This window comes from Erithacus rubecula (assembly GCF_903797595.1).
Source record: "Erithacus rubecula genome assembly, chromosome: 4".
Classification (NCBI taxonomy): Eukaryota; Metazoa; Chordata; class Aves; order Passeriformes; family Muscicapidae; genus Erithacus; species Erithacus rubecula.
Window position 1 is genome coordinate 17,224,638 of NC_136686.1, and position 141,099 is coordinate 17,365,736.

General features: G+C 40.8%; 6 protein-coding genes, 1 long non-coding RNA gene and 2 pseudogenes across 17 annotated transcripts in view; 3 read left to right on the top strand and 6 right to left on the bottom strand.

The window, feature by feature from the left end:
• The first annotated feature begins 9,514 nt into the window (after window positions 1-9,514).
• On the top strand, window positions 9,515-19,454 carry HSP90B1 (heat shock protein 90 beta family member 1). Its single transcript, XM_079303216.1, has 18 exons — window positions 9,515-9,673; window positions 10,118-10,217; window positions 10,808-10,949; window positions 11,040-11,156; window positions 11,529-11,860; window positions 12,807-12,918; window positions 13,604-13,720; window positions 14,312-14,428; window positions 15,143-15,280; window positions 15,369-15,446; window positions 15,529-15,594; window positions 15,845-16,114; window positions 16,326-16,571; window positions 16,859-16,995; window positions 17,388-17,466; window positions 17,563-17,718; window positions 18,251-18,349; window positions 19,191-19,454. The coding sequence occupies exons 1-18, from the start codon at window positions 9,625-9,627 to the stop codon at window positions 19,218-19,220; spliced, it is 2,385 nt and encodes a 794-aa protein (XP_079159342.1). The 5' UTR covers window positions 9,515-9,624; the 3' UTR covers window positions 19,221-19,454.
• A 3,213-nt stretch (window positions 19,455-22,667) lies between these two features.
• On the bottom strand, window positions 22,668-24,592 carry UQCC6 (ubiquinol-cytochrome c reductase complex assembly factor 6). 2 transcript variants are annotated; one of them, XR_013773930.1, is made up of 2 exons: window positions 24,461-24,592; window positions 22,668-22,853 (listed from the first exon to the last, which is right to left on the bottom strand). XR_013773930.1 is itself a non-coding variant. In XM_079303223.1 (2 exons), exons 1-2 carry the CDS (start codon window positions 24,547-24,549, stop codon window positions 22,758-22,760), a joined length of 204 nt encoding a protein of 67 aa, XP_079159349.1. In that variant the 5' UTR covers window positions 24,550-24,562; the 3' UTR covers window positions 22,668-22,757. The 2 variants fall into 2 exon arrangements, 1 of the variants encoding a protein (XP_079159349.1); XM_079303223.1 differs by having other exon boundaries at window positions 24,442-24,562.
• On the top strand, window positions 24,545-34,594 carry TDG (thymine DNA glycosylase). 3 transcript variants are annotated; one of them, XM_079303221.1, is made up of 10 exons: window positions 24,545-24,910; window positions 27,459-27,607; window positions 28,413-28,642; window positions 29,134-29,203; window positions 29,776-29,911; window positions 29,991-30,073; window positions 30,160-30,254; window positions 31,752-31,923; window positions 32,217-32,345; window positions 32,459-34,594. In XM_079303221.1, the coding sequence occupies exons 1-10, from the start codon at window positions 24,888-24,890 to the stop codon at window positions 32,596-32,598; spliced, it is 1,227 nt and encodes a 408-aa protein (XP_079159347.1). In that variant the 5' UTR covers window positions 24,545-24,887; the 3' UTR covers window positions 32,599-34,594. The 3 variants fall into 3 exon arrangements, with proteins under 3 accessions (XP_079159347.1, XP_079159346.1, XP_079159345.1); XM_079303220.1 differs by having other exon boundaries at window positions 24,615-24,686; XM_079303219.1 differs by having other exon boundaries at window positions 24,836-24,910; window positions 32,462-34,594.
• Window positions 34,482-49,780, bottom strand: GLT8D2 (glycosyltransferase 8 domain containing 2). The gene is made up of 10 exons (XM_079303222.1): window positions 47,694-49,780; window positions 45,817-45,871; window positions 44,303-44,398; window positions 42,948-43,116; window positions 40,781-40,898; window positions 39,390-39,474; window positions 37,641-37,753; window positions 37,075-37,241; window positions 35,745-35,857; window positions 34,482-35,172 (listed from the first exon to the last, which is right to left on the bottom strand). Exons 2-10 carry the CDS (start codon window positions 45,833-45,835, stop codon window positions 35,000-35,002), a joined length of 1,053 nt encoding a protein of 350 aa, XP_079159348.1. The 5' UTR covers window positions 45,836-45,871; window positions 47,694-49,780; the 3' UTR covers window positions 34,482-34,999.
• Window positions 49,781-49,819: 39 nt separating this feature from the next.
• On the top strand, window positions 49,820-66,651 carry HCFC2 (host cell factor C2). 3 transcript variants are annotated; one of them, XR_013773929.1, is made up of 16 exons: window positions 49,836-50,054; window positions 51,814-51,962; window positions 52,359-52,519; window positions 53,551-53,759; window positions 54,246-54,330; window positions 55,364-55,467; window positions 56,017-56,205; window positions 57,315-57,500; window positions 57,921-58,024; window positions 58,999-59,155; window positions 60,127-60,327; window positions 61,521-61,591; window positions 62,769-62,906; window positions 64,167-64,348; window positions 64,803-65,088; window positions 66,024-66,613. XR_013773929.1 is itself a non-coding variant. In XM_079303217.1 (16 exons), exons 1-16 carry the CDS (start codon window positions 49,889-49,891, stop codon window positions 66,047-66,049), a joined length of 2,418 nt encoding a protein of 805 aa, XP_079159343.1. In that variant the 5' UTR covers window positions 49,838-49,888; the 3' UTR covers window positions 66,050-66,651. The 3 variants fall into 3 exon arrangements, 2 of the variants coding, with proteins under 2 accessions (XP_079159344.1, XP_079159343.1); XM_079303217.1 differs by having other exon boundaries at window positions 49,838-50,054; window positions 64,163-64,348; window positions 66,024-66,651; XM_079303218.1 differs by lacking the exon at window positions 66,024-66,613 and having other exon boundaries at window positions 49,820-50,054; window positions 64,163-64,348; window positions 64,803-65,227.
• A 3,265-nt stretch (window positions 66,652-69,916) lies between these two features.
• Window positions 69,917-72,377, bottom strand: LOC306801627. The gene is made up of 3 exons (XR_013774150.1): window positions 72,110-72,377; window positions 71,393-71,632; window positions 69,917-70,761 (listed from the first exon to the last, which is right to left on the bottom strand). It is a non-coding gene; the product is annotated as an uncharacterized lncRNA (long non-coding RNA).
• A 609-nt stretch (window positions 72,378-72,986) lies between these two features.
• On the bottom strand, window positions 72,987-113,478 carry LOC306800782 (annotated as a pseudogene). Its single transcript, XR_013777938.1, has 29 exons — window positions 113,369-113,478; window positions 112,728-112,842; window positions 112,303-112,476; window positions 112,109-112,215; window positions 111,297-111,387; window positions 110,173-110,348; window positions 109,896-109,989; window positions 108,201-108,367; window positions 103,991-104,084; window positions 101,951-102,117; window positions 101,653-101,746; window positions 100,974-101,203; window positions 95,165-95,312; window positions 89,458-89,999; window positions 89,003-89,221; window positions 87,963-88,171; window positions 86,271-86,304; window positions 85,979-86,117; window positions 85,350-85,558; window positions 82,486-82,669; window positions 81,966-82,111; window positions 79,848-80,773; window positions 78,211-78,362; window positions 77,083-77,258; window positions 76,792-76,885; window positions 75,731-75,805; window positions 74,519-74,653; window positions 73,495-73,608; window positions 72,987-73,085 (listed from the first exon to the last, which is right to left on the bottom strand). The product of XR_013777938.1 is annotated as an uncharacterized misc_RNA (transcript).
• On the bottom strand, window positions 91,537-95,088 carry LOC306801625 (annotated as a pseudogene). The gene is made up of 4 exons (XR_013777939.1): window positions 94,979-95,088; window positions 93,636-94,623; window positions 93,008-93,143; window positions 91,537-91,675 (listed from the first exon to the last, which is right to left on the bottom strand). The product of XR_013777939.1 is annotated as an uncharacterized misc_RNA (transcript).
• Window positions 113,479-127,399: 13,921 nt separating the features above from the next.
• The window catches only part of NFYB (nuclear transcription factor Y subunit beta), a 15,750-nt gene continuing 2,050 nt past the window's right edge, over window positions 127,400-141,099 (bottom strand). For 3 of the 4 annotated variants that reach the window (XM_079305225.1, XM_079305224.1, XM_079305226.1), the window contains exons 2-7: window positions 134,811-134,904; window positions 134,194-134,324; window positions 132,216-132,413; window positions 130,406-130,487; window positions 128,052-128,131; window positions 127,400-127,841 (exon numbers count right to left, since the gene is read on the bottom strand). In XM_079305225.1, the coding sequence (XP_079161351.1) occupies window positions 127,809-127,841; window positions 128,052-128,131; window positions 130,406-130,487; window positions 132,216-132,413; window positions 134,194-134,324; window positions 134,811-134,904 (618 nt within the window). In that variant the 3' untranslated portion in view covers window positions 127,400-127,808. Of the gene's footprint in view, window positions 127,842-128,051; window positions 128,132-130,405; window positions 130,488-132,215; window positions 132,414-134,193; window positions 134,325-134,810; window positions 134,905-135,281; window positions 135,930-141,099 lie in introns of those variants that run through there. The other variant, XM_079305227.1, reaches the window with a different exon arrangement.

The following is a 141,099-nucleotide window of genomic DNA, read 5'->3' on the forward strand; positions in this document are numbered from 1 at the left end:
ATGTGTTGTGAACACATCAAGCACCAAGCCAAAGAAATTTGGATATACCCTTGGCTTTGCCAAGGCAGTCCCAAAATGTAGGTACCACATTGATAAGAGACAGGACACAATTTCATCATGCCTTACACCAGAACAGAGGGGTTTCTATCCCCAGGTTCAGTATGTGTCCAACAATTCATCCCCAACATGACAGAAATGGAAAAAAAAAATTATGGAATTCAGCACTTACACCACGTCACAGCTTAAAGTTTCAAATCTACCAAAATCCATTATTTTCTTAATAATGACAGACAAATTTAGGTGACATGACCACATAATATGTCACTTATTACTCAATACCTTATATCCTTTTCTTGTGATGACTTGAAAACTCTGCCAGCTGTACTTGACCTACAAATAAAGAATTCATCTTGCTATGCAAAATATAGCTTCTATAGAAGCAAAAATGAGAATATCCTTCACCCAAAAAAATCTGAAGATAAAAAAAAGTAATTAAAAAATGTAAATATGGCAAGAAATTAATCACTAGAAAATTACTAAAAATTCATTTCATTACATTACATTGCACCATGGTTGCAACTAAGTTTAGCATAATTACACCATGTCTGGAGCCTGCAAAAATTTATGGATACACTTGACTTAGAAGTCTCCTTGAAGTTTTAGCTCCTTATTGCACAAAGTTATTCCCTGAGGTAAGTCTTCATAGGCACAAGCTCCAAGAACACAGGACTCACAAACTGTGTCTTGCCAGGGCACAATGCTAAAATAGTGATATGCAAGTTGTGAATGACATTCCAACAGAAAAGTCAGTAAAAGCATGACTCCTCCCCCATAACTTTGTCCATAATGTTACTAAGCAACACAAATTTGCAGGCATTTTACTGCTGCAATTACAGTGATCTCTTAGATAAAATTGGTACAGCTTCAGTCTGCAGCCTTGAGTAATTTTTGAACCCTGTAATTAGTTTTATCAGAAGAAAGGCTCAGATTATTTCATTTCACATAGAGTAAATAGACAGTTAATTTATAGTGGTTTCCATGTTCTCTATATTTTGATATAAAATTAAATGCATTTGCTTTTGTCCTCTATTTTTGATATTTGAAGCAGCAGATGCCCATCCCAGAAGTCTCAGTATCCTAAAGAACTGAGCACCATAGAGCCAATCAGCCTGTTTATTCTGGAAACTTTTAACTGAGAAGAATTGCACACAGAAGAAATATAACATTATAGCCATCCCACATGGCACTGTGCCACCTGGCAAGTTCATGGTGTCTATCTTGCATGAATTAAACACTATAAACATTTTTAATGGGCCTCTCAGGAAACACCATCACTCTTTAAATCAATGATAATTCACCCCACATAAAGAACATTACTTTCTAATCTACCCTTAGTTTCTAGAATATACATTCTAGAATATACAATTCAAGAAGTTCTTAAGGAAATCCATTTTTGGCAAATAAATGAGGGTATCTTCCTGTCTTCTCTACCTCAACCTTATAAAAATTGGAAAATAAAACTTCTCATGCACTTGAGGGTTCAGAAAAACCCAGTATCAACATGATAGCACAGAAGAGCACATTAAAATATGACACATCTCTCATTGCAGTGTTAACATACAGAGTTAAGTAGCTGTATTATCAAATAAGACTTCTCATGCACATCTGATAACAACAGAAGTTTTGCCTCTGTTTCCTTGGGGCTGAACCAAGAGTTAATTACTATAGGCAATGTTTCCAGAACTGTTAAATGCTAAGCAGTTCTCACTTTGTAACCACAATAATAAGGAATTGCTGAGTATAGACTGAGTTTGAAGTCTTGGTTAAGATTTGACTCTCATGTCCGATTGAGCACTTACATCTTTTAAAAATCTGGATACTTAGTGATAGATCTCCATTCAGATAATGGAGGTCTTTGAAATTCTATTTCACAGCTAAATCTATTAAAACCTAGTAACACATCATTCTTAAAATACAACTTACTCAGAAAATCTAAAACCATAGATGCATTTGTTCTTCAAAATCTACCACAAATCTTTAGAAAGACTTCATTAGTTTCCTAAGAGTGACATTTTCACCACACCATCCACTGCATTCTATTGCTTCTTTAAAAGAATGCACATTTAGCATAGCTATTAATAAAAACTCACAGCAAGAAGCATTTATTTCCTTAAAAGTGTCTAGGTCTTGTAGCTGGAGAACTTATGAATCACTTATTACAAAACTATTACAGCAGATTTCAGCCTGTCTCTTTTGCTTGTTTCTGTCCTTTGGGAGAATGCAGAAGATTCACTCCCCCTTCTTTCCCTGTAGATTTAATGAGCCAAGCATGACAGCATTTCATCTTACACAGCATCCTGTCAGATCCAAAGTCTATTTCCCTATTATAATTTTTTTTTTACAGTCTGCTTTTGCTACACAATCATTCCTATAGGCGTTTTTATAATCTGTTGGTTACAAACAGAATAAAAATATCAAAAAATCCTCAAAACTACTTCTTTATATTCAATCCTCCAAATTCATATTATAATTCAGAACATAGATGAGAAAACATCCAATACAAGAGGGTAGGAAGGCAGCTGTGGATTAGACACTTGCATACCAAGAGATAGAGTTAAATCAATCAACTCTTACAATGACTGAGAAATGCTAGGCTAAAAGCACATGGAGAAAAGTAGCTGGACAGGTATTCTAAATAGATATTGTCAGTCATCCCTTTTAAAGCTGCTCCATTTCACATGAAATAATTAAATCATTTGGTGCAAGAACAGAAAGGGTGGTCTAATGACACAGAGAAGACCAGAAGAGGAGTTTTGCAACTAGTGTACTCCAGAACCAGGAAACAAAGTCCAGTAGAGAAAAGTGACACACCGTAAAGAAAAAATAGTTTTGCCCTAATCAATAAATATTTAATTTATTTTCCAGTATATTATCCAGTACCTCACAAGGTGCTCATGCTATCTGGCACCTCTACAGTGATGAAAGGTCACCGGAGTTTCCTGAACTCACTCCATAGTACCAGTAAGAAGAGAGAGATTTCACACTTGTCTGCAAAGCTGGAACACCTCAGCCAAGGTATCTCACTAAACTTAAAAAAAAAGGAAATATTTCAGAACCAAAATCCCAGGCCCACAGAAAGGCTGGAACTACAACCTTTCTGCCCTAAAAAACCTTTGTAATCACTATCACCCACCCTCCCTCCTCTGAGGCTTCAGCTGCCAGTATTCAAGCCATGCTCTGATGTATCACAGCTGTGTAACCTGGAGCAGGGTCCTGTGAGAACACCTGTGAAAGGGCTTGTCAATGCTTCCACCCACCCACATCCCACCCTTTGGCTCCCCAGCTGCAGGTAAGCTCAGGATTGGGCCTTAGTTTGCTTCTATGCTGTGCTCCTGCCTAGGCACATCTGTACCTGGTCAATACGGACTAGTCTAGTAAGGAAAAAAAGTGGTGATATCCTTAAAATTCATTTCACAGTCCCAAAATAAGGTTTTACCTTCCTTTTAAGTAAATTTTGACATACAGTAAGCACTTGGATTTTTCATTGATATAAAAATGGATTTTACAAAATTAACTAGATTTTTTTTTTCCTAATCAACATTCTTTTAGCATTTATTTTCCAGGCACATTACATTTGACCTAGCATCTAAGAAACAAAACCCAGACATAAATAAAGTATACCTCCAGCTATTCACAAAGATCCTGGCACTCCTTTCTGTACAGTTAACAGGTCTAGAGTTCCCTAGCTACTGCAGTTTACTCATGATTTCTCTGAATGGAGGAATAAAGACTGTGTTTTCCTGACACCAATTAGTGCTGCTGAAAGGTTGTCTATTAACTTTCTCTAGTAGTACTGCAAGGAGCCTTTCTGGGACACAGGAAGAGAGAAATCATGACACATTTTCAAGAAGATGGCAATCTGTGTAACCACAAAAAAAAAACATGTACTCCCTAATACTAAGAGGAATATTTTAAACACATACATATATGCAAAGAATAGCTGAAATATTTGAGAAATGCCTCTTTCCGGTCATAATGTCTCTATAAGGGGATAAACATATAAAGGCAGTGCCAAAATGAGAATAGGACGGTGAAATACTTCCTAAAAGGAGGAGGAACAACAAATACAAAGCAGGGTTGGGCGCTGGAGCTGGGTAAGGACCTGGCAGGGCTGATCTCTCGACAGGCCACCAGGGCGAGCTCTCGCCCAGCAAATCCAGCCCCAGCCCTGCAGCTGCACCACCGCGCTGCTTCTGTCCTCCCGTGCTGTCAGGCAGGGGAGGACAAAAAAGAAAACACGCATTTTTTAAAGTTTAATGTCTCTCTTCGAAACCTTTCGTACCTTCGTGCCTCCGTTCTTGGGCAAAACGAGTGCCAGTGGGCAAAAATTGTATTAGCCACAGAAATATGTTGCTGCAGGTGCAGATTTTTACCGATACTGAAACTTACAGAGGTTTCAGTATTTGAAGACTGAAGGAGAATTTTATGCTGATCAAAACATAGTTGTTTTAGCTTTACAAAGATTTTTCTAGATACAAATCTTCACCTTAACTAATTGTGCTCTTAGTAGCAGGTTCCTTAAAATCCATTCTCTTCTGTGAATTCCTGTATTATAAAGATAAGGAGCATTAAACTTCAAGGAACACCTTGCAAATTTCAAAAATATTTTCTGAGGGGGACACGCCACAGATTGCAGACTTTTCAACACTGCCAGCTGAATGCAGTCGTCAGTCTCAGGAGAAATGGGATAAAGACAACCAAAAGCCAAATTATACCTGAAGAACAAACACTTTCCTCCAAACTTCAAACAACAGTATTTTAATCCGGCTTGTATGTAGTTACTGATAATATTTTCTGATATTTGGATAATCAGCTTGAAAAGCTAGCTACTGGCAGCAATTTTTTTTTGTTGTTTCATATTCACACTCAGTCCCAGATGTTGCAGAACATCTTATGTAAGTGGCTATGTCTTCAGTTTGTGCTGTACACACAGTATTTAGTCCCTGATGGAGACACTGCAGAGGGAGGGAATGTAAACTCTCAATGTATCATTTTAAAAGATACCACTGAAGTTTAAATCGTAGAGAATGCACATAAGTAGTTCTTCATATTTCCAAAGCATTATCATGTAGAAAGACAGGCTCTGGTGGTACAAACTTCAGACTGCATGCATTATTCTCACATCAAATCATTTACATGTCTCTTTCAAATACAGTATGGCTGCAAATGGCTAGCAAATGGTTAGCAGTGACACAAAATAAAGCATTTTAATTATTCATGACCAAAAATGTAACTTGCATTAGTTGCAGATTTCAATTTAACTGTGTACCAGGAGAGGTGGTATTCTGACACTGCAAACTCATTGTTTAGTTTTACGGCCTCCTTATGTTTGCAGTTATGTACAGTATCTTTGTCCTATGTAATTTACATCCCAGCTTCAGCTCACCACCACAGAAACCAGAATATCCCCTTCTCTTAAGCCACAAACTCCTGCTCTTTACCACGCTCTTGTCTGGTTCAGCCTGCACCTGATATAATATGCTGATTTAACTACCAAGTATTGTGCTGGGCTAGAGAGTTAAATCAGCTCAGGAAAGAGTCTGGCAAAGCCAAAGCAGGACAGTGAAAGGACGACTGGCTCGCTGTTACAGATGGAGCCCAGGAGGATTAGCTGGCTAATTTAGCTAGTTAAGTGCAATGCCCACAGTCAGGTCTTACAAACTCCTCTCAGTTTATCGGCACGGCTATTTCTGTCCCGGTGATGCTTCTTGCTAGCTCCAGCAGCGAGTTGGAATCACGTGGCCTGCTCCAGAGAGGTGACTTACACACGGACACAGGAGTGACCTGATAAAGCTGCATTCAGCAGACTGGAGAGGGGCTTGCTCTGCTCTTTGCATGGAGGGAGACACTGCCTGCATTCCATTTCTCTCATCACCACATGACCCTGAATTTTTACTTAACAGAAAAGCGCAGTGCTAAAACACACTATTTCAATCATTATGCACACAATTATCAAACCATATCTAATTGCTTTATAGACCTCTGTGATGCAGCTAAGTTGCTGAAGAACTACCACCACTTGACAGTTCCATCTTCCCTTTGGTATTAATTCCTGAAAGGTGATACTCAGACTTTTTTTGAATGGCAGCAATAGTCAGTGCAACCAAGAGCTTAAAAGCTCCCTTAAGTTTTTTAAGCAGAAATTAAGCTGAAATTTCTCTAATTTACAGCCTCCTTGTAAAAATAATAAATTTACTTTCTGAGAGCGTAAGTACTCAGTTGCCTCATTCTTGCCTATCAGTTTTGTCCTGGGTAATCCACATCGGTATTCATGAAAGCAAACAGTATAATCTACATCAAGCAATCAATGCTGGTAAACTCTTACAGTTCTTACCAGTCTAGCCTTTAAACTCAATAAACACAGATTTATCAGGTTGTGCCTTTCCTTCAAAAGCAACGCTCTGCACTGTAAAATCATAGGGGCAAAGTAACCAATAAAATTTGATTTCCACAAAACTTAATCTAAAATCTCTGTTGGCTTAGCACAGTCAACAACAGAATTGGTTTGCATTCTTACTATTCTAGTTACTAACATTCAAAATTATTGTCACAAAGCATTACATTTTCCTGCTGCTGGCAAAATGACTACTAAAACAGAAATGCCAGAAAAATCTTCTAATGCAAGAATTCTACAAGACAGAGATAAGTACTCTGTTTATCTCTGTGTCCTTCAAATGCCTATTCACAGTCATAAAGCAACATATTCCCATTCTTCTGGGAATCATAGAGGCACAATTAGGAAACCAAATCCTGAATTGCTTGTAGGTGAGTCTTAGAAACAGATAAACTTTCTGTGCTTAGACTCCTGAATAATGAAATTGTATTTTCAAATAGTAAGACTACTCTTCAGAAAAATAATTATTTGACTTCACGTAAGTCTGCACAAAAACCTGACAGATTTTTTTTTACTTATAACCCTGACACTGACCTTTCATATTTTTCACAGTCTTTCTCACATACATGTTGTAAGAGAAACCACCCTTTTTATTTCTTCTATAAATTGTTATCCATGAGGGACACCTATTAAAACTACAAATCATACAGAAATGCTTCATGAGTCTTTTAAAGAGGTTGCAGTTGAATTTTACCTTCTTGTGCTGGTATTAGCTGGAGTAGAGCTAATTTTCTTCACAGTGGCTTGCACAGGGCTGTGTTTTGAATTTGGGATGGAAACAGTGCTGGTAAGTCAGGGATGTTTGGGTTATTGCTGAGCAGTGCTTGCACAGAGTCAAGGCCATTTCTGTCCCCCACACACGCCACCATCAAGGAGATTGGAGGTACACAAGCAGCTGGGAGGGGACACAGCCAGGACAGCTGAGCCCAACTGACCCAAGGAACATTCCATGTTGATTCCATTCCCCTGAAGCATAGAGCTGGGGGAAAGAGGAAGAAGGGGAGGATGTTGGGAGTGATGGTGTTTGTCTTCCCAAATCACTGCTATCTGTGCTGGGCCCTGATGTCCCAGGGATAGCTGAACATCCACCTGCCCATGGGAAAGGGTAAATTAATTCCGTTTTGCTTTGCTTGCATGCACAGCTTTTGCTTACCTATTACACTGTCTTTATCTCAGCTAATGAGTTTTCCTACTTTTCCTCTTCTGATTCTCTCCCCCAGCCCAAGGGGAGGAGTGAGGAAGCAGCTGCACAGAGCTTTGTTGCCAGGTGGGGTTAAAAGCACAACATTTCATTTAGAAGAACCATTCTTTACTGCAATACAAAGGCTCTTTTCAGTTCCATAAACATGAATTATCAGGAGGACAGAAATGTACAACACTAAGTTTTTAAAGTTAAAAAAAAAATCTACCCGGGCCATTATGTAACTAAAGATGATGAACTTAGTTTTGCCAAGACTTTCAGCTACCGACAGACCAAGTTTGTGAAATTGTAAACATAGTGAGGGCTTTTCTTTTTTGCATTGAACATCACCGATCAATCTCTTTCAAATATATTCCTCTCCAAGTACAAAGTTCATTAAATCATTGCTTGCAGGTTTGGGTTTGCTTTGGTTTGTTTGTTTTTTTTTGTTTGGTGGGTTTGGTTTTTTTTCCCAGTCTAGTGTTAAACATGTAAGATGAAACAGGTGATAGACATATGAAAGCCTGGGCAGACTTTTCCAGGATGGTGAGTGAGGTTATAAGTTATTTCAAGCAGCTTACTGACATGGGCTGTTAACAGCGGTGCACTGCAGAAGTTGCACGGGCTGCATTTCACTCCCAGGCTGCAGCCCCTGCTAGTGACACTGGAAATGGGGGAAGGTCCCTTTCAAAGTGCCACAGATCGCAGCTGCCATCCCTCACACCCACCCTGCCCGGCAGAGTGGCACTGTGGCGGCAGGTCCCGTGTCCCGTGTCCCCTCACACCCACCCTGCCCGGCAGAGTGGCACTGTGGCGGCAGGTCCCGTGTCCCGTGTCCCCTCACACCCACCCTGCCCGGCAGAGTGGCACTGTGGCGGCAGGTCCCGTGTCCCCTCACACCTGAGGCAGCCGCTGGAGCCGCTACACCGCGGGGAAGGGAGGGTCGCGGGTGGATAAACCAGGGCCCCCAGGGCAGGCTAAGGAGCGCTAACGAGCTCCCGGGAGAATGGTCGCAGTGATGAGTGGTGGAAACCAGGAGAAGAGAGAGAGCTGCCAACCACACCGCTAGATTTTCTCTTCACCGGACCGAGAGTCCCCAGAGAGGCTCGCAGAAGGCAGCCGGTTTCTCTCATGGAGGTGTGAGGCACTAGGCGGGAAAAGAGGAGCGGAGAGCCAAGGCCCGGATCACAAGGACAACAGCGGGGCCGTGACGCCCCGAACACCTGCGGGGAGGCCCCAGTCATGGCAGGGGGCGCCACGGGCTACCGACAGCGCGAACTACAGTTCCCGGCATGCAACGCGGAAAAACGGGAAAGGCCCCCACTTGATGGGGAGGGGCAGCGGGACTGGCCAGCGCCGCCCTGCCCCTGCCGGCGGCTACGGCGGCTCAGGCCTGGCGCTGCTCCCGCCGCTCGGCTCAGCTGATTATGGCCCTAGTCATGACTTTTCGCTCCTCTCGGTACCCAAGGGCGCCGCCGCGACCGGAAGTGCCCGTTGCCATAGCGCCCCGTCTCCCCGATGAGCATCCCGCCTGCCCCCGGAAGCGGTCGAAGCCGGTGTTCCGTACGGAGATGGTCCCTGCCGCTCCCGCGGCCGCGCCCCACGTGGTCCCTCCGTTAAACACCGCGTATCATTCATTGCGGCGCCGCGCGGGGCCGCGCTGGCCACGCCCTCCCGCGCACGCCATTGGCCGAGCGCTGCTCCGCCCGCCAATCGGCGCCGGCCACGCTCCGACCGCAGGAAACCGCACATGGAAAGTCACGATTGGCGGCGACGGCTGCAGACCCCGCCTTCCCAGGCTCCCCATTGGCTCCGTGTTTGGCGTGGTGCGCACCTATTGGGCGGAGTGGCGCGGCCCCCCCCACCCGGGTATTGATAAGCCGGAGGGGGAGGGCCGCGGCCGCTCCAACGGGATCGGCGGCGGCGCGGGACGGGCTCGGGAGCGCGGGGCGGCGGCGCCGGGGGCTCTTCTCTTGTCACTGCGGCCGCCATGAAGTCCATCTGGGGGCTCGCTCTGGCCTGTGTGCTGCTCCTGGCCGGTAAGCGCCCGCGGTTTCTAGAAGGTTCTGGCGGAAGGGTGTCGGGGTCCCGGCCAGCAGGCCCCCCCCCCCCCCCGCCGTGTGCTGCGGTGAGGGGGACGGAGGCCGCCGAGGGGCGGTGGGGTCTCGGGCGGGAGCCTCGGTCTGCCCGCGGAGAGGGGGAGCGGTGCTCGGCCCTGTGCCCTGCCCGGGCCTGGCCCTCTCCGGGGCCGGGGCGGGGGGGAGGGGGCCCGCGGCTCATGCGCCGTCACGGGCGGGGGCGGAGGGGGGAGCGGGCCTCCCCTCGCCCATCTCCCGCGTCTTCGGTCGGGCTGAACTCCCCGGGGAGGGGGTAGGAGGGACTCGAGGGGCTGAGCTGAGCCTGGGGATGTGCAGAAAAGCGCAGAAGTTGGGCAGTGCGTAGGGTGGGGATCGGGCTCAGCGCTGTTTTCCTTGTTTTCCCAGTGTCGGTCAGAGCCGATGAGGTGGACGTAGATGGGACCGTGGAAGATGACTTGGGCAAAAGCAGAGAAGGGTCTCGAACGGATGATGAAGTTGTTCAGAGGTTGGTAGCAGGGGCGCCCTGGTTTTACAAGGATCAATTTTAGCACCAGTAATACCTCAGAAGTAAGGGGGGAACACACTAGTCAAAGGAGACATCTAGTCAGCTGGGGGAAACAAAACATTCCTGTAAAAGACTGTTTCCTTCTAAATAAAAACGAGCTTGAGAACTTGGATTTAGAGAAGTTCATCTTGATCTTATTAAATATCAATAACTGTTAATTTGGATCTACTTAGGCATATCATAAATGGTGTCAGTTTAGTTTAGTGCCTACAGATGAAATAGCTCTGTGCCATGAAATGCTTCACCTCCTGTGAGGTGCACCACATTCTGAGGATTGCAGTACCTTTAGGAATACCTGTATTATTCCCTGATTTTCTTATCAAAAAAGTCTTACCTGCAAGCATGAATTTTCAATCCAGTTTTTGGATTATAGTTATGTAGTTGAGGATGGTCACACTTGCACTTGACTCACTTGATCGTGTAATTTTGTGCTGCATGTGATTGTTATTGCTGCTGCTGTGTGATAAAATTAAATTAATCATGTTGTTTGTGGACAAGACTCCTTGATACGTTTTTCATTGTCCTAACAGAGAGGAAGAAGCTATCCAACTAGATGGCCTAAATGCATCCCAGATCAAAGAAATCAGAGAAAAATCTGAGAAGTTTGCATTTCAAGCAGAAGTGAACAGAATGATGAAGCTCATTATCAATTCTTTATATAAAAATAAAGAGGTTAGTGCCTTCATCTGCAGATTGTTAGAATTTTGGAAGGAGTGTGCCTGTCTCTCTCCTGCCATTTCTGACTGCTGGTTTCTATTTCAGATTTTCTTGCGAGAACTTATTTCAAATGCTTCAGATGCTTTAGATAAGATACGGTTGATATCATTAACTGATGAAAATGCTCTTGCTGGCAATGAGGAGCTTACGGTCAAAATCAAGGTAAGAAGGATTAGTACAAACTTCTATTTCAAAGAACTGGTGGAGGAATGTAAAAATACACTGCATCATTAAATTTCTATTTTTTGGCTTAATATTGATGCAAATACAAATTAGGATTACACGAGGACCCTTGCAATTAACTTTTTCCAAGACTAGTTCTCTTCTAATGGTAAAAATGTTTTTGGTATTATAAAGAGCAACTGAAATATTGGGCTACTTTGAAGGAAGGCCTTTCTCATTTCTGTAGTTATTGCAAATTCAGTTTGTTGTAGCCAGGCATGTTTGAATTTGAATAGCTGTTATATACCACTTTTCTTTGGCACATATTAAAACTCACTGTGAAGTCAAAATGCATTTTTGTCTTTTTTTCAGTGTGATAAAGAGAAGAACATGCTTCATGTTACAGACACGGGGATTGGCATGACAAAGGAGGAGTTAGTTAAAAACCTGGGTACCATTGCAAAGTCTGGTACAAGTGAATTCTTAAACAAGATGACTGAAATGCAGGATGATAGCCAGTCAACATCTGAGTTAATTGGACAGTTTGGTGTTGGCTTTTATTCTGCTTTCTTAGTAGCAGACAGAGTTATTGTCACATCAAAACACAACAATGATACTCAGCATATTTGGGAGTCAGATTCGAATGAATTCTCTGTGATTGATGACCCAAGAGGGAACACCTTAGGACGTGGCACAACCATAACGTAAGTATTTTCTTTGGTCTTAAAATAAACAAGGTTGTGTGGGTACACTTTGCTTGTTGGAATATGCAAATGACTTTAGCTTTGTGACTGATTTATTTCTTGTAATACAACTTTGCTCAGTTGAATAGAAATATTCAAAACACCTACTGCATCTGAAAAGAAATGAAGTAATTCACTTCATGCTTTGTTAGATGAGCCAGCAAAACCATGAATGTCTTGACAACTGTCAGCAAGTAATTTCAGACAGTTCAGCTGCCTTCAGGCTCATTCAGTCGCTCAACACAATTCTGGCCTGGCAAAACCTGTACAGAGGCTATAGAGCTTTATTTGGAAACTGGCTGCTGTTTATATATCAGTGTGGCTGGTCTGATGCAAATTTCAGATTAGAGGTAGTTTGCTAGTCCTGTTTTCATTGCTTTCATGAGCAGGTAAATTTATTTGGTTTAGGTTTAGAGGATGCCTTTCTGGAGAAGGCACTCAGTATAAAAAGGCTGATTGTGATGCTCTAGTTTGAAGTAAAGACCTGGAGGGTGCATCAAGATCCTGATAAGTATTCATATGATTTGATGTTTTCATTCAAATTTTTGAACATTGTGTTCTGCCTCAGCCAGTGCAAACAATTGCTAGTTGAGTAAGGATTGTATTTTTTTAAGTGATACTTGGAGATGATCTAATAAAAAGCTCACTTGAATAAATCTGAATTGTTATGGCTGCAGCAAAAATCACAGGTGTTATGAGTTGGGACCCACAAGGATCATCAACTCCAGCTCTGAAGTGAATATTCCTATATGAGGATCAACTCCCACTTATGGGCACCATGCTCTGGCTCAGTTGGTCAATCTCAGTGGCATAAGAAATGTATATTCTGCTATAAAACTGTCGAATACTTGTCCAGCATTTTGAAATGTTTGGGGTTTTTTTTGTTTTTTTTTTTTTTTTTCTTTAGCCTTGTCTTGAAGGAGGAAGCATCTGATTACCTTGAGCTGGACACTGTTAAAAATCTAGTGAAGAAATACTCCCAGTTCATAAACTTCCCCATATATGTGTGGAGCAGCAAGGTAAGTGTATTTCACTGAGCATTGTCCTGTATAAGCTTTGGTTATGACAGCTGTCTGGCCAGATCTTTCATGAAGGCTAAGGGCCTGCCATAGAGCTGCTTCTTGTCTAATCTATACAATTCTTCTGTTCCTGACTCTTTTGGCTGTTAGTCTTTTCTCAAAATGCCAGTCTGTTGCTAAAATCACTAATTTTAAAGTAACTTGGTATTTTTTTGTTTTGTTTTGTTTTGTTTTTTTTACTCAAACTTCACCAAGAGAAAAGCACTGCTAAAATTAATAATAGGGATCTTTCTTTCACTGGCATTGATAGATGGAAGCTCTGTTAAGCTCTCAAGTAGAGCCATGGCTAGATACCCTTCAGAAAAACAAACAACAGAGCAGTATCTTAGATTTTAGGCCTGTTGTGATGTTTTCTTGGTGTGGCACCAACTTAAAATCCACCAAGTCTCTGAGCATTATGTGCAAAGCATTGGAAGATTTGAGTGTGTTGATCTCCCAGTGTATCAAAGGAAAGTATGTATTAATGAAAAGCAACTGAAAAATACTATCTATAGACAAGTTTGCAAGAGACAAATAGCAGAAGTCAGGCTAGTGCTGTGAAAGATTAAGCTCTTTGAGAGAATACTAGAACATACCTGGTAGGAAGTAAAGGTGTTCAAATCCCCACCTTTGGTTGTCTCTTTAGACAGAGACTGTTGAAGAACCCATTGAAGAGGAGGAAGCAAAGGAGAAAGAAGAAGAAACAGATGATGAAGCAGCAGTTGAAGAAGAGGAGGAAGAAAAGAAACCAAAAACAAAGAAGGTAAGCTTTGTTAGCTTTGGGGTCCTGTAACTCATGTCAGATAGCCATTTTCCTAGGTAGTCCTGCAGAGGAGCATTTCAGTAGTGTGTGCTTTCAAGAAGCAAATCCTTTTAAAGTGAGATGGTATGGGAGAAGACTGTAAATGAAACAGACTAGATAGAAGTCAGACAGATGATTGGCAGTAGCCTTGTGAAGCAGTGGTCACAGCTAATTATAAGTACTTGCATGAACTGCTTGAAATGGTAGTGGAATTCTGTAATCTGACACTGTTGATGAGTTTAAGTTTAATATACTCTGCTGGGAAGATTTTTCTAGAGTGGCAATAGAACAGAAATACTGGTGCTTAGTGAATTTGTTAAATGTGCATGGAGCACACTACATTGTAGACTAAAGTTTTGTTCCCATGTGTTGCACTAATGTGTATACTTAAAATGAGAATGTCCAGGTCACTGTGTAATCTTGTAAATTAGAATGAACACATTGGGAATTTTTACATGCATCTTATGTTTTGACTTCACTGGAGTGCCTTTAATTGGCCTAACCTGAGGTTAAGAATGAGTCTCTATTACACTATTGTGTTTATTTACCTAGGTTGAAAAGACTGTCTGGGATTGGGAGCTGATGAATGACATAAAACCAATCTGGCAGAGACCATCCAAAGAAGTTGAGGAAGATGAATACAAAGCTTTTTACAAAACCTTTTCCAAGGTAAGCTCTGTGCCTCAAGATCATTCCAAATCAAGAGGTTTGCTATAGTATCTCTTGCTATGTAAATAAAACTTGAGTGCTTATAGGATGGGCTATTTATGAAGAATTAATTGCTGTCAATAGATGGAACTGCAGAGAGCCTGGAAGGCATAACATCTGTCTGAAATTAATCTTTTTTCCAGGAGAAGGTACTACCACCCAAGTGTTGATTAGTCTAGATATGGAAAGTACTATGTTGCAGCTTGTGTGGAACTTACTGATTCGTTTATATGTGGACAGGGAAATTTGTAATTAGTGTGAGGGTTGTGGTGTTTGTTGCAGCTGGTGGGGAAATAAAAAGGGAGACAAGAGTATCCTAGAAGTGTTGTCTTTGTATCGCTACAGTGTAATGTGTTACTCGGTAGTGTCTTCACTGTGGTGGGATGATACTATTTGTTGTTGTCCTGTTGGTAACTGTTCAGTAACTAGCTTGTTAAAATCCAGCAAAACTTGGGAGGTCTCCAAGGGAGGTTACTTAGGAAGGTTGGAATGCTATTTTATAGGAGTTACTAAGATCTTGTAACTTAAACTTTTGTCTCCATGATAGACTCTAGCAAAGCATGGCTAGGTGGTTTAGTTGTAATTGCACTTACTTGCAAACTCATGTTATTATTGGAAGTGTATTGACTCACTGGTGTTTTCTCCATGTCAGTTAAAAGCATTCTCTCTTCACAGGAGCATGATGACCCGATGGCATACATCCACTTCACTGCTGAAGGGGAAGTCACTTTCAAATCCATCTTGTTTGTTCCTAATTCTGCTCCACGTGGACTGTTTGATGAATATGGATCCAAGAAAAGTGATTTCATTAAGGTAAGACAGAAAAGTGTGTGGGTATGGTTTTGTGGAAAATTAAAAAAGCCCTAAAGTAACTTGGGTGCTCTCTGCTCTTGTTATTCAGCTGTACGTTCGAAGAGTGTTCATCACTGATGATTTCCATGACATGATGCCCAAGTATCTTAACTTTGTTAAGGGTGTTGTAAGTATTATAAATCTTGCATTTAATTTATTTTTAGTTCCAAATACTTCCAGATATGCTTAAAACTTTCTTTCTCAATTAGGTGGATTCTGATGATCTTCCGTTGAATGTATCCCGTGAAACACTTCAGCAGCATAAATTGTTAAAGGTAAGCTAATTGGTTTTAAATTCTTTCATTGTAAGCATGTGACAGCAGCAAGGTTTGAGACTTAATAGCTTGATGAATTTTGTTTCATGACTGAAATTAATGTAAAGCAAACTCAGTTATTGCTATTTCCAGATTACTTGTCTACTTCAGATCAGGGATACAAAGTGAAACTTGCTTTTTGAAGTGAGGTTGCATTGAGGGACTATTGCAAATACTTATTGTTGTAACTCATTATTGCTTCTTTTTTTAGGTGATCAGAAAGAAACTTGTGCGCAAAACTCTTGATATGATCAAGAAAATTGCAGAGGAAAAATACAATGACACATTTTGGAAAGAGTTTGGTACCAATGTGAAGCTTGGTGTTATTGAGGATCACTCCAATCGTACCCGACTCGCTAAACTTCTGCGCTTCCAGTCTTCTCATCATGAAAGTAACCTCACAAGCCTTGATCAGTATGTGGAAAGAATGAAAGAGAAGCAAGACAAAATCTATTTCATGGCTGGTGCCAGCAGAAAGGAGGTATGTAAGAGTGAAAGAGGAAAGAAGTACAGTGTATTACAGCTTGTTGCTTTAGTACCATAAAGGCCAAGAATTGTGCATTTACTGTAAATGTTTGTTACTATTGAAGTGCAGTTTTTCTGGTACCAATATTTGACAGATAGTTGTACAGGTTTTGGTAGCTGCTGATACCAGTGCAGTTAAACTGAGGTCTTAAATTCTTTCATCCTAGGCTGAGTCCTCTCCATTTGTTGAGCGTCTGCTGAAAAAGGGCTATGAAGTGATCTATCTGACTGAACCTGTAGATGAATACTGTATCCAGGCTTTGCCAGAGTTTGATGGCAAGAGGTTCCAGAATGTAGCAAAAGAAGGAGTTAAGTTTGAAGAAAGTGAAAAGTCTAAAGAGAGTCGGGAAGCCTTGGAAAAGGAATTTGAACCCCTCTTAAACTGGATGAAAGACAAAGCTCTCAAAGACAAGGTAAAATACAGTGTTATATGTAGTGATTATTTTTACTTGTCATACTTGATACAACATACCTTGCAGATTATTTGAGCACGGACTTGACAGTGGCTTCTCTGACTTTGTGGCTAAAACTTTATGGATAACATCTTCATTCAGGAAGATAATGAGTTAGAATGTCATCTTAGACATTTTCCAGAAATTCTTGAATCAGCATGGAAATGCAGAGTTATTTACTTTATTCACTGTATAAGCTATTAGCTCTGAACTATCATTAAGGTGTTTTTGGGGTTTTTTTCCTACAGATTGAAAAAGCTGTGCTATCTCAACGTTTAACCCAATCTCCATGTGCTCTTGTGGCTAGTCAGTATGGATGGTCTGGTAACATGGAAAGAATCATGAAGGCTCAAGCTTACCAGACTGGGAAGGATATATCCACAAAGTAAGCCTCCAATTCTGTAACAGCAGATATGAAATGCAGTTGATGGGGCCTCCCTTGCTTGGTGTGCCCAGAACAAGCTTCCACCCAGTTCAGATGATCCTGGGTGTTTTCAAGGTCATTTACAATTAAGTTAGTCTCCATTATAGTCTTGAATTGTTATTTTCATCCCAATATGTAAAACTGCCTGGTGAGCAAGACTTAGCAGTAGCATTTGGAATCTGCCATTTGTTGACAAGAGAAAATGAACTTAGTAACTTGAATGCATTTTAGTTGCACCAGTATTTAAGGGCGGGTTTACACTTATTACTGTGACTGTAACCAACGTATATAGAATATAAAGATATTATTGGGTCCTGTACTTTGAAACTTAGTACTGTAACTTCTCTTCTCAGTTACTATGCCAGCCAAAAGAAGACATTTGAAATTAACCCCAGGCATCCACTCATCAAGGACATGCTCAGGCGAGTCAAGGTAAATAAATGACAGTAGTGAAACATTGACAGACTTTGCTCCCTACAACCTGCTTTAACAGGTCTGTTTTGATTTTCTTGTCTCCTTCTTTGTTAGGAAAATGAAGATGACAAAACTGTTTCAGATCTTGCAGTGGTATTGTTTGAAACTGCAACTCTGAGATCAGGATATATGTTGCCAGACACTAAGGAATATGGAGACAGAATAGAAAGGATGCTTCGTTTGAGTTTAAACATTGACCTGGATGCAAAGGTTAGTTTGCCTTCCACTTGGGCTGATAATTGATTTACTACCATCTTAAAAAGTGCAGCTGCTTGATTCAATTGCATAAAATGGAATGTATCCAGCTTCCTGCACTGAAATGGGCCACCAAAAGTCCAGCCATGAACCTGTACTTAATACTCATGTTGTCCCTTCCTTGCTCTTTGTAGTTGCTTGAGTTTCTACTATTTTATTATGCTTTTCTAGTATGCTTATGTTCTTAATTAAGTGCTGGCTCTGCAGGAGTAAACTGGGCACACAGGCCTTTGGCCACTGTCTCTCAAATGGAGAAATTCCCAAGCGGATACAAGTAATACAGGTTCATAATGGTGTGCAAGAGCTTTTGCTGGCTGTTTTGCTGGAATAGATTAGTGCTAAAAAGATTTTACTTTTTCCTTCAGGTAGCTTGTGGCAAATGTTAGGAAATGATGGTGAATACTTCCATAGCCTGTATTTAGCTAGAACACAACTAGTTAAACTACCTAAGCAAGTAAAGCAAATTGTTTGTGACCTTTGTGTACAGGTGGATGAGGAACCTGAAGAGCCTGAAGATGCAGCTGAGGAGGCAGAGCAGGATGAAGATGAAGTGGATGCTGATGCTGAGGACAGTGAAACACAGAAGGTAGGGTCTCAAGTTTAGTACTTTCTTGCCAATATATATGTGCAGCTTTGTCTTTGGGTGCTACCTGGCAATGAAGTTGTTCATTTTGCCTTGCATGATAAGAGATTTTAGTGTCAGATGTTCCAGGATTTTCTTGGAGGGGAAAAAAAGTGCAGTACAAATTTATTATTAAACATTAATGTGAAAATATGATAGAGGTATGTTAAAAGCTGGAGCTAAATGAAGCTTCAGAGATTGTAACAGTGCCCTGTGGCAAGAAAATGGCAGCAGATCCTCTAGTGAAAATAATTACCCATGGTATTTCCACAGCTTGTGGGCAAAAACATGAACAAATCAGCAAGAGTGTAATTTTAAATGCTTACACTACAGGCTTGGAACACCACTCCAGACAATACCATTGCTTCTGAACAATTCACCTGTCACCTAAGTAAAGTCAGCCTTCACTTAGCTCATGTCTGCAGTTTTAATTATATCTTGATGGATATGATGAACTCTTCTAATATCGTAGCTTCTTGATAGTACTAACCTGTAAAGTTGCTGTGAGGTCCCAGCTGGGCCTCCTTTCTTGGGTTGCTTTTGGAAGAGACCTGAAAGATGATATCCTGTGACTAGTGCAAATATATAGCAGTGTAATTTCCAACTGTTAAATGTCAAATTAGGTAAGAATAAATTTGAGAATCAGTGTTTATTGTATTATATCTACTTAATGCCACTGTTAGGTTTGCACAGCAGTATAACCTGCAATGACAGTGATATAAATTCCTGTTGTTCCAGGATAGGTCTTTGTAACCTTTTTCCACTTGCAAAAAGTAATATTCTGATTCTCTTTTTGTCTTCACAGGAATCCACAGATGTGAAAGATGAACTGTAAACTGCACTCAACTACTGTCCTGTATTGGGGGGTTAAGAGGGAATGTGAATTAGATTGTTTTGTTTTTTTCCACTGTAAAATGTTGAGGGATGGTATGGGCTTTTAAGGGTAAAGGAGGTTTTTTTTTTTAAGTTCACTTTTCTAAAAACATTCCTCATGAATGTAAATTTGTATTATTTAACTGACTTGGTGTAAAATCTTGTCATGTACAAAATAAAATGTTCCCAAACACCACTAACTCTAAATGTATACATACCAAGCTCATCCTGTGGGCTGGCAGAAAGAAATGAAGGTATGGTCCTGGGTGTTCAGGTCCTGTGTGCAAACAAGCTGTTTCTTGGCAATCCTTGGACCTCTTGTGCTGGCACAGCCACATCTACTTGTGTAGCATCTGCCTATGGCTGGGATTTATGTTTACAAACCTGCTGTGCTGCTTAGCCAAATACACCTGAGAGCTGCACTGAACTTTCTAATTGAAATAAGCATTTGAGTTGGGTATCTCCTGCAAACCTGGGAAAGAGATGGAGTGTTTAAAAATGACATTGGAAGTGGAGCCCTGATGGCTTGTGCTGGAATCTGTGATGTGACTCCATAGAATAGGCAGCAGAAGCTTTACAGATGAGGAAGGAAAAAGCATTTCCTTTAAAACCTAAGTATGGGGACAACTCCCACCAGAACTGTCTTACTGCCTGTGAGCTGGTACCATCCTCTATGGCAGTTGGAAGCTCTGCCTTTGATTTGTGTACCTACAGCAGTTGTTTTCTACAGATTTTTTTAAAGATGGAAGTTCTTTTCACATTTTCTTTATGTGTTTCTTAATTTCTTCTCTTCTGGCAAAGCACTGTGGAAACTTAATGTGATTGTAGCTAAACCTGGTTGGTTGTAGACATATTGAACTTCCATTCATTGTTAGCTTTATGCAGTGATTGCATGAAGCACTACATTTTCTCACTAGTGCCTCTACTTTAAAACATCTTCATAGACTTAGTAGAAAGCATTTACAGTGATGGTTTGGGGGATTTTTTTTTTTTTTCCTGTGGAAGGAGGGCAAAGGAGTTGTGGTGCTTCTGCACAGCAATTCTTCTTAAGAACCAATCTTTTTTTTTGTTAACTGAACTGTAAAGTTAAAAGTTTCTGCAGTCTGAAGTAAAATAAGCTTTCTTATTAGGCTGGGGCACTAAACACTGACCTGAAGAACTCACTTTCCATTTAGTGGGTTTCTATATTGCCTGAAGTATGCCATGTATCAGTGTGGTTATTGTTAGGGTTTAGAGTTGGATTGAAGCTTGAGCTGTCAAGAAAAGGAAGCTTAGTTTGGGTGGGGGGGACACCCTGGTTTCTGCTCACTGCAGTGGTGTCCTAGAGAAGAGCCTTCTGTTACTGGCCCAGGCCGAGTGGTCTAGGGACAGTCTCAGCAGCCAGCACTTTAGAAGCAGCCTGTGGCAGTAAGTTACTAAACAGGGCAGGGGCACCTTCTCTTACTATAGCAGTGAAACTTTGTGCTCTGTAGCAATCAGCCTCCTAAAGTATCACTTATTTTCAGTGATACACTCACAAATGTATCCTTACTACCCACACTTCTCTATCTGACCTCTGAGTAGCAAAGGTTGCTCCCACCTCCTGTGTGATTGGAAAGGATTTTGCCTAACAAACAGAAGGGGACTAATGGCAGTGTAGGGTGGTCTTCTCCAGTATTCTTAATCTGTAAATTACTTGAAGATTTAAGTAAACTTTGTTCTGTTGTATAGCTGAAGTTCTCATTGCTTTGATTGGTTTGAGGGGGACAAAACTGATTTAATTTCAGAAATAATAAGAGCATACTTGACTTCTGCTTTGTGCTTCTTCACATACTTCAGCTGAGAGTATCATGTGCAACATAACTGGTCCAGCTGCTTTCCCTACACCCTGCAGTGACAAGTGTTTGCTATTAATAAGCACAAAATGTGCTTGTAAGTTTACCTCTTTATTTGTCAGCTCTGAAGCAAAATGATGTCAGTAGTGAAGTGTCTCCCAGTCAGCACTGCTTCTTTCAGTGCTGCAGTTATGCTGATTCTGGATCTGTCACCTCTGCTGTTAACACTTGGTGCATTGTCAATTTTGCTCTTCCTAGACAGGCACTAATGAGGACATTTCCCTCAGTACTAGAAAAGACTGAGCTCCCTGTTGCTCAGTTTTCAGTAGCAGCAGAATACACTTAGAAATACAAGCCTAATTAGTAGTAACTTCCCTCTGCAGCCTTTAGATCTGAAAAACCTTTAGAAAAATAGAGAGAAATGCATTTTTCATGTCAGAAATCAGCATAAGAGGTGATAATCCGACAAAGTGTTGGAAACTGTGCGAGGGTTGGTGAATGCTGGTTTATTAAAGGGGTCATCAAAAAACTGATGTTCCTGCCCCAGTTAGAAGAGAAACAAAAGACTGCTGAACTGTCCTATTTTCAATAAACTTTATCTTCTGTTAAAGTGGAATGTTGCCAATCTCAGCTTTGTTCAGGTGCAGTAGAGGAAAAACTCTTTTCACTAGAAGTGGATCCACTAAGATGTTTGCATTGATAGATTTTGTTTGGGTTTAACATCTGTGTTTTACCAGAGCCTCTCTCTCAATGCCTGCTGTCATTGATAAAGGTGCCTGAGAGAGGGGATGTGATCTGGTTACATAAAAAGTGCACATATGGGCAGGAGAGGAGCTCATCCCATCAACAGCTGTGAAACTTGGTGAGAGCACATTCACATGCATGAGAACTATAAACCTTTCTTCCCAGGGAAACCACTCCAGCTTAAGCAGGCATAAATAAAATAATAGCTTCATTGCCAGAACTGATACAACATTTCCAAGTACTTTGGTAGTAGGAATTTGGGAGCTTTTTGGTTACTAGGAAATGTGTTAGACTGTGTTTTTTGAGTTAAAATTAACAACTGAGGATGCAGCCTCTGCCTTGTTCTGGCATCCTTCCCAAGCTCTACATTGTACCATTCAAAACTGGGTTGTTGAGCCCCTTTGCAGGATGGTGACTCTGCCTGTTCCAAGTTCCTGGTGTGAGAGCATTGAGGTGATTCTATTTCCAGCCTGAAAGGTAAACCCACACTTATTATTTCAGAGTTTTGAATATTTACTGCCATCAAAAGCAGCCATAGACTGAAGATGCCCAAATGGAGCACAAACAAATCTGATTTCAGTGTAATCTGTATGTATTTGCCCCATTTTAACCAAGATGCCAAGCTGTAAGATTCCAGCCTTAGTGGACCAAAGCAGATCCTGTCAGTGATAAATCTGTGTCGTGGTTTGACATTTTAGTCTGAAGGAGACTTAAAATGCAATCCAGATTTAAGAATTCACAAGCATTTGGCACAAAATCGATGGGACTTTTACCAACAGCATTCACTGTATGTTTATTTTTAATGCTGCTTGCCATTCTGCTTAAAGAAAAGCAAAAACCCATTACAGGAGCATAGTATTTCACATATGTATTTCTGCAACTTAAACAGTTGGATAAATATTTTATCAGTTCTAGTTTTCACAATGAAAAATAAACTCTGGTCACTGTTGTGAAGTCTGAACTTCGCTTGATCTTTCTTTTAGACCCAACAGTTCTGTTCTCAGTTCTCCAGGCTTAGGAGGTATTTCAGGTACACTCTGTCAAAAACAGAGAAAGATGTCAGTGTTGTGACAGAGGAAAAACTCCCAACACAGTAAATGACTTCCTTCTGGAAGAGCATGACAGCTAAACTGTGATTTTACCCACTCTCTTTTCTGAGAAGAATATAATTCCTACATGCAAAACATCTTAAGAATTATTAGCTTTTTGTAATTGGACTTATTTTAAAGTAGCAAAATACAATTTGAAGGAAAAAAAACCAACAAAAAAATGAGATAAAAGGAAGAATGGACAGTTTGTTTTAAAGGGGCAAAGCTTGCCATTAAAGTGAGTTTGGTAGAGATATTCTAGCACAGTTGAAGTTTCCACACATACTCTTGGTGATAGAAGAAAATGTTTCACTGCTTCTACTGCCTTGATTCAGAAATTAAGCACAGAAAGTGGAGACAAAATTTTTAAAAGGTACCAGATAACATGACATTTCAAGAACTGCAGCTCCTGAAAATTCATGCTACTTAAGAGATATAGATCATCTGATCACTCTGAATAAATGTTTCTATTTGCCTGTAATGAAGGCTACAGTAGATACTACTAAAACACATAGATTCTAATGCATTTATCAATGGCTGAAGCCTCATTACCTAAATTTTGAGCTGACAGCTCAAGCACGGTAATTATTAAAACTTATTTCCCATTTGAAAGTAGTCCAGAGAATTAAAAAACCCAAGAAGTATACATGAGCAGGAGAGAGAAAGCTTCCAAGCCAGGCCTCCAAGAGGCTAAACCAAAGCATTATTATCCCTAGTGGATAGTCTCAATTAGAGTTTAATTCTGTGACTGTAATTTTGACAGCCTTGGTTCTTGTAACTTCTAATGTCAACTTTTGGTCACCTTCATTTCTGATACTGGAGGAAACAAACTCAATTTAAATCTAGACAGACCCTTCTCACCAGGTTTGCACACTCTTTTCAAAACCTAGCATCCCACAGCAGAGACCCCTTCTGGACACATGGTACTATGTCCAGAGTGGAGGCGACTCCCCAGAGAAGCCACAGAATCACAGAATTGTTAGAGCTGGAAGGGACCCCTGGAGATCATCCAGTCCAATCTCCTGCTAACAGGGTCACCTAGAGCAGATCACACAGGAATGCATCCAGGTGGGTTGGGAATGTGTCAAGAGAGGGAGATTCCCTCCCTGGGCAGCTTGTTCCAGTGCTCTGCTGCCCTCAATGGCAAGAAGTGCTTCTTCCCGTTGAGGTGAAACTTCTTGTGGTTTAGTTTATGGCCTTTGCTCCTCATCCTGTCGCTGGGCACCCCTGAAAAGAGTCTGGCACCATCCTCTGGGCACACACGTCTGAGGTATTTACAGGCATTAAGTCCCCTCTCAGTCATCTCTCCCGAGAGACGCTGCAGACTCTGCATCACCTTCGTGACCCTCCACTGGACCCACTCCAGTAGTTCCATGTCCTTCTGGTACTGAGGAGCCCAGAAGCGGCCTGGCCAAAGCCTCAGTAGAGGCTGATCTCTGTCCCCCGCCAGGCCAGAGACCTTTCGAGGCACCGCACCTGCTCTGACCCCCCATCCCGCACACACGCTACCAGCGACCGGGACCCTCCGAGCACTTACAAGGTCAGGCCTGTAGTACCTGTGCACGACCTCGGCCCCCGCGAACATGGCCAGCATGCTGGCCGCCAGCGCCCGCACGTACATGGGCCAGGGCACGCCGGCGGGCATGGCTGCGGGGCGGGCCCTGCGCACGGACCGCGCCGGACGTGCGTCATCCCCGCCGCCGCCGGGAGGGGGAAGGGAACGGGGAAGAGGGAAGAGAGTGCGGAGGCCCGCCCTCAGCGGGGAGCATCGCGGCAGCCGGGGTGAGTCGCGACACAGCGCCCGCGGCCCGGCCCGGCCCGGCCGCCCCCTCACGCCCCCTCACGCCCCCCGCCCGCGCGGCCGCGGCCCCGCCCTGCGCCCCCATTGGCCGGCGCGGTCACGTGAGCGGGGCGCCGGTGGGGGCGCGGGGGCGGCCGGCGGCGACAGCGGCAGCGGCAGCGGCGGCTCCGGCGGCCGAGGGCATGGAGGGCCCGGAGCTGGGCAGGTACCGGCACCGGCACCGGGGCGCCCGCGGCCGCGCTCGGGCCTCGCGGCGGGCATCGCCCGTCGTCCTTCTCCTCCTCCCGCGGCCGGCGGAGCCGGGGCCGGGCGGTGCGGTCGCCTCCCTCCCTTCCCCCGGGCACAAAGAGGGAGGGAAGCGCTCCCGGGGCTCTCCTGCGGCTCCCGGCCCGCGGCGGGGGCAGCGGGCGGCCCTGGGCAGCGCGGGGCGCGATCGTCTCTCTGTCCCGAGAGGGATTTCAAAACTACCTGATACCTGGTTTTGTTCCAGTGTACATGTCTTTTTCTTTACCTTTTTATTTTTTTTCTCTTTGTTTTTAGCATGAACGGAAGGGGGGCGTTGGGGGAGGAAAAAATCGTGTACCGAAGGGAGAGGAGAGGAATAAATCACTACCTACTCATGATACTGAATGTACTTATTTAAATGTTATATAATATATATACACCAAAAAAAAAAAAAAAAAAAAAAAATTCTGAGCCCACACAAAGAATCTGGCCTAAAATATATGGGAAACTTAGAGGTAGGGGTAAAACTTCACTCTTTAGCAAGTGGTTGGAGGACTTATTTGTGGTAAAGTGTAAATTTTTTCTCTGTTAAAAAGGAATTTTATTCCCTTTACTAGAAGGAGACTTTATATGCATGTAAAATAAGGTCTGTATTGCAAAAAGATATCTGGTCTTAGGTTAGATGCTTTCACATTTTTCTTAAGCTATTCTGGTCTGTGTGATTAAGCTTTTTTTACATTATGAACTGGATTCTGCATGTCTCAGTTTCTCATATGTTTCTCAATTAGTTTTGTTTGGTTCATTAACTGCACAAGTATTTTATATAAAATGCACCTCTTCCAATAGAGGGTTTAAGGTATTTCCTGTGCTTAGAAAATCTCCTATAGCTTTGTTAGGCAACTTCCCTGGGAATCTGACAGACCTATGTTCATAATTATTCTCCTTGTTTCAGGGTAGATATTTGGGTTAAAATTAGTGGCTTGATCACAAGACTGTGGGTTCTTCTTGCATAAAACTGATTTACAGTGGGTTTCTTAAAAACCCAGTGTGGAGTAGGGAATGTTCCCTTCTTTTAAGAAATCCAAAATCAGAATCATTTCGGTTGGATAAGACCTCTAAGATCATTGAATCCAGCAATTAACCCAGCTGCCAAGCCCACCACTAAAGGCTATCCATGAATTTACACATCTACAACATCTTCTAAATCTCTCTAGAGTGGTGACTCAAACAGTTCCCTGGGCAGCCTATTCCAATAGTTAACAACCCTTTCCATGAAGAAATTTGTCCTAATACCCAATTTAAACCTCCCTTGGCACAACATGAGGTCATTTCCCCTTGTCCTGTCACTTGTTGCTTGAGACCAACCCAGCTTCAACCTCTTTTCAGGTGATCATGGAGAGTGATAAGGTCACCCCTGAGCTTCCTTTTCTCTGGGGTAAACATCTCCAGCTCCCTCAGCTGCTCCAGACCTTTCCCCAGATCTGATCCCCTTCTCTGGACACGCTCCAATACCTTCCTGTAGTGAGAGGCCCAAAACTGAATGCAGCCCTCAAGATGTGGCCACAGCAGTGCCAAGTCCAGGGACACAATCCCTGCCCTGGTCCTGCTGGCCACACTATTGCTAATACAGGATGCCATTGGCTTTCTTGGACAAATATTTCTACATCTAAAAATTATTTGGTGTTTTTAATTATAGCTCTGAGATAATAAAATCATTTCCTGAAAATCTACTCCTCACCAAATCCTTTCTGTGTATTTGTAAGGCAGTAGAAGCTATGGACAAGAAGGCTGCGTAGGTAGAAGGGAGTGACAAAATAAAGCAGAAATGGGTGTGAGGGCTGCATATGACTAATAAATGTGTGGAGGGAGAGCGCTGACTATGGAAAAATGTCTTTATGCATAGGAGGAGAGTGGAAAGTGTGTGTGTGAACAATAAGATAGAATAATAGATTAAGTGCAATCCTTGTGTTGGGATCCACTGTGTGATAGCAGGACAACATCTGCCACACAATTTGTTAAAGCTGTTTAATAATCTGCATACTAACAAATGCTCTGTGTGTTCTTAATGCTTTATAGCCCTGGATGATTCATCCATTCTGTATCTTACCATATAAAAAAGATCTAAAATTTGAGAAACTTGTGGAAGTCCAGAGAGCTTTAGCTAACATGTGTTGTAAATTATTGGTCTGTTTAAGACGGTTTGCTGCAGTGTTTTTACAATTAAAAAAAAAAAAAAAAAAAAGGAGAGAGAGAAATCTCTACTCTTCCCTTACAAGTGCTAATTCCACATCATAGCAATCACAAGAGAACTGTGCTGTTAGTGTTGGGGTTAACTGATACCAGCTAAGCAGCCAGGCTGCTTTAGAGGTGTGGATAATTTAGTGCCTTGTTAACAGTCTTACCAGAGAATGTAAGTGCAGTACATCCAGCCTTGATAAAGTTTGATCTTACATCAAACTTTTCTGTTTGGTACATCAATAAGTTTCTAAATTGCTGATAAATTATTTGTCTCTTTCTCCCTCTCTAAGATACTACGCATATCTGCAGCAAGCTCAAGCGTTTTACTCCTTCCCCTTCCATCAGATGATGAGTGGAGTGCCCAACATGGAAATGATGACTGAGCAGCCGACTCTAGAGGGCATTCCAGAGCCAAACATTGCTCAGGAGCCTCCAAAAGGTAGCTTGACAGGGCTGTGCTAGTGAGCTGATGTGAGAGTGATTGATTGGGAAAATAGTATTGCTCTTAAACTGCTTCCTTGGACTTATTGATTTCCTTTTCTTGATGCTCACTGCAGAAGTATTGATTAATTGCATTCCTCAAGAATCGTGTTTTAACAGACAATTAGAAAGACAGGAGGTAAACTCACGTGAATGTATGCATGTTGTTCAGTCCCACACAATTATCTTGCTCCAAGAAAAGCAGATTTTTTTTTTCAGTAGGTAAATGCATTATTTTAGATGAAGTAATGGGTTTTAATATTGTGTTAGAGAAAGTTTTCTTTCCAATTCTGGCTTCAAAACACCTGGTTTTTAACTTTCTGCAAGAGAAGTACAGTATAATACTGTTTATTTTCAATATTTTTGTTTGAATGGTTCCTTAGTTTATTGTAGTAATCACAAATAGGGAATTGGTTACTAAAAATTGTTTAGTTTAGTGTGGCTTGTTTAAACAAATACAAATTGTTGGAAAGTGACACTGTTTTACACCTCAACATTATCAGTGAAGATAGAGAGAGAGAGAGAGAGAAAGCAGTCTCTGGGTGGTCATGTTGTCCTGGCCAGTGCCTGTGCTGCCTGAATGTCTAAACTTTTAAGAGCCAGAAGATGAGGAAGCTTCATGGGTGTTGTTTAAATTAATGAATTTTGGAGGTAAACTTACCTCTTTGATTTCTCTCTATATCCATACATTTAACTGAGTCCATTTCAATATCCATGCTGCAACACTGGAAATGTACAAAAATAATATTTGTTGTGTGTTTCAGAAGTTAAAAAAGGGGGAAGGAAAAGAAAAGCCAAAGCAACTGAGCCAAAGCAACCCAAAAAGCCTGCTGCTAAAAAAGAAAAACCAGCCAAGTCAAAAGGCAAACAAGAAAAGATCACAGATACTTTTAAAGTCAAAAGAAAAGTGGACCGTTTTAATGGTGTATCTGAAGCTGAACTTCTGACCAAGACTTTGCCTGATATTTTGACTTTTGATCTGGACATTGTGATAGTAAGTAACTCAGAGTTACAAGATTAGGTGGAAAAGTCTTGTATTTACTTGTTATGATTTACACTCTTTCTGCTTACTCATCTGTATTGCTTATATGGTAAGATCTTGCAAGATAAAGTACATAAACTGTTTCCTGTGTGTAGAGCTGCTTTGCATTTTCTGTTAAAGCCATAGTAACTTAGTCCTAATTTCTGAGAAATCTAAGGCTCACATTTAGTACTGATTCATGAGAACACACAACTCAGTGCTTTATTTCCTGGAAGCCCTTCACCCTCTGAGCTGCTCTTTTGACCTTGCACATCAAAACAAAGCACTGCTGCAAAATTGTAGTTTTTTTTTTTTTTTTAATAATGGTGGAAGGTACCATTAATAGGTTTTTGTTTATTAGCAGTAATCAGAGAGAATTGAATAAGCATCCTTATGGTAACTTGATTAAATTATTGACTAGCAAGCCATGTTGTGATTGTTAAAATGGACTTGTATCTTTGTAGATTGGCATAAACCCTGGCCTGATGGCAGCTTACAAAGGACATCATTACCCAGGACCTGGAAACCATTTTTGTATGTTTTGTTTTCCTTTCTTCTTTTAGCATTTCCAGAACTTTGTTAGAAACTGTGGCATTTTAATTAAACTGGTTTGTTTTTTGTTTTTCTCCTGGGTTTTGGTTTGTTGGGTTTTTTCTTTCTTCAGAGAGGGATTTTTATATGCTAAATAAGAGTTCAAGACAGCAGTTTCTGTCAGAGAGGCCCAGAGCCGGGAGAAGCAATGGCAAGATTGTTAAAGAAAGCTGACACATTGTATTTTGCCACATTCTTTCTCCCCAAATCTATATTGATCACTGCTTATGTGAATCACAAAATCTTAAGCTCTGTACTGAGCTTTTAGAGTAAAAGACTGTTTGCAGGATCATGATGAGGAATTCCTCCTTTTTGTCCTCCTGGAATAGGTAAAGTAATATTGGCTATTTTTAACCTTTCTGGATAGGGCAGTAGTGTTCCCTAATTAACTGATACTTTGTTAAAATAGATTCTTCCTGTAGCATTCTAGTACTCCAGTAGTCAGTGGAATTTTTTGGTTCTGTTTTCTTTTCCTTGGAAAAAGGCAAATGCATATCTGTCTTCCTACTTCTCAGGGAAGTGTCTGTTCATGTCTGGTCTAAGTAATGAACAGCTGAACCACATGGATGACCATACCTTACCACATAAATATGGAATTGGATTTACAAACATGGTTGAAAGGACAACACCTGGAAGCAAAGACCTCTCCAGGTAGGACAACAAAGGGAAATATCAGGCTTGTTAATGAATTAATAGTTGTGATTATAATTTTGAGTACTTTGTCTTTTAGCAAAGAGTTTCGGGAAGGAGGGCGAATTCTGATGCAGAAGCTACAAAAGTATAAACCTCGTATAGCAGCTTTTAATGGAAAATGTGAGAACTTTTACTTTTAAATGAATTTTTTTCTGTCAGTAGCTTTTTTTCTTTTTTTTTTCTCTTACCCTCTATTTTTATTTTAGGTATTTATGAAATTTTTAGTAAAGAAGTTTTTGGAATTAAAGTTAAGAACTTGGAATTTGGGCTGCAGCCACACAAAGTGCCAGATACAGAAACTGTAAGTATTGAGACAGAGAAGCAAAACTAGGGCACTCCATTTTGATTATTTAAAAACTAATGAAATCTCAGGCCTTGCACACGCTTAGGATAACACCAGTTTGACCCATGTACAAGGGATATGAAAGGTTTTTACTTAGATAAAGGGGAGTAGTGCAGTTTTTAAACAGGACTTTAACACAGCTTCTTCAGACTTGCAGACTTTATTTGAGAAATGGTATATTATGGTTAGTAGGCTGGTGCATTCTCTGAGGACTACCTAAAATAGAACACGTCTGCTGTTATGGTAATTTTTGTCTGATCCCCTGTGTCCAATTCCTGGGTATTTTTAATTTTGGATTTTGATGACCATTTGATGACCATTTGATGACCATGACCATTCAGTGCCACAGGAGGGGGGGAAAGAACAGGAAGTCCATCCTTGTGCCACTGCACGTGACCCTTCAGCACGGGATCTGAGCACGCCTTAGCACTTCTGTCAGACTGGGTCTCCTTAAGATCTGCAGTTTGAAGTTAAATTGGATGCTTAAGATAAAACAAGCAATTTGATGAGAAATATATTAGTCATAGACCTCCATTGCTGAAAAATATCTCAAGAGACTGCCTATGTATCATTAGCAATTGGTTTGTTTAATATGTTCTTATAAACAGGTTAAAGCAAAAGCAATTGCGCTGCTTGCCAAGGTAGCTCGTTCTAAAGCTTCATTACCTTGTCAGTTCAAAAGTTTGGATTGTTTTTCTATCCTCAATTACTGCTGCTGCAAGTTTCAGCTGCTTTTCTCTAAAGGTGGAAGTGTTGTCATTAGAGCCTGAAGAATCATTGGATAAAGTGCTTGCTTCTTAAGTAGCTCTTAAGGACTTCTGCAGTAGATGTATTTGTAAGAAAGATAAATAACCCCCTTTACTGGTATTTGTTCATAAAGACTGCATGGTAATATAAGTATTGGATACAGTTTGTTTTTCCTGAACTAACCTGGTATCTTTAGTTAGGGCTATTGGCAGAGATAGAAACAGTGAAGCTGGCTCCAGCCACACTAATGATTTCACAGCCTGGCATACTTCATGCAGATGCCAGAAACCCAGAAGCCAAGCTAATTAACCTGTGCTGCCTCCCTCACTGGTTTGGGCTCTTTGCATGCTGTCACGTACTCCTCTATGACCTGGCTCAGAGCTCTGCTTGTTCAGGGAGTTTTGGAGTGTGCTCTGCTCTCTTGTAGCACACATGGGTATTGCTTCTCCTGCAGCACATAAATAACTGGTGAAAATTGTGCTCACTTAGCAGCTGGTAATCAGCCCCTGTCTTCAGGGCAAGACAGATGGCTGGCCAAGAAAAATGAAAACTCATTTTAGCCCCTTCCACAACCACCTGTGGCATTAGTTGAAGTTTGTACAAACGGTTAAGACAGTGAGCTTCACTGTTAAGTTGTTCCAAATGCACTAAATATTAACTCATAGCTCGAGGATCAGTAATGCTGTTTTTCTTGCTCTTTGTCTCAAGCTCTGCTACGTTATGCCATCATCCAGTGCAAGATGTGCTCAGTTTCCTCGAGCCCAAGATAAAGTTCATTATTACATTAAGCTGAAAGACTTAAGGGATCAACTGAAAGGCATCGCACCCAACACGGACGTCCAGGAGGTGCAGTACACGTTTGACTTGCAACTTGCACAAGGTATTGTTGTTATTTTGTTAACACTTCATTAAAATGTAATGTAGTGTGCAGTACTAGCAGTTTCCCCAGCAGAAAGAAATAAATAATTTATTGGGAGGGGGAGAGAGATGATTCTCCAAACTGTGTGGTATAGAATTACAGATTCCATTCTCTTTAATACAGCCTTAATTATCTAAGGGGAGCAGGGATTATCTTGTAGAATTTGTGACCATTTTTCAAATGTTTTCTGATAAAAGCGCTCTTTGATAATTTTTATTCTAAATATTAATGCTTGAGGTGTTCTGTTTCTGCAGAGGATGCTAAAAAGATGGCTGTCAAAGAGGAAAAGTATGACCCAGGCTATGAAGCAGCATATGGAGGAGCTTACTGTGACCGTGCACCGTATGACACTGACCAGTGCAGCTTGTCTTCAAATGGAACTGGTAAGAGCTTGGGGCATTCAGTCTGCAGCCATTGCTGGGAACAAAGAGTCTGTAGTGTCAACTGCAAAAACAATTTTTGTTTGTTTTGTTTTTTGTGATTTTTGCTTGTTCAGCAGGAAGCAATCCACAGTACTGCGAGGGGTCGTCCTTCGGTGAAGTTCCTAATGGCCAGTGGATGACACAGTCCTTTGCAGACCAGATCCCAGAGTTCAGTGCTGGCATGACACGGGAGGAGGAGGGAAGCAGCGTGTAGGAGCTGTTCCTTCTCAACTATGCACACATGCTGCAGTTTTAATGCAGTCATCAAGATGGGTACCTCAGTTCTCCAACTGAAGCATCTGAATAGTATTTTACCTCCCCTAGTTATTTTATTATAGTCCAAAGTAAGTGTGTGGTAGGCTGAAATTGATGAACTAGATAATTTTAAGGAACTGTCCAAACTTTTTAAAAAAAGTTAGCCTTTTTTTGTATATGAGTTTTATATTTAATGTATACCATTTCTTGCAGTTTTTGACAAATTGCTTTCTCATTTGTGAAGATTTCTTTGGGGCGTTAATTTTATTCCATAAATGGTAACATGGTAGGAACAGCAGCAGTATACTTTTTACTGATGCCTCAATATTTGGGTATCTCATAAAACTTCTATATCCAGAGGGGAAAATGGAAAGTGTACCCTCCCCTTATGTGAAGCAGTGTTTTTAATCATACAGAGTTTAGGAAATTGTGCTTTTTAAGCCTTCCTTTTACTGATTTAAAAGGTATAGAAAGTTGTGTTCTGCAGCTGTGAGTGCTGTCTTCTGGATGGGACAAGAGAGCACTGTCTGTTCAGTGAGTGGACCATATTCAGGATGGAGTAAAGACATAAGCTCAAGTCACAAACTGGGGAGGAAAATTTATGTCACACAGGACAGGGGCTAAATTTTCTAACTGAGCTGTCTTAGGATAAGGTTTCCTTACCACTCCATCTCTTTCCCTCTTAAATTCCAATGTAAGGAACTGGAATTTATTTTAAAAAAATTAGAAACAAACAGCAGTGGTAGGTCTTGAATTCTGTGGCATTTAAACTCTACTATTTCCATGAATTTGCTGGAGATAACCCCTTTGAATATGACAGAATTGAAAGACCGTATTCTGCTTAAAAATCATGTACAGCTATGTTATTTATATCATGAACAATTAGCACAGGGTGAAATAGGTTTGCAGTTTTTAACATTAAGAACTCTTCAATCTGTAAGACCTTAGAGGGTGTTCCCTTTATTCTGCTTAAAAGTTAAAAACACTGAGTTGAATACAGGGACAGCTCTTCCATGAAGAAGCAGCTGTCTGTGAAAACTGTAACTCTCTTCTGAGGAACTTGCCTAAATGATACACATTTTTGGCCAATATTAGTGACTGAGAAAAAAATGAGATTCCATCCTGGTGCCTAACTCTCATCTTCTTTCCCTCTTTTATAATGTGAGGAAAAGATGAAGTAAAAGCAATAAGCTGATCAAAACACTGAAGTTTTGATGATCTTATGACAATTGGTGCTTCACATACTTGAAAACAGACACAAACAGTATCTCCACACTCCACGCTGGTCAGAAATTCCTGTACCAGTGTGATTTTTCCTCTCTTCACAGCTGGTGACAGTTGTCAATTGTGTGTAACTGGTTAGTGTAGGTTCTAATCCTGCTGTAACACCTCTTACACAGATCACACACTGTCACCCTGTTGTGAGGCAGGCATGATGTTTACAGTTTCTTCCCAAATTATGTGGCTTATTTCTGAGAATCTTAAGTGAGTGTGCATTATGATTCTGATTGTGTTTATTAGCTGCAGCATAAAGCTGTTCCACATATTGTCAGAAAGGTATAGGACTTGTCTTGTCTGTTTATTTAAAGTGTACTGTATCATGTATTGCTGTTTACATGGATGTTTTCCTGCAGGTGCTCAAAGTATCTTGCATCAGGGATTTGTTACAATTCAGTTTTATTTTCAACAAAATTAGAAGCATGAAATTAGCACTGCTGGGTATGTAGCAGAGTAGGATGTAACTCCTGAAAGGCTATCTTATTTGATTGGAAGGGAAAGGTCTCTTCCTTAATGGAATCACCCACTTGGGTATCTGGGTTGTACAATATCCATTCCACTAAATACTGCAATTCTGTGTCCTCCCTCAAAACTGGTGCTCTTTTTGTTACAGTGATACAGAAGTTCTTAATCTGTCTTAAATCTATTAATGTTTCACAATAAAATCAGGAATTGTACTGCAGTGTATTGGAATGTGCTTTTGCATCTTACTATGTGCACTACAGGATGTGTCATACACAGAAAGGCCATAAAACAGAGGCACCACACAACAGAACTCAGTAACATGGGAATCTTACTTAGAAAGACCTTAAATTAAAGCACACTGTCTAGTACTGAATTTCACCTCAGTGTTTAATGAAAATACTTCATTATTAAGTAAACTTGTTTCCTCACTTTACATGAAAGTCGGGATAATCTGAACTGTGTACTCAGTCTCTCTCCTGCCATGAGCACACAAAACTGATGGTCAGTTATTCATGTTTTTAACAGATATTTCATTTCTAAAATCCATTAATCAATTACATGTTGCATCTCAAACTATTAAATGCATCCCATACACTACATTTTGCAGTATTTCAGTATCAGCTATCAGGACGAGTTAATTTGAACTTCCCTGAAGGATCAGGAATAAACCAGTTTTCCCAGAGATCAGTGTGGACACTGGGGTAATCCCAAGGTTTGTATCTCCCATTCCAGTGAAGTAATTTAGCTTCTTGAAGAAATTGCTCTGAGTAACGGGCATCAGGACTCCAACCTGCATGGGTAGATTTATAAACAAAATTTAAAAAATGTAGGTTTTGATAATGGAAGACACTGCAGAGCGAGTTAAATTCAGGTGACTTTTTTTTTCAGAAGTGTGATCAGTATGCTTTCATGTTAATTTACATCTAGATGTATGATAGAGTAGCTTTTTTCAGTTTGATGCCTCTTACGTTGCATCAGCAAAAAATCTCAGCAAGCTTCCTCTCTCAAAGTTTCCTCTTTTAACACTTAACATCTAGGCATAGCTGGGATTAAAAACAAAGTAAAATCTATTCATTTTACCATAGCAGCTAAGCCATTACATTTTTCCTAGGAGAATGCACCATTCCCAGGTGAAAGGTAACTATATCCTCCAGAATGTTGACAACAAACACTGCCAGGCCTCCCCTTTTCTTCCACTGCACCTAGAAGAAGACTGATTTTTTTTCAGTCTCTCACTTACTCAGATATTTCATATATTCTTTCCATGCAAGTGGCACATGAGGTAAAGTCACATAGTCTTGCACTGGAATCTCACAAACTCACCTTAGTTCCAACTTGCAAACAGTAAGAAATTAAACTTACCAAGATGCCTTATGTGCCACATAGGATTAATAGAGGAGTATTTTCCATGAAATACAATCAGCATTGGAGAGGTTGCCACACCTCCCCCAAGAGTGCTGCTATAGAGGTTTTCCCTGCAAAAGGAAAAATAAAAGAATATGTTCAAAATCTCAACGAATTTTTAGTACAAAAGATAGATTAAAAATAAGTATCTGGCAAAATTAAAATAATTTTGAACAAATCAGTTTTCAGCATACTCCTTCCTTGAGCTGTTAATTTATTATACTTGCACTCCAATTCCCATGGAGTGAATTGTAGTTACCAAATAAAACGGGAGTCAGACTCAACATTAAATCAGTTTTTTCTACACACAGACTATAGTTCTCAAGACTGACAGTTACCTGTTGGAAAAAAAAAAAGCTGTTAACATAAAGCAATCAACCATTATTTAACCTGGCTTCTTAAGAAAATGTACATTTTCCCATGTTTTTAATCCCCCTTTCTCCCTCCCCTAGCTTTTAGATCCTTAAATTAACCTCCAGCTGGATTTTGTCAAAGCCTAGTTAGTATAAATTTGTATCTAAATAGTATCAGTTTCCTATTAATTTTGTGATAAATCCAGAGCTAGATCAAGCCTAACCATGGTAAGAGAAGTCATTGGGAGGTGGAAACTAACAAGTAATGGACACAGCACAATAAAACTGACATAGCACAAATTATTCAATCTTGCCAGTTTAAAATTAATCCTTTGCAGAGAAAGAAAATAAACACCAAGTTCTCAAATGCAGGTTAACAGGGAACTAATTTAAAAAATGGTGATTGTTTCACTGTGTAACAATTTATTTGTGGTCAGTAACAAAAAGATATCATGTAAAATTTCATCTACTAGAGAAAAAGAAGTGTTTTCTATTGGTATTTAAAAAAAAAAAAAAAATAAAGATGGTATCCAATTACAGCTTGGCTGATGCTACAATAGGAGAGTCCTCAGCAAAAAAGGAAATATTCCTCCTTCTTTAAGCCAGCCTTTGGAAGGGAAGATCACTCAGTGGCTTCATCCCAACCTAAGTTGGTCACCCAAAATGAGAACCATATGTTCTCAATGTCCCTCAGGATTAAGTGTGGTTTGTGATCGTACACAAGACTAAAATTCCAAGTGGCCATTTCCTGGTACAGAACTGGTCAGATTTAAACAGATGGAAATGAGTTACTTCACTTGACAAGATCTCAAAAGATGGACTGCTTGGGGTTAAAAAAACCAAAAAAACAAAAAACAAACCTGTAAGAGCTTTTAAACAGAAAGCTAAACTGTAAACCAATAATTAAAAGTAAACTGCTAGATTTCTACACATACTCTACATTTCTTTGCATCCACTTTTCCAACTGCTTTGTAATCCGCTGATGTTTCCATTCAGTCATGTTAGCAACAATTACTCCAGGATTAAAGGAGCAGGTGCTGGGGCTGATGCCAAGATCTCTAATGGCTTGCTTTCTGTAGTCCAGGAATCCCATGTATGTGTTCTAAGAAATAAAAAAAGTATATTAATCTCCTATGAATCTCTATAAAGATACATGTAAATGCACCTCACTCTCACTGAGGACTAAATATCTCTCCCAAGATGAGTTTCTAGATGGTGCTTACCTGTTGTGAATTCCATATGACAAGGCTGTAAGGCAGGATACTTCCAATGGAAATTTAATAAGGCTTTTCCCTTGCTATGTTTGTCTTTTGGTAGCCCACACTAAATAATGAAGCATCACAATTGTACCACTACAAAAAGTCCTTAATTACCAGTACAACTATTACAAAGCTATCTATACCTATATACATAAAACTTTAACTTTGGGGAAAAAACATAAAATCATCTTGCACTTCTGTGCAAATACATCCATTATTAGAATTCTAGAATGGCATCTTACCTGCATCCCTACACTTCTAACCATTTCATGGGTAGAAGGCAGATCACAATCATCTGAAAAAGCTGCTGCATGTCCAGGAGCTAACTTAGTATCGTAGAGTTCTTGGATGTCACCTGATTACAGAAAGGTCACAAGCATCAGACAACACCCACTGCACTGCTACAGAGCTGACAGGTCTCATATCTTACTTTAAAACACACAAGTTTTTAAGGATAGCCCCTATTGAATTTTGTATTATGGGACCATTTTCAAATTTGCACCTGGATGTCTAAGGTCTGTCTTTAGACATTATCATTGGTATTCAATTCATTCATGTTCTGGTTGTCCAAAATCAGCTACAGCAGAAGCCAATAGGACTGTTAATAAGGGTGGTTACAAACTTGTGCATTCCTAGAGCTTGTCTTTAGAGAGGGAGGGCACAGGCAATTTTTCTGAGCCTCTTCAAGTCCCACGAAAGTGCCAGTTCAATGTCTTGCATAGATGAGGTTTTGCCTGGTGTTATGGTGTGTATTTACCTCCTAGGAAGATACCTGGATTCCCAGCAATGGATGATTGAAATCTGCCTGTCACTTGACCATCCCTGCTGGCTTCATGATTCACTCAGCTCATTTTTGGTGGAGGGAAACATTGTAATGCCTCAGACCTCACTCATCACCTGACTGTCAGGTACCCAAGATGTGCCAGAATAGTTTCAGGGCAGGTAGGAAGCACAGCACTGCCAAGGAAATAGAGTGAGCCTGCATCCCAACCCTTTACAGTTTTACTTTTGCTTTCTTCTCTTTTGTTTTTGTAGTGCTGGTCTTCTGCCAGTTGAAACAGCTGAATCAGCTGCTTCTCCCTCTAAAGAGGCAAAACTATAAAAAGGTGCAGAAAAGTAATGGAGAATTATGCTTTTGTCATGTGTAAATTCACTGGTCTTAATGTTCTTGCAGCAAAGACTAATTTAGGCCAAAAAATTTATCGTAGTTATACTCAGTCCTTTCCAAAGGAAATTTTGCTTAGTCACCCATCAGGGTTAAAGCACAACACTCTGGTTGAAAAGTACTTTAAAATAACAAGAAAATGTAATAAAACAAATATGAAAACAACAGCTCTACAGAGAAAAAAAAAAAAAAAAACAACAGATGGGAAACAGAAAGAGAAATCTCAAAAGAAATTATTCTTTAAAAAATAATTGATCTTCAAAAGAGATTATTTTGATGATAAGAAAAAAAAGATTTTTTCAGGATTTGAATGTCTTCTAATTGCTTCCACTTTACTAGGAACTCTGAAATCTTTGTGATTCTCTGCAAATTGCTCTATATTCTGAGCTGAAGATGCTCAAAACCATACTTTGAGTGTTTGGAGCTTCCATCCTCTTATTTGAGTAAACTCCTCTTGCTCTCAAGAACAGCAGTTCTGGATAAGGAATTGGTGGCATTTATGAGAAGTTAAATACTAGCAGGAAATGCATGTCACACACTTAATAAATATTGCAGCATCTGAATGACATCTATGGTATCTTTCATCAATTGACCAGAATCAATTAAATTGAAACCCACATACAATTTTGATCAAAATTATTCAAAATATATGCAAGTAAATTCTTGCTCAAACTTTCATTTAAACAAACAGATTTTTTGCAGTTCCCCTAAACACTCCTAGCAGCTGCCTCAGTTTCTATTATATCTCATACTTCCAAGTGGTTGTAAAAGCTGCAATAACTTGATTTTAATTCTGTTAGAAACTGCTTTATATAGAAGAGCTTACCTTGAACAATGACATCATCATCCAAATATATTACTTTCTCATGTTTTTGGATAAGCAAAGGAAGATAAAATCGAACGAAGTTCAGCTAGTAAAGAAAAAGAAAAGACTAAATGGTAAATCTGTTTAATGCAATAATGTCAGGCCTCTGTCTCTATTAAGTCAGTTGGAATTTCTGTCTTTATTGACAACTAATCTGTGACCATTTGCCTCCTCCCCCACAACTTTACTACTATCTCAAAGCCAGTATTATTACTATTATTGCTATTATTATTTATCCACTATGGCCCTAACCATGCAGCCTAAAACTGTTGCTTCCTCACAGAACCCTTTAGACTAGAAGAGTCCTTTTGAGATCATCCTGTTCAACCCCCATCTGCAGTAGAGTCCACTCAAACAGGCTGACAGGGAACTTGCCCAGTTGGCTTCTGAATATGTCTGCAGAGGAGACAACAGACTCTCTGGGCAACCTGAGACTTTTAAACTCATGGTTTAAAAAGCCTTTTCTTTAGCCCAGAGGGAATTTCATGTTATTTGTGCCCATTGTCTCTTGTCCCTCTCCTCAAGTATTTATACACATTGATAAAATCCTCCCAAATCCTCTCCAGATTGAAACAGCCTCATCTCTTTCAGCCTCTTAATCATCTTTGCAGCTGATGTTGGACTTGCCCCAGTAAGTCCATATCTATCTTGTACTGGAGGGCTCAGAACTGGACATGGCACTTCAGATGCAGCCTCACCAGTGCAGAGCAGAGAAGAAGGAGCACGTTTCTGGACCTGCTGCCAATGCTCTTCCTAGTGCATTTTTATAGCATACATCACACCAAACACTACAAAATGAAATGGCATCATCAACCCACTCTAAAGAAATTATTTGACTGGTGGTACAGACGTGGGTTAACAACTTTTACAACAGCAATGAAGAACAGAGCACAGGGAAGGGAGACTGAGAATGTAAGAACAACTGTATGAATTCAGACCATTTTACTCAGCCTCTGCCTTCAGAGGGGTCCTAACCAGATGCTCAGTGAAAAATAAAAATAGATCAACCATCCAGAACAGTTGCTCCATGTATTCTCCTAGCTTTCAGCTATTTTGAGCTCAAGGGATTTTCTGATCTAGACCTAGATGTGATCTAAATATGAACTTAGATCCTAGCTAAACCCTTGCACATTTTTACATCCACAAGACCTTTCAGCAAGGAATTCTAGAGATGTAGTACTCATTGCATGAGAAGTGTGCAACATGTCTTGTTTATTCTGTCACTCTGACTAATTTCATCTCATGGTCATTGGCTTGTGCATTGGAAGAAATGAACAGATCTAGGACATTTAAAGCCCTTATTTAAGTATCAAAAACCTCAATAATTTGTTATGTGACATTCATTGACTCACAGGCTGCAGTAGCTCAGGACGTGATGCATCTTGTCTGATTTTTCCTTTTAGTACCATAGGATTGAATTCCACAACCTTAAATTTTATTTCTTTCAGTTTAGAATTTTCAATCCATTTTCTGTGATGGAAAGAAGTGATAAAAGAAATATCACGTGTGTGACAAGTACTTCTAGTAAGAAAATCACAGACACTTAGGAGAATAAAAGACTTTGAAAGCTCACTAGATCTATTCTATCTCAAGACAGAATCATTTATGTCTGCAGCTATTGCACTGTTCTTAAAATAAAATACAAAAAATCCCCCACAAAACCCCAACAAAACAAACACCCCACACCACTCCCAAAACTTCCATATGTAGCCCAAACGACTCATCTTTCACCATTACTTCCAATAAATTATATTCTTCTAAGTTTTCTTACTATAATTAAAGATGATTATTTCTTATCCTATCTGCAGTGCTTTTAAAGCTGAGGTTAGCTTTCACCCTTTCACAGCTCTATGTTCTTCCAGATGACTTCTACATCACCTCCTAATTATGTTTTCTTTAGACTATATTAATTTTCTTTTCATATTTTTGTCAGATTTCTTGTCACCACTGTTTATTTTCTCTCCTGACACAAATTGCAGGTACAAAGGCGACATAAGTGAAGTAGTCAAAGGTGAGAACTGCTAAGAAATGTTTTAGTTTGCATTCATAACTTGGTCCTCTTCAAGACAATGTTTGCAAATTTGAACACTGAAACATAATGAACTGAAACTTCATGCAATTACATTCATTGAAATATTAGGATATAACTTCCTTTCATGAAATGAAGAATTCTCATTTAATGGAAGGAAATTAAATGAGAAATCAAGGAATGAAGTGAAATGAAAAGAAGGGACATGAAACATGATTAAACGAAATGAAAAGAAAGAAAACTATGTAATGAGGTGAAACAAATGAAAGAGAATGGGATGAAATGAAGCTGATGCCTTAAGTTTTAACTTCCATATTTTCCTACTGCATTAGTATATAACTCCAAACTTGATATAAAGTATTAGCAAGTTCTCGTCACAGTTCAGTTAGACAAAACAATCCTTTTCCTGCCTGAGAACCAATGGCACTGCTGCATCTTCAGGCCCAAAAACTGTAAGCAACAGTGAATTGAGGAGAGCAGCCTGGGAGAATGAGACTCTCAACCTGGAGCTGTAATTGGACAATTAACCCCAATACGTAAATAGACCAAAATTTACAAAAGTGTGAAAACTTGTGACATGTTGTCACAGGCTACATCCATTTTGGGTGTAGCCACAGCTGGACTCTGGTAGTCCCCAAGGTGTAACTTTGAAGGCCTTTTTAATAAAAACCTATTTTATTCCTTTAACACTGTCTTGCTTCTGTTCTAGGTACCCTCTCAAGGCATCAAAGTGCATTAAAAAGAGATGAGTCTTCAAGAAATTATATTAATTGGAATCTTGAGATTTCCTTTCGTTTCACAAAAGGAAATACAATGAGAAATTAAGGACTAAAGCAAAAAGGACAGAATGGAAAGGAAAATACAATGCAGTGAAATTCAGAAAAAGAAAATTCTGAAATTAAGTGAAAACAGTTAAATTGAATTGAATGAAATTAAGTGCTGTGAAATGAACTGAAATTTAATGAGATGGATATTCATTGAAATGCTGAGATTTCATTTCCTGTCAAGAAATCAGGAATTCTTGTTTCATGAAAGGAAATCAGGGAATGAAGTGAAATGGAAAGAAAGAAAAGTCATCACAATACCTTTTGGGTCTCTTTTTCTAACTTTAATACCTTGTCTTGACTGAAATTAGCTTTAAGCAGCAAGTTTTTCTACTGTGAAGCTGAAGACCCAGCACCAGAGGAGGTAAGTGCAGTGGCACAAAGTGGGATGGTGACAAGTAGGCAGTGTACCCTCACCTTACTACAGACTATCTGCAGAAAGCTGAGAAGGACAGATATGGCATGGCCTGGCTATTTCACACACCTTTGCACTAGTCAGTGCCCTGTGGAGGACAAAGTGGTCCTTTTTCCATCTCGTACAGAATTCTGGGGGTTTCTACCGATACTGAAAAGTCCTCTGAAATCCAAAAGTGGTTATGCCTGTGCTAGGGGGAACAACAACATGGCTCTAACTACATCCCAAAACAAAGCAAGGCTGGTGTGTACCGAATATGTGGGAGAGTTGTCTTCAGCCCAACAATGTAGAACAAAACATTGGCCTCTGTGTTGCTGTAGATGCTGCTGATCGCTGCTACAGCTGCGCCCATCCTGCCTGCAGCAGCACAGATCACCACTGGGATTTCTTCTTCCATTTCCTCAGGGCTCTCCAAATCCACTACAAGAAACAAACCCATTTTACAGCAGATCTGGGTCAGGTCTGAGTAAGCACTACCATAAGCAGTGGAATCATTTTATCACCACTCCATTTTTCCTTATCACATCTACAGACATTCTCCCTCTGGCAGGGCACTTAGCTTGAGTTGCTGCTAATCCAGAACCATTTGCAGGTTGACTAGATTTTGGATGACTCCAAACAGAATAAATAAGAGAGCTCTTGGCATCTTCTACTAAGCAGGGGCACATTTCAGCTTGTCCATGTAGCTGCTTATTCATATGAAATCTAGGGAGGTTTGAATACTTTTGAGATTTCTACTTCTCAATTATATTTAGTACAAACTGAACAATAGGTTCCAAAATTATCCAAGGAAGGAGGTAAGTCAAAGAAACAGTGCAATTGCATGAGCTCCACTTCTTTGGCAAGCTGGCTTGAATGGAAGAGTACAAAATTTTGTACCATCAGGAAGTTGCTAATGATAAGGGAAAAAACCCAAACAGTACTGAATCAGGTCACATTGCTGTTAAAGATTTTTATCCCTGATTAGCAGTGATTAAACTCCAGAACTTATACAGATATATTTACATTGGTTAAAACATAACAATTACAGTATTAAGAATCTCAAAATAGATATACTGAAAAGAAACTATTTCTATCAAGATAGAGTTTGTTTACCTTGGGAATAGTGAGTGAGCTATTTTTTAATTATTTAATACTAGTCCAACCTTATTCACCCTAGAAGGTTTCTGTCACTATAAAAATTCCAGGTGAAACTTTTGCTGTAAATATGAAGATTTGATGCTCTATCTGAAATGAATAATCAGGCTAAGAACATTCCAAGCCAACCACCAAGGAGGCAGGTTGTGATCCAAGTTTATTACCACTTGACAACTCCAATCTGTTCTGCCCAAGTAAGGTTACACTCCAGCATCTATATACATCAGTGACACCTGGATAAAAACTTAATCAGAATTACAACTCTTAGTCATCACTATCAATCTCCTATAATTTTATTCAAGTAATTCAGAAGCAGAATGTTTTTCATCCCAGACTATATGCAGCAGTGTGTGAGTAGCTCATTACTGCAGGAAAAACAGGATTCAGTAAGGTAAAAAGTGCTGTTCAAGTTAAGACATGAGGAATATAAAACAGGAACATAAATGAAACTGAAGTGCAATTCACTCACCTGTTTCATTTCTTAATGCCAAGGGCACTTGGTGAACTTTGTTATACAGAATAGCACACACGGTTAAGACAAGAAGTAACAGTAAGATCTGGTTAACTGAAACAAGAGGGAGAATGTGTTAACAAGCAGTGTAACAGCTAATTCCCAAGTATCTGATTAAGAAAAAAAAAAAAAAAAGCAATCTGCAATCAGTACAGATGATAGAAAAATTTGATAACCTTTATCTGCTGTGTTTTTCTCATGTTATTTGAGCAAGATAAAAATTTTACATTAGAAACACAACAGTTACTCTCCCTTATTAAAGTAACTCCCAACTATCTGATTTTCATGGTTAATTTGCTCAGTAAATCATAAGACGCCCAATATATATATGGGTTCTCCATCCTAGAAAATTTAAATGTTTCTGAATTTTACCAAGACCTTGGAACATTTCTTTCCTGGCTAGTCTGTTGTCTGTTTACACTCAATTAATTAATTATTTTTATGTAGCCCTTCCATTCTGTCATTTTTCCCTGATAAAAATTCTGACACAGGAGAATTCTTTTATCTATTTCAATATTCAGATCCTGAAGGTGTATTTGAGCAAAACACTAAAAATCCTAGAACAAACCCACCATGCTAGTGAAACCAGAAATGTTTCAAAATATTTGAAAATACTTATTTCAACAGGGTAATTTAAAACAGTAAAATTAAAGCAAGGCAAAGACCTGACTGTAAATTCTGATTCATATTTCATAGAAGACTGTCTTGTACAAATTTAAGTCACTTAACACAAACCAAGCATGTGCAGGTGTTGGGACAGTTCACAAAGCAGAGAAGGGAAGGAACACTTTGCCTTCATCAACAGTTACTTTGATGTGGCTGTGCTTTGTTTCAGACGACTTTGTTACTTTTGCATCATCATAAAATATATTTAAGGTGTTTAAAAGAGCAGGAACTGAGTTTTGATCTAATTTAATCAAAATGGCCAACTGGCCACAACTGGGCATGAGGCTTGATTGAAACTGGTAAATCAAACCTGCACTAATTTAAACCAGCTGAGGAAAACACCCACTGACTTTGAGAAATTTTGGGCATGTAAGTAAAGACAAAAGTCCATTTTCAGTTACTGACCCTTACAGCTGATGAGAACCCCAAAATTCTTGGGGCCACACCTCAATATTGAGTATGAGCAGCATTAATGCACAGAGCTTTGTAAAATTCAGCTTCAGTGCTCTGGGCATAATACACAAGAAAAAAAGCAGCTACTTGCAGTATTGGTGGGAAATGTCACAATCTCCAGCCTCATGCAGTAAAGCATTGAGTAATTTGAAATTAATGTGAATTATGGTGGTACTTATCTGACACAGTTAACAGGAAAATACTTATTTGCAACTTAAACTTAAGCATAATTTAGTAATACTAGAACTATAAATTTGTATACAACTATGACAACAGTTGCATGAGAAATTGGATTTGACATTTCTGTCCTCTTTTAAAAAATACATCCTTCAAATGCTTTTAATCTCTCTTACTTTTCTTCAAAAGAGCCATGTGTCCTGTTGGATGAGAGCTGTGATCTGTGGGGAACTAAAATAAAAAAAGAAAAAAAACAATTAAAAGGGAAAAAAAAAAAAAAAAAAGAGAGAGAGAGAAATATCATTAATGCCAAAAGTGAATTCTAGTTAGTTATATAAAGGTCTAAGTTTTGGATTGTCACATTTTACTGTTGAACTGGTAAAAGTAAAACTGCAATTAATGTCTGTAAATACCTTTCCGTTTTTGAACAAATAGCTAGTAATATGGATTATAAATATTTTTATTAATAATTTAAGCAACTAATAGGATGTGAAAAACATTTTAATAAATCCCATCTGATCACCTACGTCAGTAGGTGATTTTTACTGCATTTTAAGATAACATGCAAAGAAGTATTAAAACACCCTCTAATGCAATTTAGAAATATATTTATCTCTGATATGACCTCAAACATAGTAACTTTAATAAATACTGATGTCTTGCTGGAGTATGCATTCCCAAGCATATGGGAAACTTATTGCAGGGCAGTGTCTTCCAAACCCTCAAAAAAATGTCAAAGTAATTTTCTTTCAGCTGTATTCTTCCAGAGTGTGTAGTGTGGTTTGTATTTATGCACATTTTTTGTGACTGCTGAAGACAAGACAATAGCTTTCCCTAAAACTGTGCCTCTAGTCCAGGCCTGAGAGCAGCTATGAATGAGAACACAGAACATAATCTCTAAAGTACAGGATTATGAGAAATACAACATTTGTTTGAATTCTGGACCCCAAACTACTGTTCATGAAAGAAAACACAAACCACACAACCAAAACAACAACCACCAACAGTAAAAAACAGCACCAGAAGTTGAGGGGGAGAACAAAATCCAACTGTGTGATCAACCTTTTGTACTATGTAGGGATAGAACAGAAAACAATTTTTCCTGCTTCCACATATACAGATATGGACACATTACAGCACAAAGATATGAGTTCTGTGCACACATAAAAATGAAGTTTGTTCCAGCTCCTTGACAAATCACTACTCTGACCAACAAGTTAGACGACAACAAAAAAATACATATATATATAAAAACTAAGATGTGGTTTTGTTTACCAACCACTTATATTCACATGTATTTAAGTCCCAGCTAATGACTAAATTGCAGTGAGAAAGGAGCATTCTGGAAGTTCTTCCACATCTGTACTACTTATCTACATTCCAGCAGAGCATTCTCTTCATGTGGCATCAATTTACACAGAGGAAATCAAGCTTATCTGTCGGAAAAAACACAGCTGAGAAAGCCTTTCATGCATTACACAGAAGTATTGCTTTCTTTTATATTGAAAAACTTAACTCATTTAGGTAAGCAAAGAGACAGCAGAACCTGCTGTACTCTTAAACTAATTTTCTAACCCCACTTTAGCTGATCACAATCTTTCCCTGATTCCCACAGAGCTGCCTACTATCTTTGAATTAGCATTTTAGCAATAGCCACAAACAGTCCTGATGATCACTGCAAGATGAAAGCTGCACAGTCACAGCTTCATGTTATCTTCAGAAATTATTAAATCCACATAAACTGAACCATGTTTTAAACTTTAAAATCCAAAGACAGACTCTCACTTAAGTCTGAGTTCTAAAAACACAGCATTCTTAAACCTCTGAAACACCAATTGATTACTTACTGATTTTTAAGGAAAGAGAACTATATTTTTCCCCCTGCAAATATTTACTCTATTTTTTTTTTCTGACTGTAGACATTATTTCCTGGAACCTGGCACTCTCTAACTCAGCTGCCAAACCCTGCAACAAAATGAGGGGCTGTGGAAGGGAAAGCTCAAAAACAGTGACATTACTGCTCAGATATTTCCTGCTTAATTAGTCTTTTTACCTCTTCAAAGCAGCACAGTGTTCGGGACTCCTCTCTCCTGAAGTGCTGTGGAGCTATTTACTTGGATCCTAGATAGCCCACAGCTGGAAGCACTCTTGCCAAAGCGTCCTTGACCACCATCCTCCTTTGAAGTCACCCACACGAGGGCTTTACAGGGCACAGTAACAGTTTTATGATTCGATTCCTTTTTCGAACTCTTCAAAGTTTACTTTGGAGTTGTGCTGGTTTTCTTTCCTTTCTCTGCTGCTGAGGAATAGCACGGAGTCCAGACACTGCAGTGGAGGAATGAGAGCACATAAACCACTTCCAGATGTGCAGAGTGATGATGCAGTCCCAGATCTGGCAAACTTGCCTCAGAGCTTCAGCTAGCAGATTGCAAACAAATCCCATAAGACAAAAAGTCTTAAAGGGGTGGGGGAAATAGAAGGAAAAAAAAAATCCTTCCAGAAGTGACTTCCAAATCTAGCTGCAAGTTATGTTTTTAATCATTATTTATTGTAAATGTGAACAGGTAACTAGTGTGCAAGAGCCAGACTATAACATGCCAAAGTCTAACAGAAGGCCAAAGTTTTCCCAGTGTCTGCTGGCAGAGTTCAAGAGAGTCAAAAGCTAAGGGAAACTTGCAAAAGTCAACTCTGAACATGCATTTTGACTTGAATCATCTCATTTCCTAATCTTTGAGCATTTAATCCGCAGGTTTGGCTTAGACCCAAAAGGATCTTGGATCAAGATAACCAGCACATGGTGATACAATGCCTCCTAAGCTCTCCTGGAATGCTTTTGCAGATTTATTTCTACAGCACTTCTTTTATTTGAATTCTGTCCCTCTCTTCTAGGAATCAACCTTCCAAATGATAAACCTATTTTGTTACAAGACTTTCATGAGTACTAAAAGGAATAATAATAGCATATTCAATTCTAAACTATTTTTCATATTTTTATTGTGGGGCAGTGCAAAATTTATGAATAGTAGTCAATAAAGGTTTTAAAAATCTTAAGTGTTTTAAATGAAGACTGCTGATCCATTTGCAGGAGCCAAAAATGTGGGTTTCAACTATGTGCCTCAAACATGCCCAAACTCTGTTATCTCTGTCTGATTTTGCAGAGTTATACATACAGTTATATGCTTTGTGCAGATGGCCACAACTATTAATGGTTTTCTGTGCTATGATATTTAAGTTGTATTAAATTCGTGTTCATCAAAATCCACTCATGTTTTTTTTCCACCTTGCCTTCCATTTCTATGTGAAACTGAACAGATCTAAGCAGCACACAGCCATACGAGCCTGCAGAACTGGGACTGCCTCCTTTACCTGGCAGAACCCTCGGGATTATTGGCAAGGCAGCAATACCTTCACAGAATCCCAGTATCAGGTAGGAAAAGCACTCTGAAACCACCGGGTCCGACCTACAGCCAAACCTTGGCAGCAAGTGCCACATCCAGTCTTTCCTTAAGCACCTTCACCATTCCTCGGCAGCCCATTCCAATGGTCTAATCAGCCTTTCCATGAAGGGATTCCTCCTAATGTCCAACCTCAATTGCACATCTCAGCATCATCATTTACGGTGACAATGAGACAGAGGCTTTTAGCGCCAGATGCATTTTCTTCGGACTCCCCTCAGCCTCACACGTTTATATTCTCACACAGCTCCCCCCTCGCACAGGAAAGAGCAGCTTCTCTCCTAAGAACGAGACCTTCGAATTCACTCAGACACCCGCTGCCAGCTGTAGAACCGAAACCTCGGTTGCGAAACTCAACCCTCAGTGCTTGAAGAGCAACTCATTTCTTTCTCGCCTCACACCTCGCAGCATTGCCTCGCCTACCACTAGCCTGCTTAAAAAAAAAAAAAAAAAAAAAAAAAAAAAAAAAAAAAAAGTGCTACTCGTTTCTGAGGGCCGGGCGGCAGAGCGGGTGCCCCTAGCAGAGGAGCGCACGCCGTCTCCGGGGTGGCCGAGCAGCCCTCGGGCGGCGTGCGCTGCAGGCACGGAGCCCCTCCTCGCTGCTCCCGCCGGAGCTCGGCCGGGCCCGGGGGCGCCGCAGGAGCGGAGGGGGCCGCGCCGAGCCGGGGCTGCGGCGGAGGCGGCCGCGGGGCGGGACACGGGCGGGACGCGGACCCGCCGCCCTCACGTCAGCGCTCCCCCTTCCCCGGCGGGCTGCCCCGGCCGCGCGGTGCGTTGTGGGAGCGGCGCTGAGATGGCGGCGGCCGCCGCCGGGCTGAGCTGGAGGCGGGTGTCCTCCTTCACGGGGCCGGTGCCGCGCTCCCGCCACGGGCACCGCGCGGTCGCCATCCGAGAGCTGCTCATCATCTTCGGCGGCGGCAACGAGGGCATCGCCGACGAGCTGCACGTCTACAACACGGGTGCGCGGGGCGGGGCCGCGCCGCGGGGCGGGCGGAGCGGGGGGGGACACGGCGGGGCCGTCCCGTCCGCGGCCGCCGGTGGCACCGGGCTCGGCGCGGCGCCGGGGATCCCCCCGGGCCTCCCGCCCTGCCCCGGCACTGCCCGCGGGGCGCTCGGCCGAGGGGGCGGCGGGCGGGCTGAGGAGCTGCCCGGGGCCGAAATGGCGGGGCGGGAAATGCGCCTGGGCCGGGGGTCTGCCCTGGGGAGGTGCGCGCCCGCCGGTGCTGCGGGGTTCGCGGGGCTCCTGGGGAAAGCGGCCGGGAGGGTCTCGGTATCAGAACAGCGTGGCGGCTGTTCGGCTTTCCCCGGCTGTCCGCAGGGGTGCGGAGCCTCTCTCCGCTGGCAGGTCGCGGCTGAATGGCGGCAGGCGGGATTAGTCCCTACGAGTGTCCGGATCCCCCTCCTTCCCTCTGCTGGCGGCGGCTCACGGCAGCCAAACGCGCTGGAATGGGAATCTTGTTTGGAAAAGTAAACATGTTGGCATCGGGAGCCTTTCCAAACAGGAAGCTGCCCAAGACCGATTTTATTTGTGAAAGATTAGACGCCTGAATAGTTACTGTACGGAATGCTGAGTGAGGCTGGAAAACTTGCGTGTAATTTCAGGGCTTGGGCCGAGACTGGAGAGTGTTGGCTGCTTGAGGTTTTTCCAGGCAGATTTTTCTCTGATGGCTTAAAGATTTACACTTAAATCACATTTCTGAAGGGGAGAAGAAAAAAAAAATATCTCATAACCTTTCTGTTAAGAAAACTCTTAACACAGTTATGCCATCAGGACACAGGTTCTGACGGGTGCCTCTTCAGTGAGTCTTATCATGACTTGGTTTTTTTCTTGCCAGACTTTCTGCTTAGGGTGTTTCCCCTTTGCAAGAGTGACAAAAAGGATCATGACTCAGTGTTTCCGGTTTCTGGATGAGTGCTTGGCCCGAACTAACCCTTTTTATTCTGGGGTTTAAGATGCAGGGTTATGACCTGAGCTGCCCGAGTGTGGGATGTCATCCATGGCCCTTGCTATGCATGTGATGATTTTCGAGGAGCTGGCACACAGTGAGAGCATCTTAATCCCCTGCAGCAATGCTCACTGGAAGCTTCTAATTTCCTACTTCTCCTCTTCATGCTCATAAAAAAAATGTAGGAAATAGAAGACATTGTCCCCTGTAATTCTTAAATTCCAGAATAGTTCAGACACCAGTATGCTGCTTCTGGATCAGGCAGTTTCAGTTGTTTTTTCTCGACTCTGTGCCTCCCTCTCCCACTCTGTGGATATTAAAATGGGTCCCAGAACAGTGTAATTAGTTTTTGAATAGGGCTATTAAGTCCAGGCACAGTGCCATGCTGCTGTAGCTCTAATAATTCTGTTTCTAGGGCTAGCTCCCTCTGAGTTAGCATGGTTATCTCTTTTATGTGGAACTGCACTCGTGTTCCTCATTAGCCTCTATTCTTGGCAAGTCTGTTAAATTGCTGGATGACCCTTCATAACTGACTTAGTTACAGTGACCTCATGGGCTCATTCATATACTGAGTAACATTGGTCTGATAGAACTGTTTGCTTTTCTTTTTATAAAAAAAAAAATCATTTAAAACTTAGTGTGAAGCAAATAGCCCATTCAGTTATATGCACATAAAAGGTAATTCTTTAGAAAACAGAGGTGTTTAAAAATACATGCTTCAGTATTTCTAATCTTTTTAATCTGGTTTTTGGTTTTTTAATTCCTGCTATAGTTACGAATCAGTGGTTCCTTCCTGCTGTAAGGGGAGATATTCCTCCAGGTTGTGCAGCACATGGATTTGTTTGTGATGGTACCAGAATACTAGTTTTTGGAGGAATGGTTGAATATGGAAGATATAGCAATGATTTATATGAATTGCAGGTAGGAAATGTATGAATGTGTTTTGATTTTCAGGACTACTTTATTTATTTGTTTATGAAGAAATACATTTTATTTTACCAACTGCAGAAGAACGTTAGATAATCTTTGCTCTTCTTCAGATTTTCTTCATCTTAAGAATCTAAAGTTTATTCTTAATAACTTTGAAATAGAGACTTCTGTCTAAAGTATAATATGTTTAATATTTTATTAAAGTTATCTCTTACACATCCCTTTTAACAAATGTCCTAAGAAAAGTCCAGCATTCCCTTCAAAATAAGTCAGAAAATATACACATATATCTAATGGATACATATTAATATGTAATTATATTAATTCTACTTGTTATGACTGACTAGAAATTATATTATTTCTGAATAAATTTTTCTTGTCTTCAAGGCAAGTCGATGGCTCTGGAAAAAAGTGAAACCTCAAGCTCCTTCAAATGGATCACCACCATGTCCTCGGCTTGGCCACAGCTTTTCTTTGTATGGTAACAAGTGCTATTTATTTGGTGGCCTGGCAAATGAAAGTGAAGATTCAAATAATAACATTCCCAGGTATGCTGATTTGTCTTGGCATTTAATGGCTTTAAAAACAAATTACTAGATTTGACAGCTTTGAAAAGCAATGTGCTAGGCAGGTGGTTCTGCATGCCAAGTACTCAAAGTTGGATTATTTGTGCAGTGAAGGGGTTACATGTGGAGAAGGTTAAGTGTTCCTTCTGCTAATCCCACAATATGGAACACTGAGTGACAGCTGTGACACTTTCATAGGGAAACCTGAGTAGGCTTAGGTATTTCTCCTGGTATTTTGGGTGATGCTTTGAAGAATGGCTTGTCTGTTAGAATCACCTCAATCAGCAGAGTCTCATGAGTCATTAGGGAATTCATGATGGATGTTTCTTCTGTATTGCTGTGAAAAACAGTTATGAATTCATCTGGAAATTTTTTACAATAACAGCTGAAGTTGCAGTTATTGTCAGCAAACTGTACTTGAATGCTGAAGTTTTATATCCACATTCACCTGCAGTTCAGAGCACTCATATCCACTGAGCTATAAACTGGCAATTTCAGTCTCAGTGAACAAGAGGTATCTGGTGGGAATGCCAAGATTCAAAGACCATTATCTAAAAATAACTTGCTAATAGATTCAGCAACAAATGGCTAATTGTGCATTGGCCAGTCTGAAGACATGAGAAAACAGCTTCTTGTCACCTTTGCTGCCTTAAGAGTTGTTGAAATTTCTAATACCTCTTGTTATAGTGTATTTCCCACAACTTTGCTGTTTGTTGTGTGTCCATATGTAGCAATTTTGCAAGAAATGTTGTTTTCATGTTTCTTTCATGTAATACAATGTAGCCAATAAGATAGCATGTTTTTTCGGAGGCAGCAAGATAAAACTGTTAATTTTTTTTTTTTTGTTTGAAATCCATTTTAAATCCAGATTTGGCACGGTATCAAATGTTTTGAGTTTAAAACTCTACATCCTCCCAGGACAGAAGTCTGTAATCCTTGGAAGTGGTCAGGGTTTAAAACATACTTATCATCATGCTTATAAGTGAATTTTTCATACTTTGATAATACCCTAGATATTTAAATGATTTCTATGAACTGGAGCTGCAACATGGGTCTGGTGTGGTCGGCTGGAGTATTCCTGTGACCAAAGGAATCTTGCCATCTCCCCGAGAATCTCACACAGCCATTGTGTACTGCAGAAAAGATGTGGGAAGCCCAAAGATGTATATTTTTGGAGGCATGTGTGGCTGTCGGCTTAATGATCTCTGGGAACTTGACATAGGTGAGTTGGTTTGCCAGCAGAAGTCAGTGCTTACTGGCTGAGGGGGAAAAATTGCCATTTAGAATGGTTAATTGCATGCTGTGGTGCAGATAATTATTGAGACTGACACCATAGTGTTAAGCTTTTGCAATATTTGGAATTAAATAGATACAGTATTGTTTGCATATATTATCTTCACTGATTATGGGTACTCCATAATACAGATATTATAGTATTTAAAGCACTCTAAAGAAACAAAATTGAATAACCATAAAGAAACCATAATTTAGTTTTTTGATAAACACTTAGTTTGTCAGTATTTCCTGTGACTTTTTAAGAAGTTCCAACTGCTTGTTATTGCACCCTCTTTCTTAAAGTAGCCATTTTAGAAAGTTGAAATTTAGCTTTGCTGAATATTAGAAATACGTTTCCCTCCTAAAATCCAGGTAGTGAAATATGTAGCAACAAGATAATATTTTTTTGAGGAATTTATTCTCTTTCTTTCAGAAACCATGACCTGGTCAAGACCAGAAACCAAAGGGACAGTGCCACTTCCTCGTAGTCTCCATACGGCCAATGTAATAGGAAACAAGTATGTCTGTTGTTAAAAGCTCAACTCTAGAAAGGTACACCTAGTAGGAGAATGATGATGCTTATCCACTACTGCTCAGTATAATCATCAGCCCTGTAGAGTAGTTTTCTGCTATTTCAGTACCACTGTTAACTCGAGGGCAGCAAGCTGTCAGTGTTTCCATCCAACAGAACAATCTGCCCAACCCACCACTGCTTTCTGGGCTTCTTGGAGCATCTTTGTGCATGCTGGGGCAGCCTCAGCTTGGCCTGAGCTTTGTCAGGAGCAAGCTTTAGTGCCTCTGTGTGTGTGACACAGATGAGGCAGCTGTGTAAAGAAACTGCTCAAAGAGTAAAACTACTTCCAGACAAAACTATTCCTCACTTTTTCTGCAATCTGTCCCTCATTACTCTGCTTCTTGCCAATGTGGTTTGTTTTAGCAGGTAGCATTGATGAAGTGGATTTTTAAACATGGGTTTCAGTCTATTTAGTATCAATTTACAAGCTGGCATGAGGAGAAAGAGGCAAGGGAGTAAAGAAGTATGAACATTTTATATCTTCTGATCCAACAGCATAGCTTTTTATTATTTACTTAAAATGTTAGTAGTTTGTAGCCTGCATTATATTTTTAAATTTTGATATCTGAGTTAGATGCCTGTCATTTTAGCATGACTTACTGAGGGGTCTACAGTAAAGGATTGTGAAGAAATTCTGTTGTACGTGTGGGATTTTTGGAGAGCATTAGCAGTTTGATGGTTTGCTAAATGTTGCAGTATTAACTTCCATTTCTAGGAAGCTGTTTGAGGAATTTCCGGGATTTTTTTGTGTGGTTGGGTTTTTCAATTAGTCAATTTGCTAAAAAATTTCAGCAGGTAGATGTCTGCAACAGTACTTCATAAAGACATAGACACAAATCAAATTTGCTGTGAACCAAAACTGTAATACACTGGAAAATTTCTTTTTTGTCCTAGTTTGAGAGAGCATATGCTGCAGATCTAGATGTTAATTGGTGTTCCTTTTCTTTCTCCCTCTTCCCTCTTCTCCTGTATTTCAGAATGTATGTTTTTGGTGGATGGGTTCCACAGTCAACAGGAGGTGAAATTTCTACTCCTGATGGTGAATGGAAATGCACTGGTTCATTTTCTTACCTTAATTTGGGTTAGTGTTTCTGCCTTTCTGGGACTGGGTATTTGGAATTAATATTTTCTTAAGAGAGTAGAGTAAAAGATACGTAGTTGTAATCCTGGCTGACTAAAAAAGTTGCCAGTTTTTTTGCATGTTACTTGAAAAGTAATATTTTAATGACTATTTTTCTTTGAAGATTCAGCAGGTTTGCTTCTTCAAATCTTGGTTATTACAACTTTAATGCTAAGTAATGTAAATACTCTTTCATTTATAGAAGAACATAAGAGACATTCTGAAAGAGGTTTTTCTAAGCTTGATAGCACCACCCCTGAATTCTCAACTTCTGATCTATTTGCCTGAGAAAGATAAGTAGAGGTCAGAAAATTCAGCTTGTATTAATTGATTTTATCTTGTACGCTAATTGGAAAGTGACCTTCTCTTCATAATATTTCCATTGCAGTTGTCTGTAAAAACAGAGGTGATTTATTATCATTTTTTTCTGAAAAGTTAAGTGTGTTAACATCTGTATTTTTTGTTTTGGAAAACATCTGGAAACTAAATGCTTTGAGTTTCATTTACTAGATACCACAGAATGGATAGGTCTGATCTCAGATTGCCAGGAGGACAAAAGTAACTTGTTACCAGGGCCAAGAGCAGGACACTGTGCTGTAGCTGTTGGCACTCGTCTGTATATCTGGAGTGGTAGAGATGGTTACAGAAAAGCTTGGAACAATCAAGTTTGCTGCAAAGATCTTTGGTACCTTGATACTGGTGAGTCAGAAATAAGTAAGAGACTTGTACTATGTTCTGTGTTTTATTAACATATGGGAAGCTTGCATGATTGATCAAAATAATAAAGCTGCAGGAAACTGGAAGACTATTTGCATTTTTAAAAGTATTTTTAAATCTTGCTTCACTTCTGGTTGTTTAAAGGCTATTACTTAAAATGAAAAAATTAGGAAGGCTTATTTAAGCCTCTGAAAAAACTTTGTGCTAGATTTTTCACTGCATGCCATAGCCAGCTGAAACAAGATGCTAAAGGCTGTTTTGCCTAAATTCAGGGTTCCAGGCCTCTCCTTTTAGTGGTCTTTTCTGCTTCTACTTTTTTCACCAAATCCTTTCTTCTCTTGGGATCATTGCTGCTGCTGCTTCCTCATCTCTTGGACTGCTAAACTATACTCCTCAATCTAAGAAATCACCAAATTGTTCCTGGGGATGAAGGGAATTCTGGAAACTAATCGCTCAGTAGCTGCATTGATAGCAGGATACTGAGATGGTGTTGGGAGAGAGGAAATTAGAATAGAACTTTTTTTTTTACTGTTTCATTTTTCCCTCAGAAAATGAAAAGGAGTAGCTGGGGAGGGATGTACTTAAGGCTGGTCAGGCATAGAGGTTTGTGAGAGGAGCGAGCCATTTGCACTAGTCATGTCTAGGCTTCAGCCTGTGCAGAAGAAGTTAGAGAAAGATCACTTCAGCTACTGAGAACAAGCAAAAAGGAAGAGGAATAATTTGTGAATTAGAGTAATATGTAAAGCTTTAGGAGTCATAGAACTACCTGCAGCATTTCAGGAAAGCACAAGGACCTCCTGTCTCTAATCCCTGCAATGATGTAGCCACCACCCAAAGGCCTACTGGCAGCAGAAGAATAATTTGAAACAAAGCATCAAAACTGGAGCATATTTGAATACTTTGAAAAGACAATTTGTAAATCTCTGACTTGACTTGCCACCTTTGACAGTGGTTTCTTGTTGAATCTGGTATATCTTGTACATTAGTGAAAAAGGAGCAACTGATTTTACTTGGAATATGCAGCTATTTAAAAAACTGGGAAGGGAGGGCAATTTCTAACATGCCATCTGCATTTTACTGGTTTCTTGTAGAAAGACCTCAAGCACCATCACAGGTACAGCTGATCAGAGCTACAACCAACTCTTTTCAGTTGAAGTGGGATGAAGTACCTACAGTTGAAGGATATCTTCTTCAATTACATGCTGACTCACCAGTGCCACCGGTGGCTGGAATTCCTGGTACTGGCATTCCTGAGACATCAGTGTTGAGTTCACAAGGTAGCAGTCAGATCACATTACAGTAATGTTTGTGCTCAGCAGACTGGAGGGTTGCATAAGTATTAAATACAAGTTTGTTTTTTAAAGAACCATTCTGTGAGAGAGAGACCCTGTTTCTTTGGTTATTCTCCAAATGCTTGCATCATAATTATGGAAAATTCCCCTTTGACTTGTTTCTGTTGCTTTTGGCCAGCTACTTCTGAATTATGAAGATATTTGTAGAATGCTGGGCACAAGCTGAAAAAGGAAACAGTGAAGAAGGGATTTTTATCTGACTGGCCATATACAGTTTCATTTCAGACTTACAACAAAGTTTTCTTTCAGGCAGCTTTGGCCTCCCTCTTTCTCACTGAAATAGGTTAAAACCATAATATTAGATTTTATATAATTGATGGGAATTTCCTTTTATTTACCTGCAAGGTGGCTGTTCTCTCCGTCAGAGCCCACAATCATTGCCTAGTGTCCCTTATCCAGAAATGAAGGTGGATCATCCCAGCCAAACAAATAATCTCATTCCTAATAACGTAAGTGTAAACTGAAAAATGCTTCAGTGTCAAAACAGTGTGGGAAGGTACTGAACTGGCAGAACAGTTTTGCAGTTTTAAAACTCCCTGCATACTTTTTAGGTCTTAGAAAAAAATCCCCAAATAAAACAAAAAGACACCTGCTGAAGTAGTTGTCTGCTTTCTTACATACTTTTTGTTTTTATTAATAAGAGACAATCTTTCATGTCTTCTTGTTAATGTGGAAGGGAATTGCAACTGTATTGTCTTCCACAATGCCAATTGGGAGCCTGACACCATTAGGAATACTATTCATCCTCAGAATGTTGGTGACATTAATGTGGGAAGCAAAAAGAATAAGGCATATTCCCTCTTTGTTAGTCTAGTTTAGCTTTATGCTAGTCTGTTTAATTGTAAATTCCTACAGCAGGTTAAATCCAGTTATTATCTGTCTGGTGTGCAGTTGTACACATTCCTCTGTTTTGCTAATTTAACAGAAATAGTGAGGATAAACTCTGGCTGAAGGATCTCATTTTTAGAACTTTGGACCTTTTCTTAGTTGTGTAAAATCTTAGATCTCTGTGGGATCCATAATGTATTTCTGGAGAAAAGAAATGCAGATATACCATAAATTTCACTCAGAGTAGAACTATCTCAAGTACATTTCAGGAAAGCAAAGGTTGAAAGCTTCTGTAATTGTGATTTTCCCCATGCCCCAAAGTCCCCCTAGTAGACTATATATACACAGCCATGAAATACCATTTAATGATAAAATTTAGTGTGACTCTTCAAAGTCAACTCAGTGTTTGAGTCTTTGTTTTATAATGACTAAGGTAAGGATTGAGAGATTGATTTCTTGGTCTAATTTAAAGTATAGAGGGAATTGTTGGAGGAGTTTATATTATTGTTTATGAGCAAGCATTTTCATGCCATGTTTGCAATTGAAATTTCTGAAATTTGCAGTTTAACATTAACAAATGTGTTGTTTTGGTTAGGTCCAAGTTGCCCTTTCATCCAGTTCAAAAGTAGAAGGAAAAGAAAAGATTGCAGCACCTGAAAACAAGGTTACACAGGAGACTATGAAAAACCATGCAGATGCTACAGGATTCAGAGAATCAAATGCCCCTTCTCATTTGCCTGTTTGTACTTCAAGTAAGATGACTATAGAAAAAGAAATTTAGAAGCGAGAGCTAAAATTCCTCTCAAAGCCATAAAATAAAATTGTTTCTGTCTTGTAATTTAAAATTATGTAAGGATCCTTTATAAAAACCCAACTTGTGTTAGTTATTACTGAACGTCTTTTTAGAAGATACGAAGAAAATTGAAATCTTGTTTGAAGTGTTGCAAGGGACACTAAATTTTTGATATATTCATTATTATGATGGCCAGTCTGCTTATTTAAACATAAATAGCCATTTTTAGCATCAAGTAAACAGGGACAGATGACATTTTAGAGCATTATGATGATAGTAACTCAAACTGACACTTTGTGTCTGTCTGTTAGCAGTGAAAAGCTAATGGGTGATGTAAAATTTCAGGCAATGTAGAGACAAGCAGTTTCTCTATGACTGTGGAGGACGTAAAAGATGACAAGGTTCTGATTTATGCATTTCACTGAAGTGCCTTAAGTTCAGTGCAGTGAATCCAGGCTTAATCACCTGATCTGTTTATATTTGCCTTCTATGTATTTTATAGGTAGTTGTATTTTTATTTTCTTCATGGTATAATTTACTTAGATATGGAAATTGTGGTTCTTATTGCTAAGTGAGAAAAAGACTTCTACAGGGGTTAATCTTAAATTGATTGTTACAAATCTGTGATACTGATTTGTGTGGATGCTTTATTTTAGTAGGGTTTTTTTCCCAAATTAATTTTTTTGTGACCGAATACATAAAAACCAGCAAGCTTAAAATAACTGTTTACATACTGTTTATGACTGTGGAGACAGACTTCTGTTCAGTTATAAACCTAAATTAAGCATTAGCAATCAATATAATTAGATCTGTTCTAAACTAATTCTGAACTAAACTCAGGCTTTATGTGAAACTAAATCCATGAGACCAAGTTGAGATTTATTGTGTTATCAGTATTGAATTCTTGCTAATACTGTCTTTTCTTTAAAGGTGCTCAGACATCAGCAAATGTAGGTGAATTACATGACTTGGACAAACAAAGTGTAAATCCTGATGCTTCAGTATCCAGTACTGTCTCCAGCACACAAACTATGGTAACCCAGCAGGCTGTTAAAACTGAATCATCAAGTACAAATGGGGCAGTTGTTAAAGATGAAACTTCACTAACAACATTCAATTCAAAATCTGAAGGTTTGAAATGTGTTTCACATACTGTATTTTGAGCCATATATTTCTAAGGCCGTCAGAGTTCTTCTAGTGTGGTGGGATTGCTGTCTTGAGTAGTACCTGGGATGTAGCTAGGGCTTTGGGCATTGAAGACCTTGTGCAGCCTGGATGATCTCTGCTAGTATTTATACATCTTTTAAAATCAGGGTATTCCTTCTGTGCATTTGTAAATCACCATGTTTCCTGTAAGTGAAAAGGCCTTCAAAATCTTCATTTATGCAGAGATCCATTTCTAAATATCAGTGGTAGCCTTTTTTTGAGCTTATTGTACATTTGCATTTATTCAGTGCTTGTCTATTTATTCAGCAAAAGGCTAAAATAGTAACCTTAGATGATTTTGATTTTAAGCAACTGACCTCTGTAATAAATATGGCCAGTTAATGTGGCCAGCTCACTGCTGGTCTAATGTGTTGGCCTTTTCAAAGTCTGCTGGAAATACCCAAAATAAGCAGCAATGCAGAACATAAATGAGTCATTTTTCAAGTTTTGTTTTTCACAAGTATCAACAGGCTGTGTTTGTTACTGTTTTGAGTGTTAGCTCAAGAACTGTATTCTCATATTGATGATGTGTGTATAGTGTGATTTTTTAGCAAGCAGTATTGTATTTTAAAAGCAAAACCCAGGAATACAAGCATAGAATACTAATACTCCCATGTGTTACTCATGTGCTTAATCTTTTTTTTTCTTTTAAGTTTCCATTTTAAATTTAATGAATTTGTTAGGGTTGTTTGCAGTTTAACAGGTTATGTTCAGAATTCAGACTATTGATGTCAGAAACAATGCAATCAAATTAGGAATTTGCACTTAGACTATTCATACAATGTCCCTAGTGTGTGCCTCAATCTGGTATTTAGATTATTTGTTCACAAATATTTCATATTGATTTCATAATCCAGTCACTTTTTAGGATTTTCTGAGTCCTGCCTTCTGTTTGTATTATCTGTAGCAGCCTCCAATGCCAGACTCTCAGAATTGTTCTGTGAATATGACAGAAGCCAAAATTAGTTTGTGTTATAAATGTAACTGCATGCAAAAGAAGTCTGAGACATTCTTGTGCAACAAATACTTATAAATGGCTATTGAAGTCAACTTTCATGGGTTTTGTATTAATTTTTTTTCTATTGCTTAAGCTGTTAACATTTTATTTTTGCTTTTAGCTGCTGAAACTGCTTATGTCATGCCTTCAACAAGGGTCAATACTGGACAGACAAATGATTCACAATCTTCTGTAAGTCTGAAAAAGTATAATGAAATTGCTTTACCTATTGTTCTGTTGATTAGTTTTAAGGGCTCTGTTTTTCTTTAATTATATTTCTGAAAGAAAAGCGTGTTTATTTTGAGCTTGGAGTGAGTAATACAGGGCTGAACATTTCTGTTGTAAAACTAATTGCATTGTGTGGGTTAGATGTGAGTCTAAAGTGGTTGTGTAGTTGGGAGGAGATCCAAGTACATGTTTCAGCTGTTGAATCATTTTTATCAACTGGCACAGTGGAATGGTCTCTGCTGCACGATGTGCAAATGTAAAAAGCTTTTCTGTATGCACAACTGAGTTTAACATGAAGTGTGTATTAGATCAGACTAGTGTTAGCTGCTGATTCTATAGATTTGAAACATAACTGACATCTTGATGTTTTTCCCTAGAGGAGATGGGGACTGACTATGCAAGCTGTAAATACTGCCTGAAAAAGTAAATGCTTCCTATTTCACCTGCTTACAACTTAATACACAAACCCAAGGTGCCGCTGTTGCCACCAAAAGTGAGGAATTAAGGATGGGGAGAAGCAGCTGCTAATAAAGGGTTGGGGTGCTTTTGCCAAGAGCAGCTGCAGCTCCTGCCCCATTTCTGTGCTAGCAGGATCATGGTCTGCCTTGTGCAAGTGCCCTCCCAGGTGCCTGGAGACCAGCAAGAGAGCCAGTTTGTCAGGAGGAGTTTGCCCTCCATCCCATGGCCCCACACCACAGCAGAGGGCTGTTCTCAGCTGCAGGCGAGTTCCACGGTGCCTGACAAGGAGCACGTGTGGGGCTGAGCTACAGCTGAGCCCCGGGGGAGCTGCCCATGTTGGACCACCTTAGGAAACTTCCTGACCTCTGAGAGAAATGAACTCACAACTACATGCTGCTACAGACACCTAGTTCTACAGCTTTAAGCTTCTTCCCCCCCATTCAGAATATCAGATATTACATCCCAGCTGTTGCTCTTTAAATGACAGACTGTGTCTCAGTAAATGTATAAGAGCCAGTTGGTTTTGCACAGTATTTTGATAATATATGCATATTCTTTTGAAGCATAAGAAAGTAACACTGGTGTGCAAGGGGGTTGTCTCTTACATATGCTAGAGCCTTGACATTTTTTTCCATGGCATTGAAGTGTGGGTAATCTACATGACGTGTTCTTCAAATACTAGAGAGCTCCCCAGAGGCCGCCGGCACCGGTGAAAACCAGGGACCGCCGGTGGTGTGATGTGGGAATTTTTAAGAACAACAGTGCTGTGGTGAATCAATTCTACTTGCTGCCAGAGGAAACAATGAACATCAATAGCAAGGTAGCTGCTGCTTCTCTGATGTAACTTGCATGTGCCTATTTCAGAATCTGTTGCTTATATAGTTCACAACAAAATATGGGATTTTCTGATACTGCACCAGAACCTGGTGCTCATAGAAATTCTGTATTTTGTGACCAGCAGTTCCTCATGTGTTTTTCTCACCTCTTTTTACTAAATATCTTATTTTGCTGTTGCTAATTCTCTTCTTATTTCTTGCCTTAGGAAACAATTTTAGGCTTTCTAAACTTTCAAGCCAGTAAAATTGTTAAAAACTGAAAACCCCACAATTTCTTAATATGTTATTTCAGTCCAGCATTGAAATGTTTCCGTTTCTTCTCTGTTCCCAGAATCTTTGCATAAAAATTGTTAAAGATACTAATAAGACATAGGCCAGGCTGTTTAAAAATACTAGATCTAGAACCATAGTGGCTTTTGTATTTGATCTTTCTAACTAAATGTTTGGTACCTGTAAGTTGATACGTGAAAACTCTGAGTGTGAAACTTGCAAAAGTGTAACAGTTGTGATGGTAAAAGTGTAAATTAGTGATGTCCTGGTTGACTAGAAACAAAAATTGTGTCAAGTTCTTGAGACAGAAACAAAGTACCAGAAACCTTTCTTTGAAAGCCTTTCACTATAAATATTCTGTGTCTTAGTTTTAAAGAGCACAGCACAGTGTTTACATTGATTGTGGTTCTTTCACATTATTCAGTAGGAAAATAGTTATAATGTAAGGATCAGTGATGCATCAATGCATATTTTAATCATGAAAGTATGGTAGCACATAATGTTTCAGGAAGCTGTATGTTACTAATTTACTGTAAAACATTTTGATCACCTACACATTGAACTGCAGCTCCAAATGTTAGGAGTTAATTGCTTTTGAAATAAAAATATTTTTTTAGGACAGAAGATTATGTTAACTAAATCATAACTTACATAATTGTAAATTCTACTTGGTTTTAACTTTCCCCAGTAAAAATAACCACAAGGTGCAGTCTAATTTTAATGACTGAGAAAATGGGATATCTTTTGGTCCAGAGATGTAGTTCCAAATTTTATCTTAGATCAGCTGTTTAGAGGTAAAATACTGTGTCAGTCAGAACCTTTTCATAAATTCTGATGTAAGTATACCAGTATTAACTAGATTTACATTACAATTAAACTTAATTAATCTCAGATTAAAACTTTATACTTTTTTAGGCTAATTGGGTTTATAATATTTTAAAAATTAACACAAATGTTGCTTTATTTTCAGACAGAAGGTGCAGATGTACCAGACTACAGATTACTTAAGAAACAAGATCTGTTTCCAGGCACAGTGTACAGGTTCAGAGTTGCTGCAATTAATGGCTGTGGTATTGGGCCTTTCAGTAAAATCAGTGAATTCAAGACATGCATTCCAGGTTTTCCTGGAGCTCCTTCAACAGTCAAAATCACCAAGGTGAGAAATGCAGCTAATTCTCATTCTGATGTATAAAATTCTGGTCACTGGTGTAATTTCAGAACTCTTGGTTGTAGTTGGTATGTTGTTGGGGTTATTTTTAAATTAGAATTGTCATATAAAATAGTGTCCAATGCTTACTTGGTGAACTCTGCTCAATATAATATTCTTTAAGAAATTTGCTAAAAAGGATTATTTCAAGAGTTAGTGATCGTGTTAGCAGATACCATTCGATCACCTGATAGTTTCCCCATGATTTTCTAGTCTTGCATCATTAAATCTATAGGGGTTTACCACACTTCTTAAAAGAGTCAAAAGACATCCTTATCTCCAGAGTGATTATGATAGGTTAGCATTTTCAAATAATCTTTAGAATTTGGGGGGGGGGGTGGATTATATTGTTTATATATTTATGGTTAGCTACATGCTATCATTTTTTTCTCTTTTTCTTCAGAGTGTAGACTGTATTCATCTTTCTTGGGAGCCTCCTGCTTCACCCTCTGGAAATATTTTAGAATACTCTGCCTACTTAGCCATCCGTTCCACACAATTACAGGAAAATCCAAGTCAGCTTGTATTTATGAGGATATACTGTGGTCTTAAAACCTCCTGTATAGTGACTGCTGCCCAGCTTTCCAATGCCCACGTGGATTACAGCTCCCGGCCTGCCATCGTGTTCAGGATTTCAGCCAAGAACGAGAGAGGCTACGGCCCGGCCACGCAGGTTCGGTGGCTCCAAGGTAAAGTCACTGTCACACACAGCATTTGAGTGCAGCAGGAGCTGTGCATTTCTTCCAGAAACAGCACAGCACTACATGTTGACTGACACAGACTCAGTACATTACTTCTTGAAATGTTGTTTGGTTCCTTATGGGAGTTTTATGCTGTTCTAGTTGTTGCTTCTGACTTCCCTAGAATTCACTTCAGCTCAGAAGTTTTTCAGTCTAATAAGAAGTAATCCAGTTATGTGTATATGTATGTGACATACAGTGTAATCAGGGTTTTTCTCATTCTTTACACCCTCCTAAATGGAAAAAAAAATTCCTCAGGTGATGTAAGGTGCATTTTTGGATGCATATACACTTTGAAATCTGTGTTACAGCCAGAAGAGATTTTCTGATCTTGTCCCTGGGCTTGGATTTGTACAGGCTTGTGATGATTTGGGGACGGTAATGGATCCACTGAAAATAAAATTAGTGTTAGCCTGGTCAGTTCTGGGCTGCCTTATCAGTAAACTAGTCTGGGGTCTCAAGTTTTACAGCTTCTGATCCCGCTCCTTCCCATTTCTGGTTTAGCTTTGTTGGGAGCTGGCTTTGCTCAGCAAGAGGAGCTGTGGGCACAGAGGAGGGTAGGAAGGGCAGAGTGCCTACCCCCTCGGGCAGCAGGGAACTGAGGTGTGAGGGCAGCTGAACATCAGTCAATGGGCTGGGACCCTCCTGTTCAGTGCTCCACTGCTCAATCTTTAATATGTGCTTTTCTAAGATGGGGAGTAACAATGGAGAAGTTGTCTCCAGTGATGTTCAGTATTTCAATGCTGTTTTAACTCTTTAATTGGCAGGGGTTTTGACTATGATCTATATCCTAGAACTCTGAAACAGTGTTTGTTTGAAAATGTTTGACTGTGTACACCATGTGAAATTATGAAACATTTAACAATGTATCCTTCTTTTTGCAGATATGAAAACATCAGGCTCAAAGTAGAAACGACTTAATAAACCTGAAGTTTCGAATGTAGTGTTTAATGTAACTCTTGTACTATTTGTAAATGCTACAAATATTTTATTTTTGCATTGTTTTTATCTTAAAATATATAACCTTTTTTACGTTTGACACATCAGCGTTATAGAGCCTTGCTCAGGTATGAGTATCATATAGAAAATATATCAGAGATGGTGGGGTGGAGGATCACACTCCATCCAGCAGCTCTTTTTGGTAGTGATATGTTCAAATGTAAAGAACACTGAGTTTCAAATTAAAAATTAATAGAAGAATTGGCACAAGTAATAGTATTTGAGGTAGAGTCCCCGTGATTGCTACAGATCTTGCATAGATAATTAATAAGATTTGGGATATGAGCAAAATCTATTTAGTTTCGGTTCCCTATACCACATTCTTCATTGTGGTGCCTGAGTACAAGGCAAAAATTTCCAGTTATTATATAGTAACTTAAAATGTATAAATATTTTAATATATACTTTTTTTGTAAAGAAATGATTTTTTCTACTATTTGTAACAAATGTCTTGAAAGATATCCCCTGAAAATTTAAAAGGAAAAAGATAAACTTATCCATTGCTCTTATTACAAAAAACGTAAATTCATTGTAAATGCACTACTATTACTTAAAATTATCCTTTTGTAGTTGTACAAATCTTAAACTTGTAAATACCAATGTTTACAAGAGACCTTTCTGGTCTTCTATTAAAACTTCCATGAGATTCATTCTCCTTTTTTTTTTTTTTTTTTTTTTTTTTTAAATCCATATGCTTTGCTTTTAGCATATGCTTGCTTTTTGCACTAATAATAACTTACCTCATTCCTGTGTTAGTAATCACTTGTGTTGCTTCCATAATGTTTCTGTAAAACTTCAATCTGAAAATTTTAACCAAAGTTTAGAATACATGGTAAGCAATTTTGCACATATTATATGGCAACTCTCAACATATTTATTCCAATTAATCTTCTTAAGTGCTTGTTTGCTTTACCAATATATTCTACCAATCAAGTTCAGTATCTCCCTTTTACTATGCATCATTTTACATTAACTAGCTAGCTGATAAAATCCACAAGCATTACTTCTAGGAATAGGTTGATCCATTCCTATGTCAAAAGAAAAAAATTGTTCACAGTAGTGAAATAAAGGTAAACATTTTAAATACTATTTATGTATCTATATATAAAACTGTGTTTACCAAAGTGTAGAGGAAAATGGCTCAGTTGGACAAGGTCACTAGGTGAATAGATTGAGGCACCTAAATAAGATTTATTTTGAAATGAAACCTAAATTATTTACTGTGCAATGAAGTTTATACTTTGCACTTTAATTTTGCCCCAAATGCCAAAATATTATAAGTCAAGGTAGAATTTCTTGCCTCTTCCAGTTAAATTTGTCTTAAGAGCATTTGTAAATATATAAACTAAAATCAATGATGTGCCTGGTTTGGTGGGAGAAGTATCACTAAAATGGTAGAGATTTAGCAGCTCAAGTATCCCAGAGCAGATTTAATAGCCAATTGTTGGCTACCCTGAGAATCAGGGTTTTAACAAAGTGCTGGTACAGCCTTAATAATGCAATGCATCACATGCTCCAATGGCATCTAGAAAGTGCTGGGGACCATAAATGGCTATAATAATGTTAATTGTGGCACTGGAGCAACACACGTGTTTTGACTCCAGAGAAAAATCATGTGCTTGTGACAATGACAGTTATCCCAGTTTCACTTTAAACAGTGTTTATAGTATGAATGTATAGGACTTTTCCTGAAGTTAACTGGCTTTAAGATATGTGTGTTTTAATGGTCCATTTCATCAGGTAGGATCTCACTACCAATACTGTCTGATAACTGAAGTACCATACACATGAACTGTCAACTAGAAGAATAGAACTTGGTTTTTCTTATTAGTACTGTGAAAGAAGCCTTTAGAGAAAAACTTGTGGCTTTGATTTTATTGGTTGATAGTTGTGATTGTAGAGTTGTTATTTAAGAATAAAACCTGTTGGGTGTGTCTGGGTGGAGTTTTTTTGCACTTGGTTTCACATGCTTTGCACAATTTATTTTTTTCAGTGGGTATGTCACAACTACCAAAGGGTAAAACTGTGGCATTTAAAAGTATAATTTCCTTGTGAGTGTGCTTTATTCAGCTGACTTGACATAAAGATGTCACTTCTCTCTTTTTTGTCCAAGTTGGGTAACGTTGAATAGTGATCATATGCAACTCTTCAGTTGCTCACAGTTTTACTTTAAACTGAAATTGTGGTACACACTGTAAAATACACTTTGTGGTCTGTTTTTAGAACTGTATTTATAATGTCTAAATCCCACCTGTTTGCCTATCAACTAGATATCAGACAAATATTGATTGTTCGATTTTAAAGTTTATAGACTGTTGACACCAGCTCTTTGAGACTCCATGTTATCCATTTATTTCAGATACTGCTTAAGGACATGTAACAGAAGCTGAAATCTATCAGATTACAGTATCCATATTGTAGAATTGTCTAGGTTTACTGAACTCCTTAGGGAGGTTGTGACTGTCATGCCAGTTATGGCAGACATGGCTACAGCTTCATCTTCAGAATGTTCTTGTGAAAGTGGGAATGAAGTGAACAATAACCTACACTTTGTGTTTTCAAAGTAATTATAGCAATATTTTTTGAATGTAGTTTGGAGTAGAGCACATGATCATGCCATAAAACTCTGAAGATAATAATAAGTATTACTGTTGTTATCTGATTATTTCAGGATAGCGAATTTCACGTGAACTTAGTCTTACAGCCTGTTACTTAATGACCTCTACAAGGAAACTGACATTTTGTACAATACAAGTTGATTAGTCTTATTTTGAAGCATTGTTTGTTCTTTGTAATAAAGTGGTTGTCCTATCAAACGCATTCTAAGTGCTGAAGTGTGTCTGTTTTTTCAGTGTACGTGTACAAGCTTGGAGCCTCTGTTTTTTCAGAGGTGTTCATGTACTGACTTGGAATTCCTGATGCAGAATGAGTAAATTTGTCAAACTGGGGAAGAGGGTTTATTGATAAGCACTGTCATAATACTACTCCTCTTCCATACACATTGTCTCCTAATTCAATTCTTGGTTACCTCATGAGCTTTTTCCTTAGTTGAGGTTCTCCAATATCCCTGCCCCACTTTCTGCTGTTGCTGTGCACTCACCATCACTCTGCCCCCTTCCATGCCTTTGTGCCTTGCAGGCTGTGGCCTCTGAACTGAAATTTTGACATAACTTATCCTGTCTATACAGGGTCATGTTGCTGTTGTTGACAATGAGTGACAAAGAGTTTGGTGTTGCTTTGCTGCAGTTTGTTAAAAAGGTCCCAGAAAAGTCCCCTGAAATCTTCAGTTGGTAAACATTTTTTCTGTGACCCTCAAATACGGATTATTTTTTTTCAGTTTCTTGAAAGACGGAGACTTTATGACATAAGTATGCATACTTGATATTTAAAATCAAACCAGCATCAGATAAAAAGAAATCAGTGCTAAATCAAAATACAAATGGCAAGTGATTTGTTTATATTGCAATCCTTGTTCAAACTGTTAAGCAGACACATTTCATTGGCTTACATGTCATCACAGAGTTTACTGCTGCTTCTTAAATAATTTGCCTTTACTTAGAGTTTATAGTACTTGCTCCTTAGCAGAGCACTCATTCTCAATTATGTGAAAAACTCATGCAATGCACTGTTTAATTAAATTTATTAGCTTCCAAAGGGCATTTGGGATTGACAACCCATACATTCGTTAATATATGGAACTTTAAAGGGGATCACCTGGAAAGGAGGTGGAACATTCTTTTAATCCCAACATTCTTTTTGCCAGCTATGTATGTGTATGTGTGGAGAGTGATGTGTCAAAGTTCAAATGTCTGCCTTCATGCATTTGAGGAGATTGAGGACTGGTTAAGTGGACTTCCATAGTGTCTGCTTCCCAGCAAGACCTGGGAATGGTGTTTCTTCTCGACTTCCAGGTCTCAAACATCTCTAGGCATGAAAATAACACTGGAAACATTCCAAACACATTAAGTGAAAGGACAAGAAAGAACAAAGGGAACACTTTTGTAAAAACATAGAACACGAGTGACGCAACATAATGAAGCTAATGTAATAGGAAACATTTGTGATGGTTGTGTCAAGCTCAAGAATCCAGATCAGTCAATCTGATGATCAGAAAAAATGGATCTGGTTCTTAACATGAGTGCAAAAGAAGCTAGGTATGCTAAAAAAACCCCAACAGCTAAGTGTACTGTGTTGGAAAAGAAATGGGAGATGGAACAAAAAGCACAGCAGAAGATACAAGGCCAGAAACAGGAACTCATAGATATGAAAAGCTACAGCTCATTCAGCTGGAGAGGTCTTTGAAACGATGTGGTTTTGTAAGGCTGCCAAGTAATGACAACAATAGGCTGATTCTGCATTAGTGGGAAAAATTCTGCTTAGAGATGTGACTGCTTAGAGCTGTAACTGCTTGGAACTGTAACAGTATGTAAGGCTGAACTGTGAGGACTTTAATGACTTCAGTAGCTTCAGTAAACTATTTTTGCTCTGACTTTGGACTTCAAGATGCTTTAACTTCAATAAAACGTCAACTCAGGCTCCTTTTGCTCAGGCTTTGGTTTTTAGCTTGGATTAATTTTGCACCCCTTTCCAATACTGAAGTCCTGTCTCTCAGTCCCAGCAGCACTGAGCTTGACATCTGTCCTGGTTTAGGACAAATTAGGGGGAAAATCTCCAAAAAGTTGCTGCCTAGAGAACAAACCCCCACAACTCCTCCCCCTCCCACCACCGGGTTTGGGAGGAATTTCCTCAGAGGAAAAGTGGAAAAAAACTTGTTTATTTAGCAAACACACAAAGAAAAAACACTCCCCAACACAAGAAAAAAACAGCCACGGATGACAAAGAAACTGTCACCAGTCTGAGTGGATGTACAGACTCAGAATGTGTCCGGTGCCGGGAGGGCAGAAACGCTCAGTGCTTGTCACAAACAGGCAGAGTCTGGGATTTCTCCATGTTCCAGGTCATGTTCGGGTGGGATTCCTAGCTAAACTAACTAATAAGGAAAAAAACAAAAAGAAAGTGAAGCAAAGCAAAGCAAAAAAAGCCAAGCAAAGCAAGCCCAGCCGCCAAGCTGGCAAAAGCAAAAGCCAAGCAGGCAGCCCAGCCCTCGAGCCTCCCCCTGTAAGCCCAGGCAATGGGGGAGGGGTGTCAGCCAGCTAGACATAAAACAAACCTTCCCAGAGTCAATTCTAAAAGCACCCAACATCCAGGCATGAACAGAACACACGACTGGGGATTCAAAGTATTGTAACGTCACCCCAGGACAACATCCATTTAATAGACTTAGAGTTTATAAACAAGTTTTCACATCTGAAGCGGAGAGAAGGGAAACTATAGATGCTCTATAAAAGTAAAAATTGTCCACAACATTTCATTCAAAATATATAATTTTTGGTTAAAACATCATGGTGCTTTGCTTTTGCTCTGCAAAGGGGATCCTGGGGCAAATGGAACTTCTTTGAAAGTCGAGCAGATCCAGTTTCAAGTTCAGCAGTGGCTGTGGGAAAAAAGAGATAACATTCTTTATGTTACTTTTACAGCATACAGGAAGAAATAAAGCACTGTAAGAACATTTTACATGACTTGAGAGTCTCTAAACCTGAATAAGGCTTCAAAAATTCCAAGGACACCTAACATGGGAAGAGCTGGGCAAGAGGAAGAAACACATTTTGTGCACATTTCCTTATCAGTCAACAGCATTTGTAAAGCTAGTGACAGACATTCAGACTTCACTGCTTTGACTTAAATACTTTATGGCCTTGGACCCTCTTGAAAATTTTTACAACCCTGCTGACCAAAATCTTCAGCCTTACATTGTACAGCTGTGCATTGTTTTAAGGATTAGCAGTTGCTTTGGCCTATTAGACAACATGGCATGGAACAATAAATATATTTTAACTTCATGCTAAGAGGGAGAACCCTGCACACTGCCACTCTCCAGCAGGAGTCAAGAATGGTTTTTCAAAATGCTTACCTTGGTCACAGAGGCTACAAGCCTCTTTCTGGATGACAAGTGCTTCCTATATTGCTTTAGGAAGCTGTCTCCTGCACTCAGATTCCTGTCCAGTCCTGAGCGGTTGCCAAGATGTCCCAGTGCAGTTGAGTGCAGAACTGGAGTTGCAGCCAGATCTCCACTGACAGTGCTGCTTGGGACCGACGACTGCCTTTCAAGGCGCTTCCAGATGAGCTTAGCGTTGGCTTTATCGAGTCTCTTGTTAGCTCTGAAACATTCCAAAGCACACAAACAGTTACCTTTGGTAGTAACCTTTTCCCAAAGTTAGTCTCCAGGTCCTTGACTATTATTTGGCTTGTGAGATGAAGGGCCTCCAAAAATAGCCCATCATTTGACCTGAGCTGGTTTGGAGGGTCTGTTTCTAAGACGCCACACCAGGTGCGAGGAGCAGCAAGTGTCACCAACGCCTAGGACTGCTCAGCATGAGGGCTTCAAAGCCTTCTGTGAAAGCCATGTGTTTACCTAGCTTCTTCTGGAAGGCACCAGCATAACAACTCTGGGCTGGCCCCCCTTCCCAAGGGAAGCTCAAAGCTCAGAGCCACTACCTAAACGGAAACCAATAAAGATAATTCCTAGTTTTCCTTCACAGAACAGAAATCTTAAGGATTGCATCTTAACCCATAATGATAACTATGTCAGTATTAGTCACCTGCTTCTCTAGCAGTATAAAAAGCACTGAGAGAGATCAATCAAATCTAAAATACAGCAAAGGAAGGAAATGCAGAGAAAGCTTCACACAGGTTTGAAAAGAAGTAACACTACAACCAACCAAACCCCAAATTAAGCAAAGCTCACCTTTGTTCTCATTCTGAAATGGTCAGTGAAGTTGAGAGATTATCTGCTCTTCATTTCTCCCTTCATGGGGAGATGAGATTCCACTTCTCTCTCCTCATACATCTTTATTTTTTTCGTAGCTCTGCTGAGAAGACTCTTCAACCTATATAGCAGATCAGTTCAGAAAACAATGAAATACAGGAATAAGCAACCTTTCCTATATGTTCTCAAGTAAGGAGTGGAGACATAGCTTTTTTCATCTTTAACACACTTGATAGTACCAGGAATTGCTGAGAAAAGACCTGCTTTTCCTGTGCCACAGGTCACCTGGTGCATCCAAATTTCAGCTGAAAAGATGAATTGCAGACTTCCTTCCCCACCCCTGGAGAACTGCAGGGCAGCATGGCTTGACAATTCCCCTTGCAGCCATAAGTAAGGCTCATGCATGGATATACCATGCAGGAACTAACATGAGACTCCATACAATGTATGTATGTCTATTCTTACATCACAGTTCAATAAAACTGGACTTCTATTCGGGGATATCCCTTCACCACATCAAAAAGGCATACCTCTTAGAAGTCCTTCTTCAGTTCTAAGTTTCTTCTCATTTCTTGGTCCAGATGGAGTTCAATTGGGTGTTTTATCTCTATCAGTTTCTTCACTTTCTTTCTTTCACTCTCACACTTTCAAAACAGAAAAGACACGACACACAAAACATAAGAACAATAGCTATGTGCAAATCTGTTCTCTAGCACTGTCCACAGAGAAGCTGCAGTCCACCTCCATCTGTTAGCCAAGTTCCACATTAGGTTTCACAGCAAACAAAAACAGATGCCTCCACTGAAACAAAGAAGGAAAAGATGCTGGACTACATTCAAGAGTTCTCAACTCACAGCAAGGATTATGTAGGTATGCTCATCATGGAAGAATACAAATAAATCTAAAGTTTCCACAAGATCTTTACTGATCAACAGGAAGAATTTGATCTTTGGGAATTTTTTCAACTTAATTTTTTCAACATGATTTTTTCCACCTCTTATTTGTAGCTACTTACTTATGTGCTAGTTGCTTTGTACTTCCTTTATTCCTCTATGGACGAGGAGGGAAAGACTGCCCCTTCAAAACTGTCAGTCATTTCTTGTTTCCCAAGCACTAATTCATTTTCCCAGAATTCTTTCAGTATATTTTCCTGCAAGACTTTTAAGCATCCACTACCCAGAAAACATACTGCTGTTCCTCCATGCACTGCACTGGAAAAATGAAATACTTCAAAACCTTGCCCAGAAAACAAAGGGGTCAGCAGATGGCCAGAAGGAATCCAAGAAAGAACTGGGGAACTACAGCCCTGCTTCATGTGCTCAACTGATGGAAACCATACTGGGAACTCTTTCAAAGAAAATCACTCAAGAACTTATAAAAGATAACCAAACAGCTTTCATTTGCTTCCTGGATGATCCACAAATCACAACATATCAAGAGCCTGAATGGCAGGGCTAATAAAAAAAAATGCTCTTTATGTAAGAACTCAACCAAAAGGTTAATGTAGTTCTCTCAGGTACTGGCTTCGGTCTCTGGAGAATTTTCTGGATTTACCTGTTCAAAGAGATCTGCCTTTTCCCTGTCAAGTTGAGCAACAAGCTCTTCGAGGCTGGATCTTGACTTAAATTGCTCTTTCCACATGCTCTGCAAGTCCTTTGATGTCAGAGCCAGCATATTCTGCTTTTGCACCTATAAAAGCAACAATGGCAGAAAAAACTAAGGTGACCATAAAAAGAACATTGCAAGAAAAAGCTGTAACTTAAATGGAAACTCTCTCCTCTCCCCTTTAATATCTATTGTTAATGGTAATGGGGAATGTAAAACACAGCTTGGGAAACATAACCAAGAAGAGAAATTGAAGATGGAAAAAGAATGAATGCTATAAGGATGGTGAGATGAGGTTTAACTTTGGGGAATAACAAACACACACACAAAAGCACTCTGTAGCTTTCTTGCAAAGGTTCTCCAGAGTTCGTTACATATTTTCTAATGTATTCATTTCTAGTGCCCACCACAGAATATACCCCACCCTTGTGGCTTCTGTAACAGCTGTACATCTCCTGAGAGCAAGAAAATGTTTTGAAATTGACAATGGTATTGATGGTTCTATCTAAAGGGACAAAGATTTGCCTAATAGATGAATTTCAGCTGAACAGAACTTGCTGATTCAGTATAAAGACTGGAAGTTGACTAGATGCTTTCAGTAGCATTTTTTAGGGGAAAAAAAAGAAAATTACAAAAGCAAAAAAGGAAAAAACAAGAGATATTTACTGGCTACAGAAAGTGACAAAACACTTAGCATAGTCTCAGATAAAAAAAGTCCTTAGGGTATATGACTTTCTCATGTCCTTACAGAAGAGGTAAAACACTGGGCCTCATGACAAAAATTCACATGGCCTCAAGACAAGCTCTGACAAAATTGAAAAGCTAATATGGATCTGTCAAGTCCAGTCTCCTTTCTCAGCTTTCAACCACAGATCTCCAAGCTGTCCACAACACCCATTCAGTCATCTGCTTAATCTGGCTTAACCTGGCAGGCAGCTAAGCTTTACACAGCCACTTGCTCACTCCCTGCAGGTGGGATGGGGAAGAGAATTCATCAGATGAATCACACTGATGAACACAACTATCTTGCACACCACAACACATACAAAACAGTAGGAAAATGAGGAAGCTTACAACCTTTTCCCTTGAGGGTGCCTTGCCCATCAATTACCTGCACACAAAAAATTCAGACTAAAACATTCACAGAAGCCTGTCATGTACCTGCATGTGGTGGTCTTCTGCAGCTGCTTGTGCTGCCTGTAAGTTCATTATCAAGTCTTCCAGGTGCTTAGGAACCTATAGAAGCATTACAAGAAGCAAGAATGCACACTATGACTTTCTAGACTGAAGTGACACCTCACTAACAAAAATATTACATAACCTCTTCACCTCTTTATTCCTACACTATTTACACCCAGCAACAATGATCAAAACAGCTTTAGTCTGATGCCACTGTAAACCTGTTAGCAGTCCTCACCTCTGTCATTTGGTGCACTTGGGGGGAGAGAGACGTAGAGAAAAGACCACATGGTAACTTGAAAATCATGCCCTATTTTCAAAGTGGAAGGATTTGTGACTGCCTTCCCACTTCTCTTGACAGTACAAGTACATCACAAAATTTGAGTATCACATGCAGTGATTTTAAAAATACCTTCAGCTGTAATTGACAACTACGGTCATAACAAGAACCCCAGTTCACTGGCTACAATACAAAAAACAGCAACAATAAAAAATATCTCTTAATTCAGGCCACAGATGTGGTCCTTATCTGAGCTAAAATTAACCACTGTGTAGAAGCAGTGGTAAATTCCAAGGCTAACACTGAGCTTTGCAGATACCACAAGCAGTTCTCTTCACTGTTTCATGAGAACAGATAGACAGCAAGTAGTCAAAGGAAAAGCAATTCTGCACAGCTAAAGGTCTGGGACATGTAATTTTGTTCCAGTCTGATGAGGTCAGCCTGGTCTCTGCATAAAGGGCTTGGCATCAATATACCCTGTAGTTGTTAACTTGAATACCTTAAATGAAACACATCACAGTCCCCAAAGCAGCCATCTGATGTTATGAAGGGTCTAAAGCAGACAATAGTTACACCAGTGTATTGCTATAGCACAGGAAAATTTTCAAAACTGGATGGCTGGGAAGTAGAGCAGGCTGCTTTCCAAGCAGCCTCTATATGCAGGAACTGAGCTCCCCTTGGCTCTCCAGGGAAACCTCACCATAACATTTCCTCACAGAAATAGGTAACTACACTCAAAAGGGAAAATTTATCAGTAGCTTACTGAGGCAGAGGCTTGCAGGTCTCTCTGCAGGGCTTCAGTCCTGTTGCTTTGTTGCTGGACAGTGGCTTCCAATTTGGTGTTTTCAAATTCAAGGCTTTAAAACAAATACAGGTCTTATTATAAAAATCTTCCAGAGCACAAAATTCCAAAAGAATGTGCAAAATAATAATACAAGAACATTCTTCAAAATCTTGATTATTTGCTGTGATGAAACAAGACTACCTACCTATGCTGTGGTTTCCAGCCAATCCCTGCAAGTGACAGATACCTCGCCCCACTGTGTTCTCTTACTGTTGCACATGTTCTTCCAGTTGTTTTGTAGTAATGTTAGTCTCAGAAGATGCCAACAGCTGGTCCTGCAGCTTCTGGGCAGAAGCTGTTGCTTCTCTTTCCTTATCATCCAAGGTAACCTTCAAATCACAAACACAACACTCAGACTGAAGATATTTTTCTTCCACCTCCTGCAACTGTGAAGTTACAGAAAGAACCCACAGTTGTCAGGTGAGCTTTTAGACAGAGGAGTCAGCTGCTGCCCAAGGATTCACGTGCTGCAGCTATCTGCCCATACCCTCTGCCCAAAGAACTGTAATAGTCTCAAGTACTTTTAAAGCTTTGCTTCTACTAGCAAATGAACACAAGCTGTGCTGCTTTGCCATCTTTTGCAGCAGGCTCTCCCATTCCTCCATGGACTTCCTAGAGCCTGGTTCTAAACATTGACACTGCCACTCTGACCCTTTTGGTGACTTAGGATGCTCTTTGTATTTATTCATTTGCTCCTCTGTGAAAACATGAATTAAGAAGTTCATCTGTCTATAGTGACTGCAAAAAAGTCCCTCATAAGGATGAGATTTTAAATCTTCCTTTTAGACTCCAAGACCTGTATATGTCCATACATGTGTGGAAAAGCACTGTGAAAGATGGTGCCTAAGTCAGAAATAGTTTACTTCCCTTGCAGGAAACCACTTAAGGAGAGAAAATTATAACAGTGCCAAATAAGGGGGGGAAATGCAGAGTAAGTTACAAAAACATTTAGAATTTGATGTGCTACCTGGTGATGGGTCAGGGTGGGGCGAGGGGGAAAGTAGGACAGCATAAAAATGTCCAAACACAGCAGTCCAGTACTTATACTGTTCTTCAGAAATCAGAAAATCTACTTGGCTAAACCAAAGGCAACAAGACATAAATACAGACACAAATATATTGTGAAAAGCACCTCTGCAAATAAAAAATTTGTCCATGTAAGGGTATAATGTCTGCATATCAAAGACATAGACACCAAGTTTATAAAACAATGCAATTGATTTCCACATCATTAAATCTATCCTCTTCCATTTTTTTCCTGGGGTTTTAGGTCAACAACCAATCCTACTTTCAATAACCACCCTAAGATTTATTCATATAATTACAGACACTATGTACCTTGGTTTTAGCCTTTTCCAATTCCTTTTGCAAGCACAGCTTGTCTTCCTCCAGGTCACTGCGGTAACACGTAGTAACTTCCATGAAGCTTCTGACACAGACTGCCTTTTGAGAGCATCAGCAAGCTCCTGCTGCAGCTGTCTGATCATGCCCTAATGAAACAATTAAATGAGCATGAATAAAGTTGTGAGAACATGAAAAATGCCTTTACTTTCACTTTGGATTGAACTCAAGTGAAATTGTCTGTCACTCGCATGCATATGCACAGACAATCACCTCTCTATCTTCTCAGCTGAGCACCCCCAAACTCTCAGCAGCTGTTCATGAGGATTGTGGTTTCCTAATGTATAAAAAAGACCCAGGTATTGTTCTACTTGAAACTATGCATAAGCACACACTGCAATTGTGGGAATTTTTCTAACAAAATCCAAATAAATCTGTTATGATGCAAGAGCCATAATCTGACCGCAGATACTACCTTGTTGACCAAAGGCAGGACTTGGTATCACATCATTCTTTGTTCTATTTCCTACATTTTACAAATATAATTAAACAAATACCTATATCTGAAAGCTCTTTTTAGATATACTCTAAGAATATGTTGAATCACATCCTCTTACAGCTGTCTTAATGTTTTAGAGTAACAACTGCCTTTATACTGACATATTAGGTTTACTAAAATCTGGACAGTAAATACAGTTACACAAATGTACAGAGGGAATCTGCTGTTTTGGTATGAAGAACACACAGCAATTCATAGATTAAAATGACTGACAGTATTGCTGGAGTTCTCTCCCCACACACACCTTACAGTAACCAATGAAGAATAAAGCAGTTATATCACACATGCCTATATTTATCTCACTCCAAGATTCCGGACTTGTTAGGAAGAAGGAAGTGTAATTTAAAATCACTATTGGAATCATTAAAGGAGGAAATCCGTACAGCAGTGTGTCTAAATATTGACTTTTATTAGTTCCTATTATCTAGAAAGTCAGGGAGATTAAACAAAATAAGTAAGGCAATTTTTAAGTCATTCCTCTACCTGAATTTGCCAGAATATGCTATCATTACAGAATACCCTACCTACTCCTAGGAACACAGATAATGAATGATGTATTTTCCAGGCATCCTTACAGCCCACAGAATATCCATAAATTAACACCTGGACACTATAGTACTCTTCAATTTTGATAGCAACTTAGGGAGAAGCAACATTTTTCCTGTCCATCTCACACAATTCACTCATCTGCATCTTCATTTCTCATCCTCCACATTCTTTCTTTTACATCACTCTTGTGTCAGCAGGGAAATACTTTAAAAACAACCATCAAATATCTAAAATAATTCTATAGGGCAAAAAATGGACTAAGGAAAAGAGATGAAAGAAGTTCTAGAGAAGAATCACCTTTCCTGATCAAAGCAGACTTGGGATACCTTTGCTCTGCTCTCTGCTCGGATCCAAGCAGTAACATCCCATTTACCAAAACCTTACCACAATTTCAAGAGAAACACAATGAACCAGAATAAATCATCATCATCTGATCCCATGCATATGGCTTATAATTAATCCACTTTAGAAACAAAATAATTTCAAAAACTGGAAAACTTTAAATTGCTCCAAGTCTGTATTTTACCTCTCTCTCTATTTTGTCAGTCTCGTATTTGAAGACTTGTTCTCTTAAATCAATACACTTGGCATTTAATTCCTTGTTTCTCTCTTCCACTAGGTAAACTTGCTTTTCAGTATCAGCTCTGAGTTTGTTGAAAATATCATTAAAGCGATCTTGCACATCATTCACCACTTTTTCTTTGATGATCCCCTTGTTCTGCAGATCTTCCAGCTGCTGACAGAGCAAAAGGGTTTCACTCTGGAGCTGGGCTAGTGGCTCCTGCATGGATTCCTGCTTTATTGCAAGTTTGTTGCCTTGGTCTTTCTCAGGCTGTCGAGCATGGTCACATTCCTCTGCCTGACACTGCGTTTGACTCCATTCTTCCTGTGCCATTTCTAAAAACAGTGGTTTTTCTCTGAGTGTTTAAGTGATGAAACTCCCTTTCTAGACTGTTAGCTTTGCTTTCAGCTTTACTCAGCTGCTGGGACAAGCTCTTGTTGGCTTCTCACACATCTGAGAGGTCATGATGGAGCTTGTCTTGCAAGTGAAGCCATTCTCCACGTTCCCTCTGAAATGTTTGTTCCACATCACTTTTTGATGACTGGTGATGTTCAAGCAGGAAAAAAATGATTCAATTCTGTCTCTAGTCTGTCTTTGCTTTCTTTTGTCTGCTCAAGTTTGGAAGTTAACATTGCAGATTCTGTCTTTAGTAAGTTCAGTTGTCCACTGTACTGAAAATCTGTTTGTGTTAAGGCCTCCTCATTCAGCTTAAGTTCTTTTTGGAGATCTTAATGTTTTTCTTTCAAAGTCTCATTTTCCTCTAAATACTTTCCTTCTTCCTCCTGGTGCCCAAGTCTTATTTGATCAAGATCTAGTCTTAGCATGACAATCTCATCTTGCATAAACTGATTTTTGTACAACAGAGCCTTTTCTCTTTCGGTGTTGGATTCCTGAATGACAGGGAACATGAATAAATATCAGTGTGGGAAATAAATCTACAAAAATCACTTCAGCATTAAACTGGATTTTAACATTTCTAACACTGCAACATGACTTCAAAGATGAGAGTAAAATTTCAGGCAAGACATCAGCTACTCTATGAACCACTTCACGTGTCCAATGCAGGCACAGAATGAAAGTGTAACATATCCATAAATAAACATGCCAAATGCATAATGCTTTTTTCCCCCATAAACTAGAAACTATATAATAAAGTGATTTTAAATATTTCAGCTACAAAGTTTTATAATATAAAATGACAATGCTTTCTTGTGAGTGCATGCCTTTAAAATATTCCCTTTTACATAACTTTAGCTGTGTTACCAATCTGGTAAAAATGTCTGCTCACCAGGCTAAAAAGGCTATTTTCTTTTTTAAATGTCTTCTTAACACTTTTTTTAGCATTACTGAGGGTTTGCTATACAGGTGAATCATCCCTGGAATGCATGAGTCTTTCATAGTGCCTGTTTAGTAGACAAATTTTTTTCCATGTAAACATAATTCACCCTGTATTTCTTGGGAAGCACAGCCAAGAACAAACAATTCTTCCAAGAATTTCAGATTCTTAGTAAATTCAGTAAACTTTTCAAGACTTTTTTTTTTATTTAATAGTGTTTATGATTGCTTATTCTCCTTCAATTATTCTAATTAGTATTGAGAGTTTAAATCACTGCTGATCTTCCTTCATGAAACTTTAATATGTGGAGGTGGGAAAGAACTTCATACTTTGAATTTGATAAAGGAATAAGTAATGTAAAAACCCCAAGTAATGGGAACACAGAGTGTCAAACAACTTCCTTCCTGGTCAGTCTGGATGTAGGTAACTGGGTGTTTCACTGTGAGATACCTTAAAAAGTCATGATAAAATGTCAAGGAAATAAAAACAAGATAGTTTAAAAAATGGTGTAGAGAGTGTTTTCTTTTAGCTTTTTACTTGTACCTGCAGTGTAATTACATACTGCACTGATACTGCTTCCCAGAACTTTTAAAGACAAAAGGGTAAACAGGAGAGGAATTTACACAGTAAAATTACACTGGCAAACTGTAAATAATCCATCAAGAAACAGAAAAAAAATCGAAGTTATAATAAAACTTTGTAACAAACATGGTTAAATTTAATTAATTAGAAAAAATTCTACTTACATCTGAACTTTTTCCTACAGTTCTTCTTGTCTCTTCTTCTAGTTGCTTTGGTCTCCATAGGTGGTTGCTCAAATGTCTTCTTGCAGGGCTCTGGCACTCTTTTCCTGAGAGAGGTGTCTCTGTGTTTCAGCACACTCCTCTTCAACCTGTAATAACACAACTCAATTACTTGCACCTTCAGAAAAATCACAGCTAGCAATATTGTCCTACTCTCCCTTTTATTTTTGTAAATATTTTTGCTTTCCACAGCTACAATAATCCATCCATAAATTTCAATTTTCTTCTGAAAAATTAAGAAGAAATACAGAATGCTTTGTAATATTGGAGAAAAATAACTCAAAGTTAAGCTTTGAAATACAAGCAGACAAAAGAGAACAGACTACTTGGAAAGCAGCTGTTTGAAAAATCTGGCAATAGTGATCCAATGCCTCTTCCATGAACAAAGTCCTACCTCCTCTTTAGGAATACTGGAATACAACACCAATTACAAAGAAGCAGAAATGATCATTATCTAATATACCTGTTTGAGGAGCTTTCTCAGTGTTACTGACTCCATTTCTAAATTCTTGGATTGTAACTCAAGTTGCTGTTTCTCCTCCATCTCTTTACAATATTGCTCTTCCTTCCTACTGAGTTTTTCTCTTATTTTCTCATATAGTGTTTCTGCTCTGAGCCTGTTTTCTTCCTCTTGCTTCAAAGTAAACCTGGGATTTAACAGTATAATTGAGAAACTAAAGGACTGATATAAAAATTATATATTCTACACTATGAACTTGCAGAAAGAAACTCCAACCATAAAAATGTTAAATATTTTCAGACTTCATATTTTTTACTCTATTTTTTAACTTTTTTAAGAATTAGTACGTCATTCCATTATCCATGTTACATCAGTTTTACAATATATGAAATAAACCATTGACTGTTTTATCACTTTTAAGTTTATCTAGGTAAATATACTGAAGCATGCACATTTCTGTTACTTTTGAAGAAGTCATCTTGATATTACAGACACTTAGACCAAGAGGAGTTTGTTGTCTTAGCAGTCAAAGCAACGTTTTGACTATGATTAAAATACATTTTCTTAACATGATGAGCATTGCCTGCATATTATGGATTCAGTGGCTGCAGGTAATGCTGATGAAGCAGCACATCACCTCTCTGACAGACACAACAATTTTTAACAAGCCTAAGGCTTAAACAATGGCTGACCCTAGGAAAAGCACACAGTTTGCATTTGCTCAGGAATGAGATAAATTCTCAAAAACTTATTTAGAAACGCAGAGGGTTTGAGTTTAATGTTATTAGAAATAATTTTAAACCTCTAGGGATCTATATCTGGATGAAACAACAGCAACTTGATTTTTAAGATAATCTATAGAGAAATCATTGAGGAATAGTAACTTCTTTACTAACTGAAACAAATAGCAGCAGGCACCAACATGGTAAGAAGTGGCCCACAGTACCCAAACAAAAAAGCAGTTTTGTGTTTCAAAATTATTTTGAGTATTTTTTCTCATATCCTTGCAACAGTAACAAGAGAAAAGTAGTATTAACATCAGGACAGAGCTGGCAAGTGCAAACCTTCTTTTGAAATGCTGCAAAAAAAAAGTGGCAGCAGCCACTAATAAATTGTTCAAAAGGTTGATAGTAAGATTTGTGTTTCAATGGTTTATATTGCAAGGAAGAAAGCTTTACATATAATTTTTAGGGTAATTTAACAAAATTAAATAAAGCTTCTATGAATAAAGCTTCTATAAGTGTAAGGCTAAAAATGCAATTGCTTTCACAATTTATTAAGAATGAAAATAATTATTCACACTTGTTAGATACTTTGGAATTTTGAAAAATAGCAGCTAGGGTAAAGTTAGTTTTCTTCACATGGGTCTGTTCTTCAATTAGTGCTGAAAACAGTTGATAATATGGATTTCTTTTCCTAGATGCTGAGCAACATCTGCACAACAACAAGACATTTTCTGCTTCTCCTACTGCTCTACCAGCGAGGGGGCTGTGGGTGGGGAGACAGCTGGGACAGGTGACTCAGCTGACACAAGGGACTTTCCAAACCATATGACATCATGCTCAGTGTATATAGTGGGCAGAAGGAGGAGCAAGGGGGAATATTCAGGGTGACTGCATTTGTCTTCCCAAGTCACTGTTACATGTGATGGAACAGTTACATGTGATGGATGAACAACCTGCCTGTCCATGGGTAGTGGTGAATGGATTCCTTGTTTTGCTTTGCTTGTGTGCATGGCTTTTGATTCCCTTATTACACTGCCTTTATCTCAAGCCATGAGCTTTCTCAATGTTACCATCCTGATTCTCTTCTTGCCATCCCACTCGTGGGGAAGTGAGTGAACAGCTGCATGGGGTGTAGCTGCCAGCTGGGCTTAAACCATGATAAACTGCTAGAGTCCAACTGAGGCAAAGCTGGGACTGGCTCTGTCTTCCTCATAATCCTCTTCCACATACCAGGAGGCACAACTCAAAGTTCAATTCCCTCAGTCTCCCCTCACAGGGCTGGTGTTCCTGCTCCCTGACCAGCTTGCTAGTTCTCTGCTGAACTCATACATATAAATTAAGAACCCCCTGGTACTAGAAGGCCAAAAACTGGACACAGTGCTCTGGATGACATTCAGTAAGTGCTCATAGGGGCAAGTCATCACTCCTTTCCATCTCCTGATCTGCTGCCATTTGCCTTCTCAGCTGCCAGCTCCTACTGGTCCATGTTCATCTTGCTCTAGCAAGACCACTAAGGTCTTCTCAGCAAGCTCCCTGGCCAGGCTATCCCCAGGATATCACCACAAGAGGATATTCCATCCCAAGTGCAAGGCTCTGCATTTGCTCTTGCTCAACTTCCTATGCTGTGTACCAGCTATTCCTGTCTGAAGTGATGTAACAGTGGTTAAAAACCTCACATCATCCAAGTCTAGCTCAGGATTACAGAGAATGGGGAAACTCCAAATTGGACTTTTCAAATAAACAAACATGCAAGCAAATAAGTACTCTGTGCTTCTCTAAACACTTCTGAGTTTAGAACTCTGTCAGAGTCACCTGGATTTTTAATAAACATCAACAGAAACTGCAAAGACAAAAACACATCTCATCTATATCACTTCTCTTGCGAATCTCATTTTCTGATACAAACTCTCTTGTTCTCTTCTCTTGCTATTAAAAAAACGTGAACACATCCAGAGGATCACACATGGCATTAATATACAGATGTTTTTCATCCTCCCTTTATAGCATAACTTACCCATGGGATTCAAAACACAGAAAATCAAAAGACTACAAGCTTCTCATCCATCCCATGTGTATCATCAGCACCTTCTGGCACATTAAAACTGACAAGGTAACACATTATCAGAACACAAGATTACATACTTAAGGCTTTGGATATCACTCTTCCATTCCACTTCTTGACGAGCCAAAACGGATTTCAAATCTTGAGTCTCTTCTGCTGTTTTGATTTTTCCTTTTCACTTTCCAACTTTCTTACTTCTCTCGAGACCGCTGCATACCGATTTCTTCATGCTCTATTATTTGTTCATATTTAAGAAGCATGTTTTGAATTTTCAGTAAAATAGCAGAACCTATTTTGAGATAGAAAAGACAAAGATGCACATATGCATAAATACTTTCTATGTGTAAATTATTTGATCTGATGTAGGTGATAAAGTTTAGGCAGTGGGAGTTCTCTGTGAGAAGAGGCCAGGGGTTGCACCATGCCAGACAGTGACAATGGACCCACTGCAGGGCACAGCTGAGCCTTCCAGCTCAGTGCTAGTGTCACCTCAGAAAAATGTATTCAGGAGAAGACAAAACCACCATTCAGGCAAAGGAAACAAATAGGAAAAACAGCTGCTCTGTGTACACATAGGTCAGTGAAAGGGTGGTGGGAAGGTGTCATCTTAAATATAAATGAACCAAGATACCTAGGGGTGCACACAAAGACAACGTGTTTTAGAAGAGAAACTTGCAACATCTGAGGAAAAAGTGACTTTAGAAGATACCTGTATGATCCACAGTAAGCTGCTCCAAGAGCAACACAGCCTCTCTGCAGGTGGATGTTGGTAGTTTCACATCCTCCAATGTTGTGTCAGGTGAATGAGTTAAATCAAGGTCATCAGTTACATCCATTTGTATGCAGACCTACAAACCACACAGTATTTTCTGTACACAACTGTGTAATAGTACAGATGCATAAATGACTCATTCTTTCAGACACAGTCCATATCTGATAGATCCCATCTGAGTGATTAAAAGCTGATAAAACTATTTATCAAGGAAGTAATTTTACAGTACCTTATTCCTTTCACTTGCTGTTTCTGCTGCAGGTCTGGAAAACAGAAATGTATTTCAGTTCAGGAATGTTCATCTTGCATTAAGAACTATATCTAAAGTTGTTTTGAAAATCCAATTTCAGTAGGGAATTAAAGTAAAAATTAATACAAGAATTTTTTTAGATGCAGGTGAATACTGGAAAAAAAATTATCATCATTGCTGGAAGATGATTTTTTTTCACAAGATATTAAGCAAATAGTTGAAATAACTGCTCACCCAAAGTGATAGGAATCATACAGCTACAGACATGGAGATATACAGATACACAGCTATGTGCATTCCCTGTTTAACACTAGAGGTTTAGTTCTCTCCAGTACTTAGACTCTTTCCCTTACAGGTCAAAGAACTGTAATTTTGGATTCTCTAGTGTACTTAGGCTGACTGGAATGGAGTTAATTTTCTTCAGAGCAGCCCACACAATGCTGTGTGTTAGGTTTCTGACCAAAACAGTGTTGACAACACAGCAGTGTTTTAGCTACTGCCAAACAGAGCTTGTAACCTGTCAACAATTTCTGTTTCTCATTTTGCCCCCTACAGTTAAGTCTGAGGTAGGCAAGAAGTCAAGAGGACATACAGCTGAAGAAAAAAAAAATTAAAAGGAAAAACTCTAACCCTAAGATGTATGTGATGAAATAGAATCTTTGTTCCAGTAAAAGTCTCTCCTCTCCCTTTTAAAAAATATAAAATACATGTTTACATATACACTGACACTCAGGTAATTTTACAGCACTTGTGCACATTGTCTTTATAACGAGCTTGGCTAAGATGTTCAAAGCACATTAAGCAATAAAGATGTGTTTTGGAACACAAAAGGCATCAGGTCATTTTGCCAGATGAAGGAACCAGGGTGCACATCAGGTTTACCAAAAACTCTACCTTTAGGTCAATTTTTGTCATTAAGTAAGTTTTAGTTCTAACATTCCTTATATTCAGTACCTTCCTTCCTCTTGAGATGTTTCACTGGAAGTGCTATCATCTGGTATTTGAAAATTATTCCCACTGAAGAGCTCATCTGCTGATTAGCCTTCTGCTTTAAAGTCTGCCCTTTATTTTTCTTTGCAACATCATGATTCAGGGGAAATTCACTACGTTAAACAGAAAGATAAAAAAATTACCAATTGAATAACATCACAGAAAGCATTTCTTTGAAACAGACGTAATTAAGATGATTCCAGAAGCAACTGAGACAAAAAACATCTCTGATAAAACACAGACTTAATTCCAAGGATTGTGGAATATTTAAAAGTATTTAAAAAACCTTGCCCTAGTAATGAGGGGGGGAAATGTGGAACCTGAACTAGATTCAGGCAGCAACTTATATCCACATTAGAGGAAGTATTAAGAGCAGAGATTCTTCTGAAGGACAGACAGAAAATCACTCCTGCTTAGGATTTCATAAAAGTATCAATGCCTTCTTCAAATTTTTGAGATTCATTTGGTAATATATTTTCCTTCTTCCTAAAAAAAAAAAAAATATTTCTCTTAAATGTTTCTGAAGCAGTGGACTACTCAGTATTGCTTTCAACATTAAAGAAACTGCTTCAACTAGTACAATATTAGAAAACCTAAAGGATACTTAAGCAATCCTACAAATCAGAATTAGAGAGGATGACTTCAGTTTATACTTTCATTGGCATTTTAATAATTTCTGACCTCTCCTCAGGTGAAAAATTCTTGATGACTTTCTCTTCTGTAGTGTTTTCATCCTCCATTTTTAAACAGTCATTCTTCCTTAGTGTAAGCTTTCCTTTCATTTGCTGATTAGTAATGCTTCCAGGTGATGTATTTAATTTATCAACATTTTCCTCTTTAGCCATTGTCTGCATATTGAAACAGCTTTCTTTGCTTTTTTCCTTCTCAACCTACAAAGTTAAGTTTCAAGTATTAATCAGTATTTCCATAAAAGAGAAGCACACTATCAAAGATTGAATAATTCAGAATTTACCTCTGAGAAAGTGTAAAATGAAAAATAATTATAGACAAGAATTTTCACAAAAATGACAATACAAAGTGTATTGTCATTGAAAATACTTCAAATTCACTCATGATTCTGTGATGTAACAGGAGTATAGTCTTTAGAAAGAAAACAACAGAGTATCTTTAAACATGAACAACAAAAATGTAAAAGCATTACTGATGGATTAAAGAGTTAGAAGGACTGCACAATGCCAGTCATAAAAACAGAAATTTAAAAAATCAAGTGGAAATGTGTTTGGTTACTGCTTCCATCATGCAGGGTAGGTAGGGCAGCAGGGAAGAAGATTCCAAATACACAGAAACAACTCCACTCACAGCAAGCAGGAATTCAAGTGAAGGGCAATGAAGACACACCATGGAGAAATCACAGCAAATGGAAAGTTCAGTCAAGACCCTGTTCAGAAGCTATTTTTATTCTTTGCTTCAGAACCAAAACTGATTTAATTGTGTACTATTTTTGTCAATGAAGTGATAACTTCTTACACTGGACCTGAGTGCCACATATTGTTAAAATGGAAAAATAGTGCATTCTGTGTTTTCTGAAAAAGGGGGAAAAGGCAACTGTCCACTACTCATTCTATTCCTAAGGACTGTATTTTCATTCAAAAAAACCCCTAGTTTGCACAAAGCATCTTCATTTAATGATGAATACCTGAAGTGAACAGGACCATTGATATGGAGAAAGACTAAAGAATAAGGAGTAGCAGTTGAACTACCTCTTTTTGCAACTGTACCTTCTCTTTCTACAAAGCCAAGAACACTGTTTGCAGCATTCCTACCTTACCCTTAAATCTTTCCATATCTCGTTTTAGCTCTTCATCAAGACTCCTTTCCACCATGCCACATGATTCCTGAGCACTACTGAAAAGACTTTTAGCTTCTGTTTCTCCTATATTACTATTGATAAGGCAATCCTTGGGAATATCATTATTAAATCCAGAGTATTTTTAAAGTTTCATTTCTGTGACAGAATGTGCATTTTCATCACTTGCACAAACAGATCTTGTTTTAGGAAGAATATTAGAAATGTCACCCAAAATACTTGATTTTAAGCTGTCTCAGGGAGTAAGCAGGACCTTCCTCTGCATTTTTACTACTTCCATTATCATTCTCTTCTGTTTCATAGTAGGCATTTTCTTTTTCTCTCCTTTTCTCCTTCTGTTATCTATACTGTTAATGCCATTTCTTCATCCCTATTCCAGGTATCTTCTACATTTGTCTTTAAGCTATTATGATCAGGAAGAATCAGAAGTACAATTTCCATTTTACATATTTTCCACCCAGTTTAAGTTTAGTGTCTCCAAATTTACCTTGGCTTTCTAACTTATCACGTGATTCTGTCGCAGGAGATGAAATAATGTGAGAACTCTTCAATTCTTCACCAAAGCCATCTTCTGGTATTTCTTCCACGAGGGAAGCAGTTTTCCCAGCTTCATTTTCACCAAACAACTGTTTCAGCTCTGCTGTAATGTTTTTAAAATTTGTTTTCAATCCTCTTTTCTCACTTGCAAGCCACATTCTTTCATATCTTTCTTCCCAAGTTTTTAGATTTAACTCCTTGTCAGCACTGTGCAATTCCTCACTTTGTGTTAAGGCTTTATGATGTGAAACTTCTGCTTTGTCAGTCTGATTTTCACATGATGATTTTTCTATCAGGTTGGTAGTTTCTAAAATATATTTATCCTTAAGTAAAAACAGGTACAGACAAAAAGATTACCAAGAAAAAAGAAGTTACAGTTAGTCTAGGTAATTTCCATTACAAACTCATCCTATCATGTAACAGAAATAGCAACATCTAGATATTTTAATAATTTTTATAATATAAATCAAGGGATACTAAATTAAAGGTTCAACTGACACCTTTTTCTTAAAAATAAAGGAGTTATAAAGCAGTTATTAGTTACTAGCACTTATGAGAGACAACAGCTTTTCTAGGATTGGAGTTGTCTCAATGAGGGTTACTTTTACCTTTAAGCCTGCCTGCTTTCTGCCACCAGTGGCCTTTGTTAGAAAGCAATTTATTCTTTCATGTTTTATTGCTTTAATACAATTTTACTTTGGAACTGCCAATGTTTCCTCACCTTCTTTCCTCCATTGTTCTACTGTCTGGTATTTTACAATCTCCTGCCAGCCAAGCTAATACAGTGTTGATGAACATGACAACCTTTCATTGTCCACCACATGGACAACTGGGCCTATTTCTTCACCCAAGGTGCTGAAATGTTAAATTCCATCTGAGATCCAAAGAAAAAGCATTTATTAGGGAAACTTGTCCATTCCTTCCCTTATCTCAAAAGTCATGAACCCAAACTTATGTGAAAACCATATCAAGTATATTCTAGATACAAAAACATCTTTTAAGGTCCTTGACAAGAATCCATCAAAACACAATATATTGGAAAATCGCAGCAATTGTGCTTGTTTTCAGATCTTAGGCAAAACCTTCACACCACTATTCTGCCACACTGACAAACTGGACAACCACAAACAAGAATTAACTCAATGGTAGCCCCAGATACAGGTTATGAACCAACAGTTGCATGTTTGCAGTGGTCCAGCATTTGTGCTGAACTTGTAAATGACATTCAAGTTGGTACTGACATTCCCTAGGCATATATCCTGCAGTGGTGAAAGAACACACTGCTGATCCCAACTGCAAGGGCCATTTGGATCAAAGATTAGCAAGGCAGAGCTTACAACTACCTTAAAACTAGTATTTTACCCTTGTATTTTTAAGAAGGGAATGGGAAGAGTTCTTTCTTCTCCAAAGAAGAACCAGAGGGACTTAGCTACAGACCTTGCTGATTGCCACAGACAGGAAGAACAATAAAGGCAAACAAGGCCAGCATGTGCAGTGTCTCTACTGAACATGACTTTAAAGAGGACAGAGTACACCTACAAAAGGCAGAGAGGATCTGTGCAGGAGCAGCTAGACAACATCTAGGTTGTAGACCCCAAGGGCAACAGCTAACCAGGTCAGCAGACTAGGGCTGTATGGTGAAAAAGCTGCAATCTTGCCAGCCTCTGTGAAAAGGTCAGACTATTTTAGGCAGCAAGGAACTTCACTGTTTCACTACTATACTAGAAACAAAATTCAAAGGGCAATTGCTGAGACCCAAGCCATTAGCTCAGTTTAACTTTATCCCAATCCTAACTGAGCAGCTGCAATTCAAGGACCCCCCATTACAATCATATGGCAAAAGGAAAAAAAGAGGAAATAAACCTTATCAACAGCAGTGTCCAAATCAAAAGGAAGCTCTCAAGTGATTCTGGATCTTACTCCTACTTCCTGCAGTGGAAACCCTTGTGTCCTTCACAAAATGTACCTCTGAATTCCCAGGGAGATTCAGCATCTTCCTCTTGCTCTGCTCCCACTGTTGGAAGGGTACCTGCAAATAAGGTAAGAAGTGAGATGCTTGAGCGTTTGTGCATCCAAAGATGCAGGTTCCATTGATGAGGACAAACTAAGAACCAAGTTTTATTCAAGTGCTTCTTCCCACCCACACACATCCTTTACACTTCCAGCTCCTTTTGCTTCCTTTCCATCAGAAATGCACAACAGCTGACAAAGCTACAGGCAATACCCAACACGCTTGGGTAACACTCAGGAAGATACTCCAGCATCCTGTGGTTCTGTTGTATACACAGTTAAGCTCTCCCATGCTACAGCTCCCAAACTTGGCATTTACTATCACTTCCCATTGTACAGGGTGTGCCATAGGAATATCATTCAAAACCACCTCACACTAACACCAACAAAGTCACCAAGAAACAATGCTCCCCTTGTACTACCAGGAGATTTTAAAGCTCACTCTCAGAGGGTTCCTAGCCAGATTTTACTATTGTATTTTTATTTTAAGCTACTCCATTAGGAAAAACTGATTCAGTATTCAATTGTGTGGACACATACATGTAAAGAAGGGAGCTGAATGCCTGTGAGGACACTCATCCCACAAGAGGCAACTGCTGGCTCCAGTCTGAACTGTGACTACTTACACTATGCCAAGTACACACTTATGGTAAAACACATATAGCCAGATGAGCAGGTACAGGCACAACAGCAGGTTCTGCCAGGGCCCCCTGCACAGCATCTGAACAGCAGCTACACGTGCTCTAGTAACATCTACTGAAACAAGCTGCACTCTGGACACAGACAATGGAAATGGTGCTTTCTCTTCCAACTGTCAGACCTCAGGTCAGTATCAAAGTGCTCTACTCTGACTAGGCTGGTGTTGTTTTCAAGCACATGGTGCTGGAGACATCACACACCTACATTTTAAAACTGGACAAGGGGAGGCACTGCAACAGCTTTCTCTCAACTTGACTCAAATCCTCCCCTGGCTTCAGCCAAGATCAGTCACAACATTTCAATGTGACAGTGCTCTTCATAAAAGGGAACACTGCTGTCACTCAAGACATTCTAGTCCTCCTTCTCTTTTTCATCTCTGCATTTTATTTAGACCACTTCAGGGAGAATGCACAACAAATCAAGAATGGCACTTGCTTCATATTGCATTGCTTGGCATACAATTTCAGTTCTTTTAAGAATGAATGAAAAGCAACACAATCTGCTTTCCTTCTCTGTCAATGCCCATTAGGACTCACAGGCAAGAGAATATTTTGCTGTCATAGGAATCAATCACCATTTGAATTCATTTTCTATGCATTAACATTTGTAGATGAAGAACTTGGGTCTGGATTTATAAAGTCATTTCTCTCACCAGAGTTGTCCTTTGAAGCTTTGTGGACTTCATGCCTATCATTACAAACAGAATTTTTCACATCCTCAACACCTGGAGTTTGCAGCTTTCTGCCAGCACCGTCCTTCTCATCTTCTTGGTAGTCAGATGATTCTCCCTAAAAGAGATCAACCAAAACAGCTGAAAAGAACAGTAACAAACATCATCTTTGCTGTTCCTCCATAAGCAATTCCTCATGTCAGTCTAACTTCTAGCTTCATTTCAGTTACAACATTCCAGAGCATATTTCTTTTTTCCTTCTACTTTGCTCCACAGAAAAATCATTGGTTTACTGCTCTCAATCTTATTCAAAATTACTTTTGTTTCCTCACTTTCAGCTATCACACCATGAATTTTCCTAAATAGTAGTAAAACTTCACAGATAAAAACTGTAGCAGAACTGCCTACTCTTTTTCCATACTATATTACCATACCATAGCAAAGAAACTGTTTTGACTCCAAGTAAGACACTAACATCAAAAATGGATGATGAAAAGATGGAGATATGTGAAAGATAAGCATTAAAAGAAATCCAGTTTACTATGTGCTTCTTACCTATATATGAACCTTAGAAAATACCCTTGTGATTGAATCATCCTTGTGTACTTACTTCAGTGCTTGAGTGAAGTGCTGCTCTCAAATCTTCTTCTTGCTCATTTAAGTGCAAGTTTTCTCTTTCTTGTTTCAGTGGTTTACAGACTTTATAATCTACTCCTTCATATTCCTCTTCAGTATCTTCACCATCCACATGTTCAAGTATGACAGAGGTTAGTCTTTCACCTTCAGGTCCTGGGGTTTTTTCTGCTAGCCAAGAATTATTGCCACTTTCAAAGCCATCACTGAAGCTTGACTTTTAACACCACAACTAAGAGAGGCTGAGGTATCCCTTTTTTCCAGTCTGTCATTTCACAGCCTGCAAAACAGGAGTCAGCCTTTCTGTGAAACGTCTCCTCAATCATGCTTCTCCTGTTCAAGCTTTCTTGCATATCTTGCAGATTATTTAGATTTTGAAAGACAGCTTGTTTTGGTACTGACTTGCAAGATATTTCATTACTCATGATCTTAGGAAACACAGTCGCTTTATTTTCTTGAAACTTTTCACAAGACCCAGCTTTGAAGGACTCAGGAGTGTCAACAGAATCCTTCACTTTTTCATCATGTTCTTTAGTTATTTCATGATCACCACACACATCTCCAGTTCCACACTGAGCATCCCCTTCATGTTTTGCTTTACTGAAATACTCGAATTTCTGATTAATTTCCCCTTTAGATTCTGTTTGGTCTTCTTCCAGTATTTCATTAGACTGAGTTTCTTCATCTTCCAGCTCTTCCTCCTCCTTTTCACCTTCAGTAAAATCTTCATCCTCCTCCTTCTCCTCCTCCTAATCTTCATCACCATCTCCATTGCCATTTTCATCCTCTTCCTCCTCCTATTTCCTCCTCCAGCTCTTCTTCATCCAGGTTGCTTGCAGCTGAGACATCGTGATTAAAAAATTCTTCACTGTCTCCTTTGTTTACATTTGCACCTGATGGGATTCTATGTTTGATACTTTTCTTTGGCGACTTTGTACTTTCAATTCTAGAACCACCACCATCACCTGAAAAAACAAAAAAGAAAAATGCATATGAACAGAAGGAATTATGTAAACAGTAATTGGCATGTTATCAGATTAATGTACAAGAGAGGAGCCATTTGGGAACATTTAGAAATGAAGAAATTAGGTGGGGCAGGATGGATGATGAACCAGATGATGGAAAAGGACTTAGGAGGGGATTAATATCTTCTTTTTAATTATTTATTTTATTCTGAACTATTAACATTATAAGTGTTTACAAAACACTACTTTCCTCATTTACTATTTCCAAAAAAACCCTGAAATCAACCAAAAAAACCTACTTGGCAAGTCTATATTATATATCAGTACATCATGCAATCTTTTGCAAATAACTTACTGTTTTTCCTGAACTGCTGTGAAGCACTCATTATCAGTGTCAGGTTTGGCTTCTGCAGCTTCTGTAAATAAAGATGTAAGAATTTTTTTTAACAGTAACAACAACAAATCCTTTGTTCCGCTCCTGAGCAGGGGAGCTCCCGGAGCTGCTGCAGCTGCACCTGGGGCTCCCGAGAGCGTCCCTTACCGCTCCGCCTTGTCCCGCCCGTCGATGCCGCACTTCTTCAGTCCCTGCCGCACCTGGGCCAGGTCGAGGCAGGGCGGCTGCCCCTTCCTCCTCCTCCCGAACGCGAAGATCCTTTTCATTCCGCAGCAGGAACGCGGGCACAATCTCGCTAGGGAGAGAGACGGCGGGCTGTATCGTGCCTCAGGGAAGCAGGGAAGGGACAGGGACAGGGACAGGGGAGGAGAGGTCCCGCAGCGATCTCGACGCGATGCGGCTCCTGCGGAGCGCACCTCAGGCAGCTCCGGGGCACAGCTCGCGGCCGCCGCCCCCGACAGCCCCGAGCCCGGCCCCGCGCCCGGGGCAGTTGCGGGCGGAATAGCGCTCGGCTGGAATTAATACCTCGGGGCGTTTAGTGCTGCTGTCAGCCTTGGGCGAATGGGCGAGGATTAATACAGCAGCAAAGGGGATGGAGGGGAGCTTCAGATACCATCTTGTCACGTGCCTGATCAGAGGAACACGTCTGCTCCAGCCAGCTGGGCTCGCAAGCTGCCGACTGATGCAGGTTAAGCGCTGGGTGGGAGCCTGAGACAAGAGGCCGTGAACTGCCAACCTTCGGGATATTCAAGGCACGAAGATGGGTGACGCTAGTCCGGTGATCAGACTCCCAGAGACACGGCTGGAGCCTGGAATTGCCGAACTTTTGGGTTACAAAGGAGATGAAGACCGGTGACAGCGGCGAAGTCATTGCACGTAGTGGGGAGGGAAGAGCCGAAGACTCGGGTGGAAGAGAGAGGCTGGGTCAGGAGGCGACTGTGAGGCAGAACTAATATTTTGCTCTGGAAACGGGATCCTGGGACAAATGAAACTTCTTTGTAAGTCGAGCACATCTAGTTTCAAGTCCAGCAGTGGCTGTGGGGAGAAGAGACAACATTCTTTATGTTACTTTTACAGCATACAGGAAGAAATAAAGCACTGTAAGAAGATTTTACATAACTTGAGAGTCTCTAAACCTGAATGAGGCTTCAAAAATTCCAAGGACACCTAACAAGGGAAGGACTGGGCAAAAGGAAGAAACACGTTCTGTGCACACTTGCTTATCAGTCAACAGCATTTGTAAAGCTAGTGACAGACGTTCAGTGAACATCTTCTGGGACTGCACACGACTCCAGTGGCCCTTAGCAGTGCTTGTTAGCACAGCTCCTGCACAGCTCTTCAGCCTCAAGTCTTTGCTTTCCTTAAATGTTCAAATTGTGCTTTATTGGAACACTACAGCTACAAGAGCTGCAGTCCCTGCAGAGCAGTGACTCTGGAGGACCAGCTATCACGAAGCAGGTGGACTCCTCCTTGGACGCCTGGCCTCAAATTGTAGAGGGTGTTTTATGCTCCATGTTGCAAGCACTGAACTCATGTTTGCCTAAACATTACTGAACAGTCTCTTCCTGAAGAAATGTTATCTTTTGTCCCTGATCATGCACTTGTGACATATTCCAAACAAGACTGCCAACATCTAGGCTGCAAAGACAAGCAAGAAATATCATACAATCACAGCAAGAAAAATCAAGATCTAACAGCAAAGAACATGTATGGTATGGTTTAGTACTGAATGCAATCCATGTACAGGGAAGGAAGGGATGGCTGAAATATATCAAGATCTATAAAACTCTGGGGACTTGATGTTTTTGCTGGAAATTAACTGTTGAAGGGCAACTTCATCTTCAACCAAGTGTTTCTGTTTGAGCCAGTGGATGAATTTTCTTTCTGTATTTTTCTAGGCAAGTGCATAACATTCTATGCAATATGCTGGGAAGCAGGAACTTTTCAAATTCAAGTCTAAAATGGAGAGCTAGCAAAAAACCATCTCTGTGCTTAGCAGAGGAAGTGAAAGTAATGACTTGAAAGCTGTCAAGACATAGAAACAGTCACCTATTTCCTTAAAAACACTCCTAATGACACATTACCTTTTTCCAGTTCCTTAGTAAGTTTTCCCTCCTGTTCCTGGTGTACCTAGAATTATACATCAAATATACAGTTAAGACATAATATGACTCAAATAGAACTGCTACTACTCCTAAAACATTCTTACACCCCACAGACAACGTGATAAAACCTAAAAGTACCATGGCAAATGGAGATGATGGCCCGTGATGGCCAAGAAGATGCCAAAGGCCTTGGACCACGTGAGCTGTGTGCAGAGGCTGAGGGAGCTGTGCCTGTTTCTTTCCTGGAGTAGACAAAGCTCAGGCCACCTTGTCTGTGTGTATTAACTACCACGAGGGTGGAGGAACAGAGATGGAGCCAAACTCCTCTCAGTGGGGCCAAAAGAACAACTTCCCCCAAGCTTCAAGTATTTTTCAAGCATGGACAAGCAGCAGTAAAATCCTGGGGAAAGGGATCCCCCTAGAACATGAAATGAGCCATGGGTAGTGGATGGAAGCAGGAAATCCAAGGCCTAGACTAAGAGACGACCTAAAGCAGCACTAATCCTGAGCAAAGCTGCAGTAGTTGAGCTGTTGGCAGAAAGCACTTTCCCCGATTTATGAAGCTTTCACAACAACCAGAAGCTCCACACAACCCTCTGCAACACGTGCGGATGAATCAAGGGAAGAAAAAGGTCTTGTTTGCCTCTTATTTATTCCAGTAGCCTTTTTGTGATTCTCACCCCTGCCTGAGGAAAGAGAAATAGGTGGAAATAAAGCCAACACATGGATTTCTCTGAAAAGGAATGAAAAGGCCTTTGCATGAAAACCCACCTTTGAGGACTCTGGCAGTCTCCATTGTCCTCCTGCCCCCTCTGGAGAAGGCCTGAAGTACCAAGGGCTGAACAACAGGCCCTGACTGAGGCCTGAACAAGAGGCCTGCAGCCAAAGCTGACCTATAGATGAACCTTCCAGTCAGTGTTATCTATATATATTTGCTCATGAACAAAGCATTGTTACATGTGTATTTACTGGCAGAACATGTATTTGCCATTCTGAATCTAGAAACTGCATGAGGCCACATCTGGCCTAACCAGGGGTATAGGATCAAAGACAATCCCTTGGTTCCTCCTTGAGCCAGGCTCTGGGAGAAAGCCAACAGGAGGATGAAATGACACATGATGCCAGCTTGTTTGTTTAACAGTATAAAAGCTGGGCTACTGTCACAGCAAAGTTGGGAGAGCCCAGTGGCCTGCAAGGTGGATGCACACAGGAATTCCCTGAAACTTGCTTCTCCAGTCCTTCCCTGTGACACCTTCCCCTCAGAGCTGAGGTGTCTCAGACTGGGGTGATGGCAAAGTATTGCAGTAACTGGTGATGTATCTTTCTTCATCACTACAGGCATTCTTTTGTAGCATCATTAGCTGCATTGCTTAGCTTGTCCTTTGTATTGCATTACTAATGGTTATATGCTTTGATTAGCTTAGCATATCCTTCCAGAATTGTCTGCAGCTTTACTGCAGCATTTTAGTGAATTCCACTATTCCTCAAGTTGCTGTCTGTGTCCTGAGCAGGTACCTCTCACTGCTTAGCTCTTCAGGCAGTAATACTGGGTCACTTGCAGCAGTCACCATCTCAGTAGTTCTGTTCCAGGAAGAGATGTTGCCTTTCTATTTATCCACGGATCTTCTTGTGCACAGAGTGAGCTGGATCCTCTCAGACTCCATGAGATGATACTCAGGGTCTAGGAACGGAACTTCAGAGCAGTACTGCTACTGCACACACAACCACTGTTGCTACCCAGAACTTTTTGACTGTCAGAACAGGCAAGGGCAGTAAAGAGACTTCTCTAGTTAATTAAGTTCCATGAGAATTGACGAAATCCATGCCTACGGTGCCATCTTAGAGAAGCTGAACTACCACAGAAGCCATAACTTCACAAAGACATAAAGCACAGAACTACTCAGCAGCAAGTCACTCTTTCACTCAGAGAAACCAGCAGCTCCAAAGCATTTCCAGCTTTAGGCCAATGGGAATGCATCTGTAGGTTTGAATCAAATCCTAGCAGCATAAAAAGACAAAACATTCCCAGTAGCACTCAAGGTTAAACAGTACAGGCTACAAACCTTGTCTCATCTCTGGCTGCAGAGAAGAGAGAGAAGAATTTTGATTAAGGAGCTGAAGAAGAAAGAAAAAGAGCCTGAAGTTCAAAGGTCTTCAGTGAGACACAAGAACATGGCCTACCTGCACATGAGGCAAGGCCAAAAGCTCACAATAGAAAGACCACTAAAATACAAGAGGACAGATGGAAAATGAAATAGAAAAGGAACAGAAGTTGAGAGATAGTGAAGGGAGCTGAAATTCCCCTTCTCACATTCTGTAGGGAAACTGGTTTCATAAATCCACTGATTCACACTGGTTGCAGCTAGCAGAGTTCACCATTCTTTCCCACACCAAGACACCCACATTCATTTGCACCAGCCTTTGGCACAGTTGTTAGGATTGAAGCGTGACAGTTTGGAAATATAACAAGTGGCGTGAATCCCAAAATCTTCTTGCAATACTTGCAGCAGACAGACATCCCCTGCCTTGGGATACACACCAAAGACCCATCTTTCAAATTCTGGTACACAGACCACTAACCAATTATTCCTATGTATGACTCGGATTTTAAAATTGCTACACCCCCAGTGACCAAAATCTTCAGCCTTACAATGTACAGCTGCCAACTATTCTGAGGATTAGCAGTTTCTTTGGCCTATTAGACAATATGGCATGGAATAAATAATGGATTTTAACTTCATGCTAAGAGTTCTCCAACCTTGCACAATGCCACTCTCTAGCAGGAGTCAAGAATGGTTTTTCAAAATGCTTACCTTGGTCACAGAGGCTACAAGCCTCTTTCTGGATGACAAGTGCTTCCTATATTGCTTTAGGAAGCTGTCTCCTGCACTCAGATTCCTGTCCAGTCCTGAGCGGTTGCCAAGATGTCCCAGTGCAGTTGAATGCAGAACTGGAGTTGCAGCCAGATCTCCACTGACAGTGCTGCTTGGGACCGACGACTGCCTTTCAAGGCGCTTCCAGATGAGCTTAGCGTTGGCTTTATCGAGTCTCTTGTTAGCTCTGAAACATTCCAAAGCACACAAACAGTTACCTTTGGTAGTAACACTTTCCCAAAGTTAGACTCCAGGTCCCTGAGTATTATTTGGCTTGTGAGATGAAGGGCCTCCAAAAATAGCCCATCATTTGACCTGAGCTGGTTTGGAGGGTCTGTTTCTAAGATGCCACACCAGGTGCGAGGAGCAGCAAGTGTCACCAACGCCTAGGACTGCTCAGCATGAGGGCTTCAAAGCCTTCTGTGAAAGCCATGTGTTTACCTAGCTTCTTCTGGAAGGCACCAGCATAACAACTCTGGGCTGGCCCCCCTTCCCAAGGGAAGCTCAAAGCTCAGAGCCGCCGCCTAAACGGAAGCCAATAAAGATAATTCCTTCACAGAATCCAATGCTGTTTTCTGAGGGGCTTATTTATACTCCAAGTTTTACTTATGGCAGCAATGATGGCAGAACTAATCTTTCTTTCCTGTTCATACTCAAAGAGTAATGGACATGAAATTGATCTTTGGTGTGGTATGCAGGATGGAGAAATTATAAAGACTGCTAAAAAAAGCTACCAGTTAAAACCATATCAACTTGAAAAGTATGCTGTTAATGCAATAATGTTGCTGCTGTGGTGTTCCTGCTGAAATACTAAAGAGAAATGAAGAGAAGGCTGATGAAGGGGAAGGGTCTTGCAGAATTATGGCATCTCATGCTTCCACACATGACGCTGAGCAGGTGGAGAAGAGTGATTTGGAAGGAAGATGCATGAGGAAACAGGAGTCACTTTTATTACCACTCCAAAAAATATGGACTTGCCTTTCCAGTTCCTTTGCTCGTCTAGTTTTCACTTCTTTCAGATACAGCTCCTTGTACTTTGCCACTTCTGCCTGTGCACATTCTTTTGCAAAACTACTGCCTTGCGGAGTGTTTTTTATCTTGTCCAATTTACATTCAACATCTCCAGTTCTGTCTTTTAGCTGGTTTCTCAGGGAAGCACGATGACTTGCTCTGATGTGTTCTACTCTGTCCTGGGAGGCTGCCTGTGCCTGAAAGAGAGAGTGCACCTTCAACCACCACAAAGAAAAAGAGAACTCTCCCCACCTGTCAAGTGTGTGTACCCAAGTTCAAGGGCCCAGCTTGGCTCAGAGAGGCAGCTGTGCCTCCTCACTAGCATCAGCAAGCAAGGCAGAACCCTGAGTTACTCCTGTAAGTAATTCTTTTCACTCAGGATGAAGCCCAAAGCAGTGCTACTATTCAAAGCTACTAATGAAAGGCCACTATCTCTGTAGGACAGGGCATAGAGAGCACTTTGAGGCCACTTGCTATGAAAGCCAGCTAGATCCTCAGCTGCTTTCTGAGCAGCCTCTATTCAGCAGAATAGAGAATGAACTGATCTCCCCTTGGCTCTCTGGGAAAAATACACCATAACATTTCTCTACAGTAATAGGCAACTAGGCTCAGAAGTCATGAAAAGAGAACTTTTGGAGCAGCTTACTGAGGTACTGGCTTGCAGGTCTCTCTGTAGGGTTTCAATCCTGTTGCTTTGTTGCTGGACAGTTGCTTCCAGACCAGTCTTTTCAAATTCAAGGCTTAACAAGAAATAAAGGCCATATTATAAAAATCTGCCAGAGTACCAATTCCAAAAAAAAAAAAAAAAGAGTAAAACATACAAAATCAAAAGCAACATTCAAAACCATAATGATTTGCTGTGATACAAGGCTACCTAACTATCTATTATGGTTTCCAACCAACTTATGTAGGCAACACTTGGTCCCACTGTGTTGTTCTCTTACCGTTGCATGCGTTCTTCCAGTTGTTTCACAGTCTCCAAATTTTTCAACACCTGCTCCTGCAGTTTTGTGGCAGAAGCTGTCGATTCTCTTTCCTTCTCCTCCAGGGCAGCCATCAAGTTCTGAATACGGCGCTCAGAATTTAGATATATTTCTTCCACCTTCTGCAACTGTAAGGCCACAGAAAGAATCCACAGTTGTCAGATGATCTTTCATACAGAGGATTCACATGGTGCAGATACCTGCCCATACCCTCTGACCAAGGAACTGTAATCATCTCAACTATCTATAGAGCTTTGCTTCTACTAGCAAATGAACACAAGCTGTGTTACTTCCTTTTCTTCTATGTTGCATCTAGTTGTTGCTTGGGGTGATAACATTTAAAGGAGCAGGAAAGACCTTTGCAAGGGTGTTACAGAGATGTTTATTTCAGCTACACACATGCACTGTCCAGAGTTCAGGGAACAAAGGTCATGGGGCTTGTGTGGGGCTTGTTGCATGAGATGAGCAGGGCAAGGAAAACTTTAGGGACCAATTACAGGGAAACTAGGTGGGAGTTACAGAAAAGCTGATAGACAGGGAGAGGGCACAGGGCTGGCTAGAAAACAGAACAGGGCTTGCTTTGGCCAGATGAAACAAGATCTGCTACCAGGAGAAGGCACCTCAGAAAGGCCTCTCATTTTCCTTAATTAGGAATGCCTTTCTGGGTCTCCACACTTGTGCAGCAGCCTCTCCCATCCCTCCACAGATTTCCTAGAGCCTGGTTCTAAGCACTGACACTGCTGCTCCAAGCCTTCTGGGGACCTGTGATGATGCTCTTTGTATTCACTTTATTTGCTACTGCATGAAAGCATGAACTGACATGCTTTTATTCCTAAAGGAGTCTTGGAAGTGTCAGAGGAAAACTGCTCCAGTGCACCTGCTCTGGAGCACAGCACGCTGCCAGGGGAGCATGGGGAGTTTTCTCAAGTGGCAGAGATGACAAGTGCAGCACTGAGAGAGGTGCCAGCTCCCACTGAGTGGGAAGTGGTGGATCCCTGAGGAAAGGCAGCTTTGCCTCAGTGTGGTGGGGCCCTGAGGGACAGCAGCAGTTACATCCCAGTGAGCACCATTTCAGAAAGGCTCCCAGGTGAACTGCACCATCAGACCTGCTCTGGAGTTTGGAATCACCCTGGGCTGCTTGGGGAGTGTTCTTAAACCAGGAAGACCTCGAATGTAGAGCAGAGAGAGGAATCCCACACCCCTGACCGTGAAGTGGGGAAACACTGAGGAAAGGGAGCTCTATGTCAACACTGGGGGTGGGGAGAGCAGAGGCAAATGGGACAGAGGCAGATTAAAACACAATATAATCTTTACTTCCTTACATTTCTCTCCTGCTTCATGGGATGCTGTCTTTTTCTTTTTCAAGGTGTATTAGAAAAATAGGCACCCACAGCTTCTTTCTCAAGGCACAAGCTTTCCCTAACTCTGCTCAAGCCCTAGCTATTTCCTTAGGCAAGTACAGGTTGCCTTTCTCAAGGTCAGCCTTTTGGCTCCTAGTAACTGCCAGTGAAGATTTGGATGTGGATTGCTCTAGACCTGCATTGCCAACCTTCTGCTGCAGCTGTGGCACTGCATTCTAGGGCAGTGGTGTTCCACAGGCATGAGATTTTTGCTGAGCATGTTATGGGTGCTTTTATTTCTTCAGCTGCAGAATTATGCCTGTCTCCGGAGTGAAGTCAAACTAAGAAATGCTGCTGCCTACCAACAGGTAGCCAAAAAACCAATGATCTCTCTCTCCCCCTTTTCCAGCTAAGCAGCCCCATGCTGCCAGGGGGAAGCAGGGAAAACTTCACTGCTTCTATTCAAAACTAGAAATGCCACTCAAAGGCCACTTGCTGTGAAAGCAAGGCTCTCAGCTGCTTTCTGAAAAGCCTGTATTCTGAAGAATGCAGGAAACAAGCTCCCCTTGGCTCTCCAGGAAAACCTCACCATAAAATGTGCCCACAGAAATTGGTAATTAGGCTCAGGAGTCATGAAAAGTGAAATTTTTGAGCAGCTTACTGAGGCAGACGCTTGCAGGTCTCTCTGCAAAGCTTCAATCCTGTTGTTTTGTTGGCAGAAAGTGGCTTCCAATCCAGCATTCTGAATTTCAAGGCTTAAAAAGAAATACAAGTCTTATTGCCAGAACCCACGAGAACAAGGAACAATTCCAGATAAACAGCATGAAGTTACACAGCCAAAGAGTATCACTCAAAATTAGAGTATCAATCCTGTGGTTTCCACCCAGAATCTGCAAGCAAGAGACACCTCGTCTCACTGTGTTGTGCCCTCACCGTAGAATGTGTTCTTCCAGTTGTTTCACAGAAGCCTCGTGGTCAAGGTATGCTGACAGATGCTCCTGCAGTTCCAGGGCAGCAGCTTGCTCTTGTCTATCTTTCTCCTCCAAGGCAGCCATCAAGTTCTGAACACAACGCTCAGAATTTAGATATTTCTCTTCCATCTCCTGCAACTGTAAAGCCACAGAAAGAACCCACAGTTGTCAGGTGAGCTTTTATACAGAGGAGTCAGCTGCTGCCCAAGGATTCATGTGCTGCAGCTATCTGCCCATACCCTCTGCCCAAAGAACTGCAATCACCTCCAGTACCTTCAATGCTCTACTTCTACTAGCAAATGAACACAAGCTGTGCTACTTCCTATTCTTCTACAGCAGCCTCTCCCATCCCTCCACAGATTTCCTAGAGCCTGGTTCTAAGCACTGACACTGCTGCTCCAAGCCTTCTGGGGACCTGTGATGATGCTCTTTGTATTCACTTTATTTGCTACTGCATGAAAGCATGAACTGACATGCTTTTATTCCTAAAGAAGGAAGGAGTCTTGGAAGTGTCAGAGGAAAACTGCTCCAGTGCACCTGCTCTGGAGCACAGCACACTGCCAGGGGAGCATGGGGAGTTTTCTCAAGTGGCAGAGATGACAAGTGCAGCACTGAGAGAGGTGCCAGCTCCCACTGAGTGGGAAGTGGTGGATCCCTGAGGAAAGGCAGCTTTGCCTCAGTGTGGTGGGGCCATGAGGGACAGCAGCAGTTACATCCCAGTGAGCACCATTTCAGAAAGGCTCCCAGGTGAACTGCACCATCAGACCTGCTCTGGAGTTTGGAATCACCCTGGGCTGCTTGGGGAGTGTTCTTAAACCAGGAAGACCTCGAATGTAGAGCAGAGAGAGGAATCCCACACCCCTGACCGTGAAGTGGGGAAACACTGAGGAGGGGCAGTTCTACCTCACCTAAAACTGAGCAACTATGGAGTGGGGAGCAGAAGGGACAGAGGCAGATTAAAACACAATATAATCTTCACTTCCTTGCATCTCTCTCCTGCTTCCTGGGATACTGTCTTGTTCTTTTTCAAGGTGTATTGGAAGAAATAGACACCCACAGCTTCATTCTCAAGGCACAGGCTTTCCCTAACTCTGCTCAAGCCCTAGCTATTTCCTTAGGCAAATACTGGTTGCCTTTCTCAAGATCAGCCCTGTGGCTCCTAGTAACTGCCAGTGAAGATTTGGATGTGGATTGCTCTAGACCTGCATTGGCAACCTTCTGCTGCAGCTGTGGCACTGCATTCTAGGGCAGAGGTGTTCCACAGGCATGAGGTTTTCACGGAGCATGTTATGGGTGCTTTTACTTCTTCAGCTGCAGAATTATGCCTGTCTCCGGAGTGAAGTCAAACTAAGAAATGCTGCTGGCTCCCAACAGGTAGCCATAAACCAATGATCTCTCTCTCCCCCTTTTCCAGCTAAGCAGCCCCATGCTGCCAGGGGGAAGCAGGGAAAACTTCACTGCTTCTATTCAAAACTAGAAATGCCACTCAAAGGCCACTTGCTGTGAAAGCAAGGCTCTCAGCTGCTTTCTGAAAAGCCTGTATTCTGGAGAATGCAGGAACCAAGCTCCCCTTGGCTCTCCAGGGAAACCTCACCATAAAATGTGCCCACAGAAATTGGTAATTCGGCTCAGGATTGATGAAAAGTGAAAGTTATGATCAGCTTACTGAGACAGAGGCTTTCAGGTCTCTCTCCAGGGCTTCAATCCTGTTGTTTTGTTGGCGGAAACTGGATTCCAATCCGGCATTCTGAATTTGAAGGCTTAAAAAGAAACACAGGTGTTAGTGCCAGAACCCACGAGAACAAGCACCAATTCCAGATAAACAGCATGAAGTTACACAGCTGAAAAGTATCAGTCAAAATCACAGTATCTCTCCTGTGGTTTCCACCCAGACTCTGCAAGAAACAGACACCTCGTCTCACTGTGTTGTGCCCTCACCGTAGCATGTGTTCTTCCAGTTGTTTCCCAGTAGTCTCGTGGTCAAAGTATTCTGACACAACATGCTGGGCAGCAGCTTCCTCTCGTCTATCTTTCTCCTCCAAGGCAGCCATCAAGTTCTGAACACAACGCTCAGAATTTAGATATTTCTCTTCCACCTCCTGCAACCGTAAAGACACAGAAAGAATCCACAGTTGTCAGGTGAGCTTTTATACAGAGGAGTCAGCTGCTGCCCAAGGATTCACGTGCTGCAGCTATCTGCCCATACCCTCTGCCCAAAGAACTGCAATCATCTCCAGTATCTTCAGAGCTTTGCTTCTACTAGCAAATGAATACAAGCTGTGCTACTTCCTATTCTTCTGCAGCAGCCTCTCCCATCCCCTCCACAGATTTCCTAGAGCCTGGTTCTAAGCACTGACACTGCTGCTCCAAGCCTTCTGGGGACCTGTGATGATGCTCTTTGTATTCACTTTATTTGCTACTGCATGAAAGCATGAACTGACATGCTTTTATTCCTAAAGGAGTCTTGGAAGTGTCAGAGGAAAACTGCTCCAGTGCACCTGCTCTGGAGCACAGCACACTGCCAGGGGAGCATGGGGAGTTTCCTCAAGTGGCAGAGATGACAAGTGCAGCACTGAGAGAGGTGCCAGCTCCCACTGAGTGGGAAGTGGTGGATCCCTGAGGAAAGGCAGCTTTGCCTCAGTGTGGTGGGGCCATGAGGGACAGCAGCAGTTACATCCCAGTGAGCACCATTTCAGAAAGGCTCCCAGGTGAACTGCACCATCAGACCTGCTCTGGAGTTTGGAATCACCCTGGGCTGCTTGGGGAGTGTTCTTAAACCAGGAAGACCTCGAATGTAGAGCAGAGAGAGGAATCCCACACCCCTGACCGTGAAGTGGGGAAACACTGAAGAGAGGCAGTTCTACCTCACCTAAAACTGAGCAACTATGGAGTGGGGAGCAGAAGGGACAGAGGCAGATTAAAACACAATATAATCTTCACTTCCTTGCATCTCTCTCCTGCTTCCTGGGATACTGTCTTGTTCTTTTTCAAGGTGTATTGGAAGAAATAGACACCCACAGCTTCATTCTCAAGGCACAGGCTTTCCCTAACTCTGCTCAAGCCCTAGCTATTTCCTTAGGCAAGTACATGGTTGCCTTTCTCAAGGTCAGCCCTGTGGCTCCTAGTAAATGCCAGTGAAGATTTGGATGTGGATTGCTCTAGACCTGCATTGGCAACCTTCTGCTGCAGCTGTGGCACTGCATTCTAGGGCAGAGGTGTTCCACAGGCATGAGGTTTTCACTGAGTATGTTATGGGTGCTTTTACTTCTTCAGCTGCAGAATTATGCCTGTCTCCAGAGTGAACTCAAACTAAGAAATGCTGCTGGCTCCCAACAGGTAGCCATAAACCAATGATCTCTCTCTCCCCCTTTTCCAGCTAAGCAGCCCCATGCTGCCAGGGGGAAGCAGGGAAAACTTCACTGCTTCTATTCAAAACTAGAAATGCCACTCAAAGGCCACTTGCTGTGAAAGCAAGGCTCTCAGCTGCTTTCTGAGAAGTCTGTATTCTGAAGAATGCAGGAACCAAGCTCCCCTTGGCTCTCCAGGGAAACCTCACCATAAAATGTGCCCACAGAAATTGGTAATTCGGCTCAGGATTGATGAAAAGTGAAAGTTATGATCAGCTTACTGAGACAGAGGCTTTCAGGTCTCTCTCCAGGGCTTCAATCCTGTTGTTTTGTTGGCGGAAACTGGATTCCAATCCGGCATTCTGAATTTGAAGGCTTAAAAAGAAATACAGATGTTAGTGCCAGAATCCACGAGAACAAACACCAATTCCAGATAAACAGCATGAAGTTACACAGCTGAAAAGTATCAGTCAAAATCACAGTATCTCTCCTGTGGTTTCCACCCAGACTCTGCAAGAAACAGACACCTCGTCTCACTGTGTTGTGCCCTCACCGTAGCATGTGTTCTTCCAGTTGTTTCACAGTAGTCTCGTGGTCAAAGTATTCTGACACAACATGCTGGGCAGCAGCTTCCTCTTGTCTATCTTTCTCCTTGAAGGCAGCCATCAAGTTCTGAACACAACGCTCAGAATTTAGATATTTCTCTTCAATCTCCTGCAACTGTAAAGACACAGAAAGAATCCACAGTTGTCAGGTGAGCTTTTATACAGAGGAGTCAGCTGCTGCCCAAGGATTCATGTGCTGCAGCTATCTGCCCATACCCTCTGCCCAAAGAACTGCAATCATCTCCAGTATCTTCAGAGTTTTGCTTCTACTAGCAAATGAACACAAGCTGTGTTACTTCCTATTCTTCTGCAGCAGCCTCTCCCATCCCTCCACAGATTTCCTAGAGCCTGGTTCTAAGCACTGACACTGCTGCTCCAAGCCTTCTGGGGACCTGTGATGATGCTCTTTGTATTCACTTTATTTGCTACTGCATGAAAGCATGAACTGACATGCTTTTATTCCTAAAGAATGAAGGAGTCTTGGAAGTGTCAGAGGAAAACTGCTCCAGTGCACCTGCTCTGGAGCACAGCACACTGCCAGGGGAGCATGGGGAGTTTTCTCAAGTGGCAGAGATGACAAGTGCAGCACTGAGAGAGGTGCCAGCTCCCACTGAGTGGGAAGTGGTGGATCCCTGAGGAAAGGCAGCTTTGCCTCAGTGTGGTGGGGCCCTGAGGGACAGCAGCAGTTACATCCCAGTGAGCACCATTTCAGAAAGGCTCCCAGGTGAACTGCACCATCAGACCTGCTCTGGAGTTTGGAATCACCCTGGGCTGCTTGGGGAGTGTTCTTAAACCAGGAAGACCTCGAATGTAGAGCAGAGAGAGGAATCCCACACCCCTGACCGTGAAGTGGGGAAACACTGAAGAGAGGCAGTTCTACCTCACCTAAAACTGAGCAACTATGGGGTGGGGAGCAGAAGGGACAGAGGCAGATTAAAACACAATATAATCTTCACTTCCTTGCATCTCTCTCCTGCTTCCTGGGATACTGTCTTGTTCTTTTTCAAGGTGTATTGGAAGAAATAGACACCCACAGCTTCATTCTCAAGGCACAGGCTTTCCCTAACTCTGTTCAAGCCCTAGCTATTTCCTTAGGCAAGTACAGGTTGCCTTTCTCAAGATCAGCCCTGTGGCCTCTAGTAAATCCCAGTGAAAATTTGGATGTGGATTGCTCTAGACCTGCATTGGCAACCTTCTGCTGCAGCTGTGGCACTGCATTCTAGGGCAGAGGTGTTCCACAGGCATGAGGTTTTCACTGAGCATGTTATGGGTGCTTTTACTTCTTCAGCTGCAGAATTATGCCTGTCTCCAGAGTGAAGTCAAACTAAGAAATGCTGCTGGCTCCCAACAGGTAGCCATAAACCAATGATCTCTCTCTCCCCCTTTTCCAGCTAAGCAGCCCCATGCTGCCAGGGGGAAGCAGGGAAAACTTCACTGCTTCTATTCAAAACTAGAAACGCCACTCAAAGGCCACTTGCTGTGAAAGCAAGGCTCTCAGCTGCTTTCTGAAAAGCCTGTATTCTGAAGAATGCAGGAACCAAGCTCCCCTTGGCTCTCCAGGGAAACCTCACCATAAAATGTGCCCACAGAAATTGGTAATTCGGTTCAGGAGTCATGAAAAGTGAAAGTTATGATCAGCTTACTGAGGCAGAGGCTTGCAGGTCTCTCTCCAGGGCTTCAATCCTATTGTTTTGTTGGTCGACAGTGGCTTCCAATCCGGCATTCCGAATTTCAAGGCTTAAAGAAACATATTGGTTTTATTAAAGAAAATTCTCCAAGGAGAGCACCAATTCCAGATGTACAATGTGAATAAACAAAATCAAAAGCAAGAGTGTCCTTCAGAATTAGAATATGTGTCCTGTTCTTTCCTCCCAATTTCTGCAAGCAAGAGACACCTTGTCTCACTGTGTTTGCCCTCACCGTAGCATGTGTTCTTCCAGTTGTTTCACAGAAGCCTCGTGGTCAAGGTATGCTGAGAGATGCTCCTGCAGTTCCAGGGCAGCAGCTTCCTCTTGTCTATCCTTCTCCTCGAAGGCAGCCATCAAGTTCTGAACACAACGCTCAGAATTTAGATATTTCTCTTCCATCTCCTGCAACTGTAAAGCCACAGAAAGAATCCACAGTTGTCAGGTGAGCTTTTATACAGAGGAGTCAGCTGCTGCCCAAGGATTCATGTGCTGCAGCTATCTGCCCATACCCTCTGCCCAAAGAACTGCAATCATCTCCAGTATCTTCAGAGCTTTGCTTCTACTAGCAAATGAACACAAGCTGTGCTACTTCCTATTCTTCTGCAGCAGCCTCTCCCATCCCTCCACAGATTTCCTAGAGCCTGGTTCTAAGCACTGACACTGCTGCTCCAAGCCTTCTGGGGACCTGTGATGATGCTCTTTGTATTCACTTTATTTGCTACTGCATGAAAGCATGAACTGACATGCTTTTATTCCTAAAGAAGGAAGGAGTCTTGGAAGTGTCAGAGGATAACTGCTCCAGTGCACCTGCTCTGGAGCACAGCACACTGCCAGGGGAGCATGGGGAGTTTTCTCAAGTGGCAGAGATGACAAGTGCAGCACTGAGAGAGGTGCCAGCTCCCACTGAGTGGGAAGTGGTGGATCCCTGAGGAAAGGCAGCTTTGCCTCAGTGTGGTGGGGCCCTGAGGGACAGCAGCAGTTACATCCCAGTGAGCACCATTTCAGAAAGGCTCCCAGGTGAACTGCACCATCAGACCTGCTCTGGAGTTTGGAATCACCCTGGGCTGCTTGGGGAGTGTTCTTAAACCAGGAAGACCTCGAATGTAGAGCAGAGAGAGGAATCCCACACCCCTGACAGTGAAGTGGGGAAACACTGAAGAGAGGCAGTTCTACCTCAACACTGGGGTGGGGAGCAGAGGCAGAAGGGACAGAGGCAGGTTAAAACCCAATATAATCACTACTTCCTTAGGTCTCTCTCCTTCTGTCTCCCAGAATACTCTTTTGTCCATTTTCATGATGAACAGGAAAGTAACAATCACACCATGATTTTTTTCTGTTGGGACAGCCTTTCCATACCTCCACTTTAACCTTCTCCAACTCTTCCTGCAGGCGCGGTTTGTCTTCCTCCACGTCAGCTTCATGTCTTGTAGTCACCGCAAGAGCAGTCCTAAAGCATCCAAAATTTGATAGGAAACATGTCAAATTTGGCATAGTTTTTCCCTGATTGCTCCCAAATATAGTGTTTCCCCCTTTCCTATAAGCACAGTGAAAGGAAAGCCAAGTACATGTAAGCTTGCAGAATGCAGCCTAGAAGGGACCTCAGGACATCTCCAGTCCCACTGCCTCCACAGTGCAGCCTTGACGTCAGGCCCTGCTATTTAGGGCTCCTTCTGCTGCTCTTCAAAATCCCCCTGGATGCACCTGCACCAACTCCTGGGGCAAGCTGTTCAACTGCCTGACCATCTACAGGGCAAGACATTTTGTCTTTTCGTGTGGCTGGAACCCATCATTTCCCCTTGGACAAGTTGCTTCTCTTTCTCCCAATGCTCCCATTCGTACCACTTAATGCACCAGCTGTTCCTTTGCTTAAAGCCCACTCTCCTGCCGAGCAACCTTGCTGCTGAGCTAATGGCAAGTTTCCCAGTGAGTTCTGGTATGTGTGGGGAGAGCACACCACAGACAACACTTTCTGACGGTCCTCAGTGGACAAAGTACAAGAGTACCAAAGGTCGGAGAGCAGCCAAGAGCAGACCTGCATTTCCCAGTCACATGGGGATCTCCTTCCATGTGGCTCTTCCTTCTTTTTCTAAGCTCATTCCCACACCTCTCCTCAGTCACACTTGCTGACAACTGAGGAGGCCTGTGTGCTGTTTAGACAAATCCCTCACCTTTCACCCTGCTCAGCAGCATGCCCATCAGCTGCTTTTTTCCGAAGACATTCCAGCATCTCTTCATGCTCTTTGGAGACTGCAAGATCTAAGGGGGTATATCCCTCCTGAAAGATGAGAGACTCTCCATTAGAAAAACAAAGACAAGCTCGCACCTGTTCAAAAGAGAAGCTTTACCCGCATGCCAAGGTTACCTGGTTCTCAGCATCACTACTGGCATTATGCTCAAGCAACAGCCCTGCTATAGTTGTGTTACCAGACAGGACAGCCAGGTGAAGGGCAGTGTTGCCGTCAGCATTTGCCAGATTTGGGTCTGCACCATGTTCTAGCAGAACAGACACACATTTCTCTTGCTGGCACTGTACTGCCTGGGAATGACACACAAAAAAGGGGGAAGACTTTCAACATTTTTGTGTCACTCTTGTCACAACTCGCTCATCTCCTCAATGCTGGAATTGAAGGACATCTTCAAAGATTTAGATAACAGAGGCCTAAGCCACGCCAAGTAACAACATGCATGCTTCTATGGCCCTTCTGTGTAAGGAATCATGCAAGACACCTCTCCTGCAATGCACTGTCAATAAGCTCCACTTACAAGGTCAGAACACAGTCCACTTACCCTCATCAGTGGAGTGCTTTTTAAATTATCAGCCACATTCAGCTTGCAGTTCTTCTGTGCTAGATATCTGATGACATCTGCGTGGCCATTCACAGAAGCAAGATGCAGAGGTGTCCTAAAAATGAAACAGATAGTCTCAACACGGAAAAAAAGATTATAAAATCAGTGTCTTTACTCAGCCTTGGGGACCCTGCCCAGCCTCTATTCCTCCCACTTGCTGCTGCTGCATCAGCCACCGGGCAGAAGAGAATGGGCGAGGTCCGAGCAGCTGCAAACAGCCCTGCAGAGACCACGGCAAAGCGGCAGGCCGGCAGCATGCACTACCAACAGTGCTGGAGCCGAGAAGGCAGCTCCCAGCCGTGAAAAGCACCACAGTTCACTGCTGTCCAGCTGACAGGACAAATCTCGCTTTTCAAGCCATTAGCTTGAACGCGATTCCACACACAGCCTTAAGAGCGCTGCTTCCACATGGCATCCAAAGCTGCTGGGGGGATTGGTCATCAGCACCATGCTGATGCTCTCGTTCTGCCTTTCCCTTACGAGAAGCCTGCCGAGAACTAGTGGAGCTCGGCTCAGAAACTGCCGCAGCAGCGCCTGCCAGAAGCAGCCAAGGTGTCCCCTCGGTGGCCCATAGAACTCACCGCCTCTGCTGGTCTGGCGGGTCGATGCCGGCTCTCCTATAATACCAGCGCCACCGTCTCAGCCAGGCCAGGTCGCCGCGGGCAGCCGCGCGGTGCAGCCTGCCCCGGACCTTCTCACTGGCGGCACCGCTGGTGGCGGCACAGGGCTGCCCACACCGGCTGCTGGATGGCGACTGCTGTCGCCTATTGATGAAGAGTCCCCTGACTCTCTTCTGTAGGGCGTGCAACGCCATGGCCCTGCTGGGGGCAATCCAGCAGCGCGAAGCACCCGGCGCGCTGCTTGCCTCCGGGTGGGGATGGCAATGGGGGACAATGAAATGAAAGCGACGAGGACTTGCGCTCGCAAGAGAGAGGCCAAGTCGCCCCGCGCGGTGGCTGCGGCCAGGAGCCTCCGAGGCGGCGGCAGGGACGCGCAGTGCTCCCAACGCGGAACGAGCTGCTGCTCCCAGAGAGGGTTGGGCAGCTCTGAGCGCCGGTTCCGGGGAACGGCAAAACCGCGGGCAGCAACAGAACCGCGGCACCAACATAACCACGAGCAACGAGAGAACCGCGGCACCACGCGTGAGCGGCGCCTCAACGGCCAGAGGCACGCGGGGAGCGATCGATGCCGTGAGCGTGTGGCACGGGCACGAGGACAGAAATGGCACGGGCACAGGCTCGGGCGCGGCCGTGAGGGCGGCCTCGGCGGGCTCCCCGAAGGAGGCTGCCCGCGGCCCGTGAGGCGGCCGGCGGCCCCGGGCTCTGCCTGCCCTCAGGCGGCCCCGGGGCACGGTCGGAGCCGACGCTGCCGCAGCGCTCTCGCAGCTCTCGCAGCTCTCGCCTCCCTCGCTCTGGGTTCTTCCCTCAGCGCGTGGCCACGGTGCCGCTGCGCACGCGTCCCCGAAATGGAGCTCAGGGTGGGCTCGGATCCCAGTCCGAGCGGGCGGCGGCCGCCGCAGGTCTCGAGATGATCGCTCCAAGGCTGCAATAGCGGAGTATGCGATCGTATGGAAGCCTGGTTACTGATTTAGGCATTTAGGTATCCTGGAAGGTAATAAGTCTTATGAGGAATGACTGAGGGAACTGAGGGTGTTTAGCCTAGGGAAAAGGAAACAGCAGGGAGACGTTATCGCTCGCCATGATGATCTGAAAAGGAACTTGTAGGCAGCTGGGGGGTGAGTCTCTTATGCCAGGTAACAAGTCAGAGGACAAAAGGAAATGCTTCAAGTTGTACCAGGATAGGTTTATACTGGATAAGAAGAAAAAAATTCATCACAGAAGGGTTTGTCGAGCAGTGGAAGATGCTGCCTAGGGAAGTGGCTGAGTCACCATCCCTGGAACTATTTAAAAGATTACAAAGTGCAGAAGTGGCACTCAGGGACATTGTTCAGTGGTGGACTCGGCAGTGCTGGGTTGACAATGGGACTTGACAACCTTAAGGATGATTTTCAACCTAGACAATCCTGCAATTCTATGACAGTAGAGTCTCTAAAATGAAAAGCCGTATTTTGATGGGCATGTGTGTTTCATGAGTGCCGCCCATAACCACTAGGCATGCTGCGTCTCTGAAATGCAGCAGGTGTGTTGGACATGCAAGTACTTAAAACAGCTCCACAAGAGTGATGCCAAGTTGCTTTAGAGGAATTTCCTTCACTGAAATACAGCTCTGCAGATCTGTAGGGATTGTACGAGGCCATTTTCCTTGGCTTGCGTCCACTTTTGAACCAGGGTATGAACTGGAACTAGGTTTGTCTTTATTCATCATTTGTTCTAGCACCTGTTATGAGGCTATTAAAATATGTTCTTTTCACATCCCGAAATTAGAGACCTGCTCTTGGTTACTCCATATGTGAAACATGCTGAAGTCCCACCATTTTGCAAGTGTGATAGCAATAATATCCATCCGTATTAGTGCTGAGGAACTGAGTCCCTGCCGTGGGTGGTACATGCAAAAAGTCCATAGCACATAAATCTGCGGTTCTTTGGGACAGTTGTTTCACATAGGACTAGACATGACGTAAAGTGCATATATTTGTGGGTTATTTTGGGTATGTTCTGATTTCCCCAAAAGTGACCTTGAAGTATTCCAAATAAAAACCAGCAGCCAATATCCACATCTAAAGCTATTTACCCTGAGCCTATGGGTTGTTTTGGTGAGTACTTCCACAACTGCTTCAGGCAGAATCCAGTCAATCACTTTGCAGGGGAAAGCCCATGAAGGAATAAGGGCAACCTCTTTCATGCTGAGTGGATTGCCAACATTTTGGGTTACAAAGGAGATGAAGACCGGTGACAGCGGCGAAGTCATTGCACGTGGTGGGGGGGGACGAAGCCGAAGACTCGGGCGGAAGAGAGAGGCTGGGTCAGGAGGCGACCGTGAGGCTGCAGAAGCCCAGAGGTTCTTCATGTGGGTGCTCCCCTCAGAGGCAGCAGCTCGAGCCGTTCCTGTGTTACTGCAGGGAAATACGGAACGAGATGTCTGAGACTGTGCTGTGGGAAAGGCGGGGTCAGAGCGGCAGGGAGGCCGGACCAGACGCTGTGAGTAGGGGCTGTGGCAGGTGTGTCTATTGCTGTGAGTAGGGGCTGTGGCAGGTGTGTCAGGTGCTGTGAGTAGGGGCTGTGGCAGGTGTGTCCAGTGCTGTGAGTAGGGGCTGTGGCAGGTGTGTCTATTGCTGTGAGTAGGGGCTGTGGCAGGTGTGTCCAGTGCTGTGAGTAGGGGCTGTGGCAGGTGTGGCAGGTGCTGTGAGTAGGGGCTGTGGCAGGTGTGTCTATTGCTGTGAGTAGGGGCTGTGGCAGGTGTGTCCAGTGCTGTGAGTAGGGGCTGTGGCAGGTGTGTCAAGCGCAGCCCCTCACGTGGCTGGAGCCGCCCGCCCTGCAGGGGCTGCGCTTCCAGCAGGGAAAGCCTTTTGGCCCTGGGTGTGTGACTGCCACAGTTTTGTGAATGGTCAGACTGGGAATTTTCTGTAACACCCGTGACAGACTTAGAAAGTTACTTTCTGCTAAATGGGGCTAAGTTGGCACCGACACAGAGGCATACAAACATACATGCAGGTGGCCTGTATGAAAATGTAGTATAGAAAGCAAAATGCTTGTTAAGTTTGGTGTAATTCTCAACATTGCTCTGCTACAGTGATGCCACTGGGCAGCTCAACTCTCATATAATTTGGGGGTGATGCCATGGTACAGTACACCGTAGGGGATTTGGCTAATGGAACACCTTTCTAGAACGCTTCTTCCTATCTTTAGAGACTACTCGTTGCCTATAAATTTCTGAAAAACAGATAACAAACAAAACCTAATTCAAACAGGGATGCATTTCACTATGACTAGCAGTAAAAATATTTATTGCAATGGAACAGGAATATGGCACTACTTTTTCAGGAGGTGATTCAGCCCTTTGAAATATTTTCTTTTCCTTCATCACTAAGAACGGTACATACCATAAAATTTTTATTTCCCTTTCCAGAAAGAATCTTCACAGCTTTATTATATGTTTGTTTCTGGCAGTATTCTCTTTTACTGAGGTGACTGATGTGCAGTCACTTTCATTAGTTGATTCTCAGTGTATTAGCAGTCTTCTGTTTTATTAGACCTGTTCTCTAGAAAGACGAGCCAAAACAATAATAACAATAATTTTAAAAAATGGAAAAATACTCTCTTGCTGAAGCCACAGCTAAGTAGGTTCAGGTTGCAAACCCTAAGTTTCTATGAGTATTAGGAAATTACCATTAGTTAGCATTTTGAGAGTGTGTCTGTAGTCAGTCTGACCATTTAATAGAAAAATGGAGAGCAAAATGCATTTTTTAACTGGATATATTTGTTTTCTTGCTGCCATCTTAGAAGAAAGGCAAGATGTTTATTTGCAGCATGGCAACACGGGGTAAACACAAGTCATCTCGGTGCTCTTCAGGAGGATTCAATCTCAACTTTTCAAGTGGTCACAAGGTCAGCCACGAATAGTTTCGTTTTTGCAGATTACTCTCCAGCTAAGAACGGGAGACCCTAATTCCATGTCAAGTATTTCAGAATGTTATCAATAAAAAACCCTCTGATTACAATGTCAGCTCTAGTTAGTGACTTTGATAGCTAAACGGGCTAAAATTCACTTTCTTGCTTTTAAAGATAAGGGGATGCTGATGGGGTCATAGAGACACATGTGTTGGAGTCAGTGAGTTAGGGTCTCTCTGAATTCTTCAGAGAGAAATCAGAGTGTAAGCATTGAATAAGGTTTAATAGGAGCTGCAATGGTTTTAGGAAGTGAATGGCCTCAAATACCACGGTAGCAGAGAGGGTTTTGCTGAAGGTTGTAAACACATGGATATCTTCAGTAGAGGCTCCAAGCCTGTAGTTGTAGACAGGACTTAGGCATAAGAGAGTAACAGTAGGAATATTGCTTCCATTTCTTAGAACAAGATGGATTCTATGCGTACTTCTGTACATAACGTGGTGATACTGTACATAACGTGGTGAGCTAAGAAACCAGAATTCTAATAGGTTAAGAAGTAGTGGTCTGAGCTTGCATCTTAGCTTGTTGGAGAAATCCTATCCAACAGCATGTATGGGGAGAGTTGCTGCTTTTAGCCATTCACCTTTAGCCACTTGCTTTAGCCATTCTGGCTTCTAGCCATTTGCTTATTGCTGCTGCTTTTGCCATTGCTTGCCATTGCTTTTGCTATTGCCTGTTGAGACTGATGTGCTTTGTAATAAGATGTGCTTTGTAATAAGTAACCTTTTAACTATTAGCTGCTTTGCTTATTTACGATTACCTGACGCGTAAGAGCCTAAGAGCTCCGAGTTAGGTGCCAAGGAGCACCTGGGGGTCAGAAAGAACCCCGCACCACATTCCACATCTGGTGCCCCGTGGCTGTAGCCACAACATGGGTACAACAGGAACTGTTCATTCTTTACCAGCCAAAAAGATGCAAAAGAAATAGCCAGTCTCTGGCACTAAAGCAACTGTCAGCTGTTTTTATCAATCTTTGTTCCTACTATTTCCTTAATTGTGTTGGCTCAGGACATTGTTGAAGACATCAAAGTGTTTGTTTTTACTTTTGTTCTATTTCTATTTTTAATTTAGTTTTTATAGTTCCTTTCAGGTTTGTGGGTTTGTTTTTTATTTTGGTATTTCCTATTCTGTTGCTTTTTCTGTTCAATGTTCTCTATGTTTATCTGTAGTTTTCTCAGTATCATCTGATAGCAGCTGGTTTTTTTTTTCCCGTCTTCATGAAATGTTTCATTCCTGTTCCTGAATTCTTGTTTCATTACAAGACTTGTGTACCAAGGAAGATTTCCAAATAGGGCTTAAGTGTGACTTAAGTGGTGCATAAGCACTGGTATTTGTATTAGTCTGCTATAGGTACAACTTTCCTTCAACATGATTCACTGTAGCTGGATAATTTAGCTGCCAATTTTTGTACAGCTAAGGTATAAAATGGCAGTCTGAAATTCTCCTTTGCCAATATGGATAATTTCCCTGTTGGACCGCCTGGTGTACTTTTTTCTGCCAGGAAGGAAGTGCCAGTAAAGACTAGGGCTAATAACATGATGCTGCTAAGCATCTGGTTTGGTAGAACTGCTTTGCAACTGCTGTATTTCTAGGAGTGGTACAACTTAGAAAAGCTGCCTGGGAGGACTGCATGTCTCAGTAGTGCTGACGGAGGCTTTGAAGGGGACGGGGTAGTCAGCATGCGTGCTGCAGACAGTGACTTCAGCAGCTTTTGCTGTAAGTGGAGAGCTGCAGCAGGGGGGGTGTCAGTGTGCTGCCTCTGGAGCCTTCTACACTCATTGGGTAGTTGCTGAGCCAAGTGGGGACAGTTTTACTTGCTCCTAGTCCAGCCTGACACTCCATATCCCGTGCACACAGTAGGATTAACAGCTAGCTTTCCATTCAGAATGTACAAGGGATTTCTTTTGGCTTCCTCTAAGTGATGAACAAGAAATGTTCTTTTCAATATGGTAAAAGACTTACTGTATGAGATTGGCTCAGTTGGTCAGAGAATGGTGCTAACACCACCAAGGTTATGGGTTCAGTCCCTTCATGGGCTATTCACTTAAGAGTTGGACTTGATGATCCATCCTTGTGGGTCCCTTCCAACTCAGAATCTTCTGTGATACTGTGATTCACAAGAGGCTTACTAGCATATTCAGAACTACATAAATTCACTGGCTACTTTCTGGGCTACCAATATTCAGTTACCATGGAAATAAACTCTGTGTTACTGTGGAGTGAGGTAGGTTGCAATTGGATTTGTTAGGTTTGGTTCATTTGAGTTGAGGAAAATGCAAAATAAGACCTTTGTCTTCCTTCTTTTTCTTTTAAACTACTTGGAAATTATAAACCACAAGAAAGGGAGAAATGTCTGCTGACAGTAGGACTGCAACTGCAATGCATTGAGAAATTATTTCAATTCCCAGACACTGTGGCTTAACCCCAGACCCAAACTGAGGTACTGCACAGCTGTGTGATCACTATCCCCTGCATACACACGACCATCCCCTCCACCCCAGTAGGATGGGAAAGAGAATTAGAAAAAAAGTAACAAAAAACCCCTGACTTGTGGGTCCAGATAAGAAAAGTTTCATAATTGATACAAGCAAAAAGATAAGAATTGTAATTATAAAAATAAAAAAACTGAACCCAAAAGAACCAAGTGACCCACAATATTGCTGCTCACCACCCACTGACTGAAGGCCATCCTGACTGACTGACTCAACCCAGTTTCTATGGTGTGGAATATCCCCTTGGACAGGATGGGTAAGCTGTCCCAGCTAAGCCTCTTCTAGCTTTTTATGCATCTCCCCACTAACTGAGACATCACACATTGAAAACTCCCTGAGTTCTGATAAGCACTGCTCAGCAAGAGCCAAAGTGTGTTATTGTGCTGGTTTGGGCTGTGGTAGAGTTAATTTTCTTCACAGTGACTGGTGTGGGGCTGTGTTTTGGATTTGTTCTGAACTCAGTGATGGTACTATAGAGGTGTCTTTGCTATTGTTAAGCAGTGCTGTTGGCTCTTGAGTGCAGTCCTGGGCCACCTGCTCTGGGGATAGCCACAAAATGTCAGGTCCTGAGAGCACAGTCCTGGACTGCCTCAGTTGGATGGTATTTGGGATACCCCTGGGCTAAATTAGGCAGAACAACGCCAAACAAACAAGTTTCATTTATGGCAGCAATGATGGCAGAACTAACCTTTCTTTCCAATCTTAGTCATTCTGATAAGTGCTAAATGTTCAGAATCCAACTGTGTTGAGGCTGTGCATTCTTCTTCAATGGAGAGTCTATCAGTGACTCCAGTAATGGTAGTGAAATAATTTGAAATAAAATGCTTTATAGCGTTAGACCTATGGCTGGGTTTGATGCATCCATGCAATAAACTTAACACATCAATTATTCTGAGTCTACAGCACACATATCAGCACTGCCCAGAGGTGTGCTTGAGTACAGAGAACTTGTGAGAAACATTCTGATGGAGAGGTATGGGAGCCTTCATCCTTTCAAGAGCGAACAACTGTACAAGTTAAGAGTGTAGGCAGAAAGTTAATGATGGCATTATTCATTTTGTTGTCTGATGTTTTGTTGTGCTTACAGTTTTTGCCAGCTGTGTTTCTACAGACACTGAGGGAGAGAACAATGATGAGCATTTAGTGTGCTCAGAAGGCTCCTACTAAGGATTTGAATTGTGTTCATGTCCAGCTCTGCTCAAAATGACACCATCTTTTATGGCAGCTGACTATGGGAATATGCAGTACGTGTTGCAAGAAGCAGGGGAACAGAGAGGAGCAGGTGAACTGAAGGGTCTACTGGACAGTTTCTAGACCTCCTTAAGAGATTTCACACTAAACTGCAAAAAGCAGTCTTCTCCAGATTGATTCCTTCTTTGTGTTCCTAGTTATTGTAATAATAGTTGTCTTGTTATTTGTGATTCTTGCATTAGTGGAAAACAAATTGGAAAACCTAAAACATTAGTGAAGAATCCTCTTGTACTGTTTTCTTTCTGCTAATAAGATTTTAAGAGTAGGAGTTATTTTCTCTTGAAAGCAAATTTGAATTTGGTGTATGAATTTATCTTAAAAACAGCTCAGATTTTTTTTTTTTTTTTTTTAATAGCATTAGCTGGTCCCTAGGGTATTTTTATTATATTTCTAGTGAGCAAAACATCAGGGCTTTTATTCTGGGACTTCCAGTTCTGACACTGAAGCATTTCCAGATTCTCAAGACAGAGGTGGAGCTGCCACTGTGGCAATGTGTTCTTCCTTCTCTTTATAGTAGTGAAATATTATTTTTGAAGTGTTTGCCATTGATCTGGAAGTAGAGATCCCTTTTATTAGAATTTCAAGTAGTCAGCCTAAAGTATCAGGAAGAGGAGCTTAAAAGAAATCCTCTTGATCCACAGATTCTTTAGGATACTGCATCTCTAGCACTTCCCCCAGAGAGAGGAAATCCCCATGATGTGGGGTGGGTGGGGGTAGGGTGGGCACCCAGCTGGATCCCAGCAGGAATGAATGGTGGTGGGGCTCAGCCAGAGAATGTCTAGCACCTGCAGCCCTGGAAAAGGAGCTGGCATGGCAGGAAAGCCCAAGAGATCTGTGTGAGTTACTGGGCTCCCTCATCTTACTCTCTTCTTATGGGCCTCATGCTAGGTGGTAAAAATCTGGCATCTCTAAATGTGATAAATTTCAAATTGGCCTGATCCTTCAAAAGCCTGAAGTACTTGATGGTACTTGTTGGGCTTACAGTTCTGACAGGAACAAGAAAAATACCTCCTAATCTGGGGCTGGGCATAGTTTGCTGTCATTGGTTTTTTTTGTTTGTTTGTTTTTTTGTTGTTGTTGGGGTTTTTTTTGTTTTGTGGTTTTTTTTGTTTTTGTTTGGGGGGTTTTTGGGATTTTTTTTTTTTTGAGGGGATTCTTGCCTCTCAGAAGCATCTGCTTTTAATATCTGATGCAATTGCTAAGTTAGTACAGCAGCTCCTTAAAATGAAAACTTAGGCTTGGATGTGGAATCTTCAAAATGAAAAGATGAAGCATTTCAGTGTGTCCTAGTGTTCAGAGAATTATTTCTGTATCTGTTGAAATTATAAAATACTTTTATCCACACATGGAAGTTATCAATATATAGTTATTTCAAAGCAATTCTTAAAAGAGGCACACTGGATATATGCCATTTTAGAAGGTCCAAAATATTGGTTTTGTTTGCATCCTCTTTTTTTTTTTTTTTGGGGGGGGGGGGTGAGGGGGGTGGGGATGGTGGTGTTTGTTTGTTTCCATTCACTAATTTAAATGTTTATTGCCAGGGATTGTTAACTGCCTTTCAGAGTAACCATCACTCTTGCATACAGCGTGTGCAATTCTCTTTTAACAAAAAATTATTAGGTACAAGTAATTATCTTGTAACTTTGAGCAGTATTAATATCACAAACTTTTCTTTTTAGTAGCAGTTTCCTAACTATTTCTTCATTGTATTTTGCCTGACTGATAGGGAAGAGGGAAGAGATTGATATATTGACTTTAAATGCTGCCTGCTCTAGAGAGAAAGTGTTTGCATTCTGGGATCAACTCCTTGAAATTGCTGTCTTGAAAAAAGAAAACCTGAAATACCAATCTAACAGCTTGAGGTTTCAGCTACTTACATTACAGCCATCCAAAGCAACATGAGAGCTGTCAATGCAGACAATTGGCCAGTTTTTGTCAATGTTTCTTCTTCTTGTGTGTACAGAACTTGAGCCCACTGCATCTACTCCATAAAAATTTTGGATGAGTTTCAGCTGCTTGGCTTGTAAAATGTGGCTGTTGCTTGTGGTTTTGGATAGAGAACAGACTTCTCCTCTGCTGCAGCACTCCCCAGGCTCTGCAGTCTCCATGTTCTCATACCACAGTGCTGGAGCCTGTTTCCTTGTAGCAGAAATGCTCTCCAGCTGGCTGGAGGTGAGATTTCAGATCCTTTCCCTTCTCCCTCAGTGCTTAGCTTTTCCTGTCAGCTGGCTTCTGGCATCTGCCTGTTCACCAGGTTGCTTTTCCCAGGATGTTACTGCACAGGTAGCTCAGGTGCCAGGTGGCCAAGGAAAAGTTGGACAGTGCAGAAACAAACCTGTCCATCCCAGCATTCTTTATCTGTGTCATGCTGCTCTTGACAGGGACGAGCTCTGCTGTGGTGGCCTGTCCTCCCACAGGGTGCAGAAAGTAGAAATAGTATATACTGCCCCTACTGTGCTATTGCCAATATTGTAGCTGCAGCTGTATTTCGAGTGACAGCCCTTGCACATGAACTGAGTCTTGCTTGTGCTGTTGGAGGTGGTTTTATCTGCTGTTCATGTTGCTGTACAGACTGGGTAAGTACCAGGCACACACACATTAAAGTAGCAGCCTAAAGGCTGCTCCACTGTCCAGCATATTTAAACCCTCAATAGTTTTCTTACATAAGCAAATCAGGTGCCATGGCTCTGATAAATTGGTCCTCTGGCCTGGCATGCTGCATGTAAAATATTCCAGGAAATGAGCCTGGAAATTTGCCTGGAAGATTTCTTAAAGCAGCATAGCTGACTCCCTCAGAGCTGCTGTGTACTGCATCACCTCTGGCCCTGCCTCTAAGCCATCCTTGGGGACTTGGATTTAATAAACTCAGAGCAGCTGGCACCAATTTGGAGACTATTGTGCATAACAGCAAACTGCCTTCCCTCCCAGCAGCACATGGCCTTGGATGTCACTGCAAGCTGAACTGGCAGTTTCCAGGGAGCTTTCCATTAAACTTTTACATCCTGAAGGTCAGAGGTGAGATTGCAGTCCATTACCATGCCAATTTCACAAATCAATAGGTAAATGGATCAATATCTGGTTACTTAAATGTATTTTCAGCCTTTGAAAGGGTGAAAGTGTGAATTATTTTGCCAGAACAGCATATTTGATTTTCAAAGAGGAAAAATGGTATTTTCAACTAGGTAGATGTGTTAGAGTGTACCACATCAAAAAGGCATCCTCCCATCACTGCTCTTTTCACCAAACCAGGGAAAAAATAAGAGTAACCATCAGAGTTAACATTATCAAACTTCTTCCTATAAGATTGCTTGGCCCTACATAAAACAGAATCTACATCCAGCTTTGGAGGTTTTTTCCATCTACAGATATAAGAAAGTTCACTAGTAGTTTCAGTGGAAAACCTCGTTCTACTTCATATAAATCAAACCCCAAAAAAGTCAACCCTGCATCATTTGGTAACACAGTGACTTAAAGGCAAGTTGTCTTACTGCTGTAAATATAACTAGGCAGCGAGTCCCCATGACTTAACTGGAACATTAATCACATTCAGAGCTCTGCAAAATGAGGAATATTATAGCTATAAGCAAAGCTGCTGCCAACTCTTATCATGACAGCAAGATGCTGGGGAAAACACTAGCCCTTGGCTCTGCCCCTTGCTTTGCATTGAGCAGAGTGTGTGTGCAGTTGCCCATATGCTTTCTCTCCTGCCAAAGGCTAAAGAGAAATCACCTGTCCATGTCTACAACATGTTCATGTGCATCATCCTCAAACTCTGCAATAGGACCCACAGCATTCACAGTGATCCAGAGTGCAGTTCAAGGGAGACAGCTCTAAAGAACAGCCCACACAGTTCAGGCTGATTTTTAGCTACAGGCAGATAAGCATGGGACAGTAAGTATTTAGGATGTACCACCTCATGCCAAAACTCCATCTGTGTTCTGGCTACACCATCCAGCCACACATTTTAGCATTCAGTAGAGATCACATGAGAGGAATAAATAAAATAGTTAACAATGTATATGAGCATCAACAACACTGGAAAAGGCAGAGCCTTGGCTGCCATTATGCCGGTAATGAAAATGGGATGTAGAAGAACACCATCATAACTGCACTTTGACTAGAGATAGCAGTGTTTCTGTGCTTTTAAAGACACCAAAAGCACCCTATAAAGAAATACCAGAAGGATCAAGTTACACAAAAATGCATTTTTAAGAAAAATTACTGTGGTAAAACTTGCTTGTGTCATGAAAAGGCACATAAAAGTCACTGTTCTTGGAAAAAGATCTTTGAACATTACTGCTATTTCAAGCAGCTTTTCTCCAAGTCTTAGCATAGGCTGCCACAGCTGTCTCGAGCTCAAGCTCAGTTTGGGGGTATCTTTGGGGGTTCAAACAAAACATTCAGAGGACCAAAGAAAGGAGTTTTGTAGAAAGAGATGAGATGTAGCAAGAATAGTCATTCTTGGTTTGCATCTTAGCTACTTGCATACTTTAAACACTTAAAAAGAGCAAAATGAGAACACAGATTCATTGAACAAATACATAGAGTACACTGGTTGTGCTGCTGCTAATACAAATTAGGCAAGTATTTCTTCAGACCACATTTGTTTTATTTGGTGTACCATGGCTACAGTACCCTGCAAACTTTTATTAGGAGAATGGTTTCAGAGAGACATGGAACAAAGTGTTGTACTATTATTTCTACTGCTGTAGTTTCAGGAAGAGAACGAGAAGTTAGTTGCAGTTTTGTCTCTGGCTCTCAGAGTGTGAGGGGAGAAGAAAGAAAAAAAAATCATCAGCTTCATTGCTCACATGATGGTGTATAAACCACAAACTTTACACCCTTTAACCTAAAGTCACAGCAGAGAGGGGAGCCTGAAAAATGTTGCTTGTTTCAAGCAAGTGTGTGGGATCACCTCAACCCGTTTTCTATACGTCAAAATGCCAAATCTTTCCTAGCTTCTCCTTAGCTGGTATCACAGCTTTTTTTCCATTGCAAATCTGGGAACAGCAAGAACAGGCTATGCTGGCCTGAAATAAATGGAATACAAACAGAAGGGGCTCATGAAAGGCTTGTGTTATTCAGTTTTACATTTAATGAGAAACTCCATTTGTTCAGCCATAGCTGCTGAAGAATGACAGGCTGCCACAAAGCCCAGCACATCCACGCAGACTGCCCAGAATACACTGGATTGCCTCCAGAGGCTCTGCCAGCAGGATGCTGACTGGTAAGAAACACTGCTCAAATCTGCATATAAAGTTCTTGTTTAGCTAAAGAACTGCCTATTTCAGGCTCCTGGGATATCTTAGGTTGTACTAATTTCCCAACATTGAACTGTTACTTTTCTTTTTCAAGGAAAGACAAAACCAGCAAGAATTCATATGGCAACAGTTTCAAGGTGTGGTTTGCTTAAATTAATAACAGGTATGTGGGAAGATAATTAATATATTACATTTCAGTCCACTGCAAACAGTAAAAATACCAGAGGTCCCAAAATTCAGTCTGATATTACTAAAACCCCCACCCCTTTCCTAATAGGCTAAGACATGGCAACAAAATTACCCACCCAATCATTAAAGAAACAGCAATGTTACCAAGAACAGCTCACTAAATATACAGAATTACATTGCCTAGGTAGAGTTTATTGCAAAACCAGGAAAGAGACAGCAAACCTGAAGTCTGTCTTCCATTTCAGACTTGTATCACTTGTTCAGCCACTCGTGCACACACACTCACTCACACAGCACACTCAGCCTGGACACAAAGTCACAACCACTTTTGAGTTCCCACAGGCTCACAAGAAACATTAAAACATTTCAGTAAAAAGTTAAAATGAGATCTTTTACCACAAGGACTATAAAATCCCCCCTACCCTTGGATTTCTAAGTTTGGGATTCTAAAAGCCGTACATAAAAAGGAAGAGTTATTTCAATAGCAGAAAGACTACCTTAAAAATATCAAAGTAAGTCTAAGGAGTTAATGGAACTGAAAAAAAAAACAAAAAAAACCCAACATAATACCTGCATCGCACAGTCAGTGCTTTCATTAACACTGTTGATAAGCTCTAAACCTCTAAATGTAGTAGAGCATTCATTGGTTTTGATTAACCTTTAATTCAGAAGTTACATTAGAAAAAACAAGTGTAGCAATTCTCTTGAGCTGCTAGTTTCATGAGGAAAAAGTCCCTTTCAAAATTTCAATAAATAAGCTGACATGTAAAGTTAGTTGAAGTTGTCATGCAAGACAAGTTACATAACCAAGACTAACTCAATCTTTATAATAAAGGCAACTTGCATTCAAAAATGAACTTTACCCTTACAATTTTATTCAAAGGGTAAACATGAATTAACCCAGCTGTTTACCTGAATTACAAAAGTAACATGATTCAATATGAAAATAAGAAACTGTCTACAAATCTCTGACAGTAATAAATTGCAATATACAATGCATACAGGAGTTATACAGAGCAACAAACTCTTGTACAAAACAAAAATACTTTAATACCTTTAAAATCCAATTATTTCTTTAAAATCATCATGAAAAAGATTTGAGTCAGAACTCACACCTCAATTAGTCAAGCCTCTGGTAGCTACATTACAGCTATTTAATATACAAAGAGATAAATCTCTTCACCAGTCATTAAAACTGCCTCTTCGTTAGAGTTGCACAGGTTTTCCGTCTCATGTTCCCAGATGGAAAGTTTTCTTCAAAATCATGAGAACTGAATTTGTTGAACACCAGAGATCTAGAGTAAAAAAATGCAAGCTTACATTCCACTGCATCTTTTCTGAAGCTGCAGAGCAGTTCACAGCAGCCATGAGTTCTCATTGTTGGAGTGGCATGACAGCCACCACCAAAGGACTAAATGTAATTAATTCTCATCTCTGAGAACAGAGCAGCTGAACCAGTATTTGGATTTTACCAGGAGAAGGGAGAGTAGGGGACAGGATCATACCTGTTGATATGATGTTGTGTAGACCATAACATTCTGCTGTTGGCCATCTGTGGTTATTAAGCCTGCTGGCAACTGATTAGCTGAAAGAAAGAGCATTTCAAAAACGTTAGGCAGGAACTGCTCAATACACAGAACCTTGTTTGATGTGTCTGTCACCATCAAATAATTGTGGTCCACTCCAGGAATTCAGAGCAATTAATCTCCTGAGCTACCAGTCACTTGTTACCAAGTGTTACAAGTGAACAAGTTTATTTCCATCCTGAAGAAACAGGAAATCCAACTTAATTTTGCTTGGAGTAAACAGAATGTCCCACCTGTATACAGGGAAATGCAGGGGAGCTCACCACCCTGACCACTGAAAAGGCCATCTCCAGTGCTCAGTATCCCGAGAAATCAGGAGAATTCAGTAGGCTTTGTTTAAACACAAAGTTAGCCCCTGAGCATAGCCATGGGGGAGGAACTCAAATCACTGTACTGCTTTATAAACTGGGATCCATCAGGAACTCCACAATACAGAAGCCCCATGGAAGGCAGAAGAGAGGAACAGGCAATGACAAAATAAAAAAGGTGCTGCCAGAGACAGATATTGCACTGGTGGACTTCAGCATGTCCTTCAGGGCACACACATGAGCTCTGATTTCACAGAGGTGGCCAACAAAAGGAGTAAAAAGAGGTACTGAGATAAAACACAGGGAGGGATGCTCCCAGGTGAACCTTCACAACGTGTGTGTTGAGCTCTCACATTCAGGGAAGGTGCCTTACAACTGCTATTTGGAAGCAAAGCAGCAAAACTCTTAAATTGGAGGTTAAGTCACTGCAGCACATTTTCCCCTAGGACACAAACAATGGGGATTTGTTCTTTCAGTTACTAAGTATAAACAAGATGCATAACCAATGCAAATTCTGAAAGCACAGCATAATCCTAACAGTTTTCATCTGAAAGCTGATGCTTGAGGGTTTTGCAATTAGATTTTTGGTTGGTTGGATGATTTGGGTTGTTGTCTTTGTTTTTTTCTTCCTCCTTCATTGAACAAATTTTCAATTGCTTCAGTTGCAGCCTAAGAGATGCATTAAGATCATAGTGAGAGTGGCTCTGGCAGGTCCAAAATTTACTGCCCTTCAATGTGCATGTTCCACATCCAACAGAGCTTAATGGAGAGTCCCTGACCCAGCTCTGGCATGAGGTCACCACAAAGAGCTGAGAGCTATGTCACAGAAGCACAACTATCACTACTATTGCTGCAGTGACACCATCATTCATTCCAGACAGACCTATAGCTGCCCCCGTGGAAAAAAATACCTGCAGGCTTGACATGATCAATTATTTACTTTTTTATTTTACTTTCCTCTACTACTGCAATATTACCTTTGCATCCTTAATTCTGCCAGGACATTTCTAAAGTTGCTCTTTTCAAGTCACAGCAACCTAAAGATTTTCCATAGAACACTCTGAGGCTCCTAGATCTGGAAATTAAGAATCAAAATATTGCAAGGTCCCTTGCAATATTTGGATTTAGATTCTTAATTTCCAGCCAGTTTTGGAAGCTCCTCTTCCAGACTAGAAGAGACCAAACGAATCTGCACTGTTTTATGTAGCCCAAGTCAAACAGAGCAAACTGTATTTCCAGTCCTGAATAGGTCATTTTAGTCCTCAGGCTTTGAATTTTTGCTAGTTCAGTAGTTTAGCAGTGATTTTAGACAGATTTATCACATACTTAAAAACTAAATCTTGTCAGTAGATATGACTAGAGTTGTGCTTCCTAATCCCTCTTGTAACCACCCTTATGAAGAACATAACCAGCCCATGACATTTAAAATCCAAAGTGGAGACTTCGTGCAAGAATAAGCACCAACAAACTCAGTGCAAATCCCAGAACTGTCAGACTTTACTCCATAGTAAAAGGAAGAAAAACTACACTGTGTGCACTAATATTCCTCACCTTACACCTTCTAACTGCCAATCTGCATTATTTCAAATGTAAGAAATATTAAGTTCTTCAGAATCAAAGATGATTTTCCTTTCTGCCTCATTTCTCAAAAGATGAGCTCCTCGAGTCATCAAGAAGAGTTCATGTTACTTTTTTGCCCCCACAGTCTTGCAAGTAGAATGAATGGAGCCTAAATGTGTAGCTACTGAGGAAAAAAAGAATAAAAAGTTTTGCACTTTATGTTACAATCTGTGTTTAAGTGTAGAAAAAAATAGTAGCACTAATATATATATTTATAAATTTTCCACAATTGACCTGAGCTATTACTAGTCCAGAATATACTCCTCAAGTAGGAATGCTGATGCCTGATGGAAGCACTCTTTTCATAAAAGCTGTAGTAATAATAAATTAAAAAGTATTACTCACTAAATGCTTCTTCTGTGAGCTCCTCACTTAGACCGTCTGCAGTTGTAACTGTTCCCCCAATTCCCTTTTCTCCTTTCATTGCCTAAGAAGAGAGAGCACAAAAAAAGCAGAAAAAAAGCTTGAGATTTGTTTTTTCAAAACCCCAGAAGCTCTAGCTGTGGCTTGAAACTTGCAGAAGAGTCACAGTGCAACAGCTGGAGCTTGAAATCCCAAGACCTGTAAAACTCTATGGCATTTGAGAATGTGCATATTACATGAGTATTTTTCATCTTGGCCATACTTCTGAAACAAAAATTTGGCAAACTAGGACTGTGTGATTCTAAGAAGGGCTTTTCACCTTCTGCAGAAAGTTCAAAATTTGTGGTAATCCAGAAGGAGCATGTACAAGAAATCACAGAATCTCACCTACCAAGAATGTGCAACATTTGCTTACCAACCACACACAAGCACCATCACCATAAACTAAGAGCTGACATTTAAAATCAAGATGTGGAATTTCTTCTCCCACATCAAGGACTACAGCCAGAAAGGATAGCAGCACAGAAAGCCAAGGCCCCCAGTCATCTGCCTGCAGTTTTACAAGTTTAAAGTTTGATGCTCTATGCTATTATATAAGAACATATAGAAAAATAATGTGGGCATAAAAAAAGATTCTCTGCAACTGCTTGCTGCAGACAAAATGCTCAGTTACAAAACAGAAGTATTTCACCCTGATGACATCCTTGCTGGAATGGAGATTTAAAACTGATGAGCAAAGCCATTTAACCCATCCATGCAATTAAAACCCAATCCAACTACTCTGCTACCACAGCATCTATAATTTGCAAACATAGTCAATTCAGAATGAAAGTAGCACAGACCCACTTCAGACTTACTTGGTAGGAACTTGAACTAGTTAGGCAATACTTGTCTTTTTAAGAAAAGCACATAGAGCACTATTACAGCATGTGCAACTGCTACACAGAACTAGAAAAGACAGCACACAGCACTACTCCAACTTTATATTACACCTCCTGTTACTCATTTATCAAGCCAATGACCTTCTGGGAAGGGGAAGCTTCAAGTGCTGTCAGCAAAACAAGTATCATTAGCTAGTCTGACCTAAAACTATCTCAGGTTTATAAAACAAAGAAACTCTGAAGAGCATCCTTATCTACTGTACTTCCAAATTAGACAGGGAGAAGCAGACCAGAACAAAAAACCCAAGCAGAAGCAACTTCCTTTTTGCAAAGGTCTAAATTCCTAAAAGGAAGAAAGTAATTTTCTTCTAGAAAAGGAATAAATTAAACTGTTTGGATCACATACCTAGCATATACTAAGCATCAAAAGCAAACTGATGGACAGGCTAAAAAAGTAATTTAAAAAACCCCATTGAAGCAGATAGTCTTCCATGTGAATCATTATTCCAGCATGAGAAAGACAGTTTTTTCTTTTGCAGATTCAAAGTCCAAACAATAGGCATTAGGTTAGTTCTTCAGAGGATGCAGTCAGTACATATTGATTGAACCTAAAGATCGAATTAAATATTCTTAATAAGCACCTTTAAAGAGCAGAGCAATTTACTACCACCAATATATTAGAGAATTTATTCAGCTGAAAGCTTTAACTACTCTGAATCAGCAAGTCTAATCAAAATGCTTACTTCCTCCTTTTTCCCTTGACATCCTCTAGAATGCTTTTAAACATTACATTACTCCCTGACCAAGAGCTGCAAAATACTGTGCAAGTTACCCATTATACAATTACAACAGAGAGCTAAGGGCAAACACAACCAGGTTAAATAAATAGGGAAATATCCATATATACCAACCTCTCTGAATTTTTGGAGGTATAACTTCAAAGGTTCAACATAGCTATCGAACCCCAAGGTAGACATGGCAAAGAGAATATCCTCTCCATTGATGGTCTTTCTTTTCTCTTGATGACACCTCTCACTTGCTTCTGATGTTATAAAGCTGATAAATTCACTTACACACTCTTGTACACATTCTTTTGCGTCCTTAGCAATCTAGTAAGGAAAAAGTATCACAAAATCATTAATGAAAATGTAAGACTTCAAAAAAACTCACCAAAAATTCCCCAAGGAATACATCAGATAATAGAGGAAACATCCCAAACCCAATGATAATAGCCATTTAGGCAACACCTGCACTGTGAACCACTGGATGTCCTCACTGCTCTACATAACACCAGCTTCAATGTGGTTGTACCCATGTTTTACTATTTGAAACAGCTGCCAGGATCTCCTGAAGTCCTAAGTTCTGTACAAGCTTTTACACACAGATGCTTCTTGCTTTGCTCACCTATATCTCCTCAAACCTGCTCATTACAATGTCACAGTCCACTTTCCCTTCTTTTTAAGAGGCTTGGTAGTTCCAACACCAATGCAGTACATTGCCACATATTCAGCAATTTTTATCCTGCCCAGATTCAAGGACTAGAATTTACACCTAGCAGCAACCTTTTCTAATGCTTTAGAATACTTTAGTATTCTGGTATAAACCTAGCAAATGAGAATTCAAATGAAGAAACATAGGCCCCTAGCAAGAATGAAATAAGTAAATTTGATTACAGTTTTCAGCCAGACAAAAGTCATTTAACTGACTTACAATTACACCAAGTATTACTCATGATTACTTGGGAAGCTGACAGGAGTCAACAAAAAGATTGTTATGAATAAGATTATTATTCTTCAAATTAAAAGAAGCTAAAAAATTGAAGCAGTAACTGTGTGCAGTCTTCACTAGCTCCTCTGGTATTTTCAGACACATGGGGTGAGATTTTCAGAAGTCATCAGCCAGCAGCTTCCCTTGCAGTTTTTCACAAAAAATCATCCTGATTTTTCAAGATAGCTCTACATCCCATATGCTAAATTCTTGAGAAAAATCTCATCTTGATCACTAAAAATTTATGACAATATGGACTAGGGTAGAGTTTTTCACAGCAAAGTTATAAATGTAGCATCCAGATCTCCAGAAAGCCCTGAACACTACGAAAATACAAGCAGATGCAAGTAAATTATGTCTTGCTTCTATTTAGAGTGATCTCCAAAAATAGAGGTCAGTTCTAGCTAAAGGAAAATTTACTGTGGCTGGAAATGTATTGGAATACAATAGAGAAACAGCAAGTCAAAGGAGCCCTGCAAAGGTTTAAGATGAACAGGTAGAATGATGAAACACTTATACAATCACCAGCTCAGCAGAATGGATTAAAAAGTCTATTCTTAGAAGTAAGAAATAAATAAGGCTTTACATATCTGACCTTATCTGCTCCACGGTATAATGCAGACTTCTTAGGTCACTGGCATTTGAGTATGTGAATATTTGGGATATGGAAGGTTAACCATTCTCCTTCCTTCAGGATGAGCAGTGGATTTCTATTTCAGCCAAAATTATTCACTTATTCCAAATTTTATGCACCTCAAAGAAAGCAGACTAAGTCTTTCAAGAGAATTGCACAGAAAATATTCTTAGGGATTGTCATTAGATCCTTTACAACAATGTCAGAGAACCCATCTTAGTAAAAGGAAGCTCTTAAATGCCTTATGAAGAATAGTTCTGGATGCTCTAATTACAGCAGTTACTAAAAGCTTTCAGAAATACAAGAAAAATGGACTTGGCCTCAATCACCTCCTGTTCCCGAGTTTTTTTTCCCCTTTCCTTTTATAATGCTTTTCTACAGTAAAACAGCACCATTTGGAAAAATATGTTATTCTAATCAGCTCAAGTTCACTGAGGGGAAGGAATAAAACTCATTAACACATTTTCTTTACCAGACAACAGTATTACCTTTCCTGTTTGGGGTATGGCATTTTTCATTATTCTTGCCACATTTGCAATTGGAAGATATATATCTTGTTCTCTAAAACTCTCTTTTGAGCCATTTGTATCTTCGTGATCATTCATGCTGTCTTCTGTGTCTAATGAAATGAAGAAAAGTTAACAGAAATTATATTTGATAGACAGCAGGCAGTAATTCAGTTGAAAACATTACAGCAAAGGATGAAGATCTTTTGAAGCACAGTGTGTTAACATTATAGAAATAATCTTAAAAATAGATACAACATCAGGGCACCTTTATAAAGATAGCATTTTATCACATTATGCACAGAAGTGTACACGACTCCTGATGCCCAACCATTCTTAATGCCATGTCAAAATACAAACTGCTTCCTAGAATGTCAATTTTTTTGTCATCCCCTCAAGGTTCCTGTGCCAACATCAAAAAATCCAACCTTCCCTTTTCAGATTGCAAAAAAAATGCTTTATACAGTGAGGCACTATGAAAACAATGGCACATTCTTAGCCTGAGAGCAAACAGCAGAGAATGATACAAGAACTGGAAGAAAATATATGTATACACACATAAGCAGAGCAGTAGTAGTATTGAGTTTCTCATTTCTTACCATCGTGAGGCTGTATCACATAGTGACTGCCACCAATATAATCTCCAGCAATTCCTAACTGAGAAGCATCTGTTGTGGAGCTGTCACCATCCATCTACAAACAGAAGAAGGAAATCTTTCAGGTGTGATTGTTACATGACTAAGTGCAGCTATTACTCAAACCCAGCACATTAATCAAACTATGTGATCAATTTATATATACCATAAATATTTTGCAATTGGAGAACAACATTCTCACTATCATTTCTGAGTTTTACTGACATTGGGAATACTTCAACTGCTTTGTGAGTCTCCCCAAAAAATTCAGCCAGAGGCACAGGCCATGCACAGAATCATTTGGTTCATGTAGCACATAGATAGCTCATGTGAGAGTTTGACCAAAACATGTAAGGTGTCTCTGAACAACCCTCAAAACACTATAGCCTCCTGTTCACAGAATGCTTTACTACACAGAGTGCATCCTTCACTCACCTTTACCCTCCATGTTGGTTTGTCAAGCCCACTGACAAACTTCTAGCCAGACTCCGGGACCAGCTCTTCATCCTCATCCTCCCTGAGACACCAGTTACTGCTATTGGCCTTCTGAGTCATGTTTTAGCATTCCCTGGTCCTGCCCTGCCTCACTCTCTGAGCATCCTTAGGTGCTCTTCTCTTGATGTTCTGATGTGGTGGCCAACAACAGGACTTCTTCATGAGGCTTTGTAGATGGGGGCAGTCACAGTTTAATAGGCAATTTAAATGCCAGGACAGAAAGGGAAGCCAAAAGAGCCTGTACTTTCCTCCTTCTTACTGACACACAGAGCCCCTGGGGAGGCAGAACCCAGCTGACTTCACTCACTGATCCCACAGCCACTGTGTGGGTACCTTGGTGTCTGAAAGATCAGATGCTTGTTGCCAGTGAGACCACAGAGCTCACTTTTTTGCACACCCATTAGTCTGAAGAGGGAGGGAAGGAGGGAGGGAGACGCAATGTTGTACTACTTTTACACCTACCCAGAAATATGAGCATTTAACCTCTCACTAATCTGCACTTTGCTTGTGGCACAGGGCTGGGTTTCACTTTGAAACCTTCAAGCAACGTCTGGTGTTACACTTGGCCACAGACACACAAATAACATGAATGCTGCTTGCATTCCAAAAACAGCTGGATGGAGCCTTAGGAGCTGCTCAAGAGAAAAAGACTCTTCCAGTCTTCTTCATTGTACAGAAAATTACACACACTCTTATGAAGAACTTCAAGTCCCTTTCGCTGGGCTTTTGGAAATCAGCTTCACTTCTTACACAGCAGCTCTACCCCAAAAAAGGGCAGTATTTTAGGCACTAGCCTTCCATGTGCCAACCTTCACATTAAATTCACTTTGTCCACATTTCCCAAACTCCTTGTTGGGAGATTTAACTTTGCTTTTCAATCTCCCAAAGGGTCTGCACTTTGCTCACTCAGTTTGCTGTAATGACAATGCAAGGATATCCCAATCCTGCATATCATGATCACCTGACAGCAGATATCATTAAGAGAATCGTGCCTCTCTTCCTTCTGCACTTTGAAACAATTAAAATTGTAGGCTGGTAAATTCCAAAAGCTACCTCCAAAATTAAGTTAGGATCTTCTGGTAGTCTTGTTCTCAGTTTCAGCTCTCTGACCCCTACTAGAATTTAATTCAGGATCTCAACAATCTTTACTCAGCCCCAATACATGGTATTTTAAATACCTTGATCTTTCTTTTCCTATCTTTTTTCAGACTTCAGTGAAACATTTCTTCTAATATACTTCCTTCCTCCAGGGTTGCAATATTCTTTAAATTTCTTCCATCATGTGATAACTAGCTGGTTTCTGCTCACCTCTCCTCCAGGCTACTCCATCTGAATCTTTACTGCCAAGACCCAGCAACACTAATATCTTGCTTTCATTAGCCCATCTTGCCTTCAAAAGACAATTCCTGTTTGAATCTCTTTCAAACCTCTGCTGCATCTACAGACAGTTTTGGTCATATTAGACTAATGCATCCTCAAGGTAATTCCCTTTGCTTCTATTCTTTTCTGTGTGCACATTTCCAGATCTACTTACAAGATGTATTATTTCACAATTAGTGGAAATTTGGGTGGACATTTATCAGCACTATGAATCCAAAATAGTGATTAGCAAAATTGACAGGAAAAGGCTTGCAAAAGAAAAAGGCAGATCTGACTCAGGTAAAGAAAACAGGCACTGACAGCTTAACATCAACTGAAATTGTATTACAACTCGGTATTACTTGAAAAAAGATTTTTAGCTGCCAGGACAACCTTGGGACAGGGGATTAGAGACAGCACTAACACCCTTCTGCATAATGTTCAGCACAACCACGTCCTGATCCAGGACTACAGGATAATTCATGCTGAAAGTGGCCATAGGAGGTCTCTACTCCAACCCCTGCTAAGAGCAGGGTCAGCTCTAAGCTGAGAGCAGAGCACTCAGGGTTTTCTCCAGCCACATTTTGAAGGCCACCACAGAGAGAGCCTGCCCAGCTGCCCCACGAGCTTCCTCCTGCCCAGCTGATCTCACAGTGAGGGAGGCAGTGGATCTCAGCACACCAATTCGATCCAAGTAAGTTGATGGAAGAACTTCAGCCAGAGTTGTCACTCAATTCAAATCCAGATCCAGGCATCTGAATATAGCAACTGTAATTAATATGCCATCCAAGTCACCCTACTAGTATTTCTTTGAGCCCAATGGATGACAAACATGACCTTGCAGGGAAATGTGACCACTGCTATCCCAGTCATCTCATAATGAGCAGTTACACACTCACACATGACAGTTTTCATTTCAGATGTCCAAAACACCAGTCAATCACCACATGATCCGATTGTCAAGCTCAGCACAAGTTCTATAATACATACAATGTTCAGAAAATGAGAAAACACTGTTCTTACTACACTATTGCTAATTAATCCTCCTCCTTTAAATAAACAAACAAAAACCCCAAACAACCAATAAAACCCCTCCAAAACCATGACACAAACTATATTCTGTGTCCCTGAATTTGCTCTGGAAAGGAAGCAGTCCAGTGTAGCATAGAAACAACACCTTGCCTACACTAACTGCAGTCACTGGGAGACTAAAAAGGCCAACAGTACTTACATTGATCCATTTAGTAGGAAGGCCTACTACTTTAGATGGAAGTAGATGCTAGAACAGGCAAAATCCTGGGAGATCTATTCCTAAAAGGTTCAGGTGGGCAAAAACTCTCCTCTCAGATTTTGCTTTAGACCACAGAGCTGTTACAACTTGCTTTAAAGAAAAGTAGCCATTTGCAGATTATACATCACATTTGCATGGCAGTTTCAGCATGGAAACATTGCAATGCCTTTTAATACAAAACCATCTTCTACCTTTGTGTGGCTGCCAAATTGTACAATGGAGGGCTTCCAACTCCTCAGTCCCCTCCAGCAGCAAGTGCTGGGCAGAATTCAGGAAACAATCACTACAGGTTGTACATTACCATCATCTTATCCTAGGAGGACACTGAAGCTGCTCCATGCATACACATGGACTGAATCAAGACTGAGAGCTAAGCACATCAGAAGTGACATGTCAGTCTCTAAAATGACCATGCCACTGTCTGATTTTATCAACAACTAGGGAGAGTAAACAAATACAGGACAGACAGCACTACACTGCAAAAGAAAAACCTGAATACAGAGCAGCAGCACAATGTTTTCTATTAGTGGTTTTCTCTTTGGTTTTTCCATCTCTAATAAAAAAAAAAAAAAAAAAGAGTATTATTAGGGATCTACAAACTACTTGATGCATGGAAATTAACATGTTAAAACAGAAACATTTCAAGGGGAAAGAAGGTTCAGTGATGAGATGTAAGTGAATGAACATACACGTTTACACTGACATCTGGTATAAATATTCTGGAGGATGCTTAAAAAAAATTTACTCCCGTCACCTACCCACAATCCAGACTGTTCCTGTAATATATCTATACTAAACTAATAAAACACCAGTATCTCAAAGTAAATCTTGCAGCCTGTTTAATCTTATAAGCTCTCTTAAGAGCACAGTCAGTATCAGTGGCTCAGCTAAACAGTAACTAAAGAAGAATGCAAGCCCAAACTCAGAAGTGACTAAAGCTTATATCAGTATAAAAAGAAAAACAAAGAAGAAAAATTTGAAGATTTTTGTTTTCAGAACAGGGAATTTATCCGGCAATGATTTCCAAACTGCCCTCCTGAACGGAAACCAAAGGCCCCTTGTGATTTAAGTATTTTATGTGGAATTTATTCACACTGTCTCCCAAAACTGCTACCCTACAAGAAGGGCAGTAGAAAATATGCAATGAACTGAAGCACTTGGTATACATTCCATGCAGTCATGTCTGCCAAAGAAGCAGGACAGAAACAATACCTAAAGCTGTGGGTAATAGCTACATAATTCATTTTGCCACACCTTATCATGAGAGATGCAAAGTTATGTACAAAACAGCAGAGACACAAAGGTTTTATTTGACCTTTCTGCACCCTCTCCTGTTAAGCAGAAAGATTTTGCAATTGAAAATACACCTTCAATTTTCTTTTATTTTTCCAGTGACTTCTGGGGATCCTAACTTTACACTGAATTCCCACCTGCAGTAAGAAATACCAACTGATGAATGCATTCACAGGACAGTGTTCCAGCAGAAACACAAAAATACAATGCTAAACACCTTAGCCCATAGCTAAAACAAAACCAGATGCTGCACTCTCTCCATCTCAAGCTTCTCTAATCTCTTGCATTCAGTGTTTTCCCTCACAGCAGAATAACACTGGGAAAAGCAGACTGATGCTGAAAGGATTAGACAGTGTCACCAAGGCTCATTAGCAACTGGGCTGTACCAGGATCTTTCCCCTGGCCCACAGGGAGGAAACTTTCCCTTATGAAATCCAAAGAGGGCATTGCCACCTTTCCACCTTCCCACTCCATGTCACAGTCTATCAGCTTCGTGTCTCATCTTACAAGCCCCAGTGCCACTGACTACAGGATCCCCCCACAGTCCCAGCTGTGGTTGGCTAACATCCACAGGCACTGTTAGCTCCAACATATATGGCTGGACTAAATCCTCATGCATTTTCACATCAAGAAGGAACAGGCCAGTGATACAGAGCAAGCAGGAGAAACTGAGTTTCCATGCAGTCTTTTTTTTGGCAGTAGAAGAGACAAGCTGGAGGAGAAAATAAACAAGATGAGCAGAGGAATGGAGCAATTTAGTTGCTTATGCAGAAGCTGGAAGAGGAAAGCAGCGTTGAACATGCTGCACCAGCACCTCCTTCCTTCAGCAACATAACCAAAATCCCCATATTGCCTTTCAATAATAAATATTTTATGATTTTCTAGTATTTTTGTGAAAAACAAACCTTCACTGTTTATTAAAGCAACAATCCATGAATCATTTCTCCTTTTAGAAGTTTGATAACATTTTCAAGTAGGTTATTTTTCTGCTGTTGAGGTAGTAACTCAAGTATACCAAGTAGCTTTTTTTCTCTCAAGCAGCAGGGCAAGTAAGAGTTATACAAATACAATACTTTTAACAAAAACTTCTGAATTTACTGACACCTGTTTTTACTCTACTGATGCTATTTACCCACGTTGTTTAGTATGCATTTATATGGTCATGTTTTGCTCTTTTTACAAACATCCTGTCACTCAAACATCAATTTCCAAATACTGTTTCTTTAAAACACTACTGCAAAACTCAGTATCTAAGCAAAACTTTGAAGGTGGACTGCCAATAGATTTACATTTGAAAACACTAAAGGAAGAACCTTGCAAACATTTTTTAAATGTAGACAAAACAATGTATCAGACTTGCTAAGTTTCAGTGTTTAATGTTTCATATCTTGATGTTATTTTAAATATTCCTTGTCATTCAATTCCTGAGCATTGCCTCCCTTCATGCAATTATTACCACAAATAAGAGTTAAGCTATCAACTGCTGTGACTGTCAAACTCTGAAGTCTGAAAGAGTAACACCCAGTGCTCCAAACTTCTCCCAATGCCATAGCTGTAAATTCCAGCAGCCAAGACCATGTACAACCACTCACTCAATGCACAGTGCAAAAGCAACTCAGAGCAGGCCTCAGAATGATTCAGATTGAGCCATCTCGGGTCTCCTAAGGAACTGCAGATGGATCCTGCCTTTACATTGCAACCATCATGGCACAGAAGCAAAAAAAAAAAAAAAAAAAAAAAAAAAGCAACTGCTAGCTTATTGTTTAGGAACAGTATGCTAATGATTATATATAGACACCATTTCTCCATTCCTGC

What these genes read in the sequence shown, in the direction of transcription:
- HSP90B1 (XM_079303216.1), top strand. Translation starts at nt 9,625, where the DNA reads ATGAAGTCCATCTGGGGGCTCGCTCTGGCCTGTGTGCTGCTCCTGGCC. An exon ending in CTGTGTGCTGCTCCTGGCCG is followed by an intron (nt 9,674 to 10,117) that starts GTAAGCGCCCGC and finishes TTGTTTTCCCAG; the next exon opens with TGTCGGTCAGAGCCGATGAG. An exon ending in TATATGTGTGGAGCAGCAAG is followed by an intron (nt 12,919 to 13,603) that starts GTAAGTGTATTT and finishes TTGTCTCTTTAG; the next exon opens with ACAGAGACTGTTGAAGAACC.
- UQCC6 (XM_079303223.1), bottom strand. Translation starts at nt 24,549, where the DNA reads ATGCCCGCCGGCGTGCCCTGGCCCATGTACGTGCGGGCGCTGGCGGCC. An exon ending in GGTACTACAGGCCTGACCTT is followed by an intron (nt 22,854 to 24,441) that starts GTAAGTGCTCGG and finishes TGTTTTTGACAG; the next exon opens with AGTGTACCTGAAATACCTCC.
- TDG (XM_079303221.1), top strand. Translation starts at nt 24,888, where the DNA reads ATGGAGGGCCCGGAGCTGGGCAG. An exon ending in TGCTCAGGAGCCTCCAAAAG is followed by an intron (nt 27,608 to 28,412) that starts GTAGCTTGACAG and finishes TGTGTGTTTCAG; the next exon opens with AAGTTAAAAAAGGGGGAAGG. An exon ending in TTGATCTGGACATTGTGATA is followed by an intron (nt 28,643 to 29,133) that starts GTAAGTAACTCA and finishes GTATCTTTGTAG; the next exon opens with ATTGGCATAAACCCTGGCCT.
- GLT8D2 (XM_079303222.1), bottom strand. An exon ending in ACAACTCTCCCACATATTCG is followed by an intron (nt 40,899 to 42,947) that starts GTACACACCAGC and finishes TTTCCATCACAG; the next exon opens with AAAATGGATTGAAAATTCTA. An exon ending in TTAGAAGTGTAGGGATGCAG is followed by an intron (nt 37,242 to 37,640) that starts GTAAGATGCCAT and finishes TTTATTTCTTAG; the next exon opens with AACACATACATGGGATTCCT.
- HCFC2 (XM_079303218.1), top strand. Translation starts at nt 49,889, where the DNA reads ATGGCGGCGGCCGCCGCCGGGCTGAGCTGGAGGCGGGTGTCCTCCTTC. An exon ending in GCTGCACGTCTACAACACGG is followed by an intron (nt 50,055 to 51,813) that starts GTGCGCGGGGCG and finishes TTCCTGCTATAG; the next exon opens with TTACGAATCAGTGGTTCCTT. An exon ending in TCTTTGGTACCTTGATACTG is followed by an intron (nt 56,206 to 57,314) that starts GTGAGTCAGAAA and finishes GGTTTCTTGTAG; the next exon opens with AAAGACCTCAAGCACCATCA.